General features: G+C 39.5%; 4 protein-coding genes across 5 annotated transcripts; 2 read left to right on the forward strand and 2 right to left on the reverse strand.

Annotated features, from left to right (window-relative positions):
- Positions 1-25,457: 25,457 nt before the first annotated feature.
- Positions 25,458-38,619, forward strand: LOC127378039 (neuronal acetylcholine receptor subunit alpha-2-like). Its single transcript, XM_051426525.1, has 6 exons — positions 25,458-25,815; positions 28,662-28,813; positions 29,836-29,880; positions 29,992-30,101; positions 31,624-33,061; positions 34,605-38,619. Exons 1-6 carry the CDS (start codon positions 25,764-25,766, stop codon positions 34,728-34,730), a joined length of 1,923 nt encoding a protein of 640 aa, XP_051282485.1. The 5' UTR covers positions 25,458-25,763; the 3' UTR covers positions 34,731-38,619.
- Positions 38,620-43,074: 4,455 nt separating this feature from the next.
- Positions 43,075-47,217, reverse strand: zgpat (zinc finger, CCCH-type with G patch domain). The gene is made up of 7 exons (XM_051426532.1): positions 47,046-47,217; positions 46,092-46,755; positions 45,542-45,675; positions 45,157-45,321; positions 44,922-45,044; positions 44,064-44,475; positions 43,075-43,586 (listed from the first exon to the last, which is right to left on the reverse strand). The coding sequence occupies exons 2-7, from the start codon at positions 46,697-46,699 to the stop codon at positions 43,448-43,450; spliced, it is 1,581 nt and encodes a 526-aa protein (XP_051282492.1). The 5' UTR covers positions 46,700-46,755; positions 47,046-47,217; the 3' UTR covers positions 43,075-43,447.
- Positions 47,218-47,694: 477 nt separating this feature from the next.
- tti1 (TELO2 interacting protein 1) lies at positions 47,695-66,777 on the forward strand. Its single transcript, XM_051426488.1, is given in 15 exon segments — positions 47,695-47,836; positions 48,306-48,619; positions 48,621-49,046; positions 50,362-50,699; positions 50,800-51,076; positions 51,697-51,874; positions 52,179-52,471; positions 53,961-54,377; positions 54,878-55,037; positions 55,451-55,618; positions 55,834-55,985; positions 56,420-56,560; positions 57,430-57,634; positions 64,675-64,762; positions 65,348-66,777. Coding segments are annotated over 14 exon segments (3,363 nt in total). The 5' UTR covers positions 47,695-47,836; positions 48,306-48,319; the 3' UTR covers positions 65,568-66,777.
- Positions 66,778-67,576: 799 nt separating this feature from the next.
- LOC127378049 (V-set and transmembrane domain-containing protein 2-like protein) lies at positions 67,577-117,021 on the reverse strand. 2 transcript variants are annotated; one of them, XM_051426540.1, is made up of 4 exons: positions 116,659-117,021; positions 74,569-74,738; positions 73,369-73,413; positions 67,577-70,216 (listed from the first exon to the last, which is right to left on the reverse strand). In XM_051426540.1, exons 1-4 carry the CDS (start codon positions 116,774-116,776, stop codon positions 69,749-69,751), a joined length of 801 nt encoding a protein of 266 aa, XP_051282500.1. In that variant the 5' UTR covers positions 116,777-117,021; the 3' UTR covers positions 67,577-69,748. The 2 variants fall into 2 exon arrangements, with proteins under 2 accessions (XP_051282500.1, XP_051282502.1); XM_051426542.1 differs by lacking the exon at positions 116,659-117,021 and adding an exon at positions 110,982-111,050.
- Positions 117,022-123,247: the final 6,226 nt, after the last annotated feature.

Raw genomic sequence — 123,247 nt, forward strand, 5'->3', positions numbered from 1 at the left:
AAATGCCCATTGCTCCAAAACAGTTGCCTATTAACATACGTATCTATTATCCTTAGAGAAACATTAGTATTCATTTGGAGTTGTGTTTCAGGTGAAATAGGAGTTAAGGAAGACTCTTAAAAAGCAATAGCCAAGCTTGGAATTTGTTTGGGATTGTTATATTTTAAAGCACATGCACATATAGTATGGATCCCAGCTATGTGAAGAAATAGAGATGTTAGAAAGTATACTTATGGCCCAAGCCACACAGGGGTAACAGCCAGCAATGAGGTCTGTCCTGGTGGAGAAAGGCATGACCAAGGGTGGAGGATGGTTATATCCTGTGGCCTACCAATCAAGCCGTACCATGTGCTGCCATGTTGTAGGGGGATTTTGGGTTTAATTTGTTTTACTTGTAGTAGTTGTAGCTGGCGTCCATTTTGTTTTCCCCTTGTGGGTAAATTGGTTTGACCAAGCCACTATATATGTTCCATTGTGTCTCATTCAGGGAGGTCAGTTTGTTTAGTTCATATTCTGTTTGTTGTATGCTGTTTTGAGTGTAGTTATATTTTGTTGACCTGTTTTATAGGCCTAAGATGTTAAATTCTTGGTTTCTATTGTTTGGTATTTTTGGGTAAATAAAAAAACCCCTATTTTTCAACAAACTCCTGGTTTCCTCATTGCTTGACTGTTTAGTCCCTGACATGCACTGATGTCATTTTTGTGATATTTACCAGCTTTATGTCTGTAATGGTATACATAACACCATGGCAGCTTCTGTGAGATCGATCTTACTGGAAGGACACAAAGAAAAGGAAGGTGGGAGGCTGAAATTGAAGATTGCAGACTTTGTTAAATAAATAGTCCTTGATTTGCCTACTGCAGATTTCTTTTGAATGGAGGAAATGACAAGGACTCCTTTATCTTTCAGCAGAGAGGCTTTACAGGAACTGAGTAAATCCCTCATCTACGTATGATCTATGGTGGAGAAAGACCATTTGTTATGTTTTGCTAAAGGAAAGGTATAGTTTATATAAAATGGTAGTTCTTGCGAAGCCAGTGACGTTTTCTGGATTCAAGGTAAGGAAAATGAGCTCTGACTTACAGAGCTTATTCAATCATAAATTTTGAACATAGGGGAAGAGATGACACACACAGCACACACACACACACACACACACACACACACACACACACACACACACACGTACGTGAGACATTTAAGGAAATCTTGAATACAGTCTCAGATATACTTTTGATTTGTGGTGCAAGGTGGAGTTCACATTTCTGTCTATATCAATACTTTTCAGTCCTTTTGAACAGATATTGATCATTGTGTTGCTGCCTCTGTGAGTCTGAAGTTGAATTATCAGTTTTTGCAGTCCAAACTGAAAAGGGGCAGATACAGTTATAAGTTAAACATCATTGTGAAAGAAATGCTGTTTGCTTGAGGTCTTATTGTACAAGTGACCCGGTGACTGAAGTAATCATAAGTAGTTACCTTTCAAGACTGAAAACCCCAAATTGAAGTCGACAGATTTTTATTTAAGAGTGATGATGTCTGATGCCAATCATGATTTACCCTGTAATTTCCAGAACGATCCACATAAATTATAGATTGATTGGTCAAGGATATTGACTTGGATAACAGACGGATATTGACTAAATGTTCTTACGTACATCTTGCTTTCTCTTTTTCTTTCACTATATTTCAGTTCACTCTGAAGTGATATTTGAAAGGCACAGAATTCTAATTTACTTCAGTTTACTTACTTAAAATCTTACAATGTCACTGACAAGAAATTATAAATAGGCCTACATTTATTGATTTTGAACATGAATTACCACTATATAACTACTTCTATGAATATCTACAAATACTACAATACTCATACTTCTACTAAAAACACTCACTTGCCTTAGTTTAACTTAATGGAGATATAACAGAAATTAGCTAAGCAATGCGGAGAGCTGCTGAGTCCATTAAGGTCGCTCAGTGCAGCTCAATAAATCCTTCTCAGCAAAATGAACAAAACATAATTGAACTCTGAGCAAACAAACATAATTGAACGCCAAGCAGAGAAAGAAACAATGCTACTAAAGCACAATAACAGCAAAAAGTTTTCAGCTAATCCCATGTTTGTAAGAGGAGTTTAAATTAAAATTGTTCAAATTAAACTTGAGCACATGTCATCATGCTGCAGGAGGAAAGAAGGCTGCAATGGGCATACACTGGATACTGGAGCTAAAATGACTGTCCTGGCCCTGGGAGAAGGATGACCTTCAAGGCTGTTTGACCTGGACAGTTAAATAGATTTCATTGTGATCACCAGATTTCCAAACTAGATCCCATATCATAAAATGTTTCTGTGACTCCCTTTTTGACCTTGACTGATGCAGACTAAACTGTTTTCTAAGGGACACATCATACCTGCTCTTATAATCTAAAGTGATGTACCTTATTTCTTCAAGATCCCTTTGTTTCCCCTCTCCACATGGAGGTTGGAGCACACAAAGTTGGCCACGGAGTAGCACCCTGGTGCTGGTATAGTTGTATCTGCCAGTAGCTGTTTTTACATTCATTAGTATTCAGTGGGAGTAGCACGGCTGATCTTACAGAGCCTTGGGGGAAGTCTTTGAGATGATCTTCTGATTCTGACAGAGCCGGATTCACCTTTACCAGAGCAGTGTTTTTGTGTAGTGATACACAATGAGCGGTACAACTTGATAGCAAGTGCAAAAAAAAAAAGCCTGTTGGGGGTTTATTGTTAACTTAAATTTTAAATAATTTTCAAGCATTGGCCTGGTTCAACATTAAAATGGTTGATTCATGAATTAAGAAAGCAGATTGTTAAGGGTTTGTCAAATGTATGGAGGTTAGGATGACAGCAAAGGGAAACGACATTCATCGCAAGGGCTTTGTCTAACCTCTGGAGTAAGGCTCTGTCTTTGTGGAAAAAGAAAAAAAGGGAGCAGAAGAGAGAATAGACAAGACAGGATAACACACAACAGTGAAAAACTGAGCAACATAAATAAGACAGTCTGATGATTGCAAAGTGAATGACTTGGAGGCAAATGCACAGTCTTGGTCTTCGAATAGGAAATAATTTGATGATTTATTGATGCTTTGATTATTACTTTGGCTTCTTGTCAGCTCTAATTAACAACTTGGCAGAAGTTAAAGTGTGTGTGTGTGGTGACCTGGGCTGATCTTGTGATTAGAAAGGGATCCTGGAGAGAAGCATGATTGGCGTATCTTGAGTTTGATGTAATTTTACAGAGGTTAAATGAGCTGCAAAGCTCACAAAGCCAAAGAATAGGGACTCTTGAGTATCATTTGTGGCTGGAGACAGTGTTTGAATGAAGGCAGTGAGGTTCGAAGTGAAAAATATAAGCTCTTGGAAGTGGAGGTTCTTTATTCTTTTCCTTGATAGCCACATGTGTATGGAAATGGAAAGTTGAAGGTCAGAGAGAACCAGTCAGCAGTTTAAAAGAAGAAAATTGTGGCAGTGAGATAAATGTGAATGAATGAAGCTCAAAGGGGGAATAGGTCTGGGCACATGTGATGAAGCTCAAACAAAAGCAAATTGAAGGTCTTCAATTCCACAATTCCATCCAGCCATGTAGGAGGAAAGGGGGGAAGCTATATGAGGAGTGGAGGACTGCACCTGAAGGTTACAAAGAGGCTGGTGATAAGATTTGTTCTCACAGAACATGACAGTAAAGAGCCACTGGGCTCCACATTTGCCCCATTCATTTTCTATGGCACACAAACAAATCCCTTTGCAAAGCATCGTGGGATTCAAGGCAACACAGCAGTCATGTGAGAGAAAGAGGTCAAAAGTTGAAAAATTGCAACTTTATTCAAATGAGGGTGAATGCACCCCGCTCCATATGCAGTATTTTGCTTAAAAACTGACAACAAAAAAGCGCTGCCGTGGTAACTCAGGAAGTTTAGTGTTGACCTGCTGTGAATGTTTGTGGAGGAAAAGATCTTTATTGTACTTTCTATGATCCTTCTGTCACTGGCCTCCTGAATTAGCACTCTCCAGGTAATGAAAACAAGATATTTCCTAATCATATATAATTATATATATATATAATTAAATTACAAAACAAATGTCATTAAAATCAGTCACAGTTACTGACTGAATTAAATGATAGTTACTTATCAAAATGTTGGTGATTACAAAGGGGTTACATCTGAATAAATTCGTTCCTCAAAAAACGTAGAGCTGAAGAGGATGAGAGTGGTGTATGTTTAAGAGAAGGCAATTCAGATGGCCATGTGGAGGAGACCCATTTGTATGTTCTTAAAATCTGGACACAGATAGCATTGTGGCTTTTATTTATGACTCGTCCATGGCATCACACTATACAGCTAGAACTCTACATTCTGGTATGAAACCATATATTTTGTGCACATAGTGGACCATAATTATTATTTATTGTGCAATAGTTTACACTAACTAGCATTTTGCAAAGCTTTCAACTGCATCTCATGGTCTTTATCAGCAAATGTAGTTTTGCTCTCGTGAACAAGCTCTGGAACCTTGATCAGGTGGGTCATATATGGAGGGGAGATTATAACATCTGTCACTGTTAAAGGATAGTCTCTGGCAAGAGATGTGAATGGCCTCCTTGATCTCTCTCTCTCTGGTCGTCCACAGACAGTGTCTTTGATCAGTTTCGGCCTGTAGTGTTCACAGACAACTGACGCTCTGCTTCCGGTGTTGGTACAATCTCTTGTCCAGGATACTCGTTGTTTCACACATATACTCACCAGTATTTCCTATTAGTTAATAAGTGTGGTGCAGAGTTATAAAGCAAGTATTTAGTATTGCACTATTGTCATAAAGTTGGGGTCTTAAGATGTCCTGAATTCTATGTGCTAACCTCCAAAACCCTGGATATTACACTTCCCCTAATGAAACTTTATGGTTAACTCCTATTTCTTTTAAACTCCATGGCTCACAGTTTGTTAGGCGGGCAAGACCCCAATGACCCTAATTTATCTGGGACATTGGAGCTCCACAATCACTTGTCTTGCTTTTGGGGGGGATAAAGTGTTATTGACCTTTTTCCACAGTACATGACCTCAGACAGACCTCAGGGATAATGAGGCCCAAACTGGTGTGAGCTCCTGGAGCGCTCATCATAATCAAGGAGGTCAAAACATTGATGATTGACTTAAAGGTACCATTAAATCTATTACCTTCCGCCACCAGTCCTTTACCACAAAGTCTTCACCATTATGTTCTTAGTAATGACTTCTGTGACCTGTCTAGGTGTAATTTCTTACCTCCTACCAGTGATTCACACAGTAATAGCTTTAAAGGATCTTTCCTATCACAAAGTCAGCCAGCAGTGTACCTCCAATAAAGTGTACACTAAATCCCAATAGTCCACTGTGGTTTTAACCCTTCTGTGTTTAGAGCAGGCTTGTCAATGATTTCAGTTGTAAAGTGGACTAGGCTATGATTTCAGTTATGGTTGACTTTGGGAATCCTACAGGTTGTACAGATACAATGTATAAACTGTAAACCTGTTTTTTTGGTATTATTGTTCAATACCAGCTTAAAAAGAAATGCGCAATAATGTTTGTTTGCGTGATCTGACAAGCAATCGTCAACATAGTGTCCCTAATCTTTTCAAGGTCTGGACTGATTCCAGCAGAGCTGTTCCAAGCTTTTGGCTCATGATCAAAAAGGAGAATAGGGACTTGGCCACATTTGGTTATAAATCTGGCAGCATCAAAAGCAACCTTATACACTGAGGATGGATGACTTTAAAGTTAAACTTTCAGATGTCAGGAAGTACATGTGGAAATGGAAATATTTAAATCAGCAATTTTTTTTTGCCTCTTTGCAAATGCTTCTAGATGTTAGTCATCACTTTTGAACTGGAAATGATTTACGACTCTCTTGCTGAGGAAACAAGAGAGATGTGCTCCGACCTGTGATGCATTACAGTTATTTGGTTTTGAGTTACTGTATAATTTGAAAATATAAAAAAGGTTTAAGGTGGGGTGAGGTGCACATGTATTTATGGGACTTAATCTTCCTGAAAATGCTATATACCTAAAAAGCACCAATGTGTTCAAAGGACTCCAAAATTCTCGCTGTCTTCTCATTTCTCACCAGTCTGTTGGGATATTCCCAAGTGACTGCTGGGCTCCACTCAAGTCAGAGCAAATGCCACTATCAAACTGTTACTAAAGCTTCAGTCAAAGCGCAAAATGATCCCAAATCAGACAAGGAATACATCGGATATAAATCTGAATTGTATATGTCCATGGTTCAAATAACAGGCACATCTCATTAGATCAGTTAAATATAATCTAAAACAAATATTACACAACTTTATGAACTTTACCACATTGTACCAGGCAAACGATGGCAGTGCTGTGAAGTGTGCCTGAAACCACAGTGGGTGGTGAGGGACAACACGATGAGGAACCCCAGGAAGTCTTGTCAAGCTCTGCAATACAATTATCGCTCATCCATCTTTAATATCTCATCTATCTTTTCCATCTCCACTGACAGAGACGTACTTACCTTGCAATTATTATCACAGCTGGCGTCCAAAATGCTGGAATCAGATCTTCTGCCCTCCAAAAATTACTGACGTGAACAGAAAAATATAGAAAACAACAACAAAAGTGTATATTGATTGTTTAATGCAGTCCATAGGCATTGGCTTAAAGGTTGAAATGAGATGTGCCTCAGTGGTAAATATGAGCACTAGCTTGAGCACCATTTTCTGAAACCAGTCTGTAATGTTAAAAAAATATTTTGTTATGTAGTGTTATTATGCTTTTGGAGATCCCACTTTACCTCACCTGCCTTTTGAAGGGCACTCTCAGTGATTTCCTACATAACCCAGAGCACAACCCGCAGAAAATGTATATGAACTTTATTTTATTTTACTGAAACATGGTAGCTAGTAAGCCTAATGATTCATGTTTATTACTCTGTTTTCAGGCACTACCTCCCAAGCCATTGCATTAGGGTGTCATACATTCAGCCATGGTTCAGCTGTAACTACACATCAGGGCTCCAGGAACTATAGCGATACCAGGTGGAGTCAACCCCTGGTCTCATTGTTCTGATGCCAGTGGAGGTTGTTGATAGTGAAGACAACATAGAACAAGTGTGAAGAAAAGCGTGAATGAATACACAAATTATATTTTCTGATGTAGAAAATATATTTCCATTTCCAACCTGTTTTTGCTGCAACTGTCACTTTCTATAACAGAGTGAAAGAAAAAATGCAAACACGATCACTTCAGACACATAATAAATGTATGGCACAGATAGTGAATGACACGCACATTTGGTGTTGCAGTGGTGCAATACGACAGTCTACAAGTGAAAATCTATGCTGAACTATAAATTTAGTCGTTAAATGGAGGTGTCTTGGTTGGGAATACCTTGATGGAGAGGCATAAATTCCACTCTGGTTTATGAGGAGGCACTTGTCGCTAATGCAGAGACAAGGACATGAACCCTCATTGCTGTCCCATCTGTGAACACGTCCGTTTGTGTTGGTTGCGACAAGATGAGGAAGTCTGTGTGGTGTCCCTGTGCCCCGGTTTGCCACGTATCTTTTTAAAGAAATTTAAATTTTTTTGTGTTGACCCCACAAGTTGTCTAACTCAAAGGTTGTGTTTCTTACTCAGCACACCAAAGATTAAACTTTTGTTGTAAGCCTTTGAACTAGAATGTAAGAATGTAAGTGGTTTGTTGCTGCCCTATGGGACTAAGACAAGCATAAAACAGTTGGCCCTTCAATTTGGACACTGTTGAAAGAACTTCCATTAAATTAAAAGTGCAACTGGATAAGAGCCTGAGGGCTCGAGTGCCCAAGACTCATCAAACGAATTAAGACGTGTATATAAAGACAGAGGGCTTTGGTTAAACAGCACTCTGAATTAACTGCATCGCATAGTAACATGCATGACTAAAAATAGACTGATTAACCAAAGCTAATTGTCATTAGCATTAAACACTTATTTTTTTACCAGGCAAAGAAGCCAGGACGGGTTATCATGTGGTCATTTGTCACTACATGATGTTTCTATGTCTCAAGGGAGCAAAAACTAGCACTTATCTATTTAATATGTTGAGATATTGACAAGCCCACCCCCACTGGACCTCAGATGGTGACCTTAACATCAAGGGAACAGCATTAGTCACTCAGGCTGCACTTAAGTATTCCCAAATTGATTAAAGCCATCAAAATGGGGTGCTCTTTAAACTGGACTATCTGTAGGCATTAATGAAAGACTCGTAACAATAGGCAAATGAAAGTTAAAATTAAAATGGTGGGGTACCAATTTTATTTTTGCAGAAAAGAATATTAAAGCTAATATATATTTTCCAGAAAAAAATGTCACAGTTTTTCTATTTACAAAAACATGCCACTGCAATGAAATAACAAACAATTTTCTGAGAGATGGTGTTCAATGTGTCCTTTCTTTGTGGTTCAATACTGCAGCCAGTCTAACTCCATATAAAATTCTGATAATAGTCATATGTTGCTGAGTTCCTTTGAACCATCAGAATAGTAAGTGCTGTTCTCTTTATGCACGGAGGTGTATGAGCTCCCATGACTCAGAAAAAATTCTAAAATGCTGCAGAGATTTTACCTACTTCATTTTGATTTTGTTTTTCAGAAATACATGGGTCTCCTGCAAATTGAAATGGATGAATTAAACAAAAGGTAAAATAGACCTTCTTTATGATTTGATCCAGCAAAAAAATAATAAACAAATTTAACAAAAACTTGTTGTACACTTCAATTTGTATTAGACAACATTTCTACAAAGTTTAAAAAAAAATCATAATAATGGAAAAGAAACACGGACAAAATGTGTTTTCATTCCAGTTATCTATTGTACACGATATAGCTGAGTGCTGCAGGAACACTAACACATAAGACCAGCAGCAGCTTCTAACTTACCTTGGCTTGGTACCACACAGGGGATTTACAGCTAGGTCCTATTCAAACGCAGGACACTTGATTTATTCATCTTTTTTGGCCAGTTGTTTCACACAGAATGGACCTGAGCAATGTCCTGCCAGAGGGATTTATTCTTATAAATAAAAAATCATCATAAAAAAACTCTCCTTGCACAACTAGACAGCGTCTCTTAACATTTCATGTCAGAGATTGCTGAAAGAAATATCTAAGACACCAGACTGACCTGCTCGCACCATGTAGTGGTGGAACAGTTGTTTGTCATTGTAACATTGGAAATGAGTGAGAGAGGGAGAGATAATTGATGGTCAAGTTCAAATTCAAGATGAACACAAACCACAACATCTGTTTTTTTTTTGTTATTTACAAGCCTATATTTTAATCACTGTCAAGTTTTCTTGTATTTTTTCTTGTATTTTTCCGATGTCTTATTTGTTCAAAAACGTTGATATGCTTTGATATTGTTAATATAAAGAAATTAAGGTGAAATTAAGAAATTTAGATGTGATATTTCAGAAAAGTGTAAAATCACAACAAAAATGTATGCATTTTATTATTTAACTTCATCACTAATCACCATTATCTGATACATGAGAACAACATTCTTGTTGGATTGATCTAATTAAAATTAAATGCTTTTAGTGTTTCTGACTGCGTGTATACATTTTCAGAATCAATGTTCTTCCAAAAACCTTTTCCTTCATATGATTGCTAGTTGAGGCATTTGTCTACAAATATATCCATTTCAAGTACATTAACATGTAGTGTTAAAAAATCCAAAAATCAGATTTGAAATTGTCGCTTATCTCAAGAATCAGCGTAATGCAAGTGTCTTTCCCATAAAAATCTTCCTTGTGGCTCTTGTAAATCCCATCTGCACTATGTTGACGCCTCCTTTTCAGAGGCAGAGAATTTTCCAGACAAAACCTCAACAAATCCATTGTAATAAATAATCAACTCTGTTAACCTGTCTACTCCTATTATTTGCACGATCTTCCCTTAAATGCCCATGCAATGAGGAGAGAGGTGCACCTTGCAGACACGCATAAATGGCATGAAAACTGTGACATCAGCCTGGTGTGTCTGCTTGATAAATACTGCACATGTTTTAAGGGCAAAATGCAATCACATTTGCGCCTGTAAAACCTGCCCAGAGTTCTTAGACAGGATGGAGGCAATGGGATGCAGTCAGGAGGAGGCTATGACTATGAGTGTGGCCATTAGGAATGGTTATAAACTCTTCAGCCTTAAGACATGGTTGGACAGCACATTGTAATTAATTTCAAACATACTGAACCCTTAACTGCAACCTTGTCCTGGTTTGAGTTTGCCATGGATCACTGTTAAAGATCACATCCATGTATTAAGAAATAGATACAAATAGTCTTCTTGGAACAATAATGTGTGTCTTTTTTCTGCAAAAAAGTATATTTTCCGCATTAAAATCCACTACAATCTACTCCTTCTACCTCATTACTTTACACATACATTACACTATAAAATCCATTCTCAGTGTATGTGCACTGATGGCTTCAAGTTTCTACATCACACTGTACAAGTTGCATACTGGACCAGATTTTCAGTGAGCACAGAGAAACTTTCCACTTTCAGCAGATGAATGTGAAAACATCCTTCTAGTGTCAAACTCTGCACGGACATCATTCTGCATAGTGAACCCCAAGCATCAAACTGTAGGAACAAGAAGAAAAACATATTTTTGAGTGGACTTTAAAATGTCATCCCATGCTTTTCCCATGCCTGCAATTGGTCATTCTGAATTGAAATGATAAAGAAAAAAAAAAGTCTTAATTTATTTCATAAGACACTTTAACATAGGTATGTGGTAAATAGCTGCATACAATGAAGCAGAAAAAGTATTCATGTATTCAGTATTGCATCAATATTTGACAACTAGACAGCAGGAAGAGAACGGGCACATTGTTACAGCTGACACTTTGAAATCTTAGCACAACAAGGCTACATTAATGTGCAGTAGTAGCAATGAAAACAGTCTTTTATAATGAGGGGCAATGACTCAGCCTTGTTTCCAAAGGCAGGTGTGTGTCATTAGTGTGCCTGCTGAAAATGATAACCACAGATTTTTCTTAAATATCGATCATAGGTTTTGCACTACATTGTTGTTTATCAAAATATGCATCTCACTGAAGTGTGCTCAAACTTTTTGAAGCAATGTGATTAAGTTTACTTTTCAATACACACTAATGACAGGTTGCTCACAGTGATGTTGTCGACTGTTGTGGATGTCTATACATTGTTAAAAAACAACAACAACACACACACACTCCCCTGACCCTGTTTACACTGAGGAAATGACAGCAGGTGGATCTGGGGTGACAGATTGAGATGGATAGTGACCCAAAGAGGGCAAATAGTTGAAGGAAGAAGAGGGAAAAAGTTGGGACAGAAGTGGGAAGCAAAATGTAAAGACAGAGAAAGGCAACAGCAGTACACACTCCTACCATATACTTTTGTAGTAAGCACCCACCCTTTCTCCATATTTGGAGTTAGAGAGCAAAGAGATATGGAATCTTTATTTCTGAATGGCTTACCAGTACAGTCAGTGATCAGAGTTCAAGCCATCTATGTTTGAAGTATTTTATTCAGATGAAAACTACTCAACTATTCACTTTGATGGATGACTTGCATCTTTTAGGCACTTAATACAAGGGGTAGAATCTACTTTTGATAATACACATACAGTGTGTTCAGCTGTTTTTCAAAGATGCTTCAAATGATGACGAAGCTGTATATGTATTTTGCTTAACTTCCAACACTGTCTTCAACTGTTGGATAAAGTGGATATGGAAATCGCAGACAATAAACCCTACGGCTGTTGACACCCTAAAAAGCTCAGCAGTGCAAATGACTTTCTTGTCAATCACTGATTAGCCTTGCTGCCTGGAGTCAGACAGAGTCCTCCTCCTCCTCCTCCTCCTCCTCCATTATTATGGAGAATGAGAAAATGAGATGGGCTCCATTATGTTTATTGTTGCCCCAGCTGGTAGACACTTATTTGAGGTACATGTCCAGTAATAGGAGCGGTGCTGAATATTATTATTTTCCATGTTTCAGTGGAGGAAGAGGCGAGGGTGTGATGAGACAACAATATAATATTACCATTGCACTAACGTGACCCCTACCATGACCTCCATATGATAAATACACCAGGTCACACTGCAGTTAAAGTAGTCTTAAAGGTCCAGTGTGTGACATTTAAGAGGGTCTAATGGCAGAAATGGAATACAATAGTCATAGGTATAGTGTATAATCACCTGAATATAGGAATCATTGTGTTTTTGTTGTTTTAGAATGAGCCCTTTACATCTACAGACACCGCATGTCTTCTTCCATGGAGTCCACCATGTTTCTAGTAGACCATAAGGAACAAACTAAACACTGGCTTTAGCCACCGTAGTATCTCCTTTTTGCTTGGATAAGGTGGGTGAGGCGGGGGAGTTGCAATCTGATAGATAGTTAGATTTCACTACAGAATCAGAATCAGAAATACTTTACTGATTGGGGAAATTTGTTTGTTACAGTTGTTCTACTCACACAGTGTTAAAGAAATAGTACTTATATAGAATATCTAACACTAATATATAGAATAGAAATGAATGTATAGGTGTATACATATGGTAAAAAGTAAAAATAAAAATAAAAGTGGAAAATAGAAATATAATAATATATATATACAAAGTAAATGTAAATCTAAACATGAATGTAAACATATTCCACAGTATTGCTGACAGAAATAAATAAATTAAATGAGTTTTAAGACTGTAGTGTTGCAGAGGTTATAGATAATTGCAAAGAATGACATAATAATCAAGTGTATTACACATTGACCCGGGTATTGCACCTTAATCGACTTATTGCACATTAACAGCACCAGTTTGACTCTCTGAGAGAGGAGTTAAAGAGTTTGATGGCCACAGGCAGGAATGACTTTCTGTGCCGCTCTGTGGTGGATCTCGGCGGAAGGAATCTTGCACTGAAAGTCCTCCTTTGTTTGACGAGTTCATTGTGGAGTGGGTGGAAGACATTGTCCAAGATGGCATGAATTGTGGACAGCATCCTCCTCTTTGACACGGCTGTCAAAGAGTCTAGCTCCCCTCCCACAATGTCACTGGTTTGTGTTTTGGTTTCTGTTTTGGACCTTTTAGACTTGTGACAGGCTTAAATTCAATGAAAAAAGTCTTTGGAATAATGTTTGAATATTTTATCATTAAACGTATTGATTTGTTCTGCCACCATTCAATACTTCACAAATGTGGCTCAATAATGTAATGTTTTTTAGTTCAAATATCTTCATGTGGGGGCTTTCCAAGCAAATATTGACATATGTAATTGTTTGCAATTAAATCAGCATATATTTCTGCCACTCCTTATAGTCCATGAATATTTTTCTAGATCCTCCCCCGATTCAGTGTATTTCTGAAAAAGGCCTATTGTGGTAAATTTTCAGGAAGAGTTAAGGTGAGTTTAATTAATAGTTTTAAGACTTTAACACTTTCTAATACTGAGCAGTTGGTCCTTTGGCCAGCAACATTAGCTAACTAATGTTGGTGAGCAGTAGAGTTAACACAGCTCATTTTCTAACTATTGTTGGCTAATGCTAAGTATGCTTGTTATCTAGTAAACATTAAAGAGTAACTTTTTTTAAAAGTAGTGTTTTATTGCCCTCTCTGGTTGACAGTTTTCAAAGCGGTTTCAGCTTTAAGTACACCCAACAGTGATGCCTGTAATGCACCATACACTGCTATCCACCTAGTCTAATCTCATCAGCACGTTTACATGTGCAGACACATAATGAGGATACTAGTGTGCGTGTAAATGGACAGAAGATTAGTTCAAGGAGCTGATACAGCCCAAAACTGCACCCAAAATAAACCGAGAATTCAAACCAAATCTGAGAAGAGTAATGAACAATAAAGATTAATTTGATAATATCACAACTCACAAAGGGGTTAGCACAATTTTGACCATAGATGCCTGACGGCAACCTTCTTATAGAGAAGTAAGTGTAACAAGGGTGCCAGTGTGGTGAAATGTTACCTGTACTAATAATGTCATTGATGGATGGAAAGAAAATTACGTATGGCTTGCTGGGAAACACAGTAGGATGGGCAAGAAGGGATCAGAGGCTAATAGTCACAGGACTCAGCCAGGCACATTGTGTGCTGTCAAGTTGACTTGTGATGGATTACGGGGCCTTTTGCAACATGCTAGAGACAGCTAAGGATGTTCAGGATCCCGGTGTCACCATGTTGGACGCTCACTGCGGACGAGACAAATGACTCTTAATATGCATTGGAGATTTCCCCTAATTCACTTGACATTTTAGAGACGTCTCGTTAATTCCACCCCGTCTGCAGCGAATTACATATGCAACAATCCTGCAGTACCAATTTCAGTGCGAACACAGAAAGTAGCGTGATTTTTATATAGTGAAGCTAAAGGTAAGGACATGTCCGAATGCATAATGATATGAAAATAACATTTCAAAGAGGTCATCATTTAGGTGACGTCATAGACTGCAATCACTACAATGTTATCTATTTATCTGCAGAAGAATGCAGAAGAATGCTAATGATAATGGTTTTAATCTCCTATAACTTTGTCATACTGCAGTATTACCAGTGGGTATTACACTCGCTGTTGCTTAGAGGAGATTCTCTTGGACATTGAAAGATGTTTAAAGCCACAACTGTTGCCTTGCTTATAATTGTAATACTAACATGTAGCAGTACATTTTTTTCCCAAAGAAACAGTAACACATATTTCAGTAAAATCTGGATGACTGGCTGATGCATGTGGTATACTGTTTTCTTTCTCATGAAAAAATTATTTGGGGCTCCTGGGCAAAATCCACAACTCCCAAACTGACTCTTCTCAATCGTTGTATGCCTTATGTATATTAGCTTTTAAATCTGCGATCTTTAGAAGTAGAAGGTAGAGAGAGAATCTGTACCTCTTGGATAACTTTGTGGGGATTTTTTGCATCTTGCATAGCAACTGGTGAACTGACATAAAATAGTAAGAATGCAAAAGGAGCAGGAATGTATGCAACATTGATGAAAGTATTGGCCAACGGAGCTGATGCATGATCCCTGAGAAACTTGTTTCCATGGGAACAATGTTGGTGTTTCCTACATGTCTCAAAGTAGCAGTTGATGTTAATGTTTTTTTTTATTTATCATTTGTTGTTTGTGTTTACGTAATATATACAAGATTTCAAGAAAGGAAGGAAACACAGCACTGAATAGGGGGACATTAAATCCCTTAGATTTTTTGAATTCAAGTCAAATGTTAAGTTGAAAGTAATGTTTATCAGTTTTCTTAATTATCAAAATATATTTTTACTTTAGTTTGCATAAATAAACCAATGTTGCCAAATACAATAAAAAGAAAATAATAATAATGATCATAAAATTGAATTTTAGAAAAACACGAGTTGTGCCCCTGCATTGTTTCCCAGAAGAGCCTCCTCAGCTGTTTCTACTGATATGTTGCTGACACCAGGGACTTCACACCTTACTCCCCCACATACAACACTATCCTCTAAACACATCCTCCAGATATATATATATATATATATATCACATTCTGCAGCTATATCATTGAGATGATGCATGGAGCCAATATTTATCATTGCCATTTACTGTGTGAACATCATTGGAAGTTGATTTATGGCAATATTGTTGGCCAGTGTTAGTTCTTATTGCTTTATAAGGCAATAAAGACACATGAGACAAGCATGAGAGAAACATGCAAAATTTCCTCACATATCAAAATATGTATGGAAGCTTAACCCACACAGAGTTCTTCTGCTGTTTGCTTTTGTAATCATTTCTATTGGCGTCAAAGTGGAGCCGGAGGAGGGGTTTGTATATTGGTGCCTCTCTCATTGTGAGCTCTCTTATTGAGACTTGTGCTGGTAAATGACACATAGTCTTTGTTCCAGCTCATGTTTGTTTGCCTTTATAGATGAAACATATAGATTCTAAACAAATGTTTGTTTACCAGAGAAAACTTTGACAGGATAAACTGCTCTGCACCGTTCTTCCTGTTGTAGTTTTATCAGTTTTATACAGAATAGGCACAGCACCCACATGATTCAAAACCTTGCAGAGTCTAGATAACATTAAGTGGGTGTGAATTCACAGTAAGAGTATGGATAGGAGAGTTGACATCATTTCTAACTTTTTATGACATTATGCAAGATCTACAGTTCATCATGCTTTGAATTAAGCTTTTATTCTGAAATCTCTGAACAATTCCTTAAAAAAAAAAACGGATTATACACATCAGGTTCTGTGGCTAATTAAATAGAATTGTCAGTATTTGTTTTAGAAGTTTAGCAAGCACACTGCACACAGACAGTGTGAGTTAAAAATAAAGACAGTGGTTTACATGGGACATAGCCATGCAGAGTGAACCAGCTGGATGGCTCCATCTCTCAAAGAGTTAAAGTCAAATCAACATTGTAGTGGGTGGTCCTCTACTAAAGCGGATGAATGTGTACCTTTGGGAATACAACAATTGTGTCACACTTATGGTTGCCTCTTATTTCCCATTTGTAATTATGCAGTGCCCCAAGCGTTCACATGCTCACTATGATGCAAACGTGTGTCATATAAAGCAATATTGCATTTTTGACAGTTTATCTCCCCTCCAGGGCCACGCTGATACCTGAAACCTTAAAGTGAAAGAGAAAAAGTGACAGAGGGGAAATGGGAGGGGCATGGGTAGATAGAGAGAGAGTATGATTAAACTCAATAGATGAGAAAAGTTAACTAACAATGTCACTGAATTAGTCTGTCTCCAAACATAAAGTGTAACTTTCTTTTTTTAAAATGGCGTCCTTCTATGTGCAGTTCAACAGAAAACCATAAATAACACATACATGCCTTTGTATGGGAAACACTGAGTCAGCAGTAGCACCAGAGGGCTGTAGGGCTCAAGTCCTTTGTGTATAGTAATTAAACTGTAATTGAATTTTCTGCACCCATTGTGTACCAACAGATTTTAACTATATTAGCTTAAACCTCAAGTGGCTGTTGAGTTAATCAAGTCCAACATGGATCTTTTATAATCTCAACAAAACCACTGAAAACCTAGTTTCAATTTTGTTTAAGACAACACGACTTATAATTATATACAATATTAGCATGATTTTTGATCTATATTGATGAAATAAGGATTTATTTCAACCAAAACCAGAGTTGGTGATTGTTGGAACAGTGGAAAGACAATGATGGCTTTGTTGAGTTTTATTTTGTTTCTGTTCACTTTCAATGAAGTTACGATATTATTATTATGAGAAGATAAAATTACCGTTTTTGTCTGTTAAGACTGGTGGCAAGTGATAGCGATATTACGGCTGTTTCTGTTTAAACAAAAGGTCTATCTCCGTAGGGATTCTTTCCATAATGTTGTCAGACACTTAGAATAACAATCTGAGCCATCTCTGCTATATGTGCTGTTTTTTTATTTTTTAACTGCACAATCATTGATAGTGCTGACAGTTTATCGCTGCAGAGCAGGTGTCACTGAAAGTGATGCTGTCTAACATGTAAGCTACACAGTGCAATTTGCAATTTCCAGAGAAATTTTGCTCTGGAAAACATTTAAATAAATACCATATGTCCATGTCTGTAATGGTAGTGCCTGTGAAGTGGAGGGGTCATTACTATAAGTTTTCATGGACAGTGGGTGTACTAGTAACCACTTAAACAAATTCATTTCAAATGTTCAAACTTTTCTCTCAGCCACTGTTAGGTATATTTGATTCTGTAGATGTATCAATGAAGATTTGCACAGACTGAAGGAGATCCACTGCCCCAAGCTGTTTTCTCTCCAGTATGGAGAACAGTAAGCAACCCTGCCTTCTGTTAAGCATGTTCATTGAGAAAAACTAACTCTGTTGAAAAGGCAAGGCCATTTAATGCTTTGTAAGTTAGTATTTGTTTCTCTAGGAGAACAAATATTCCAGCATTCACAGTAAAAAACAAGCCAGTTGTGAATTTTGAGGATTGGGCCATATAAATCCATGTAAGGGGTTTCCAGGTTGAAAATGTTGATTAAAACATTACAGGTGCCATTATGACTGAAAAGCATTTTCACTGTTTTAAAAAGAACCTTTAATTTCAATCATGTTGGAGAGGTAACGTAGACCACACGCAGACCTGGCAAAGAAAAATACTAAAATGTGAAGAACTCCCTGTAGCCTTGGCTAACGCCAATGCAATATGATGCTTTCATACATTTTGAATGCCAGGCACATTTCTCTGTAAAAGTCTCAGTAGCACAAAAGACGCAAATGTGACGTGTGGTCAAAATGGTGACGGCAGCAGTATTCAAAAACTGTCCTTCAAGATGATTCATTTCTGGCTTTTATTCTATTAATTCATCACCGTTTTGCAATTAATGAGTAACTACTGTTTTTTAATATGATAAAGAAATGTATTTTCTTTCCATGTGAAAACATCAATTTATGGTTCTAGAGAGTAAATGTCTTCTTCGCCAAGTAATACAGTTTCTAATGTGTGGTGGTGCCCCAACATCGACATTGCAATATAAGTGTAGCTATCATTACTTTTACTAACTTGTGACATCCATGAACACCATCATAAGCTCTAATGGGTCTGTTATATAATGTGGATGATCAGTCTATTAACTGTCAACATATAAAAGCAGGACTTTTGTTCCTGGGAATAGCATCATTTGGTTTGATGGTGTTTGTACCGATTGATTTTCACTGTAATCAAAATAATATTGATCTCAAAGAAGCATCTGGCATCAGCCAGTGTGAAAGGACAACACTGAGTTGCTGCTGCCTTTCAAGAAAAATTGAGTCACGTGAATGTAACCCTTTTCGAAGAGCTCAACAGACATGGTGACATAAGTTTGTGTGTATGTGGCCAACAGATGGCATTCACAGATGCCGCAGGTGCTCTATCTTTGTTGGTATGTGTTCGCTGGCCATCTCTGTTCACCCCTGGGCTGTTGCAGGTGGGTTCACGGTTGGCATCTGACTATGTCAATATTTGCCTTTGCCCACAGCAGTCAGGATGGCTTCAACACCCATCCACTGCTTCAGGGTGCTGGTTCCATCCAATGTGACTCCATCCTAAAAGCAAATTTGACACAATGTGACAGCAAATCATGTTATTATTATTTATGCCTGAAAGATCATTTAGATCCCTACAAAGGGCTTGCAGAGATGTAAATGTGAAACAGCTTTATTTTTCACAGATAATTCAGGAAGAAGTGCAGATGGGGGTTTAATCTCGTCCTTAAAGAAGCAGCAGCCATGATTGACAGGTGATCTTGGCAGCCCTAGTAGGCTAGGTATTTATGCATGCATGGGATGAATCCCCTTGTCTGTGTGGGTTTGTGTGTATGAAGGTGGATGCATGTCAGTGTGTGTGTAACAAAGAGAGTTGAGTGAATCACTGCTAGCTGACCCGATGATCTCAGATCCTGGGGCTGTTCCAGGGAGTTCTCCTCACAGAAGCTGGCTTCAGTGGGAACACACTCTGTGATCTGATCAATACTACAGATACTTCACTGGATTCTTACGAGCCCATCTATAACTCTGCTATTCTCACATATGATTCAATCCCCTTATGACTACTGATAGTTGTCTGATTAACATGAAATCTATAGTTCGCCCTCCAACTATTCTTGTTGTTGTATAAATGCACATTCATATACATATATGTGTCTCTGCTAACAAAGCTATGTTAATGTAAGAGATCAATCTTAGAGAATTGGTAATGTCCACAGCGTTGTGTGTAAAGTGGTGATTGAGTTATCATTGAGTTAGTTAGGCCATGATTTTGAAGTAAAAGTCCTGTTCTCTTTTTTCCTAAAGACATCATTGGGGGCTCTCAGAGCCACTTTAAGGCTTGGATGGGCATAAAACTCCCCTCGCTAAATTGTTGGTTGTGTTAAGATATATTGGATTGACATACTTAAAAATTGTACACAAAAGATTGTTGAGGTTACCGTGGTACAGAAAGGAAAAATACTTCTGAAAGCACTCTCATTTTGCAACTGTACATATTGGTGCTTTACTCTCTGAAAGAGGAGAGTGTTCGATCCTAAACCTGACTAGTTTGTCCTGAATATTTTTAATGGTAATGATAACTAAATAAGCACAATTGTATTAACTAGCAAAGCTTCTATTGATAGTATGGAGCTGATAAGCCACAGTTTTTGAAAACTTTGATTTAAGATGTATTATTCACCCACTATTCATTCCCAAATTAGATGATATATAGGTATTTTTTATTTTTTCTATTAGTTTTGAAACTGACAAGCAAACATTCACACCTACTTCATGCCATGATTAGTCAACTGTGTGGAAGTCAGAAAGGAGCCAGAGTTAAAACTTCTATTCTATTTGTATGTCTGTCTTTTTTTTAAATATATAAATGCACAGCTACTTTTATCATGAAATGGACAACATGGATTATGAACTAAGATCATTCGCTCACTTCTCTGTGCACAGTTGTGTAGGGCTCTACAGTCTTTTTAAAGATGTCTCTGCTGCATGAAAAGATTAGCAGTGAAACTATTTTATAACAGATTTTCTCATTAGGTCTCGTTAACTTGTAGTGAAAATGATTTTTGATGATGATCCCTTGGAGCCAACTTAAGTCCTCATGTGGGAACCACTGCTCAGTGAAAGAAATCTTTGTTGTAGTAATATCATTCATTCAGTGACAAAGCTGTAAAGACATGGGGCTTAATACTGTGGATAGACATTACTGGGTCACATATTCATACAATATATAAGTTTGGCCCTTTTATAGGTTTTCCAGCAAACATTAAAACAAAATAAAGTAGAGGATATCATTTGTACCAGTGAGTGAAGACATTAAACCTTTCAGCTCATAGACAAAGTGTACTGTTAGCCTCGCCTCAGTCTCACACTGAGCCAAGTTGCCACTTCAACACTGTGATTCATCATGATGTGCTGTTTAACTTGAAGAAACATCTTTGCCTGAAGCTGAGGTAATCAGTAAAGCAGGTGGGACAGTGACATTGTCAGGTCTCAAATCTTACCATAGAACTCCCAAGTTAAATTCAGTCAAAGTATTTGAGTATTAAAGGAGACATATTATGCTCATTTTCAGGTTCATACCTTTATTTTGTGTGTCTACAGAAATAGGTTTACATGTTAACCACATTATGTTTCTCATACTGCCCATAGCTGCAGCACCTCTTTTCACCCACTGTCTGAAACGCTCTGTTTGAGACTCCAGTCTACTCTGATTGGTCAGCTACCATCGGAGCAGGCATCGCCCTCCATCAACCCTGCTGGTGTTTTTACTGGCAGTGAATCACTGTAACTGGGTTTAGAGCGGGAGTCTGAGCCGTAAATCAAGAAATCAACAATATTGACAAGTATTTTCCTCAGGTAAATACTGTGTGATAATTGCATTACGTACTTTCAGCAAACATAATGCCACTTTACATTTTTAACAATAAAGCAAAATAATAATCAGAATGGTGGCGCCCCAGTAGTTTCCCTGGTAGAGCACTTCTCCTATGTAGGGTTGAGTCCTTACTGCTGTGGGCCGGATTCAATTCCACCTTGGGCTCATTACCCCTCCTGTCCCTCTTCCGCTCTTCCAATTAAGGCATAAAGCTTCCAATAAAGGCAAAAAGCCCAAGAAAATAATCTTTTAAAAAGAATACTAAATAAATAAATAAAAATAAACCATTATTAATAATACAATTGGCTGAATGATTTATTTTCCCTATGCCAGCTTTGCACAGCCAGGCACAGGGTCCAAACAACCAAGCAGACTCTGGTTTAATTGTACAAGTCTACTTTAGTCCTTTATCAGTTTTAGGATATACAGTAACATGGACAGACTGATACAGCACACAACTATGTTGCATTTCAAAGTATTTCTTGTGTGGGTACACTGTGTTTTTCCCCTCTCATCTCTCACAACTCTCTCTCCTACACTTTCTCCCCATGAGTGTGGGCTTGTGAGAGAATGATGAGCAGAAGCACATTATCATGATTGTTAATCTGTGTTTGGAAGGATATCAACTCCTTTCAAGCCCAAAGACTAAAGCCAAGTTAGTTGTTGGTGTTTACATGACAGTACAGTTCCAAGAGTTTAATTGATTCATTTATTTTTTGGGATTTGGCAAGTCAAATGAGACTCAAGACGTCTACAGCTGTGATATATTTTTTAAAAACTACATATAGGCTTAGCACTACAACAAGACAATACAAAGGGTTTGTAAGATGGTGTGGGAATTTGTTTAGACTGCAGAACTAAAAGACATTTAAAGCTAGCTAAGAGTCTACAGCCATGCTATTGGCTCTGTGAGCTCTACTTAGCACCAGTAGTCCTTTGAGCTAAATGCTGATGCCAACGTGACAGTGACACAATCGCAACAAGATGTTTAGCAGGTTTAATGTTAACCATGTTCAGCATCTTAATTCATAGGTTTTTGCGCATAAACCAAAGTACTCCATCATCAGATCAAATTCAAATATTGATCTGATGACGGCGCTACATGAAAAATTAAGGGATCACCAAAGATATTACAGTTCATTCTTAAGGGGGCATAAATGTCTATACCAGATACCTTGGCAATCCCTCAATCTTTTGTCGAGACAATTTATTTAAAACTACAAATATTATGAACCTTGTCTCCCCTAGTTGAAAAGTAAGGGTTATCTCTCTTTGCTGCGCCAATCATTCTGGTAGAGTTGAGATATTTCACTGGATAAGCTGGGAAAACTTTTCTCAATATAACAGGTAAAGATCTTTTACATGAATTGGTGTTTTTTTCAACAAATAAATGCATGAGTTTGCCTGTTCCTCCATTGATAAAAAGTTGTTGTTATTTTTTTGCTGTTAAAGTTAAGATAAACTGAATGCAGAATTTTTTACTTATAATCTTGACAGTGTGTTACACCAGGGGCCTGCGACCTTTAAACTATGAGTGCTAGAGTACTTGCAAAATGGTGTCCAGAGCTACCTCTTTTTTCCCTCTTGATTTTAGAAGAGACATACTTGATGACATTACATACTCACCCTTCAAAAACACTTTCCTCTCTTCTCAATAAAAGGTAAACAGCAGCCATGGGAAGGTCATCACAAACTTAATCAGTTTATATATATATATACTTTTAAATATGTTCACATGAACGTAATTCTCACTGCATACTGTCTCCCTTCTTTCCCCTAATATTTAAAATAAACATAGATATTTCTCTATGGTCAAGAAGAAACACAATGATCAGCAAAATGAAAATAAATAAGCCTGTGTGGACATATATTGTATTTACAATGATAATAATAATAATAATAATGTGTTAATAATATATTAACAATGTAATAAATATTCAATACAGATCTGAAATGTGCTGCAGTGAGTGCTGCATGTCACACAAGCTACTATAACTGCATCTTGCACTACAAGATAGATATCTTGGACATCTGAAACAGTTTAATTCAGATGTTCATGTGTTGGCTGGTAAACACTTTATAAACCATTTTATAAAGGAAAGTTTGGTTTACTCGTCAAACAGTTGGTTCAAACAAAGGTCCTGCCTCTATTGGCACAATCAGTTTTTAGGTGTGGCCACTCAACTAGCTGGTTGGCTTTAAACAAACCAGCTAGTTGAGTTTGAAGGGTCACCAAATGCACAGCTTGCGTTATATTGATGCCAGATTGTTAAACTCTGGAAACGTGGTAATTTGCATTAGAATTTTAATTATCCTTTGTAATCACTTTATCATGCATAATATTTTAAATACAGAAGCAGCCACCCACCTCAACTGCGTAGAAAGATGGCCACAAAATGTCCAAATGTGTGTTTGAGTTGTGACCATCTGAAGCAGAGGTCAAAGTGCTTGCTTGGGGATCACCAAGTCATTTCCAATATCACGACAAGTTGAATTATTAAGGAGGCTACTGCAAGAGATGAATACTGCCACTCCTTATATTCCCTTACCATTCGAAGAGTGCACAGATGGTCCTTTTCATCAGTTGAGGTGGCCACAGAAGGAGCTTATATGTGTCTATATGTGGGTGTGAGATAAACTAATGCATGTCTCAGCCACAAGGATGTAATTGGCCTATTTGTGCTCCCTGCCCTTTACTCATAGTGAAATTTCCTCTTCCAGTGGCCCCCTGCTGCTGTGCTGTCCCACTTACAAATTCCTGCTGGACTCCTGTCAGCAATCCAACTAAATAATCAGTTATCAAATCTCTGATGGTAAGAACGTACATCTGTGCTGTGGCGGCACACCGGTGAGAGGAATCTCTTCATCTGTCACTGTTAGTCATCACCGGATCAAGAGAGCCGCGTCTTTGATTAGAAAAAATCAATGTGTACACTGCGGAGGCTTTTCTCTGTGGGCTCATAGTGTATTGAAAAGAAGTATATCTGACAAAGACATCTACAGCAGCAAAATATATCCCCGCCTGGACCTCTTTTGTTGCACTCTATCACATAACACAGCCAGAAAGAACTGTTGGAAAGTCAAAAGCAGGCATCTGCCTTAACCAATCTCAAGTAAACATAACTCTTAAGTCAAGGTTTTTTAAGTGTCTCTGGTTATTCTCCTTTTCTTTGTGTCATCAAAACATGACATGTTGGCATCACTAGGGAAAAGAAAAAAGATGTATGGCATCAGTAAACACACCTCAAGCAAATGCAACTGTCTCAATAGATGGCCAGCCTTGGCATTGAGCTCTGCTGACGTATAAAAGCTAAAGGAGACTGGCAGCCAAGCACGGAGAGGGTGCAGAGAAAGAGAACTCTCTGTGTGAAAGACATTACATGGAAAAAAAATTGACAGCAGGTGAGGGTCAGGGGTGTTTAAAAGAGAAAGAGAGGAGGATGGTAAGATAAAGGGAGGCGGGGTTGGGGATGATATGCTCCTGGGAAACAGGGCAGGGAGGACATGAAGATTATCCAGAGGGTTCCTATGACTCACTGACACCTCTACAAGACTGGACTTTGACAGGCATCTACACACACAAACACTGTAACACAGCTCACATGCAAATAACTGATCTGCAAAAACACACACAGCAGGGCTCATGTATATTGTATATATACTGGTAGGAAAATCTAACAAATACATTCTCTCTCACACACACAAACACACACAGACAAAAAAGTTCAGTTTTTCATGGGAAAAGAAGTGAAGGAAAGACAGAAAACTGGAACAGGGAGAAAAGAAAATAAGTGGGAGGGAAAAAGAGAATGCAAAGAGAGAGTGTTCGTGAGAGAGAGAGGGGGGGAGAGGGAGGGAGGGAGATCGAGAGAGAGAGAGAGAGAGAGAGAGAGAGAGAGAGAGAGAGAGAGGGGGAGAGAGATCGAGAGAGAGGGAGATGAGATGAGGAGGCGGAGAGATGAGAGGCGAGGGAGGGAGTAATGTAGACAGGGAGGGTGGAGAAGAGAGGGATAAGCCACACTTGGATGAAGGATTCTAGTGGAGCGTGGAGGGACTCTCAAGTGTTGGATCAAGTCAACTACAGGACTGTGGTCCTTCATACTGACACTCATACCGGACAGAAGGGCAACTGAAAGAGAAGTAAATGGGACGAGGAGGAACACCAGGCCCAGGGCTGACATGGACCGACATGACCTCTCCATCTGGCTGTTTAACCTAATCTGATGCTCCTGAAGACTTGCTGTTTCAGGACAGATGACTGACCACTGGGACTGAAATCCGGCAGAAGTTGGAGGGAGTTCACTCATAAAGTTGGATACCACTAAGGGCACTATGGATATATACAAATGTTTAAGCTTACTTTTCTTCACTCTTACTCCACAAGGTATACCATTTCCCTTCCTGTCAGTTAGTTGCTTTATCTCACGTTTTTTTTTATCAACATAAGGGGTGTGTGTGTGTGTGTGTGTGTGTGTGTGTGTGTGTGTGTGTGTGGGGGGGGTATGTATTTTTCCATTTTTGCTCATAAAAGTGTAGTCTGCAGGGGACAGAGAGAGAGAGAAGATGAGATGTGTTAACTTTCACTGACATTTTAGTGATTATTTCAATTAATTTTGGGGTGAAAATATTGTGCTTCTAAAATCAATCACAACTAACGAAGTTGATGTCCAGGCCTGGTTAACTCATTCAGTGTCTGTAAGAAGTTTAACCATTACTTTATTTTCTGTATTTTGTCATGTTTGTCGTGGATATATTATTTTGAGGGGTGGGTATTGAGGGCAGATTCTTTCCTGGTCCATTTTTTTTAAAGGCAGAGGGTCTTGCTTTTTTTAATTAAAAGATTCAGCCCCCCTCCACACCCCAATCATTTTTGTACAATCCCTAATAATGCCCCAGTCGTATTATTCGTTAGAAAGGCAAGGCTTTTTTTCCCTGAGGGATAGTCTGGCAAGATAAGTAACATAATCACAGACAAAAACACAACCTTCTGTACACACAGAATGTTATTGTTTGTTAAAGTTCTCATTGGTTAAGGAGGTAGAAACTCCCTCCGTTGCTTAGTGACCTCGTAACAAGCTTTATGTGCCTGGTTCAGGAGCAGGACTCACTTGTATAAAAAGTGGTATTTGCTGCTCTTGCGTTATTGGCCTATGAGAATAGATTGATCAAATGAGGACAGAACTGGGTCCAGTAGCTTTGACACATCTAGATAACGAAGCAGTACCAGATTTTATGGGTTCACATAATTCATCTTGTTTCATTTTAACTGTCTGCACAGAGCATATTGGTAGACCAACAGTGAAAAACATCCAGGAGAATGTCTAGATTTAAAGGAGGAGGAACTGGATATTCTCACAAAAAATGGAGAAAAGAAAGTTGAGTAATTATCTGGCAGTCAACTGGAATAAAAAGTTTCACTATGAAAATTGAATTTTCTCCATCCTAAGTGACTGGTAACATTACAGTCTGTACCGGTGCTATTCTTAGTGTCCTGTAAGGCACACCGTACAGAAGTAAACTCATCCAACAGATACCCATTTTCTCCTGCACAAATTACTGCTATGACCCACACATTGTCAAAGTCAGGACACCCTACGAGCTCCCCCATCTAAACCCATTAGTTGCAACGCTGCTTTGGAATCCACTGGAGCATTCCTCTTTATCTAATATCCGCTGCATTCAACAGATATCGCTTTGAGGTGATGTGATCAAACAATGGTACCTGTGTCCATTTCACTCATCTGAAAACGCAGAGACAGTTCAAGGTTGTTGGGCGTCTGGACATGTCAAACAGATTCAGGTGTAAACAGGAAGAGAAGACATGGGGGGAAAAAAAGAAACTATATCCATTTAATAAGATATTGATCCTGAGCCTTTAAAAATTGAGGATGCCAGTTTTCAGGCAACTGAAGGACAGCCCATCAGCTTTGATTGAGTGGGTAGGAGGACCCGAAAGGAAGGCCAGCAGCATGACAACTACACCTGTGTCCTTGTTTAAAGAATGCAAGTTAGAACAGCAGAGCATCTTTCCTGTGCAATCACAATACAACAGTTATAATGAGGTAATAAAAAACAACCCCCAGCTCTCGCACAATTAATTTAATTTTGTACAATTACCAATAAACAATATATACAATATAATACTCCAGACACAAGAAAGACATTGAAATATGCACTAGTGCCAGGCATAATGAAATATGAAGTGAGGGTACAAAATCACAGCATGTGATGTATTGCTGTGCCAGTTTTTATTCACCTGCACAGATGCACAATGTCCAGAATAGAAAAATGCCTGATTGAATATGAAAGAAGGATTGGAACACAAAAGGACATTGTCTTGCACGAGCCTGTGGACGTTCCCCGTCTCTTTAATTGTTCCCAGACCTCGTTAGGTCATCCTCAGTGCTATGTGAGCTGATTGTAAAGGGGTGTGTGTGTGTGTGTGTGTGTGTGTGTGTGTGTGTGTGTGTGTGTGTGTGTGTGTGTGTGTGTGTTTGGTGTGTGTGTGTGTGATTGAGTTGCTCCATTAGAGCGGCTGCGGCAGAGAGACACAGAGGTAGAGAGGGGGCGAGAGAGGGGACAAGGGGGTGAGGGAGGGATGAGACGTCTCGACAGATCGCTCCATCAGCACGTCTGTTTGGAGACACAACGGATGTACTCAGATTCCTTCCTCTTTTCCATTCTCTCATCTCCTGCCCCCCCCCCCCCCCCCCCCACCCCCCACCAACCTCTCCCCTCTCTCTCTCCGTTTGCTTCATCTCTCAGATACAGTCTCATGTAACCAAACGCCACCTGTATAATAGAGGTCACTCTCCTTTTAGATTACACTCTGTATCTACAGCAGTGGATTCTTTATGGTGGCATGGAATTAGCAAAATCCATTATAGATGAATGCATTGTAGACTGTAGAAAATATATTTGATATTAATATCATGCATTTGAAATCATAGTCTTCATTTCCTACATAAATGTGCAAAATGAGAAACAATTCAAACTGTATAAAGTATAAAGATGTCACTGGCATAGTCTGCACAAAATAAGCCCAAAGAAGTTGCAATATTAACAGATGTATGCACATCTATATGTTGTTTTAAGGAAAGATAAATTAATGTATTATTGTATTGTTTTAAACTACTAAAAAGACATTAAATGATGCATGTGGGTTATAAAAGGCCACATAATTAGTCTAACCTTTCCTCATGTGTCTAATCTTTTCTTTTCTCCTCTCAGTTTGTTCCCAAGTTGGACCTCGTGCCCATGCTGAAGAGAGGCTGCTCCAGGATCTGTTTGTACATTACAACAAGCTCTCTCGGCCTGTAGAAAACACTACAGACACAGTGCTAGTTCACTTTGGGCTGTCTATTGCCCAGCTTATTGATGTGGTGAGTAAAATCTAACCGTTTTTTTGTCTGCCACAGCATGCATATCTGCTCTGTAAATCACTTGTCCTGTGTTCTCACTTGAGGAAAAAACAAAAAAAACAAAAGGGAGAAATTATTATTTTATATATATTATATACATTTTCAATTGTTCTCTTTCTGTCTTATGTATTGTATTCATTATGATCATATCAACCAGCTCAAAGCTACACTAGGAAAGAGAGATACATTTAAATATACAGATCACTTATCAGCGGAAATGAAACCACAACAGAAGAGATTTAATTATTTTGCCCACATTAAATTCAGTTGTCAAGTATGCTAACACTGACAGTAAATATTCAAAACTGTCTCCTAAACAGCAACCCAGATGCAGCTGGTCTCAACAAAATAACATCTTTATTCTCTTTTGTCCCTGTGGCATCTCCTCTGGAGTTTTAAACAAATGTGCATTTTACATAAATTATGTTGCAGGGTTTCTGTTGACTAAGATAAAAAATATTTTACAACACCTTTAACTGCCATTTGGAGCCATGCAAAGTTGCCTGGTGTAGCTTCAAGACTGAATAAGGGCAGCCTGCAGGGACAATTCACCAGGATTTTGACACACAATTAGGTGACAGTGTTTGCTCCACATGCCTGGTATTGAGAGTCAGCTATGGGTGAAGTTGTCTTCTCCTTCAGAGTGTTTTCGTTGACTGCTGTGTCTTAGAAGTTGCTGGGAAAGAGTTGGAGAAAGCAGCATGCCAGCAGTGCTAGTGAAGCAGCAGATACTGTACAGTGAGGGTGTTTTTGCATGAAGCACTGCCTAATTTTGTTTCCTGATGTATTACACAAAAAAATCTGTCTTCATAAATATAGGGTATGTACTGTATGTTGATTTGTTCTATAACTGATTTATGAGTGCTTTGAAAATTGAATGACTAGAAAATTAGAAGAAGATCAAAGAAATAGTTAACTAACATGCAATTCATTTGAAAGAAGATGAATGTCAGTAATTGTCTCCTCTGTTTACATGACATAAGGATGAGAAGAACCAGATGATGACCACAAATGTCTGGGTCAAGCAAGTATGTGATAATGAGAGACAAAACACAAGCTGCCAAAGATACAAACTTAAATAAAGCTACTGAATATGAATATTATTAATAATCCTATGATCCTATATAATCCTCCTACAGGAATGGAACGATTACAAACTCCGCTGGAACCCAGAGGAATACGAAAATGTCACCTCCATCCGTATTCCCTCAGAGATCATCTGGAGGCCTGACATTGTCCTCTACAACAAGTGAGGATCTATATCAGTAGCTTGTATGTTTTGTGAATAAACTGTAAGAGATCCTGGGATTTTAAATGTTGCCATTTTCAAGGCAAAAATAATCTCATATAGTAAGTAATGTTCAGATATTTCTGATTCAAGTCCAACAGATGGTATGACTGGAGGGAAAACATGGAGATTCTGCTGTTGTGCCAAACATCGTGTCCTGTGCCAATGTCATAAAGTAATTTAGATAAAATAAATGTGAACAAGGTCAACCTTAATGGATGTGGATACAAACAAAGCTTGGTACATTGTACAATGCAATACATTAGGCTGGGAATTAGAAGATGAAATGTAATTGGCTGTCTTTCAATCGGGCCTCAGATAGTATGCATCTGCCAGAGTTTGTGTGCCTCAGGTGGAACTGTATTTATTTGACTAAATAAGGGAAATCAGCTATATATAAAACTGTATTAGAAAAGGGCTAAATACAACTGTCAACTTCACATGTCAGTATACAAACATGATTATACTTTCACATGAAGAAATATATGAGGCTGTTATTTATTGGTGAGAAGTCCTTTACAGATGCTGACTCAAACAACAAAATGACATCAAATGAATAAAATTGCGTTCAAAGAGAAAAACAAAGATCAGAGAGGTTTTTTGATCCTAAAGTGTTTTGTGATTTACATGCTCAGCTTTCTTCGCCTTTGGAAAAAAGAGCAGCAGAGTTCTGAATGAGCTGTAGATGTGTGATTTCTGAACGTATACTAGAAATATAGACTAGATTTTTGGACATGAATTCTCTAATTATATTAATTGTTGTGTTGGTAAAAGGTTGACTTTGTTATTGTCTTGATGAAAATGTATGTCTAAATCTACACCAAAATATCAGATTTAATTGTCAGGTCAGTGGTCTTTACTGGGTCAAAACACAGGCTTACATTCTCTGCCAAGGAAAAATGTTCAGGCAGATGTTCAGAACAGAATGAAGGCAACATAGCCAATGTTGCACAGAGTGACTGACAGCTAATCTCTATATGTACTGAAGCTAATTGCAACAAGGTGGGCAGATGACTGGGTCAGACATGAGAGGATTACAACAAAGATTAATCAGATTATAGAGGCAGGAGATGAAAGAGAGGAGGAAGGGGCAGCTGCCATCATGACATTTTTCAGTGACAGCAAGAGCACTAACTTCAAATGTCCCTTTCATTTGATTGTATTTTCCTGTAGGAAATGTTGGCACATCCAATCTTTCATTTGCCTGGTGATACATATAAATGTAAGTGTAATCAGTATACATATATTAACAAATAACTCCCTCCACTGAAGACGACCTTGAGATGACGTTGAAAACTCCAAGAAAAAATTTGATTCATGGTCAACTTGAATTAAATTTTTGTCATCTCAAAAGTATTACTTGAGGAATTTAGTCAGAATTAAATTCTTGAAGTGCAACTTTTGATGAAGGCAAAAATGTAAACTTTATATATTTTTTAAATGTTACCACTTTTATTCTCTCTTATATCTTCTTTATGTGCAGTGCTGATGGCGACTTTGCGGTAACTCACCTCACGAAGGCACATCTCTTCTATGATGGTCGGATAAAGTGGATGCCACCAGCTATTTACAAGTCTTCATGCAGCATAGATGTCACCTTTTTCCCTTTTGACCAGCAAAGCTGCAAGATGAAGTTTGGCTCATGGACCTATGATCGCGCCAAGATCGATCTGATCAGCATGGCCAGCGATGTGGACCAGATGGACTACTGGGAGAGTGGAGAGTGGATCATTGTCAATGCAGTGGGCAAGTACAATACCAAAAAGTACGAGTGCTGCACAGAGATCTACGCAGACATCACTTACTATTTCATCATCCGGAGACTTCCGTTGTTCTACACCATTAACCTTATCATCCCCTGTCTTCTTATCTCCTGTTTGACTGTGCTGGTGTTTTACCTGCCATCACAATGTGGAGAGAAGATCACCTTGTGTATCTCAGTGTTATTGTCCCTGACAGTGTTCCTCCTGCTTATCACAGAGATTATACCGTCCACATCACTGGTGATTCCACTGATTGGTGAATACCTGCTGTTCACCATGGTCTTTGTCACACTCTCCATCATAATTACTGTCTTTGTGCTAAATGTACATCACCGATCACCACAAACCCATGGAATGCCTCACTGGGTGCGGAGAGTATTCTTGGACTTGGTGCCCCGAGTCCTCTTCATGAAGCGTCCACCAGGCACAGCCAAGCAGAACTGCAAGAAGCTTATTGAGATGATGCACCGTCCTACCACCATATCTGCAACAGGCAACTCGCAGGCTTTTTGGACAGGGTTAGAAACAGGGTTAAGACAGATGGGCCAGGTAGAGAATACACTCCCAAAGTCTCCGTCTGACAGTCCAAGCATCCTTGTCTGCTCACCCTCTCCACCCTCGTCCTCTCTTAAGGACTGCAATGAGGAAAATCACTCACTGAAGGCCAACATTTTCTGCCGGCCGACATCTGGTCAGTATTCAGTTCTCTCAGAGAAACAACCCCTACGTGGACACAATTCTGCTGCCTCATCTTCTTCCCAATTGTCCTTACCGCCAACTTTGCCACTCGGCCCACTTCGCAGCCTATCCAGGGAAGAACCCAATACACTGGCCCCAAATGGCCGCTCCGTCAGTGTAGAGCAAATGTTTGACCAACAGAGGGAGCTTCCTCAGACAGCTGGGCATCGGTGTCGTTCCCGTAGCTTCCAGTACTGCTGTCTGCATGATGAAGGGCCTGGGGTCATTGGGATTGCAGGGTGGGTAAAGAAACAAGCCCTTACAGATCAACTAGCAGAAACCCTCACAGCAGAGTCCAATAAAGATGCGAGTACCCAACAGGACCGCGTGGCTCCGACTATTTCCCCAGCTATGCAACGGGCCATAGAGGGAGTTCAGTACATTGCTGATCATCTCAGGGCAGAGGATGATGATTTTTCAGTAAGTTTCCATAAATTATCTTTTTCTAAGTAACTAATAAAGTCGTGGCAATGACACAGTTTCTAAATGTTTATGTCGTGATGATGCAGTGCTCATATTTAAAAAAAGTCACAGAGCTCCTTGCAACTTAAAGTTTTCCTGTAAACCAATGTATAGACTCGAGACGCTTCTGGGCATCAATCTTTGGGCAGTGGGTGTGTAGTCCCTAGCCAGGGGGTAACAGGGTGTAGCAGGGTGTGAGGGCGGGGTGTGTAAAAATGCAGTAACCAGGTTACATTGCTATCTCCATCTCTCTCCTCTGCACTTTGTCTATGTCATGGATGCATAAAGAGCTGCAGGTCTGTATGTTTGTTTGACTGAGGGTGGGTTACGGTGACATTGGCTGCATTCACACACAAAATCCATCAATGTGGCTCTTTCCCGCAGGGTTCTGCGGAGGTGTGGCTGTGTTTATGTGTGCATCAGAAAGTAACTGCCATGAAATAATCAGAAAATAACGTTTATTTCTCTGATTCACTGCTCTTTTCTTGCTAAAGCCACACCCCCTTTTCATGCACTCTCTAGCTTGCTCGACCACCGCTGTTCTCTCTCTCTCTCTCTTGCTCGATGGGAGGTGGGGCCAACTGTGAATGGTTTGTTGACAAACAGCAAGCAACAAATCCTGCAAAATATGGCTTTTCATTCTTAAATGAGTTTGGCAGAGTCCATTTCACATTTTTGGATACAAGTAGCATCCCATTAGCACAAGCAATAGTCACCTATTATTTGAAATTTGAGCTACTGTTAGTATGTGGGGAAAAAATTTAATATTTGATTTTGATCTGTTGAAGTTCAAAATTCTCAGTGTATAATGTCATTCTTGTAATCCAAGGATGTTCCTTCAGCCCACTGTATGTCTGCCAAATTGTTGTCAAACTTACTTACATAACATAATTAAAAGTTTTCCAAAGCAAATGACAATCAGACAACTGACAGTTTACTGATACCTTTACTTTACCTCATGTTACCTGTTCATGTGTCATACTGCTGGTCTTCAGTTTTGACAGTTAAACTTTTTTACAAGACTCTTCCTTATTGCTTTGAAATATACCAGTGAAAATGTGTTTTAATTAGGAAACTGCTAAGCAGCAAAAAGCTTTTCAGTATACAGTACTGATTCAGTGTTAATTACTGAGTTGCTGGGAAACAATGAAGGGTGCTTTGTGGAATGGAAGAAGTTCAAAAATGTGTCCCATTATTCTAATATCAGTGGTGGAAGCCATTGTATTTATCGAAACCAATCATTGTCAATACAACAATGCACTTTCTATCTCTAGCCAGAAAAGGCCTGTCTTTGAAACAATGGGGCCTCAGTAATTTGACCTTGAATTTTTCATAAGAGAGACAAGCAAGGATTGACTGACATTTAGGAGATAGCTGCCTCATAATGAAAAAATCAGCCATTCGAGAGAAATCAATCAAGGGTGAAAACTGACAGCTGGTAAAAAGGTGGTGTGGTGTGAAATTCAAAATGTCCCTCTGTGCTCTTTCTCTTCTCTTCTAGGTAAAGGAAGACTGGAAATATGTGGCCATGGTCATTGACAGGATATTCCTCTGGATGTTTGTACTGGTGTGTATACTGGGATCCGTGGGACTCTTTCTTCCTCCTTGGCTGGCTGGAATGATCTAGAAACTCACCACTGAAGGGAAGGGAGTGACAGGACGACATGCTGTCTTATACTGTAAAAAAAAAAAAGGGGGGTTTATCATTTATCTTTTTATTTTCTATTTTTCAAAGGAACTACAAGTCACGTTCCTTGCTCCTGCCCCGGGTTATCAAAAGGTTACCCACGTAAAAACAAGATTAAATATCTATCATTGATTCCAGTGGGAATATAAATTCTTTATGAGGGCAAAGGGCCAACCAAAATATCCTTCCGCACCACTCCATTTTGATATTGACCTCTATAGCTCAAGCTGTCACCTTGCTAAAATACAGAGAAGAATGGACTTTGACCCATCTATAAATGCAGAAAACCACAGAAAGAGATAAGATATTGATAAGACTGTAAAAGATATGTATAAGACTGGAAAAGGTTTGGTTTAAATCTAAATTCTAACATTCCCTATTACAATGTCAATGTTATAGTGACAATAGCACAGTGCAGTGCCCTCACCAAATATTCATATAATATTCATGTTTCTGTGCAACCTGATTTGACAGAATTCAGTGCTTGGAAGGAGTTGTGTGTGTGTGTGTGTTCAGGTGTTTTGCAGTGGTCACTGCTTAGGTTAGCACACATACTGATCTGTGATTTTCTAATCCTAGCAGTTAAATAAACAAATGTATTCAATACATCTTACAGGCATCCTCTTACTACAGCAGAGTTAACTGGGAGGGATTTAAAGTCACTCTCTCCAGTGATTCATAGCCCTTCCTCCCCTCAAGCCCAGTCAACAAATTAGGCAAGGGAATATTTTATTTGTTCTATTGCTTCATAAAGAAGTGGGTTGATTGGCCCCATTTTCTATTTCTTTATTAAGTGTGATTTTCAAACTCCAAATCCTTCATTTTAGGCATTGATATTCAAAGTTAAAGATAAATATTAATAAATAACTGCCATATAAATCTTTCAGATATTTGTAATATTAACTTAAATAAAGAAAATCTAATAAAGCTTCTACACTGCATTTCACATTGTGTACAATAAAATTAGATCTGACAGGAAATGGCTTTTACAGTGCATTACAAAGAAGAGAGCTGCTGTTGATGCACAAAATGAGTTGAAGGTTTGTGGTAGTGGTGGATAGTGGAAGGAGTGAAAGGCTAATAATGAACTGACTTATGAATGTTCATCCTCTTCAACAGAACAAAAGAGAAACACATGCTAGCGAGCAAAGAAGCAGCAGTTTATGAGTGTAAGACATTAATCACCAAGGTAACAGTTTAACATTACCATAATTTAAATTCACAAAAAAAAACCAAAAAACTGTTAAAGCTATTAAGCAACGGTTAATTGTGTTGCAAGATATTGAAAACATTTGGCAGAGGACATTGAGCTGCATATAGTGGGAAATACTGTATGTGAGGTATGAAAGAATGTTTGTCCAGGAAGCTGACCTGGCATGCTCTCTTTTGTTAGCCATGCCAGCAGCGTGGCTCAAGAGATGGCACTGTTCGGGTCTGTAAGTTCACCACTTTGGTCCAGACTAAAAAAATCCATGCCATGAAATGCACATTCACAGTTCCCAGAGAATGAATCCTGATGACTTTGGTACTCCCCTGACTATTCCTCGAGGACCAAAATCAGGTTTTACATTTGTGGTTTTGAGGGATATATTGTGACACAAATTCTATGACAATCTATATAAGAATTTGGTACCGACATTCATGTTCCCCTTGGGATGAATTGTAATAGCTTTGGTGATCAACTTTTCATTTAGCACCATCATCTGGCCAAAATTTGACCAATACTTTGGTTTATGACCACATACCTGCCAGACGAATCATATTCTCATCAGTCTCCACTGTACTTTGTGTACTTTTCATACTAATTAGAAAATGTTAGCATGCTAACACACTAAACTAAGATCACGAACATACATATAGATGCACAACATACACCTGCTCACCATGACAAGTGTTTCCCATGGTTTGCATGCTGAGCATTTTATGTCAAAGCACCTCTGTGCAGACTCACAGAACCACCACTGTCACGTGGCAGCAGTGGTGTTCTCTAAGTTATTTTGAATTGGCGGCAGCAGGGTCCTGGCTACTCCAATTCAACCAGCCTGTAAAGCACAGGTTGCTGCTATCCACTCTGCACTTCATAGCCTATGATCTATACGCAGGTAAACCAAGTGGCAACCTCCTTGGCTGAAGAATGAAGCAAACGGGATAGTGCCAAAAACTGCAGATCCCTGACCCGCCACTTGAGGCTGGCTCTAAAAGCGAATCTTTCTCCATAAGCCCCCATATTGAAAAGCTCAAATTTACAGCAAAAATAAACAGCCTGTTTCAATAAAAGGTGCTGGTCTCTATAGCTAAATTCCCTGTTCATGACAACTGTATGTGGGGTGAATTTTTATTAACTCATCCATTTAAATTTTATTAATGCGTAAAGTTATGCATAATTAAAGGCGCATCTGCTTTGAGTGACAGGTGGGTGCCGTCACAGGTGGCTGGTTTCAGCAACCAGGCTTCATTCAGCCCGCCTCAGCTCCACCCACGCTCCACAGGGGATTTTGGGATTAGCCGAGAACACTTCACAATAGCTTTTCAGAAACCTGTGGCTGACGTCACGGAGACTACGTCCATATTTTATACAGTCTATGAGCTAAACAGAGCAAGTTACAGCTTAAAATAGAGAAAGTGTTAAGCAATATGTCACGATTAATGTAGCAGTTTTATCTCCCTAATATCACAAACGCTGTTTATTGTCTTGGACTGGATAATCAGACTTTGAAGCTGACTTGCTCTAAAACCGTTTCTCTTTATTGATCTGTTTTCTGCTGGTGAAGAGGTGTATCATTCATGGAACTAGGATACCAGTGTTGGTTTCCTCTCTGTGGTTACTGTGGTTGCCATGGTCACACAGTGAGCCGTGACCGGGAGTTAAAAAAGTTGAACCATTATAAACTGTACATACAGCCAGAGTGGCAACCGCCGTTCCTCTCCTTGCCTGTGCGCTAGCTGGCCTCAGCAGCATGTCTGTCACTGTGTTTACATTGAAAAGGGTGGCACCTTTGGTCTTGTTGCATTTCCATCACAAAATCAGGTAACATTCAACTAGTTGTTGTAAGGCCTTACAAACACATTCTACACTTCTTCTACACTGATTGGGTATTATAGCCAGAAGTGTTTTAATCAACAGTTTTTACTAAAGAGATTGAAAAATGGATAAAAACACTCAAGTACTCGTTTCACTTTATTTTTGTTTAAAAGGTGAAATCTGTCTGGATACTGAGGCAGTTTGTATAAGAACTGTTAGTTTGCAGCGACAAATATACCTATAGTATATTCACTGAAAGGCTTATTTTGGTATTTTTTACTCAAAAACTAAATTATTTAAACTTTAAACAATATATACAAGAGATGTAACTGGGAGCACTAAAGTTTGACAACAATGTAATTAAATAATTATGACATGGAAAAAGACATGAAACAACTCATGGAGCAGCTGACTGCTGTTCATGACAGCATACAACCCAGTTAACAGTGTCTATGTTGAACAATATCCATTCCCTGTTCATAATTGATTTGTGTTCAAATGTGCATCCCCTTACTGTTTGCACATTTTACCAACCAGAATACAAGGAAAAGGTATAGATCCTTTTTTCTGATTTGCACATAAAGTATTTATCAGTCAATGTTGGAAACTTCTAATTTTCATTTGTGCCAAATGCCAATGCTTGTGTCTTGAATTTCTAATTTCTCTCTGTCCTTTGGTTCTGGTGTGAGACCTAACTGAAAGCCCTTCCTGGATTTCTTTGTCTCACACAGTTATACATTTTCAACATTTTGGCATTCTTTTGTTTTCATCAATATTATGTGTAATAAAATGCAACCAAAACAAAAATGGTTGAACGAGGTATTGAATGATTTCATAAAGTCTTTTTATTTCTAAAATTTTCCTTTCAAAATAAGCGTTTTGGCCCTAAAGAATGGTTTCTCCTTGACTCTAGATTAAGCTTTTAGCGTATGAGATGTACAGATTATAGAATGAATAACAGTGACAGATCAATGAATACCTGGAGAATGACACAATTTAACTACAGTGAGTTATAACTTGCAGTTTAGGTGTGTGCATGTATCATAGTCACAAGGTGATATTTTACTTTTTTTTTCTCTTGGGATACCTCAATGCAATTTCTGCCCACATGCTCTGATTATATAGAGTTCAGTTCTGTGCAAAAAGGAATACGCCAAGAACACAGAATGTAGCACGACTGCTTTGCAACACCTGAACTAACATCCAGTTATTTGCGTAGCTTCTCTGATTTGTTTATGTCTCATACAAAAAGTATTAAATTACTATTTACAGCAAGTCATCAACTCTTTTCTACTTTATTCCTGTTTCCATATATCTGCATCCTGCTGCTCCATCTCAGTAAAACCTCCAATTTGATTCAATTTAAAAGCATGTAACGTTACACCTGAATGCCCAAAGTGATGACCTTAAATTTGACCTCAGCCAACAAACTATTGTATTTCTACTGGCTCAGCAGAAGACCAACCATTGATCATTATGTAAAAACACAGACAGGAGAAAATGGCAATTAAGCACAATATGGAAACACAGCACTTTAAACAAGGTGAAATACGTGCAGTGCTGTGTATTTATTCATTGATTCCAGCACATAATCAGAGGAAGGGAGTCTGGATGATAGTCTGAAATACAAAGTAGCACTTTGTACCAACTCCAAATGAGCTAAAACACAGCTTTATAAAAAAGAAGTCAAGCTTAAGTTTGTCTTTTGTCTGTATGCAAAGATTCATATTTGAACGGATATTAATTTCCATTTGTCCTTCCAGTTTCCTCTAGAAACACAATACCGCGGTATATTGTCAATTGAATTCTGAAATGAAATGAGGATGGTCTTTATGAAACTACAAACTAATTTCCATTAAATGATAAGACATGCCTTTCCAGGAGGGATTTCATATGCATAATTTCAGTATTAAATACTTACACAAAGGCAAATTACAAACGTGTACATCATAAGGTAGGGCTTCCCAAAGGTCCTCTGTTGGCTGCCTGAAGAAAGCAATGCAAAATGCCACGTAAGTACACAGTTATTAATTATAACTAAATGTCATGCTATTAAATTTACCTTGATGAAGAATTGACCTTCAATGCTAATTTCAATTAAGTGATTGTCTTTGCAGATACATATGCCAGGACGGTGGTAATTCATTTAGACAAGGAGAAGTGTGAATTTAATAACTTAGATGCTTGGCTCATGATGAACCTGAGGCTGCTATCTGCTTCCTGATAAACTGTTAGACTATCTGCAGATATGTGCATAGTTAATATTATAAACAATATACTGTATGTGGCCTATGGAAGATGAGAATGTATGATAAGAATATATAAGACTATATAGATCTTACACACACACACACACACACACACCCACACACACACACACACGCACGCACGCACGCACGCACGCACGCATAAATATTTTGATTCAATTTAAAATGAGAACCCTATAAAAGAGTTTTAAATATCTATGTGATGATGGCTACATGTATGATACAATGCTAAAAGTCTGAGGCTAAAGCTACCAGGTAGCGTACCAAGCAAAAGGTCAGCAGTCTCATTAGTGGATGTTCCATGCATGTTGATGCAGAATACATTGAAATAAAGGAGCAGCATTGTTTGCGTATTGCAGTGTAGAGCTTGTCAGTCCTATATTATTACAGGATTATAAACTCAAATGTAATTACAATTTCACAAAAACTAGTTAGCTATACACAGAAGACAGATATAAAAATTCAGGCTGGAGGGTCTGCTGGAGTTGGAGCCCAGCTCTGGGGTTTAAAGATCAACCAGGGCAGGTGCAGGGGCCTGTGGCACCTGGCACGGTGCTATAGGCACTTTTCCAATCTGTTAGTTGGCGAACATTACTGAGGGGAAAAAGAGGAACACTCTGAGCAAATTATGATGACCTGAACAATCTGATCTGTGTTTAGATAAAAATCACGTTAGTAGATGACACCATTCTGATTTATTCCCACATACTGTGTGACTCACCCTGTGTTTCAATTTTTTACACATTAGAAAAAAATTTGATTTGTCCTACATGCGTGAAAATTATGAATAGGCTCATAATAATAATAATAAATAATAAATCAGCGGATTGAGTTTGCTCAGTTGTTATGGAGATGTATCTCTTCATATGGGAAACTGTTGAATAATTCCCTTATAGGCTAGTAAGTGTAAGCATGATGTTCATTCAAATGATGGTCTCTTATAGAGTAAAATAGACAATAAAACAGACGACCTGACAAGTTGCTGTGACAAGTCCTTGGGTTCTCAGTTAGGTCCAATGAGGATAAAGGTGGAGCAATGCATATCACCCCGAGGTCCACCCTCTCGTCCAATTATGGTTACTTGGCTCCAAAAAAACAAGATGGCGACGTTCATGATACGAAACTCAAGGATTCAAAACGGTAGTCCATAATCCGATGGTTGACGTCCTGGTAGGTTTGCACTTTGTACAAATATCCATACAAAAATCAATAGGCTTCAAATTTCATGGCGTTCAATAGTTGTTAAGATATTTCAGTGTGGACCAAACTGGTGCACCGACTGACCGACCAACAATGTCGTCCCTAGCCATGCTGCTAGTGTGGCTAGAAATGGATGAAATTATATAGAGCTACTGAGCTCGCATGACAACAGATTAATCCCTGTGACAACTGAGCAAACTTCAACCATTCCATCCAATAAGCACTGTGTGATGTGGTTAAAAAGCTCTGGAAAGAGCTAGAAAGTGTCTCATCAGTTGTGATTGCTTTGTCAAACTATTTATTTTTGTCTGCAACGGAGCACAACATGAAAAAAGTGAAGGGATGGAACCACTGCACAGTATATGACCGTGCAGGTGAACTAATTGTTAATTTGTTGTAGTTGTTTTAAAACTGATGAAAAAATGGTAAATAGTACAAATACAATTTATGCATACAATTTATATCAGATCGCCAGGTAGCATGACATTAGAAAGCTCAACCTTCTCTCCACAGATTCATTGGCCAACCCCTGTAGCCTGGCAGCCCTCAGCTTAACGTGAATTCCTAAGTAAAACATCTGTCAAGGTGGCCTTCCAATCAATTTCCCCATCACATCTCCTTAATCACTTAATCCAGGCTCTGATAAGTGCAGATTAGCAGTGAAAACTCCCTTAATAGGCCAGTCTGAATCCATACGTGAGACAGACGTCTACAGGAGTGTGCGGCGCATACAGACAGCCAAGAATGACAACACACCTAGACCTGAACACATACACACACACAGTAAATGTGCTGCTGGCTGGGCAGTGATACCCTCAGAGACCCGGGGCTCATAAATGGGGTAAAGCGTGAAGCACAGACCCTCAAGGGATCCCATTAAATCAACACACACACTGCATTTTTCCATTTCTTTCCCAAATGATCAGCAAATTTAGTGCGATCCCTCCAGTCATCAGCAATCTAAAAGTGCTGCCACTCAACAGAGCGCGAGCAGGGCTTCCCTCAGGGTACTGAGTCAAGGGTTCATGATTTCTGCACGTGCGGCTGCCCTTTGCTCCGCCAGAGTCCATCCAGAGACTTCTTGGATAGCTTATTAAGTGAACTGTATCTCCCTGCTGCCCTTATTGCTTTATCATGGGGTATTTACTATCTCCTTCCCCTTAGGGACAACATGGTCGCTGTGATTTGCTGATGGTCACCAGTTTTCTAGTGGTTCTCCATGGACTCAGGGTCTTACTAAACTCCTGAATATTTCAACTGCCCTGATTCCTTTTGAAAGCATTCATTAAAATGTTGAGTACTTTTTTTTTTATTATGCTGTATCACATTCGACATTAAAGACCCACAGCTACCCAACATCACGACTTCAACCTTTACTTGAGTCTGAAAGGTAGATGCAATCACTGCCCAACCCACCCCCCGCCTACACACAATGTGTGTCCGATCCAGGAGCAGACAAGCTGCAGACAACCAAATTCATTATTTAATAGAGAGGTTACGGTCATAGCTTCAAAGATGCCGTGTACCAGCTGATAACAGGCGTGGGCAAAAGGAGGGGCTTCACTTCAAAACTCTGTAAAGGTCTCCCAACTCCCGAGGATGTAGTTTTAAAAACAGTCAGAAATCCAAGTCAAGGTGCAGTGAACTAACCATGGGAGCAGCCACTGGCCAGAATTACTGAAGCCTCTCCCAGAAAAATATAACAAAGACCACATTAAAGATTCTGTGGTAGAGAAACATTTCTGTACACTGGAGTTCAGTTGTCTTGTTAAAAAAAAAAGGAAAACGCACAGTAGATTTTCGAAACAGCGTTTTTAGTGCTGATAAAGACAAATACACTGAGACAAAATGTTAATTACAAATAAAATGTTGTTTGTAACATTATTGTGAATTGTACAGTTTGAAACTAAACAACAAAATAAACTGCTCAGTCCTTGAAAGTAAAATGGCAAACAGAAATGATCTTCAGTAAATGATCCATTCTGTCTAAAGTGGGCACCACTGCCGGCTCAAATCCATGATGCCAGTGAGAAACAAGGTTAAAAAATGTCTTTAAAAAAAACAGTGTAGCAAATAACTGACAACAGGGAAGGGACAAAAGTTCATTTCAGGCAAGCGGTGCTTCCTTTTATCCTCCAAGTCTTTGAGGGAACTTGAGGGAACTGAGCTTAGAACTCAGTCATTTTCTTGTGTGTGTCAGCCTTTCTGTTCTCTTTCTGGATGGACAGCTCCTGGGCTTTCTGCTGGGCCAGCAGCCGGCGGGCCGATGACAGCTTCTCTTCCAGCTGCTTCACTCTGGAAGCGTCCCTTTGCACACAAAAATAACAAATACATTAGGAAGTGGGGGAGAGACGGGGGAGAGACAGGGGAGATAAGTTGGTTTTCAGCTGCACTTTTCCAGAATAAGTTGGCAGCGAAAACAAGTGTCGAACCTCAAATCTTCACACCTTATTTGCATTTTACACAACTCCCACAAGCCTTTTTATTTGTGAAATCAAATGAATTACCATTTTACTTGACAGGAGCTTCATAGCAACTAGTGTGCTCATATTTTCCAATAAAGTATTATTGTGTAAGCAGGGCATTTATGTATGTATGTGTAGGATTGCTAATGTCTCCACTGAGGAGTTAACAGGATGCTGAGATTCCACTGCTTTTTATTTTACAATTAACTGATCATTAAGGAAATCATGGGTCATTTAAGGTCAATTCCCAGTCTTCGCAGGAGTCAGATTAAAGATATAGAATAACAAATGAATGACACACACAGAGCTCAGTACTGACCTTCCTGTTTGTCGGCTGAGTGACTCACTCAGTTTCTGGATCTCCCTCTCAGTCTGGGACACCCTCTCAGCAGCCTGGAACAGCTTCACGTTCAGACTCCTCTTGGTGCTTTTTCCTCCCCTGTAAGCCTCCAAGCCAGTCGCTGCTGATGATGCAGCAGTGCCCCCCTCAGCAGGATCAGTGCTCTTGCCTCCAAGCTTGTTGTTGAGAAAGTCAAAGACGGTTTTGCGCCCTCCAGTGGCGACCTTAGGCTTTCTGCGTCTCTTTGGCCGGCCTTTTTGTGTGCCATCTTTAGCAGTCTTGTTCTGGGTTCGTCTCTGCGTGAGCTCAGCACACTGATCTAGAGACTTACCTTTGGGTAGGACCACGGCCATGACTGGCTCTACTCGACCCTCCTGCATCTTTCCTAAGCCTGAGAAAACAACAGTGACTGAGTGAGGAGGAGGAAGAGAGTGCATTTAATTTTTTACATTTACTGTATATAGACGGGAAAAGAAAGATTACTGGTAACATTTAAAATGCCTTCTATCATTAGAACACATTGTATTATGCAAATGAGGTGTTCTTGAATCTGTTGAATTCTTGTTGAAGGATGGGAGGAAGGGACTTTGAGACACCAATGCAACTGAGGAACTATGTCGTTTGTTAAGCTTTAGCATGAATGTGACAAAGAGAACATAATCTAATGTGTCATATATATGATAACTTGCCTTCATCAAATGCTGATGAAACATTTGTATGGAGTGTAGTGCAATTAGCAATTAATTTTAAGCAAGTTGCAAATGACTACTTTGACCAGGACAGGACATTATGACTTCAAAACCTAAAATGTGATTCATGTTGTGCACTTGAACTTACCTTTCCCATATTCATAGCCCATTTTGAGCATAAGCTTGGACCCGATGCCTCTGGTGTGTGCCTCCCAGCCACCAAAATTTATACTGTTTAACTCTACCGTGGATTCTACAGCAGAGTCCATAACTGTTGGGTAACGAGTGAAAATCAAATTAGAAACAGTTATAAAGGAGAAATGGCATCAAACAACTTTGTGTTCAATTCAAATTTTCAACTTGCAACACATAGCCATGCTCACCTTTTGCATAGGCCACATCATCTCCATCTAGAGTGTCCTCTAGGTCAGAGTCAGAGGAGAGTGGGTCGTCCTCTCTCAAAGGCGGGATAACACCGTCAGCCTCGACCACGACATCTTTCAGCAGCACTGAGTCAAACTTAATAGTGTAGAAACCACTGTCGATTTCTATATTGAGAGAAAACGTTTGAGTGAGCAAAACATTCAAACTGGGAGCATCTACTCTACCTTTGTCTTGGTTGTTTTTGCTACATTGTGCGACTCTATTCAGACTGCTTGCTGAAGAGTTTCAGAAAATGTCTGTGTAACATTTTTTGACAAGGTGACATAACTTAAGTTTAACTTAACTTTAGTGTGAATTCATCTATCAGCGTTGTCAACAGAATACCTTTGATTTTGGCAGGGTACCAGATGCCGTCCTCGTGTCGAGCCAAGCAGGACGATCCTTCTTCAAGATTACTGAGATCAAACTCAAGGAACTGTCTGAGCTCCGACACATAAACCACTTCGCCGTGGGAAAACCTTCAATAAAAGGGAAAAAGGAAATACTGTATGTAGACAGAACTGAGATCCAAATTGATAATACATACAATAATCAAGAGGTTCAACTAATATGGCTCACTGAAGCTCATACTGTACTAGAAAACACATTCATAGTAATTTATCGTTGTCGGATCGAATGTCCTCAGAAACAGCATTTAGTCATGGAACAATAAACCTCTCCCCGGTCAGCCGGATTTTGAGTTCTTCAGGATTAGCAGATCGATAGGATGACAAATTATTAGATAAAACATGTCATTTTTGCCAACGAAATATATCATATTGCTGGACGATATCTGCTATTACAAAGAAGGCAGATATGGGCAAATTGAGTTAGAACAACCATTTGCAGGTGCAAGTGTAAAAAAAAACCCTGAAAGAAAACAGTGGCATCTTACCTGCAATTGTCTGGGAAGCGGCATTTGTCCTCTAGGTAGAATGGACAGGGTTTCATAGACTTCTGGGTGGGCAACACATAGAGCACTCGTACTTGTGCCTCTTCTCCGTCTGGTGGTTCTGCCCCCACCACCATGGCATTGTGATACTCCAGGGTCCCCCATTTTGTCCGGTAGGGTGCTCTTACTTTGGTACCACTGAGGGCATCTTCTTCTTCCTCTGCCTCCTCCTCTTCATCATCCTCTACCCCACCTTCCCCCTCCTTGTCCCTCTCTCTAGTATCAGAACTACTACCTGAAGACTCCCCGAGTTCAGAGTAGAAAGCGGCAAACTCAGCACCCAAACTCTCATTTGCACTGTTTGTGTCAGCTTCTGCCTCTGAGGTGCTTGACTGCAGTCCATTGATGTCCTCGAGGCTGGCCAGAAGACGACTCTTTTTGACAGACACCAGGCTGGACTCGGTGAGCTCTATCAGCTGACTAAGGTCCTCTTTCAGTTTTAGCAGGTCTGACTGTTGGGAGGGGTCCAGGCCAGCTGACAGGGCTGTCTCCACCTGCTGCAACTGGGCACCATAGGTAGAGATGGCTGCCTCAAGGGTTTCTTCATCCATACTGACACTTGGCACGGGGCAGGACAGGGATGGACAGCATCAAGCCCCCAAAACACCTGAGGACAAATAAGATTTAAAGTGGAATCAAGTAAACAGATCTCAGCAGAATGAGTAGATGGACTGATAGAGCAGACATATGGCCATTCTTCTTTCTCTTCACACGAGAATACAACTGGTCCTCTCCTGTATGATTCAAATTGCCCCAGATTTTCACTGAGTTTAGGGACCATCCAGGTTTAACCTAGGTTACGTATGAATCGAAACCCAGCTAATATTAGAGCTAGTTTTAGCTAAAGGTTAGCCGTTTCTAAGCTAACTTTTACAACTCATTTTAAAAACGCTTTACCTTCGTAATTAGGGAAGCAGTCTGACTTCCACTGCACCGACGGTAAAAGGGATATGTGCCATGAAAAGATGTGCTATGTTAAGAAAACAAGTAATTCAAATAGCTAACGTTAAATGAACATATTGGGACAGTAGTACAGTCACAACATGAACCGGTTCAGTATCAAGCTAGCTGAAGTGGGTGGAAGGTTACGTTGTGCATTTCTTTCAAAATAAAACAAACTTTATTGCCATGGGAAACACGTTTACGTTGCCAAAGCTATATTAGAGTAAAGTAAACAAAAACAACAACCATGAAAAGTAGATTTGTAGTTAAACAACACAAATACAAATGTCTTGTGTATGTGTCTAGGTTAAATGTCTCCAGACACTGAATGGTTTTGATGTTAACTACTGTCAGTACAATGTTAGAAATACATCTTGCTAGTTATTAAACCAGTATCTGCTAAACTAGTAACCTATTATTTAATTCAGCTCCATGGTGCTTAATTGATACGACAAATACATGTACATGTTAGTAAGATGAAAGCATTGTTTTTTTTTGTAACGTTTTTATTGCGTTTTCTTTTTCACTGTAAAACGTTTTTTTATTTTGAAATCTCCACAACCCGGAAATCTTTTGGTTTACGTAAAACATGTGCGTCCTTGACGCAGAATCATGACGTCTCCTGTAGCCAGAGTTCAGTAACAACATCAGTGTGTGCTGTTATTAAGTTTTATTCGTACTTTTAAACCTCCTCTATGGGCTCATTGCTACGCGCAGCCGGTCCACTCAGTGCTACTCATGTGAAGGTAGGCTAACTGTTTGTGGACGCTAGTACCACAGCTCAGCTTCAGCTGCATGCTGGATGCTGTCAGCTAACTGATGCTAGAGGTTCTGCTGTTCCTGTGTAGACTTAATGTTGTTATATATCGGTTTCTTAACTTGAATGAAGTTAGGACCTTGTCACAGCGGGCAGTTGGTTCATTATAAGGACATAAGTACTAAAAACAGCATTTCACATACAGTAGCTAACTTGCTAACCCTAACACTGGTTGGTACAACAAACCTAAATCCAGAATGTCAGAGCAAGTCTCAGGCAGTGGCAATCATCATCATGACCACCCCTCATGTAGTTTAACAAATCATAATGGACCCCTAATCTCAAAGACATAATGTAAATTATTTTAGCTCTAAGAATAAATGACTTTCAGTTTCTCCCTACAATGCTTGTTCTTTGTCTTATTCTCCCATTTCTCTTTCCGCACCCCCACATTAAAGTGACCGCTGCTGTCATGTCTCCGACCATGGCTCAGATCAGTGATCCAAAGATTGCGTTTGCCTACCTGCGCCCGGCCTGTGTCCTGCTCACCAAAGAGCCCACTGTGACCAATGTAGAGACACTGAGCGCCCAGCTGAAAGAAGTCAACGATGCCACATTGCAGCAGCTCCAAGAGTACGTCCTCTTCCCTCTTCGCTTTGTCCTTAAAGTCCCTGGGTCCAAGAAGGACAAACTGGTGCAGGCTGTGGCTGAGACCATGAGCCAGGTCCTGGAGAACACTTGTGTCCAGAGCTGGGAGACCCTCCAAGGCCTCCTTCTCAGAGCTTTGCCTCTGCCTGTGCTCACCAACCGATCCTGGGAAACCTGCAGATACATCGGAGGAGCTGAAATCGGCTGTGCTGAGGTGCCTGGATGCACTGCTTCATGCTGCCTACGGTGATATAGTCTTCAAACTCTTTGAACCCATTATGCTGCCTGGACTGGGAGCTGCCATATCACTACTGCTGGCTTTAGGAGAGAAAACAAAATCAAGAGGTATACAGGCAGCAGCGTTGAAGTGCCTCCAGGCTTTGACTCTGCAGTGTGACTGCACTCAGGAGCACATAGTCCCATCCTCAGAGGAGAGATGTGCTATAGGCAGCACCATGGCTTCATTCTTACCTGGGATCACTACTGCTGTCGCACGGATCATTACAGGAGATTTGAGACAAGGCCATGCAGTCACAGTCAGGGCCATCAAGGTACCGTATTTCTGTGTTAATTTATATTTCCTGGTGTAATGATGCGGTACAGTACAGTACAGTACAGTACAGTAATACTTAAATATTTTAACTGCTGCATAATATATTATAACATATTAATTGTGTAATTGCTGATGTTTCTCAGCTTTTAATCTGTATTCAGTCCAGTATTTAACTGTGTGTCTATAAATGGATATTTTACTACAAATAAGTGTGTTACAATTATTAAAGCTACAATTTATTTTTAGAGCTGCAACATTTAGTCGATTATCAGAAAATGAATCTGCATCTAATCAATTATTAAGTTTTAATATTCAAAAGTAAGTCAGTTTTCATGCCAAAATGTCAAACAATTTATGATTCCAGCTTCTCAAGTATGAATATCTGCTGCTTCTCCTTACATTCCAGTAAACTGAATGTCTTTGTGATTTTGACTGTTGGACAAAACAAGACATTTGATGGCATCACCTTGAGTCTAGACAGTTGTGATGGACATTTTTCACTTTTCACTTCATGTTTTATAGACCAAATGATGAATCGAGGAGATAATCGGCAGTTGAACCGATAATGAAAATAATCACTAGTTGATTATTTTCATTATTAATTGTTTTACACTATAAAATGTCAGAAAATAGTGAAAAATATTTTCAAATTACTCCTTTTGTCCAAATCTAGAGTCCATATTATTATCATTAAATTAACAATGAAAAGCAGCAAATCTGCAAATTTGAAGATTTAGTTTAATGAAAACCGTAAAAAAAGTTTTTTCATTTTTTTTCATTTTCTGTTGATCATTGCGTTATATTATAAATATCCTGCATATTATATAATAATACAACTGTAGAAAAGTGAGTGTGCTGTGATAGTCTAAACGTGCTGTTTCAGAGGCTTTTCCACACTGATGCAACGATTAGGGTGAAATGCAGTGTCCATGTTACTGGTTGTAATTCTTGACATACAGTATGTTTACAGAAAGCCTCCTTCCATCAGTTGACTTAAACCTTTGTGTGTTTACTCATTAAGTTTAATTTGTTAGAACAAGATTAAATATGTAAACAGTGTCATTATCATGCCTAGTCAAATTTAGAGTCTACAAATTTGAATACAGTATATATTGTATCCAGACTTGTACATATATCTGTGCACGGTAAGATAACAGGTTGGTCGTGCAAGCTGATGGCCAACTAAGCACATATTAAAGAGCAGGTCTAACCATGTTTGGACCAAACTGATTGATTATTTCCTTGTAAATGTAATCTCATGACTTGTTTATGCCACAGAATTATCTTTTTTTTAACTTTTAATTATCACTCAGGTTTGGTCCAGGACTGTGGGGCTTGTCATGGAAGATGCCCAGCTTCAGGCCAGTGAGCCCGGGAAGACTCCCTCACCAGACCTGGGGAGAATTGGACAGTTGGTGGTCCGGCGGACACAAGACTGGGTGAAGAGCACAGCAGGGAAACTGTCTGTGCTCCTGAAGAAGATTATCTCCTGCACCTCAGCTCACCAGCACTGGAGGGTTAGACTAGAGATGGTGGAGCTGGATGACCACCTGCTGGCCAGGTGTAGCCAGTCACTGGGAGAGTGTGTGGGGCCGCTACTGGAAGCACTTGTGGGAGCAGTCAATGATGAGGAGCTGAGAGTCAGAAAGAGGTGCAATATGATTGACATTTTGGACAGGAAAAAGACTGAAACCCAGACAACTTGATAACAAGATGTTTAAACTTCTCTCCTCTCCTGTCCTCTCCTCTAGGTGCGAGGCCGCTCTCAGGGAGGTATCACAGAGGAATCAGAGCGGTAGCAGCAACAGTAAAAGCAGCAGCAGTGCTCAAACCTTTACTGACGTGCTTTCAGAGAATCTCCACTCTCTGGCCACCTCCCTGCCCAGACTGATGAGGACCTCTGATGACCAGAAGAAGCTGTTTGTCCTCAATGTGTTTCTGGGATATTTAAAAGTCCTGGGGCCGCTGGTCTCTGTGGTACTAAACTCGGCTGCACATCTTCAGAGAATTTCCAAAGCCTTGATGCAGGTAATGTTACCTGCCATTGTATCAAATTATACTTAATATTATAGGGATTATAGGGATTATAGGGCTTCATGATTGTCGTTAATCAAATTAAGTAATTTTTTAGAAATCATTTAGTGACTTTTTTAACCAATCCCGATGCAGAGTGCATAAAAATAATAAACCTTAGGTTGAATATTTTTATTGATTAGGCTAAATATTATTTATGAAGGCAGCAGGAGAGGTGTAAAAGAATTGAAAGCAGTCTGTAAATCGTGAGAACACACGCTGCTGCGTTATCAGTCCTTTAGATTTTAGAATTTCATACTAAACCTGTACCAAAAATAATTTGCATGCACAAAACACACTTTGAATATAATGTTGTATACATTTCACATTTATTCTTTATAAGCTAATTATCCAATCATAGAATATAACTTTTTACAACATACATTTTGAAATGTTGACAAGTAGTGCAAAATGGTCATGTCTTTGTTTTACACAAATAACTGAGACAAAAGACAAGTTGTCATACTTACTGTGGTAATATACAAGGCAAATTGAGGCAGACCTCTTATGGAGTCTAAAAACTAAATCATTCAAATTGTTAAAACAACAACTACTACCTCTGTATGCCTTTACAGGTGCTGGAGCTGGATGTGATGGATGTTCGCATTGTGGAGGAAAGGAGTTACGCTGCTATCATAGAGACAAACTCAGACTCTCATGATTCCCACACGGCTCACATACAGAGGAAGCATTTTCTCTACTTCACAGACGAGAAGATCCTATCTGTGCTCATGGAGATCTGTCGAACATTAGGTATGAGTGCTGTTTGATATGAACGTAAGGGATAGGCTATATCAGAATGATCTACTGTACGTTTCTTATTCTTCTGGATACATGACAGTACTTTATGTCTGTGTCAGATTTATTTAAAAGGAGTATATATAAGTTATAAAAAGAGAAATTGGACTAATGTCAAATTCTAAAAGCATATACTAATACATAATGTATTAAAGCTGATTACATTCTGTGTCTATACACAGTATTTACATTTGACATTTAGTTTGACAGCTCTGCTACCAAAAATATAACAAGTAACTTTTGCTATTCCTATCTTTAGGTTACTATGGCAATATTTACCTGCTGACAGATCACTTCCTTGATCTGTACCAACAGTCGTCAGCATACAGAAAGCAGGCTGCCATGGTGCTGAATGAGATTGTCAAGGGCGCCGCAGGCATAGCCGTGGCAACAGAGGCCCAGGGTTTGGAGTGTCACATTCGGGGATACTCTGCCACCCAGGAAGACCTTAAGGTGGCAGTGGTGTCTGTCATGGAGGAATACACCAGTCTGAAGAACTGGCACTTGATTACTGTCAGTGAGGAGACGGAGAGAGACAGACAGGACCAGCAGGTGAGGATAGTTTCAGCTGTGCATCTTATATATATACATAGTTCTGAGTCAGTTTGATACAGTTGGACACTGGTTTGGTCACCTGGCAAAACCATAACTTATGATTTTTCATCAAGTTGTAATAGTAGTAGTAATTACAGTTTAACATTTTTAAAATATGCTTATTCACTTTCATCTTTCTAGTTATGTGATACCACTCTCATGTTTGTACGCTCAGTATGAAGCTACAGCTAACTAGTGGTAAGCATAGCCTTGCATCAAGACTGATAGCAGGTGAAAAACAGTTAGCCTGGCTCTGTCCAAAAGTACCAAAATCCACCTACTACCACCACCTCTACAGCTCACTAGTTAACACTTTGTATCTGGTTTGTTTGATCAATGCAAAAATCAAAATGTGAATATGAAAATGTGTCATTGACACGTAGTTACAGGCTAGAACTATTTCTTGGCCATGCTATTGACTTCCTGGAGTCTGTGACTGAGAAGGCTCCACAAAGTCTAGGAAGATGTCTGCAGGTAAATGTTTTTTACTTTTGGACTGACCCAGGCTAGCTATTTACCCCATTTCCAGTCTTTATGCTAAGCTAAGCTAACTGCCTGCTGGCTTTAGCTTGATATTGAATGTACAGACATGAGAGTGGTGTAAATCAGCTCATCCAACTGTCTTCAAGAAAGCAAATAAGAGCGTTTCATAAATTGGGAAACTGCTCCTTAATGTCATTTGATAGTTTCACATTTGATTTGGCAATGGATTGTTTTATGGTCCATGAATATTACATCACCGTCAGCTACATTTTCTGATTAGCAGACTCTCTGGGAATGATCATCATGTGTAACAGATGGCCCCACTCTTCATGGATTGATATTCTGAATGAAGAAGTGATACAGTGCTATTTGATTTAAAAATTTTACATCTCATTTTGTATTCTGTGAACATTTTCTAATCAAGTCAAGTGTAATATTGGACTCCCACGCTGAACACATATTGCACAACTCTGTCGGCATTTAAATTTGATCCTGGTCAGATCACTTCACTCCAAACAAAGCACTCCTGTACTGAGAAAGATAACCATACTTTGCTCACAATATGGCCTTGGACTGATCACTGTGTGCTCTTATGCCTGAACAGACTGAGCAGAGGGGGAAACTCCTCCAGGGCTTCAAGTAACCGCTCTAAACTTTCAAGGCTGGATTATAAAGCTAACAGGCACCCAGAGCCCACTGGCAGCTCTGTCTTAATTTGCCAGCTAAAATTTGTCCCCACCAAATAAGAAGTTTGGCCTCTGTAGAGACTGTTGTTGTGTCCCCCCTTAAGTGAAATCAGTTACATTCATAAATGGAAAATGGAATAAATATGAACATGGTAAAATATTTTCCTCGCTACTTCCCTCACCTTACAATTGGTACTTTTAATGAATAAAACACCACTGAATTGTCAGAGGAAAATGGTTTGGTGCATGAGAATAACATTTGTCTTTTGTTCCTGTAGCTGCTCAGCCCATCCAGACTCCTCTCCATATCAAACAGTCATCTCAGCAACCCTATTGCAGACTCTCTCCAAGTGATTCCCTCTTCGTTTGCCTCCGCGTCTCCCTCATCGTCAACCTCCACAATCCACCAGCTCAACAGCAACATCTGGCAGCTGTGTATCCAACTCGAGGGCATCGCCTGCTTTGCCCACGCCCTGGGGGGTGATTTTCGTCCCTTGTTGATGACATCGCTGTATCCCGTACTGGAGAAAGCCGGGGAGGAGACATTGCTTGTCAGCCAGGCAGCGCTGGCCTCAATGTGGGACATCAGTAAGGCCTGTGGCTACCCCTCCCTGAAGGAGCTGATCAATGAGAACTCAGACTACCTGCTCAATGACATATCAGTTAACCTGCAGAGGCTCAGCCAGCATCCACAGGTAAAACTCCCACAGTTTGACATGTTATAATGCACAATAGCGTGAGGTGACATCTTCAGTTTGCTTGTTTTGTTCAACCAGAAGTGCAAAATACAAGAGTCCCAGTGTGACAGTAATTTTATTGTTTTGCATGTTGCCATTTTTTGTTGACCACATTTAAGTCTGCCCTGCCAAAAGCACCTGTCACTCTTCTTAGCGCAGTGTGATTAGCTGCTGTCAGACTGATTCGAAGCATATCTGTTGTCAGGAAAATAAAGACTTGCACATGTTTTTATGATGGGCTTGGGGAGGATATCAAATCATTCCAAGTCAAAGGTCATTGGTATTGAAGTCGAGTCGGATTTTGTCAAGTCAAGACTTAAGTCATCAGATTCATTACTCGTGTTTGACTCTAGTCCAAGTCATGGGGCCCAATCACCCTGGTGAATACTGTGAATGGGTTTTCATGGGTTTGGCGGACCCTGAACATGTATTTCATCATATCCCGTCTTGTTGGTCAGGCTCCGCGGGTGTTGACAGTGATGTTAACTCATTCCGACTGCAGCCTGCTGCCTCTGGTCGGGGACATCGTTCAGGATGTGCTGATGGCTCTGGATCTCAGCTACGACCACACAGCTGCTCTTTTCTGCTCCGTGTTGCATGCGCTGATGAAGGCACTGGGTGAGATTTCAACTCATTTATCACATATGGTGAGGGTGGAAAAGGAGAAGGGACAAAATGAGTATATTGCCTATGTGAGTCTACCATACCCATAGCATGCTGCACCATATCATCCTTCTTTCTACCACACTTTGCTAAAACATTTAGTTCAGTTATGTTCTAAACATTTATGGATAAATCATTGACTTTATTAAGAGTTTTAGTATCACATGATGGTTTGAATTTGCTTTGCTTCTTTTGTAAAAAGAAAAAGATGTCACAGTCCTGAAAGAGTGTTTGATTGACATGTGAAGTGCAAAAACATCAAGGATGGAGACAAAATAAAGACAAAGATATTGCGTATTACCACTTTTGTGTCACACACCTCACTGTGTCACTGACCTAACCTGTTCTTGTGGTTCTTTTTCCTTTAGCGAGGTGGTTTCCCTCCAGTTGTGGTAAGACCAGCAAGTCTGCTGGACCCAAGCAGACCACCGTTCACAAGGAAGTCTTTAACATCCGACAATTCCTGCTGGATTACCGCAAAGAGAAAGAGCTGGCAGAGGGCATTGGAATAGAGGAGGATGACACTGAAGACCTTGGTAATACAGTGTGGTGTCTGTAAGACAGGCAATTATAGTTTACTGTAGTTCAGGTTTCACATTGCTGTAAAGGTTATCAGCAGGGGGATTGGGTCATGGTGACACAAAATACAGTATGAATAACAATAAAGTATTAGACATAAGAGCCAACAACAACAGTGGGAGTTTGCTGAGTCGATCAGTTGTATATCATCCGACTATTATTGTCTCGCCAGAAGTCCCTCCTCCCACGGAGTGCGAGGATGTTGAAGATATCTGCGGTCCTGATGTGAAGGCAGAGCTTCCCTCCCACCTCAGCATCACTAAAGATGTTATGGAGCGCTGCATTCATCTTCTGTCCGACCCCAGTCTCATGCTCCGGCTCAAGGTACTGTCTGTGGCGTGAAGGGGAGTGTGGTTTTTTATCGTAATAATCATTGGGGTGACAGACCTCCCGTCACTTATGATAACATCATGAAGATACAATGGAGAATCATAGCTGAAGAGTCATCATCAGTCATCAGTCAGAGTAGTCTAATGTGAGTTAGACAAAAAATACTTTTTAATTAATTTAATTTAATTTAATTTTAATTATATTAGTCATGAAGGGTTAGCCACCCCAGGGTAGCTCTGAACTAGGTTGTAGTTCTAGAAAAGTGAGTATTTCTTAAACATTTTTACCCAGGAGTCTTGGTCCTCTAATATGGCCTGCCGAGGTCGTTTTACATCTTACAAAAACTGTACACATATATATTTTGTTGTTTCACTCTATATATACAAAACATATAAATCAATAGATGTACTGCATTTCTTTGTCCTAAGGTATTGGATGTGCTGGAGCTATGTGTGTGTGTACTGAGTGAGAAGGAAAATGAATTGCTGCCTATGGCCCATCGCTGCTGGCCCGCCCTCCTACAGAGACTCACAGCTGATGACCCTTTAGCAGTCCTCAGAGCCTTCAGGGTACGTAAAGTAATAAATATGAAATATGAAGTCAACAAGCCTTTTCTTGATAATCTTTGAGGAGAAATGTGTTCATTTAGGTGAAAAATTTAATAACCCCTGCAGCTTGATATTGTGAAAAAGTACACAAAAAGTATTTAAAGTCATGTTTCATTACATCAAATTGCTGTATGTTATTATGTGCACCAACTGAACAGGGATGACTACATTTCTGACTAAAATGACATTTTGTAATATTGAAACATACCTACAGTATATTGAATCAATCAAAGGTTATTGTTTTGGGCACAAATATAGTGTCAGTTTATTATCAAATAGCTCCAGTGGTTACTTTTGGCTGGCTTTTTCATTTTTGTAATTCTGTGAAAGATTTTTAAAAAGACAAGACAGGAAAATCATTACAATGTTTGTGGATTGGCTTCCCCTGGCTTTTAAAACTGTTTCAGAAAATGACAGAGGATGAAAATGGCCGTGTTCCCTGATGAGTAAAGATCACACTTGTTTGTGATCCTTTCTCTACATGTGTCTATTGATTCTACATGTCACTGTAAATGAGTCTACTTGTCAAAATCTATCTTTAGTTGGACTATTTTTACACTTTTCTTTCATATTATTCCCTGATGAACTGACAAAATCAGACATAACAAGTTTGTAAATGGTCATTTAGTCACTTAGTTCTCCTCCTGGCAAACCGTGCTATGGCCATCAGCAATATGACAGCTTTTGCAAATACTATGGCTCACCCGGGGGATAATGCATTTGTCGTCATTTATCATATGTTTTTAAATGATGTAAGCACTAGAGGGACATTCTGTTACATTTTGTTAACTTGATGCGTACGTACATTACATGCTGAGTCTCTGTCCCAGGTGCTGTGTACGCTGGGTGAAACATGCGGTGACTTCCTGAGGAGGAGGGTTTCTAAAGAGATTCTGCCCAAGTTGCGCTCCTCGCTGGCACGGCAGGCTCCCATCAGTGCCAAGGCCGGGCCTGTCTACACACACACCCTGGCCTACAAATTGCAGCTGGCTGTACTGCAGGGGCTGGGCTCACTGTGCCAGAGGCTGGACCTGGGTAAGATTCAGATTCAGATTCAGATTCAGATTACTTTATTGTATATACAACTATAAATAACATAGCAACACGCAAAAACAGTAGAAAGTTAAATTGACTAAGTGGCAAGTGAAGGTAATGAAAGTGATGGTGATGATAACCATCACAACAATAAATAATACACAGCAATAATAAAAAGTACACAGCAGTAAAATGTATATTAAAAATAATTAAAAAGGATATTAAAAATGGGGGATATGCAAGTTCCAAAGGGCCTATTTAAACAGGAATACATACAACAACACACAACATAAAGTTGTAAACATCATCCTATATAATTGTATGATCCACAGTGTAACAATAATCACACCAGACAAGAAGTAGACAAAGAACACTTTGGAAGATGGGTTACTTCAGTACCAATGTAATATCAACCAGAGTACCTAGAGTAAAATTGTGCGCAAAGTCAAGCCATTAAGAGGACACACACCAGCGATTTAGATGCATTAACGTTCATACAGATCTCCAATTTTATACTTCTGCATTAAAGGAACAGTACATTTTGGAAAAACATATTTGCTTTCTTTTGGAGAGTGTGAAGAGAAGATTGATACTAATTTTGCAATTAAGTAAAGTCAGCATATAATGAGCCAAGCTTATCTTAAAGACTGGATCATGGGGAAACAATAAGCCCAACTCTGTCCAAAGTGGATAAAAGCCGGCCTCCAAAGCAGTCTTATTTACACTTACACTTCTTTACAAATGACAATAAAAAATTTGAATTTGAAATTTTAAGGGGAATTAGAAAAGGAAAAGGTTTCTTGTTTAGTTGTTTTTGGCACTGGTACTGGTAATGACAAGACTTTGGGACTTTGTGTTGTATATGTGGGTTATTCTTTTAATATGTAGCTTTAGTTTTGTTGACTTTATATTGAAATGGGTGGATTTCCACACACACACACACACACACACACACACACACACACACACACACACACACACACACACACACACACACAGAGTTTAACAGGATTAGGACATTCAGTTATCCTTCAGATTGCCTTCAGAGAACGCAGTGACTTTTTTTACCACCAGATGGCAGTGTTGTATAACAGTGAAAACCAGGCAGGAATAACATTTGTAACTAAATTCATCTGCTTTGTTTTATTGTGTAGACATGATCCCATGTTTCATCTTGAAAATCTGGTATTGAAAACTTAAATGCAGTGCATCTATTTATTGATGCTATTACACAAAGTTTGTTCTTGGTGGGTGTCGATGTCTTGTATTTGGGGCAAGACACAATAACTGCTGCAAGCAACCGTTCTGCCTCAAGCTCCATTTCAACACAATTAATCAAGAGTCTCTGTTAAATCCGCAATCATCAAATTAAGAAAAGGAGGATGTTTAATTGATTATCTCAGAAATGTAATGTTTTTCAGCGTTGTGTATTTCGTGCTTGGCATAGCTTCAGTATCATAACTGAAAATGTTAATCCCAAAATGGCCTGGGGACTCAGTGCCAGTGTGTTACCAATGATGTAATTATGAGCTGCTTGTCAAATTTTTCATCAATCATTATGTTCATTAAGCAGTGACGTCTCTGTCGCAGGCATTCTGGGTTCCGATTGCTCCAGTTTTTCAGCACTGCTGAATTTTCCACAAACACAGTACTTATAGCAGAACTAATATCTTGGTGCAGTGTGGGACTTCTTTTCACCTCTATTGTGGTGTCTTTTCTTATGTATGTGGGTTTTCAAACTATGGAATGAAAATAACAAGTGGTGGTTGCAATCAGCGGTAGAAATTACAGGCAAAATGTTCTTTTCATTCATTAAGTGGTAATCATAATCACTTCTACTTCCCAAGGACAGTGAGTATGCAAGAACCGGTTGGTGCGGTTATAGCAGCCATAAATCAGGACATAGAGCTTTACCACAGCTTTGATTCATATGGTTCATTATTTTTATTTTTGAAATAAAAAAAATGGCTTCAATTCTGACTTGATTTAAAAAACTGGGTAAAAAACCTGATTCTGTCATTTTCGGGGGGGTTTGCACAGACGTTAGAATTGCGTCCACCACTGCAAAGACCTTGCACTTGATTTCAAGTAGTGGTATCTCCAGTCTGATCACATGCACAGCAGTGTGCTGCTAAAGCTCATCACTGACAGATTAAACGTTAACGGCTGGTAGCAGGACTGTCTGCAGCAGACTTAGAGAGAACACTGCAGTTTGTAGTGACAGGACTGCAGCGCTTGGGGAATTCCAAATTGGGCATGAATGGGGAAGACATGATAGCAATAGAGATTCTTTGAGAAATTTGATTTAAAAAACAAACCTTACATATAGTATAATGTGCCTGTATGCAGAAACACATTCTGTATTGGTCCCCTAACTTTTAATATTGTTCTAGTAGAAAATACTTAGTAAACCCAGACTGAATGTACACTGTTAGTGATGCTGGTTTGTTATGTTCTGTTCGCTGATGTTCTGTAAACACAGTTTCAGTTTGACTATAATTGAAGGTGTGAGGTTTGGGTTCACAATGGGTGTGAACAAAGCTGCTTTAACAAGGAGGTGACCCAGCGGCGGATGAAGAAGAGGTGGTATTCAGTGTTACACACTGGTATTTGTGGCAGAGGACAGTCTCTGGAATAAATGTTCACCTGGGCAGGCGGAATTGGCAGCAGTAAGTTTTTGCACTCCACACAGTGCTCTTCACTCAGTGTCGGTACTGTCACTTTTTGAGCTTCTGTAAGTGAGGTGCAGAGAAAAGCCACCAGGTTCACCAGCAGAGAATCCGCCTGTACCCGTCTCCAATAATAGAGAAAGGTTTGTTCAGATAAATTGGTAATGGTACACATTTAAAACAAATACAGAATCTTAGTTTAGGTCAAATCACTGAAGTACACACACTTAGCCTCAAACATTGTGTCTCCATAGCAACATGCAAGGCTTGCAACAGGTGTTTAAATTTAAGACTCAAGTTCAAACCATTTTTTAAAAATGGTATCAAATGAACGTATAATGAGGAACGTGTCCTTGATAGTGATGAACCCACAGTTCCTCTCAGCTCTGGAGCTTCTTAAGCTTCATTTATACCTCCGCAAGACACCCTGGCATAAGCTTTTTGTTGGGTGCTTCTTTGTCTCTGGATTCTTCTTACGTAATGATGATATAAAAATGTCAAAGTGTTTGTGCGATGAGTCCACAATGAGAAGACCTGATGAAAGGCATATTTGTTACACAGCCCGGATTATGTTCAGGAAATACACTTCTAACAAACCCATGCACATTTGATGTTGAAGTTGTTAGTCTCTGTCAACTCGGTGAAAGATGCACATCTGGGGGTTAGTGTTAAGAAATTCCTTCCTTTCTTTGCTTTTTACCGTCAAATGCACTACCATTGTGTGGTAATGTCCCATTAGGACAAATTACCATAGTCAGTTAACTGAAAATGTGTAATAGACCACAGATAACATTCACTGCAAGATTTTGTGTCACAAAGTATTTTTACATTCTCATGAACAATTTTGAAAGTAAATTGTAATGAATTTAATGATTATTGGACCATTTCAGAAACCCCTAAATATTTTTGTCCATCTTTATATTCCTCTCTACAAGTCTTTGGTGTGCCAACAAGAATGTTAAGATCTCCTTCCTCTGTCTGTCTAGTGATGTCTGGTTTCTCCAACATCTTTATACGAGTTGCACAGTTCCTCTGCACCTTAAAGGGAATCTTCTGTAATTTTTAACCTGGACCTAGTTAAACCATGTTTTTGTTCTTTGTTCTCTTTTTCAAGTGAGTAATGGGGACAACGATTTTTGAAATTGGTCCAGTATTGATTAAGAATCCTGCAGCCAGCAGCCGCAAAATGCAGTTTCCTTCAGTGTAATTCCACTAAAAGTGCTTCTTTGGCCACTGACAGACTGAGAGTGTTATCATAAATGTCTGACAACATTATGGAAATGATCACTACAGTGACAGACCTTTTTGTTAAGGGGTAAGATTCTTTTTGTTTAACCAGAAACAGAAGTTAAATCGTTCCGTTCAAAGCTGATAAAAACAGTAATTTTATCTTGAAGAACGCAGGAGTTGCTGGTCTATAGCTGCCTCAGTCATTTAGTTTGTTTGTGTTATTTTGTGACTTTGGTATTTTTGAAGGGTCGGATACAAACTATAGTACATTATATGGTATGTGTAGACTTGGTTTTAGGTTAACCACCCATGTCTTCAACACTGAAAACGTACCCCTTTTGATAAAAAGAAAAAAAAGTTTTTCAATTGATTGAAAACAAATTGATCTAATGCATTATGACTGAGCATGAGTCAGCATTATGAGTTGAGTGTAACTGGGAGATAACACAAAAACTGAACAGCAGATATTTTAACTTGTCATAGCTGAATAAACACAGGTGTCTGGGTGTTCATTAAAACTAATGAGTTATTATGTTATTGATTATTTAATTCTATTTAGTTGAAGCACACTTTAATTACATGACTGTGCAGTAGATTATACTGCAGAAAGCATGAACTGAGTGAAGACAAAAATAGGCCAGTAAGTTTTATGTTTTTTTGCTGGATTTTTTAATCATAATGACTTGGTTCAAACATACTAACACTATCATAGATGTGTATCACAGCAATGTGTGCCAGATTGTGTAGCATTCAGCAGGCAAGGTGGTAAAGCAAATGTTTATTTTTTTTATTATGACTATGTACTATATACTGTTGGATGGTGGGTTGGCTGCTTGCGTTTTGTACCACTATGCCTTATTATGTGTTGGTTTCATATATACACTCAGTGGTCAATTTATTTGGTACAGCTTTTTAATACTGGGTTGGACCCCCTTTCCCCCCAGTATAGCCTAGAGATTTTCAAACCACCACGTCTGGCATCAACAGTCAATCCATGCTCATAGTCAATATAACAAGCAGATGTACAGGTGTATTTCACAAGGTGGCCACTGAGTGTATTATGGTTGTTTCTCGATAAGTTGTCTCCTGAAAGAGGAATGTGGCAGTGACATTCAGGCTCGGCCTGTTTCATGTATGGGCAGGGTTCCTTTCTCAGTTTAGTGCCTGTGCAGATCTGGTAGGAAAATGTAGCTGTTTGAAATTCAAGGACTTTAGTAACAAAGTAAACTGCACACAGAACAGTTACCAGCACTTTCTGTTCTGTGATGTACCTAGTGATGTACTAAAAGGAGAACAAGTTGCTCACTCAGCATTGTGTAGGAGACAGTTAATGTTTAACAATTTCCCATTTGGAGTGCAATTGCATTTGGAGGTTTTGCTAGATAGTCCTGTACGATACGATACGATATACTTCATTACTTTATTACTTAATTAGTCTTGGACCCAAATGCTGCACACATATAGCTACCTCCATATAGTACAGCACATGAGTTTGGGTCACGTGCAGAGCACCACCACCACTACAGCTTTAAAGAGTAGAAGAAGAAACCTTCACCTATTGCATGACCACTAGAGATTACAAAAAGGCGACTGCAGCAACATTACTTCCTTACTTCAAATGTTTAATTCACAACTCTCATAGGAGGGTAACCACGTAAAATATTTATCTTTTCTGTCAAATTAATTCTCGTCCATCCTTTTAAGAGCCGTGTGCTTGATTTTTCTCACTGGCACTTGTCCTCCTTCATATCAGAACGAGTTAGATTTGGAGTTGGAGATGGAGAGAATGTGAAAGAGCAGGAGAGAAACAGTCAGTGGCTGCAGCCTTACTCATGTGAATACCGATTTGGCTACAGCTTACCTCTGGGACGCCTGCAGCAAGCCAATTACCAAGTCTCAGTCGCAGAGAGAGAAAGACAGAAACACAGATTGACTGAAGCAAATAATACGTTTCAGCCCCAGTGCTAGCTTCAGCTCCAATTCCACCCTGTTATTCATTTAACACAAAATCTAACAGCACCTGGCCCTCTCCTCTTAAGTATTTCTCACTTCTTTGCTTCCCTCCAAGCACCTTGATTCCACAAAAGACTACAGGCTATGAGTGCAGACCCAGAAAGGGAGGAAGAAAAGGGATAAAAGCGGTTTCTAAATAATCCCATTTAACTCTGAAATGTGCACTGCTGCTTTTATTCTTGACACACATTGAGCAGGCCTGGTTCAAGCCGAGTGTGGGTTGAATTGGCAAATAGAGTAAGCAGAGAGGGAGAGAGACATGTTTTGAAATGACGCTTGAAAGGCAGCCCAGTTTGCAGCTTAGGGAATCGCTAAATGTCTGCCGGGAAAGATGGAGAGAGAGCGAGAGAGAGAGAGAAAGTGTGCGAGAGAGAGAGAGAGAGAGCGAGAGAGAGAGAGAGTGAAAGTGCGAGAGATAGGAAGAGGAGATGAAAGAGTAGAAAGAAGTCAAGCGAGCAGGGTGCTGGCAAGGTTATGAAAGGTATAGCTTGAAGGCAGGTGGGTCAATGTAGGTAAAAAAAAACTGCAGGAAGTGAAGAAAAAAGATGAAGGGAAGGATGGAGTAAAAAAGAGGTAGCCCTCTTCATACACCTCCACTCCTCAAAAAGGGAAAGAGTTGAAATGTGTGAATTCCAGAGCTGTGGAAACAGTCTGCTGTGAAATTTTTCCTCAGCCATCTCAGCAGTTTCTCTCAGCTCATTAGGAGTTAGAAAAGGTAAAGTCCAGACATGATCTATTTCTTTTTTCCCCTCCTCTTTCATCTTCTCTTCCACTCTTTTATCCCTCTTCTTCCTCCCTTTTCAAATCCACCATCTTACTAAGCTACGTTGTATGCCAGAGACTGGGTTTACATCTAGAGTTTTGCATCAAATTAATTTGATGAAACGGTACATGAAGTTGAAATTGATATTTGCCACTTGATTCCTGATATTATTTTATTTTCCTTCTGATTTTTGTTGGCTCAAAAAAAGCTGTGAGCATTGTGGGCTTGATCCAAATACATTATTTGCTTTAACAGTAACCACATGATTGAAATTATTCTTGTATGAAATGGTATTATGTAAAAAATCTTTCTGTTTCTGCCAAGGCATATGAATATGCATCTAATTTCCAATGTGGTATTCTCAGGTGAGGCAGACCTGGATGCTGTTTGTGAGGCCTGTCTGCCCTACCTCAGCTGTAGACAACCCATCAGACTGCAAGAAGCCAGCCTAAGGTGAGTCCTTATCCAAGCCCATTGCAGTGGTGTAAAGTAACTGAGTACTTGAGAACAACTTTGAGGTAATTATTTGAGTCCTTCCATTTTATGTTAATATTGTACTTTTTTCTCCACGACTATTTGAATGCTGTAGTCTATAGATACTTTGCTGAATAAGATTTTACATATGGAAACAATGACATATTCTGTTGTGTTGTGAAATTGCCCAAATTATATAAAGTAGTTAAATGTGGTTTAATCTCAATCAGTTTAAGTAAAATCAGTTTTTTAAAATACAGTAGTCATATAAGGTATTAGTTGTTCTAATCGTTCCATACTTGCCGTGGCAAGATCTCTTCTTAACTACAATTGTAAAAGCTGAGGGTCACAATCCACAGTTTGTGGTAATACAACCTGAAGGAAATTGACGGTGACGGTGAAGCTTATGGTCAAATTGCAGAACCGTGAACTGGCTGTGTTGTGCTCAGTCTGTTACTCTGGATTACAGGAAGGTGTTTTTCCATGTCATAGATATTATGCACCTTAGCAAAATACAGCCCAGAGCTAATCTTCTTCCCATGTGTCTTTCACTCCTCTCCACAGCGTTTTCCAACACTTAATCCAGGTGGATCCGGACACCTTCTGGTTTACTCTGAATGAGCTGCACTGCCCATCCTCCTACATCCCACCCCACCCCGACCTCCAGCCCGTACAGCTGAACGGAATGGGTCGGCCGAGAGACGAGTACTCGGACAATGTGCTCAAACTGCTGAGGGAGGAGTTTGGCTCGGTTGCTGAGTCAATCAATCAGCCAGTCGGTTAATGAGCTAGTGATTGATGTGATTGACTCGTCTCTCAGATGGACGGCATATTGAACCACTGTCTCCAGCAAGTCAATTAACTGAAGGAAAATCTGAGAATTGTGCCAAAAAGCAGCCATCAGATACGTTTGTGATAACCTTCATGGTGTACACCGCTCTGATAAGCAGCAAGGTACAAAGGGAAAATGTCAACGAAGCATCTCTACTGTTGTTCACGCTTCTGCTGCAAGTATATAAACCAGGAATCCTTCTGACAGGTCTTCTACATTAGGAGACATGCAGTGACAGTGTTTTTCATTTCATGCTTAGACATAGACATGTACTGTATGCAAATGTTATGTTTTCTATTCCTTTCTGTTATTTCTTGATTTTCTTAAGAAATACTTTATTCCTAACTGCCTTGTTGTTTTTTTATTATTCAACCTGTGTTCTAAACACGTGGGACTTTAATACAGATTCATTTGGCTGTTGTTGACCCCGACAGAGATTTTATTGTGACCCTGAAACATTCGTAATTGAAATAATCACCAAAATACACCAACTATTAAAAATTATTTCATTATGTGTCATGTTGCAGTTGGTGTATTCAGCACTTAAGAACAGGGCTGTCTGTCGAGCCTCAAATGTGTCTAAAGCACTGAGTATTGAAACTTTAAATGTCTAACCAGATTGGATTGGTAATCTCTTTTACTTAATCTTTAAAGGGGAACTCCACCGATTTTACACATCAACTTTACAGATTTTGGAGAGCACCGCTTCCTTTTATGGCTCCAGAGGGAGCTGTGTGAAGTCTGATAAATTGCCTTGAGTGATGTCACTTTAGTCAGCATTATCTGTGTATGCAAAGCCTAATATAACTTATTCCTCTGTGCCTAGAGCTCCTTTGGTAAAGCTATTAAAATAACGCTACACTGTTGAACTGGCAGACATATTCATTGCGATGAACAGAACATGGGCACTCTAGTTTATTTTGAGTCAATCCCAAATACAGTGTATGCTACCATAAATACATCGTAGCAAACCAAATGTTAGGACTGCTTTAACTGTATATTTATGACCTGTTTTTATTAATGTACATTTTCAGTAGGAACATGTGGGCACGGTGCCACAAACTGGTTTGGGAGTATGGGAGTCAGTTGAGTCTCAAAGTTTTACCAATACATTGTTGGTTATTAATGGAGTTTGCCTACAATAAAAAAATTGTAGAATAAAGCCAGACTCATTGCTTAAGAATAATGTGATAGGTGTAGCTATACAAAGGAAGGAGGAAATCTGTTAGCGAGGGGGTGCCCTCGCTAACCTTGCCCTGAGCTGTCTTGCCACCCACATCACACATTCTGTTGCTGGAAACTGCGTCAGCATGAAAAGTTCAGGGGGCACCAGGTTGTGTACCAATGGGGAAAGTGAACGCCCCATGACGGAGACACTAGCCAATCTATCATTGTACCTGTTATCACTCGCAGCCCTACAGAGTTCCAGGGTTGTTTAAATGAAGGAAACAGGAAGCCCCCTCCATTATCACATCACTCACTGATGGGAGAACCCGGAGCTTGCCTACCTCATCGCTCCATAATGAACGTATGAGTCTTCTAGTGTGGGGAAACAAGATCGCCACGTGTTTTGTATTAAGCTGGCCTGGCTAGCGAGCGCAGCACAGCGCCTCTTTATCTCATCCTGTGCTGTTGCTATTTATCCTGCTGCCAGTGCTGACAATAGCACCATTAGTCATCAGCAGCAATGGGAGGGGGGGCTTTGGCAGCACCTATTACACACAGGCAACTGCCTAATATCGTTTCTCCTTAATGCACATGGACAGACACACACACACACACACACACACACAGAGAGAGCAGGGGCCAAAAGTTAAACCACAGCTGACGTAGAGCTGAACCCCCACAATAACCCTTTATATATAAATGTATAATGACTGTACAGGAGGATCTAAATGAAATCTAAGCTTGTTTTTCCCTTTTCATAGATCTTAATCAACAAAGAAGCAACCACAGATTCATTGTTGTTTCATATACAATTTATTTCATTTGATAAAGCCATACACTTAGTGTGAGACCAAACATTCTAGAAGAAATGTACATTTTCCCTCTTTTTTTTAAATCGCAAACTCTTCTTTACAAAACATCAAATCAAAGTTACTCGTTTGGAAAAAAAACAATCCCAGTGATCACTCCTTCCACTAAAGCACCTTCCCAGTCTACAGGGACAGGAGCACTGTAGTTCCTCTGATGGATAATACAGCAGAGAAGTAAAGCCCCTCATGGCCTTGAGACACAGACTATATTTTGAGGCAGTACGGACAGCCAATTTCAGTGTTTCACTAACAACATTTTCCTCCTGCTCCTCGCCGCTCCAGGCTTTATCCAGTGTGTTACCCACATTCACTTTGTCCCATTTGATCCCGTCAGAGTGAAGTATTGTCTTGCGCTTCACATAAGCATCTAAGCAAAGAGATTATCGTCAGGTTACAAAATCTGCAGAAGTAAAATGACCTCTCAAACCTTTCAGACCAAGTCCCAAACTGCGTGAAATGAATCCCACATTCAAGCTCATTAAAACACAGCAACACTCATGTTAGCGGCCCTGCACATACAGTACAGTAGTTTAAGAAACACTGTTTAAGTACTAAGATACATTAGGGAAACCCCTTTTTGAGCAGCTATGAAGAGGATGTGTCATTCATCTGTCTGTACAGCACTTCTGGAGAGCAGTAAAGCAACGGAAAACTGCTTTGAAGAAAAAAGATCTCTTTTTGACAGGACTTTTAAAGTAGAAAAAAGAGATTGAGAACAGAATGGACTTTTTTTTTTCTTTCTTTTCAATGAACCAAACTAGTAAATGACAAACATGTCCTTAACTTTCACAACTAACACACTATCTTTGTATATGGTTGGTTGAAAAAGTTTTAAGAAAATTACTGAACATGCACTCACTTTATTTCTTATTATACAGTCATATATACAGAGTGGATTAGAGGCTTGTAGCGGAGTGGATTGAGGCTTTGTAAATGATTGATGAGCACTGGGCCAGAGCACTGGAATAAGGGAGCTAAGCTGGGACAGGTACAGCGCTGCTCTTCCCAGAAAGTATCTTGGACCAAGATCACATTTCTCCTATTGATTTATAGTCACAAAGCGGATTCAGAGGCACACCAAATCAGATTTTTAATTTAGTGGCACAGATTTTGATCTTTTCACAGCTTTCCAAACAGGTGGGGTCCACACGGAACAACTCGATTGATTTCTCTCAGCCTGAACAGCTGTGAATGGATCGAACCTGCGGCACAAAGGGGCGAACAAAAATCATATTTTCAGTTGCTGCTGCAAATTCATAAGCTCAAAAGCGCTGTGGGGGAAAATACAACCTGTGATGTGCTTTGTTTGAATTGGGCACAAATGTGGGAGAAATCCCACACTGCCACTGCATTTACTCCAACTTAAATGAATAGAGGCCATATCTGTCCTTGATGAGCACTGCTGTTCTGGGACCTTGATGAATTCCTGCTGAAGGAAGCCGCTTGCTTTCTCCCCGCGAGTACACAGAATAACTTGCTGAATTTCGGGTGTGTACAGATTTTGCACCATATTCATGTCCAATATTTGAATACACAAAAAGATGCACTGAAGCTAAGGAATCAGACTGGACAAGGTTCCATTCAGTGTACTTTTAGAATAAATGGAACATTTTCCTTCACAGGGCATAGACCCAGTTACAAAATGTATGACATTATAATTTGTTTCTGAGGGTGCATCAAATGACAGAGTAAGGCAGTGCAAGAAGTATGAGTGTGAAAGCAGGGTTGTGTCATTTACAGTATATAAAGTACAAGAGGAGCATGGGTTAATAGTAAGACAAGAGTCTGTTTTTGTCGGTGCAGAGAACAGAAACAGTGGAGCTGCTTAGATCTACACATCAGCCCCTCTTGCTGAATGTTGTGAGGCCAGGCCTTACAGACAGTGAGCAGCCCGAACCCATGCACAGCAAGAAAAAGCTACATTCCCAGCACAGTTTACAGCACTGTGCTCTGAATAAGCCATACTGTACATTTTTAGAGATTGTGGGTTTGTGCGCAGGCTTGCACTGTGTGGGAAGAATAGCTTTTTATGCTGTGACACGCATCATGTTATGCAATCCTTGTGTAATCTATCACTCAGGTGTAATAAGCCAGCATCTACAGCGTACAGCTTGGCTCGTTGGTGCAGTCATTGTGGCTGTGGTTACTGTCCACGTCCCTCTTCTTCAGCTCCCTGCCCGCCTTGTGCTGCTGACTGCTGCCGCTGTGGCTGTGGCCGTGGTGGGATGGCGACGAAGGCCGCTTCCCGTGCTCCTGGTGGTGCCCGTGATTCTGGTGATGGCCATGAGCGTGCTCTTTGGTGCCACCGTGAGATTCTGTGTCGTCCCCATCAGCGAATGCCACTCCTCCCTTGGTGTCGTCCAGGGACTCGAAGTTGTCGTTGTGGTTGCTGTTGATGACGTCGCTCTCCGGCACCACCTGCAGGTAGGCTCTGACGCGGTGGTGGCGGGCGCCGGCGTCATCGCTGAAGTCGATGACGCGGCACTCGTAGGTGCCTTCGTCAGATGGCTTGACCCGGGATAGGCGGAGTTTGTGGGAGATGTTGCTTCCTACGACCTTCACAACCTAGCAAAGTTAGACAAAATTAAAATAGGAAAGTGAGAAATTATGGTGAGATTGAGGAATAAATCATGCTTAATACAAGCCTGTGTAACCTTCGCTAAACAGTCGGCGCTGTGGCTACAAAACCCCTGAGTGTATTGAATTGAGCAAGTGTTTATTTTATCGGTTACTTTTCATTTGGAAGAGCAGAACTGAGCAGTTTCCTCTTTCAAAAGTTGATGTAGCTAAAACCTTGAAAAGTAAAGAAAGATGTAAAATGTTCTAATTGGCCCGACAAAAGGCAGGTAGAAAGCAGTGGAACGAAATCACCGATGACAAGTAGATTATGTTTTCCTGAAACACAGTTCCGAATATTCATTGGTTTTATTTTTTTCATGGTTATCATACCAGAATCTAACACCACTAACCCTGTACTTCACGAATAAGTGAGTGAGTGTACAGTGCAAATGTGCACTGAAGTACTGCAGGAACATCAGCTGCACTCATACTAACCATTGAATCATCAATTGAATTGCTGTTAAGCCAATGATTCCCCAGAGTCAACTATCACATCAACATTGGTTTAACATTTAAAACGCTGATGACAAGATTAATAAGCAAAACATCAGTGATAAAATCCTCAGAAGGTTTGTTTTTTGCTGACATTGTCTTGTTGTCACTGTACTTTTTCTTTGTTTTTTTCTTTTTTCTTTCTGTCTTTTATTCACAATGTCCTTCAGCCTCTTTTGTGTTTCTCCCCATCTGCCTGTCAGCATATCTTTGCAAGCCTGTCCCTCATAATCTTTGCCCTTCATTGTATATGAAGCTGAAGATGAGCCTTCAAAATGAATGCAGCATCACAGCAGATGCACAATCCTAAAAAAAAAAGGTGCAGACTTTTACTTCGTAACACACACAAACACTCATTGGCACTATCTCACAGATGCTCAGTCAGCCGAGCTGTCTGGCCATGAAGCTGGGTGAGTGGTGCTGTGAGCAAAAAGTTCACTCACTATCTCTGGCATCTACCAGCTACCACAGGCCCACTTGCAGTGACTATGGACATTGTTGGCCATATCAGGGCTCCTTTTGCTGCCTGTCTTCCATGTACAAGATGAAAAACATATTTTAGACATTAGCCATTACAGCAAACCTGGCCATTATTTAGTTTGCTCATAGGTTTTTACTTCATTGTGATTAAATTACATGATTTCATGTTTGTGTTGTGATGGGTTCTAACCTTTGCAAGGCAGCTGGCCTCACAAGATCACACGAAAATCCATCTTGTGGCAAATGTTGCACAAAAGCAAATATTGAATATATGTTGCATGAGCAAATTGTAAAAACCATATAGCACACTGTGCTAAATGTAACCATGATGCTAACAAGTAATTTGTCTATTGATACTGATCCCTTGTTTGTATGTTAAGTATGAAGCTACAGCCTGGAGACAATTAAGCGTAAAGGCTTAGGCCGTAAAGGAGGCAGAGTTTTTCAGCTTTCGACATAGACAAGCTAACTGTTTACCCCTGTTTACCACTTTTCCTTTTTGATATCCTACATGCATGCAAATTCAGTAAAAAAAACAAAAAACAAAGCTATCTCTTAGGTACTTGCCAGTTACACCCACTGAACAATTTTACAGTGATTATCTGTTTAAATACATATAAAAGGTTTATGTGTGCCCATCATAAATTAGGCTTTGCTGTAATAAGGAAAATAGGCTTATATGTAGACAGATATTTGAAGTGATAAAGAACATGAGAGCTGCAGCGTAGATGTGATGCTGAAATTACTTCTGTAGTGCAACCTGGATTCACTCCACAGCCAATCACTACCACTCACACACACTCAGACAAGGGGGCTGTTTAACAAATTCTATTTGTGGCCTTGAAAGTATGAAGAGACTACATCTTGGAGGTAAAAGCTGTGCAGGTTCACAGAGTGGCACTGCTGAGACGATGAGAGTCTGGGTACATCATGAGATGTGACGCACCAGGATATTAATACGACTTTGTTTATCATCCACCTTCCTCTCCGTGACGCCAGTAGAGGTGTGTGCGCCAGAGATAGTCCCTGCATGTGTGTGACTGTTTGTAAGAGCTTAATGTTGTTCTGTAGCAATATTCGTCAGTTTGTGTCTGCATATGTGTGAACACAGACCATGTTTCTCTTTGACTATATGGATGTGGGCCAGCATCCATTATATACAGAAAGCTCATAATGATTTTCCAGCTGTACAGCCTGCAGTGTTCTGCTCCACCCACACAAACACACACACATACATGCACTCAGTCACCCAAACCACAGCTGGTGCTTTATTACAGCGAATCAGCAGCAGCTAGCCTCTTGGGAGGAAGGAGAGAGGCTTCATGTTTTTGTGTGTTTCTGCACACACAAAGAACAATGTTTTGTTACACATCTTTATTGTTGCATATCTAATATTTGTAACTTTACATACTGTTTTATTTACTTCTTCTACATAGTTGCTTTTAAATGCAAAGATAAGCCAGCAGAATTTGTTGCTCATTTGTATAATTGTAAAGTCAGCAGATAGAGAGTTAGTAAGAGGAAAAGGTTGGTGTGAAGGTAATGTGCAGTAGTTCCTACATTCTGCTCACTTCTGCAGTTAATTAGAAGGACTTGGAGGTAGAACATTTTGAGTCACTATATGGTTGTGCTGTCTTCCTCAGTAAGTAGGGACTAAGTCTCTATGGATACCAGAAGTGATATAAAAAGTTACGCTGACTTCCCAGCCTGTCCCCTTCACTGATGATTATTTGGATTTGGTGTTGCAGCCATAAAGATCCTGGGGCATTTATGAGAATATGAAGATGATGCAGTGCAGGACATGCCCCCTTGACGAGGATACTTAACCACCCACCAGCGCCAGCGCTGCCTGCTCTTTGGCTGACACTGTGATTCTACAAACCCATCAAGGATGAAGTGAACGTGTTGATGTGTCGTCTGGAGCGCTTAGTTCGCTGCGCTAAGAGCTGTACCGAGTGAAAATTACATCCTTGTGAGTAATACAGCATAAATACAACATCTGCGGATCATCCGGAACAAGACATTTAAATGTAATCATGAGGGTTTTGTGCCTCATTTCATCATATAACACCAAAGCAAACATAAGGCTTTTCTCAAAGAATGACAGCGGATAGTGGTTAACTCACACTTATCTTTGTAGCATCCTTCGGCATATCCTCCTCAGGAGCCACCTAGAAAAAAACAACAAACATGAGTGACAGGATTTAATATTAATACATTTTAATAATTATGAATAGTTATATTGTAGTTATATACATAAAATGGGAATATATGTACAGTACCTGGACAAACTGGCTTACATACTGTGTTCTTACATGAGTGTAAACTATACATTTTAAGTCCACATTAATCCCTGCAGGTAACATGACACTAGATAACAATGTCCTAGATTAATTGAATTAATAGCTTGTTTATAGCTGTATAATGTGACAAAGATCACTCGTAGTGCTTATAATAAAATACAGCTGCAGATCTATGTATCTCTTTGGCTTATTTTAGTTTACATATGTACATTTAGTGTATGGTTCAGTCTGACTCATCAACCTCTGTATACAGCCATCATCAAACAGTACACAGACAAAGCTACCAAGTGGCTGTTAAACACATTCAAACATCTAGCAGCTGATTTTTCTCTCTTTTCTGAAGATTTAAAATGAGACTTAATATTTGACTTATTTGTCTGATGATAAGAAACCTGACTCAAAATGAATTTTGTTTGTAAAGTTTATTGTGAAATCACAGGAGATACACATATGTTGTATCCCAAACAGACACCTTAATAATGATAATTTGAGTTTCAGAACGTCTTATTTTTGTAATTCTTTCGGTTACGATAACACTGTATTCACCAGAGGTTAAGAAACACAAGTGGTCAGACAATCAATTGTACTTTATTTTGAAAGATAAACTAAATTGAGCCCAACTAAATGTTGATAATATTTGCTCACTGCACAGAAAAATGGTGTGCTCCACAACCATGGTTAATACTTTAGGTCAAAGTTGACCCAGGAAATCCATCTTTACATTTACAACTGAAACGTTTCACTTCCACCTTTATTTTCTCCAGATGTCCAAATAAGGTTGGCTAAACTGAGGGTTAGCAGGATGATGGTCTGACTGCTCATTTTTCAAGTTAAATTTTGAGTATAATAGAATTTGTTGTAATGAAGGCCAAAACTATGAAAAAGTTGTTAAAAATTAGTAGTTAGTAATTGTCCTTTAAGCTTAAGCCTGAAATAGAAGCTCCTGCTTGTGTTCATTTAAAGCTGTTACATCAGAGTTCATTATTTAACAGAAAGCATTCAGAGTTCATGTTATAAACCTACTTCATTGGTTGTCCAAGGCTGTCTGTCTGTCCAGTCAAGATGGTTCCTGATGTACCACCACTGGATCTCCAGTGAATACGAGGGTGTCCCAGCCCCTCTGAAGGAGCAGGCCATCTCCACATCCTGACCTCTCTGAGCAGTCATATCATGAGGCACCTCTGTGAACATAGCTGGACAGACACAGAATGAGACACGGTTTATAAATGGTGTCTAGTCAGTGGCATTCAGTGCAGTTTGAAGACAAAGTGTAAAGATTATAGCCCTACAGTGCTAAAACATTTTTTGAAAGCTGATATAAATATTTTTGGTATCAGCTTGGTTAAAGCTGATCTCCATGGAGGAGATGGTGTTGCTTCAGAGGAATTCTCACTTGAAGATGTAAAAATTGTAGCAGCCCCTTAAAACAAAATAAGATAGGATTCATCGTCATCTAGTAATGAAAACCTGGTAATGGTAAAGGTTTACGATGGTGAAACTGATGAAAATGGGGGAGGTATGTGGGTTAAAGAGAGTGAGGGAGAGGATAAAGCGTGCTAAATTAAAAAGTAAAAAGTCAAATGAAAGTAACGAAAGTAAATAAAAGTAAAATGTCAAAAGCCAAAGACTGTAAAGGGAAAAGAACAACTGTTACAGGAATGCTGTTTTACCCATTTGTTTGCCGTTCACTTTACATTCCAGGTAGTTGAAAAGTTTTTCATTTTGATTATTCACTTTCTTGCTGAGAAGATTGATGCCACTCTTGCATTAGGAGCACGCACTAATACTGAGCAGTTGTATGCATCAGCATTCATAAAGAGCCCTTTTCATGCTAAGTTAATATATTAGGGCTAAACAGGTCTAGAGCAAAATGATCAGTCCACAAGGCTGGGGCTGTAATGCTGAATTACAGGAACAATTAGTACTATTACGTTTCATATTAGGGGTGGTTTGAAAGTGTTATTGATCAATGCAAGAGACATTGCCGTTTCTTTAATTCAGGTTCATTTGCTCAAGGAGGCCCCAGGGACCTTAAAAAAAATGTGCTTACCCTGGCAACTGGTCACTTTTATTTCACACTGCGTTTGGGTGAAAAATAAATCATATTTGTATTTCTTTCACTGCCTTTTAACATTTTTAAAACTGGTTTGCTGGCACATCCAACTGGTAAGGGTAGACCCAGAACATGCTGGAGAGATTACATATCCCCCAAGAAGAGCTGGAAAATGTTGTTGGGGAAAGGGATGTCTTGACTACCTTGCTTAGCGTGCTAGAGTTTAGAGTAGAGTTTTGGACAAACCATGAGACCAATAATGAAGTCACTTTGGCTAACATTGGTGACCCCACATAGCAAACAATAGAGCAGTGTGTAGCACTGCACGCACATTCTGTAATTTGCTACTGGTATCAAAGTGTGAAGTGTTAGATTCAGGTGCAGCAGGGGCTAAATTTAAACTCACACTTTAAACACTTTGGTCTCCACGAAGCAGCACAGTGCCATTAAAACAAAACCCAACAGACCAGCTGTCATCCTCTCAACGCACCAGGGGGAAGTGTGGATATTAGTTTAAAGGAAGGCATAAATCTCCTTTGCGCATGAATATTCAGTAGCATTTATAAAAAGGGAAAGTTAAATCTATTGTTTCATGTTAAACAATAGGTAAAAAAGAGCCACCAGCACATTACATTGTGCTGTATTTTGCTGCAGTGCTTATTGGTCTTTATGTTAGCTTTATAAAAAATACCTTTAGGTCCAGTGTTAGAATGAGATCTTTTTATCTACAGACGCTGCCGGCCGCCTTCTATGAACCGACATGTTTCTACAGTAGCTCAGAACAAAGCAAACACTGGCTCTAGATTCCTGATTTTGAGCGTTTCGTGGGCACCATAGTTTCTCCTTCTGACATAAAAAGGGGAGGGTGAACTTTTAAGATTTGTTGGGGCTGTTAAATTCCAACAAAACAAGAAAAAAAAGAAAGAAAAAAAAGAATCAAATTAAAGAAAAAAATGCAAATTGACAAATTACCAGAGAATAAAGAAACCCAAGAGTGTAAAACAGTGCCAAATACATCAGAATTAGCCATGCCAGGCAGAAATATGTTAATCACAGGCCTTAACCATCAAAAGGTAATTACATGGATTAATGTAGTATTAATTGTTACCATGGTACACAATTTGTCAGTTTTCCATTAGTTGTTACAACTTGTACTGTAAACTCATGTATCATGAAACACGACCCAGGTCACAAGCGATATTTACACACCAGTTGGTTTTCACTTTTATTGACAAGGATCATTTAAATGCTCCATTGAGTTGTGAGACTATCCCTTTAGGGAAGGTAGCTTGGAGGATTCAGCCCTTTAACTGGGACATATCTGGAGTGACAGCTGTGTTTCAGTCTGTCTCAGGCTCAAGCTGGATGTCAGTTATCATTTTGTGGACACTGTTATCCAAATTGTTTTACAGTATCATGAGTGGACTGATTTTTTTTGGATTCTCTAAATTTGTCAGCTTGTAAATAATCAGTGAGCACTGCAGGAACAGAAAATCCTCTAACCTGCAAAACTTGAATTCCATTTTTCTTTTTATATTTTCTGCAACGTAACAGCATTTTTTTTGCCAGACGTTTCTCATCATTCACATAGAACCACAGACTCAAGTGTGACTGTCAAATCAAAAGTGAGTCTGTTCTTTTGTGTCAGCTCAACAGGGCATTATTTAATATGAGAATGCATCTTTTTAGGAATGTGACTGCCATTGCTTTGTTAAAATTTAACGTAATGTACCATTGACTAAACAAATTGCAATATAATGGCACAGTTGACTTCCTGAGTCGTTTGCTGTAAATATGAATTTCTTAAGGATAAAATTTCATTCTTGACTTTAGAAACAATAGTAATCAAAACTAAAGGTCCATTTGCTGATTTTTGTGGAGCTTTTCACCAGATATTAGTCTTGCTCAGCATGTGGTATTCAAACTAGCATTTTCATCAGGATGACACCACTGTCCTACTTACCAAGGTCATCATGCATCAACTCTCCAGAGGAGCAGCAATCTTATCATATTATACATATCATTAAAAAGTTACATAGTATAACAGTGCAATTTCAATTGATTTTAAATAGTTTTAAACAATCATTGAGTGGCCAGGAGAAAATGTTCTGACATCAACTATTACAACAAAATGACACCTCCTCTCTTACTTGTAAACTCTCCACTGACACCTGGACTAAAGTTTCTTTAAAGATCCCCTCCAGACAGGTATTGAGACATATATACAAAACGTCTTCTTGGAACAATAATGTGTGTCTGATATGTTTTTTTCTGCAATAAGTATAATTTTCACATTAGAATCCATTAAAAAGGTTTCTACATCACACTTGTATAAATTGCATGGGTTGACCTCCAACTATTTGTGATGTCACAAATCATGCTTGTAGGCCCCGCCCCTTAAAATCTGATTTTCAATGAGAACAGAGACACTTTCCACTTTCAGCAGATGAATGTGAAAACATCCTTCTAGTGTCAAACTATTATTCTGCACAGTGAAACTGAAACATCCAAAACATCTTTTGAGTAGAGGGAGACTTTAAGGTTAGTACTGTAGGTAGTGATCCACCACACAGCTCTGTGCAACTCTTTGATATAGTGCACAAAGAGATATAGTACAGTAATGATGGATTTACGAAAAGCACCACTGGACATTTTAATAAATTATTAAAACAAATGAAAAGAAAATGTCATGTTGAACCGCTCTCATATAAGGTGGATGACATTTACCAGTATTTGTTTTATCATTAATAATATGAACTGCAATTTCAATTCTGTGACTGTCACAATATTTTCCACTCATCATGTGGGAATTCCCCTTGAAACGAGAAGATGAGATGTGCTCTTGGGAAATCCTGTGTCACAGATGAAGAGTTTTAAACCAAACTGAAATCAGCGCCTTGTGATTTCCTGGTTCCTTAAAGTAAAACCTGCTGTTTAATGTTACTGATGGTTATTTGCCATTTATCTACTTTTCCCACATAGAAGAGTGACACTGTGTGTGTTTTTCATAACTGAGCTATTCAAAAGCAAGTGCAAGTCCTTCTGTAAACTTTCAAATTTCTTAACTTTTGCCAAGTGCCCCTATACTCATAGATTTGTCTGGCTTCTCCAGTCAATAAGAGTGAGTCAAACTTGCACCAGCTAAGTGCCGATTTTCATCTGGCTTCATAGATTAACCTGGACTGAGGCTGCGCTATGGATCTGTCTTGTATTACAAGAGCAGTACAAGCCTCAAGTCATACATCCCTCTTGTACATTGATCAAATCTGCTTGTATTTTTCATTTGTGAAACCCGAAACGCACCAGGTATCGATTTGACATTACACAGCCGGAGCCAGCAACAATGCCCACAGCTCTTCTCTTGTTCATAATATTCAAAGCTGGGACAGGAAAAAAACTGCTGTGTAAGAGATAGAGACTCTCAAAGTTGCTCTCAGCTATGATAATCTATCTTTTCCCACTTAGCTGTGCAGGCAACAACGCAAAATCCATGCACATTTCTGACCTAATGCCTCACACATTTGGTCACCACGGGAAAATGTGATAGTCATCAGCAGTCCATTATAATGTAGGAGAGACAGTTCTCACACTGAACAATTTACAAAATCCACAAAGCAAATGCTAATCTCATCATCTGACATGCTGTCTGTACCTTTAAGTAAAACATATTTTTCTATATTGTAATCATTTCAGCACATGTGATACTTAAAATGCTTTTACTGTAAAACGAAATGTCACAAAAAAAGTCTCAGATTACCATTTGAAATGTAATTATTATCTTCTGCTGCTCTGCAAATCTATATTGCATTGATTCTGGTGTGACAATGACTCAAACATGTGTCTATCTAATGCTGTATCTCTTAGTAATAGTCATCTCTAATGTCCACACTCTCATTGTTGAGGCCATAAAAGGCTGCGATGAGTTGGGTCTGCTCACCCTGAAGCATTATCATTATCTCCAAGATAAACAGTGGAAGGCTCTCAGGCGATTGCTGCAAATCAGTGCTCGAAAGCTACAGTGCGGCAGCCAAGTCAGACTCCGTGTCAACCCATTTGCCCCGGGAGGAAGAGGAGATGGACGGCGAAATGAGAGTGAGAGTGTTCACGAGATCAAGAAACTCTGTATGTGTTTGTGCGATGAGCGAGAAAATATATCATCACCAGAGATTGAATTAATGAGCGGGTCTGTGTTTATGGGAGCGAGGCTCTGTGTGTTTGTGTGAGACTAATATATTGCAAGAATAAAAGGAGGAATTAATATGAGACAGTGTGTGCGATGGAGAGAGAGAGACACAATGTGTGAGGTAGCAGATAGCTGTGGGCGGGTGCTGCAGGGACGCCTCTTATCGTTTATTTCTTTGAGAAATGGAATGTGGTAATTACAGCTGTGATAAAAGAGGAGCAGGAGATGTTTCTTTGTGGTCGAATCTTATTCCAGCCTAAACTTCCACCTTACTCCATCTAATCGCTTATTTACACATACAACATAGAAAGACATCTACCTTTGGGTGACACTTATCTCCAATATGCCAATGTTTCAGAATAATAATTTCAAATAAAAAACACAGGAGTTATGGGGAGTTTTCCCCCCAAAAGTCATGTACTGTACATAATGCACACAACTTTATTTTAATAAGTGGGATGGGAGGAAAATAATTGTGGCAACAGACTGACAAATCAGTGCACTATAGACTGAACATTTTGTCTTGGCAAACAATGATGTAACTAATATCTTTAAAACTCCACTAATCAATATTATTTATAGCAACACTAAATCAAATTATTCTTTGTAATAAAGAAGAGGTCAGTCGTAATGATGAAACCACAGGGAATTGTAAACTTGCAGCCATTTAGAGTTTTTTTTAAAGCCTATTTTAGGTCATTATTTAGATTTTTTTTTTTTTTCTGCGTGCTTGTCAGTTAGATGTGTAAGTAGTATTAAATGTAAATAGAACATTTCAACATTTACTACTAAATTGTCCTGGTTTAAACCACAATTTAAATAAAAATGATAATATTGTACTTGTTTTCATCGCTCACATTTGCGGTTATCATATTCTGTCCCACTCAGTATCAACTGAAAACATAAATAAGGCTGCACATGTCTGAACTCCACACTGACTTTTTTTTTTCATTCGTGTCAATCAATCAATCAATTGTCCTTGTCAAGGCTGTTGCAGCCCTATGAGTCATAAGCAAGTGTCATTGGCTATGGCGTCCATGGTGTTGAAAGGTGCGCGTGGTAGGTATGCTAAGTGCTGAAATAATTGCCCCCCATCCATCCTGATGAAAACTCCTATGGTACGTGCATATATGTGAGAGTGTGTTAAAGTGCCAGACACTTAAGGGTCCTGGTTTGGGGGTTTGAAAATGTCCTCATCCTCCACAAAACCCCACTACACAGCTGTTCACTGCAACAAAGTTAAGAGAAGACATCTTAAAAACATCTTACCTATTTCATGCTGACACAAATCCAGTGTACAACATAACAGTAGTAAACAATATCACATGGACATAATCTGATAGAAAGCATCATAAAATACACCTCTTGTTCATATGTTGTTTGTTCTAATCATGATCACTGATTGGAGGCCATAGAAGACAAGTTGAAAATGAACATATGCTTATACTTCCACTTTATGCATTTGTTGCAAAATAGACGCTGCTAGCTGCATGGTCCGGCAGCCGGCGGCATCAGCCTCTGAATGTCAATGCTGTTCAGTGTGTGAGATGGCTGGTGGTGCATTGGGCTGCATACAGTACTCTCAAGAGCTTTTCAGCTCCCTGAAATGCCTTCATAACAGCTCAGGAAGTGGCTACAGCGTAGTGTGACTCACTAGCTATTATAATGGTAATTAGGCTGATGTACGTGCATCCTCTTTTACACCCTGAGAAAGAGACGGGTATATATTGTTGTTCAATCACACTTCTACTAAATAGAGTTGTAATTTTATTACAACAATTTAGTTAATATTCCCTAATGGATATCTTATATATGTGTGTGTGTTATATATATATATATATATAAATGTAAATATATTTGTAGTTACTGCTTCATTCAAATGATGGTAAAAATCTATTGAGTTTTTATCTATTCTACCTCTGCTAAATGGCTAAAAGGAAAAGTGGCATCAGCTTCTGAATCTCAATGCAGTTCATTGTATGACGCACAGTAGTTACATTATTTGTAGCTATACACTTGAAGCAAACTAAATGGAGCCAGAAAATTGTGTTTTATAAAGCTCAAGAAACAATGCAGGTGGGATCAATGCTGTATGATGATATTGTGGGAATTAATTTCCCTCATGCTCTTCTCCACTGGGAGGTCAGAGGTCAAATCTGCAGCCACATATTTCCACCATGGTTTCTCTAAACACTCCTGTATCATTTATCCTTTAGATTTATAATAAAGTTTCTGAAATCCTTGTTGGAAGTAAATATGAAGGTACACAGCTTGTATCATAAGTGTATGGTCTTATCTGAGATTAGCAGATGGGAACTTTGTGTGCTCTGGAGTTTTCAGCAATACAGGCTTTGATTGGGCATATGTTGTCATAATTTTTAGACTTTTCCCTTGGATACAAAACAGATCCTTGCTGTGTTTGCAGTTGATGCACCAGCAATTCAGGCAGCGTAGACACTGTAAATCACATTCGCAGCTATACAAATCAGTCATATTATAGTATGAATACTAATAGGCCTTTTTCACAGGAGCCATTTTGACATGAAATAGTAGGGTAATCACTAGGGCTGTCCCCTAATAGTCGACTAACCTGTCACATTGTTGCAGAAAAACAAAGCCAACGTTGGACTGCCAGGTCGCTGGACTCTGGCTCTGTAGTATCATTGGTATCACTATTTAATGTCAAAGTTGCTACTGTGAAAAAGGTCTATTATGAGTATATGTCGGCTTTACACACAGACTGGTGGGGTCAGTCATTCTGGAGAAAGAGGTTAAATGCTTAGTTGAGTGATAATTATCTGCCGGTTAATGACTACAGATAATCTGTTTTACAATACACAGTCATTTGTTACAATGTCAGTGTAACAAAAACATAATAATGGAGCTTTAAGGCAATTATAATATGTATATGCTTACAGAATATGTGTGGCATGGTACACAAATGCATCTGTGCTCATGTACCTTTGCATTTATCTCCATAATGTACATTACTGCATTCTATGTGTAAGAAGTGTGCCACACAATTTCTACATGTTTCTGTGCATCCACAAGGACATGCGTACATGCACATGTGGTTATGTGCGTGTATATGTGTATGTGTGGACCTTCACCACCCTTGGCTTTGCCAGCTCCTCCACTTGAGCTCAGTTTCCTGCTGTTTTGGCCCAAATCCCAGCTGCTGGGCTGCCTCCCCGCAGCGCAGGTCAAACACGGTTTTCCCTCTTAATCAAATGAAAAAGGTTAAAAGGAGAACACGGCTTCCTGAGCCAGAGGGTTCAGCCAGAACACCAAGGACGAGTCATTTTTCCCCCTGTAATTCAACACAACAAAGGTGCCACCCCTGCACAAGAAATTATTACCACATCAACACTCAACAATTTCTCTCTCACAAAAACACGATGGGTGCAGAGAGTTCAGAATAACAACGATGCCTTTGTAGTACAAAGCAGTTTGAGATGCTTTAAGTATCTTTTGTTTCCCCACACATGTTTGAGAGAGACATCTGAAGAGCCTCACTTAATCATTCAAGAGACAGCAAACAATATCTGAACAATGTACTGAACCATCCATATAGTAATAAGTAACATTAAAGCATTGACTAAGAAAGGTTTGAGTTAGTGAAATCATTTAAATATTTCCTGAATCTTTCTTAGCATAACATACACCTCTACCCTAATACAGTAGATCTAGAAGCAGCCTTTCTCTGTGCAGGATTCATAGAAATGTATCCGATCTCAACCTCCAGTCTTTCCTCTCCATCACGATCAGGAATAATACAGGCACATAAATCTGCCTTCTCATCCAGCAGGGGCCTTGTTTTGCTCTGTAGGACCACCATCAGTTGTCTGGCTCAGAGCTCCCGATTGGAACAATAATAAGAAATTCAGGACTAGAGCTGGGGCTATTTCTGTCCTCTGTGCTATGCATAAAAAAAACATGCAGCCTGTGAGGTGCTGTAAAATGTCTCCTTTTTTTCATTGGAAGCAGACTGAAACAGATCACCTTCAAGTCAGACATAAATGATCAACATTTCCAACCAGTGGAGATGAGTAATAATGTGGTAAAAAAAATCTCCATCAATAATTGATTGTGGTCGCTTTGATACCACAGTGCAGACTTACACCTACAGCAAAGAAAGATGGCCTATTAACTTATTATTTATTTATCTTTATCTCTTACAGTCAATATGTGTTGTGACTGAATTAATCTTCACTCTCTGTTTTTTGAATTTACTTTACTATATTTTCTGCTGCTGCGACAACTCAAATCCTCATGGGGTTTATTCAAACGTCATCGCATATAAGTGTTTTTATATACAGTGTACATATTGAAAAGGAAAACCCAGAAACATTTGCTAATGCCCATGTAGATACATTGCTCTCGACATGCAAACACTGCCACACTTTAATGGGCCTGTGTATATATATGAACTGCAGACATAAGGCCCTTTAGTCTCATTAAAAGGATGCTTGAAATAGATCAAATGTGTAGGTTATACAATAAATCTTTTAAAGTTATTTTTTTGGCCTTTTTCATGCCTTTATTTGATAGAGACAGCTGAAAATCGACAGGAAAGGGGGGTAGAGAGAGGCAGCAACTCCGTATATGGCTCCAGCTCTACCGACTGAGATAACCAGGCGCCCCGGTTATACACAAATCTTAAGGAAGTAAGAAAAACAATCTGAACATGAGGATACATGAGGACATGTGCCAAGTGAGAGCAAGAACAAGTAAATGAGGATGGACAGTGAGTCAGTGGAGGAGCTGATATTTAGAGAGCTGATATGTTGATGACAGCCAGACGGCAGGCTACAGCATCACCAGTCTGGAAGCGGGGAGACACTCTTGGGACAATAACACACAGCTCCCCGCTTCCTTTACCTGCAGCCACAGTGTCTACTGAGTGTACTAAATATCACCAGCAACTGAACAGAGCTTGAAGTTATGATTATTGATTTTATGCTCTTTTAGCTGGTTTTATGGACTTCAATGCATTGACAATAAAGACATACACAATATCAAAAGGATATTAAAGAGTTTTTATATTAAAAATTGACCAGATGTTTAAGTGATCGCTCATAGTAACAAAACCGTAAAGAATTATCACCCTATGCTGCAGTTTACCTCAACTCCACAGAGCTTTTTAGTCTATTTTACTGTAGATTTTTTTGTTTTATGGCCCCATTGGCGTCCAGATGCAGCAGGCAACAGTTTTGAGCAAAAAAGCTCCAATAAACCCACTGTACACTGTCTGTCTGCTGTTTGATTCTGGGCAAATACAGTTAGTAACAAGCTGGAGAATATAGTAGTGCTAGTATCCAGCTGTTTGAGGGCCAGATATTTCCCTCAGAAGTTGGTGGATATTGTAATTACATACGCCATGTGGCCAGAAACACAACTCCAAACGAATGCTAATGTTGCTCTGCTGGATGTGTAAACAGGCAGTTGTTTGCTAATCTGCTCATCTCAACAACTTGAGTTTTCAGCTTGTTCCGCTGCCCCCAAGTTGCTGAAAGAATTCAATCACGCAGCATTAAATCAAAGGAAAACAACTGTTCAGAAATTCTACTTTTAAGTCACATAAAAGCTTGACTAAGCTGTTCTATTCAACATCCAGTGAGAGCACTGATGAAGTAATTCAAAATATCTGTTTTAATTATTCAACTTCTCATTTGTTTAAAACGGGCATTAGCGAGACAGCAATTGCTCATAATGTGGTGCTACTGAAGCATCATTATGGTATCTTCTGTGGCAATAGAGTAAAGTTAGAAATAGCGTTGGGAATTTTACACATACCGTTACACATACCAGCAAAATACACTGAATTCTAGGAGATCTGTATGATCGTGTCATGAAATACATTTTCATCTGTATGGTAAGAAAAATGTTTATTATAATCAACCAGTTTGACTCGAATTCCCCAACCTGCAGAAAAATCTTATTCAGATAGAAAAAATATGTTTACCCTTCAAGATAAAGATTCATAGAAACATAAAGTCCTATAGAACAATAAATTAGGAATACATCATATTTAGTGTAATGCTGTGTACTTTGTATTGTTGCAGTTATTGATGATGATGACAGTATTGATGATAGTGATGAAATCTTTATAGTATAGATTTGCTTTTAGATAAAGTTTAATTATTTAAACAAACAATCTCAATGAGACTGCATGTTTAAATAAAGCATTAGATGAAATGAATAAAATCTAATGTAATGTAATTCACTGGCCATTCAGCTATCGTCCCATCCCAGTGGCTCATCTTACATCCACCGGATATCAGTTAAAGATGAACTGAACTTATAAAACGATTTACTGTATGCTACCGCTAAATAACCAGATATATTATTTTACTGTTGGCTAAAGCTTTAGCATGTGTATAATTGTGACTACAGGTTACTTCATGTTTTTACTACTTCAGGCCAAGGTGATGTCTTCAAATGTCTTTTTTGTGAAAGTGAATCAAAAATCTAAATATATACTGGTATTTTTCCTCGATAAATGATATGAACCACTGCAGTTGAAAAAATCTATCACACAATGCCCATATAGCCACAAGCTAAACTTTAATCTGAATATAAACTCCACCAAGCTGGAACTCCCAGCTGTTTAGGACACACAGGAATTTCTGACACATTTGACCCTTTCTCTGCAACACCACATCCATCTTCCTACTGTACTGTACTGTCTCTCTTTACTCATTTCCATTCAGACTTGCCAGGCAGCTCCTCAGAAATAATTAGCGACTAACGAGTCTCTCACACGGCCTCATAACAAGCTTCACGCTCCAGTAATGAGGCTCTACACAGTTCCCTGGTAAACAGCTGCCATCAGTTACACAGAGAACCTGCCGGAAGCCTTAAACCCGAACAAACCCAAAGACAAACCAGCCTGAGCAAGCAGAATCCGGCAGATTGTTTTGTGTCTTTGGAAGACGTTTCTGTTTTTTTTTGAAGATTTCACTAATGAGAAACCACAAATGAATTCAATGTAGAACCGCAGTCGGAATTTGCTGTGCCTATTGCCTATTCATAAGTCTACAATACTTCACAACTTTAATCAGCAGTCCAAACAACAGAATGAAATAAAGCATTTCCACAGCATAATAAATGTAAAATAGTTTAGGGGTAGGGGAATTGAGACATGTCATCTGAAAACATTATGAAAAACAAGAACTTTCTGTAAAGAAGTCAGCTTTTCTATCCAAAGCCAACGTCATAGCCTTTCTAACACTTGTGGAAAGGCACTTAATCCTACGTATCCTGGATTTAACATGGTTTTCCAAGTGGTGAAGATAATCTGACAAATTTGAGTGACAAAATTGAAAAGATCGAGGGAACCTTCAATGTAAATATAGACATCTATTCTCATTTTTCAAGGATGAACCTTTTTCTGTGCTGTGATGTTTCTGTTACCCGTCATCTACCAGCATTATTGTCTTGCTGTTTGTGCTTCACCATGGAAACCCCCCAAAATGTGCCCTCAAAAATCTAATCTGTCATAAATCACACCGAGTAAAACAGCATTTCCTCGAAAATCTTTTAAAAGTTACTGAAAAGGACATAGACGCAGTGGTGGTGTGTAATGATTTTTACAAGCCTCGCTGAAAATGCCCTGTGGGGTGTGTACGGTCCGTACGGCAGGAGCTGAGCTAACTAGCCATAAAACAGTGATGGATGATATGAAGGTTTAAACAGCCATGTGTAAATGCCACCGTGTTTATGAGCCGTTGCTTGGTGTTCATGAGGGTTTGTAAAAGGCACGCTGCTTGCATACTGAGTGTCTAACTTAATAAAAGATACCAAGGTTATCAAGAACAAGATCTTTTTACTCATTCATTCAAACTGAAAGCCTCCATTTGTCCAACTTTATGTGACCTCTACTCTTCTTTATTATCCATGAAGCCCATTCAGAAGCAACTTCAAATACGTGTGACAAAAAAATCTTAACTCAATGGTCCACTTACTAGCTTTATATGGAGCTTTAAGCTGTATCGAAAGACAGGAGTCAGTGCCTGGCTGAGAAAGATCAAGCTGCCACAGATATTGTTCCCACATATTGGTCAACAGAAAGACAAACTGATCAATATCACATTATAATGAAAGGTTTATTCTTATAACAAGATGTTTTTCACATTATAATAATATATTACAACATCATTATTATGACATACAAACTGATATCAATATGCCATTTAACTTGTTATGTCACGATATAACAAGATAAATAGTATATTGCCATAATAAGAAAAGTTTCACGTTATAACAAGATAAACATTGTTATAAGAAGAACCTGTATGTCTTAATAACATTAAAATATGTTATTTTAACATGAAAATATGTTATTTTAACATGAAATATCTTGCTATAACATGAACAACATGTTGTTATAACAATAAACATTCCATGTTATAATGAGATATTTTCTGTTTTTCCAGGGTGGCAGCAATATGCTTCCAGATTTTTGTCCAAATAATAAGAGTAATAAGTGCATTCAAGTGTTATATGTCAAGTGTAAATTCATAGTTTTTTTTTAAATGTTGTATTTATTTATACCATACTATATTTATCTGATGTTGGAATTTCTTTTTTTCATATTCTATTGTATTACCCAGTACAACTACAGAGGCCCTGCTCAGTGGCAGTGCTGGTGGCAGTGTTTGCCTTTCCCTACTGACCCAGATTTATCCTGTCAGTCAGGGGATTGCTAGGGATTGAACTCACAACCTTCTGGTCACAAGATCTGAAGATTGAATACTTAAAGGTATAGGATAAAGGTTTTTAGTAGCAGGTATAACATTTACCATGTTCATCATCTTAGTTTAGCCTGCCAACATTTGCTAATTAGTTACTTAGCCACTCAAAGTACAGGTGAGGCTGATGGGTATGCGATTAGTTTTGCAGGTATTTGGTCACCAGTGTTGACAATAAGTCCGAGCCTGGCACAACTGACTAAAAACACACAAAATAGCACATTAAAATCATGGAAGAAAATCTTAAAAATATTACAAATGCAACTTAGTATCCTAAGAATACAGATATTTTGAATAATCCATCAATAAAATGCAACTCGAAACTCGAAATGGAGGAAATGCTTAAATCTCACAAACAGCAGTACCACTAATGAAAATCTACAGTTAATAATACAAACAGAGGACATGGATATATTATACTGGAGATTCATTTCACAAGTTTGATTCAAATTCTTCTAATTTGTGTGTGAAGTGTGGCTTTCATGACTCCCTTATGCACTCATGGCTCTGTTTATATGGAGTGAGATCCAAGAATGCACACTGTATTTATTTATTTCAAGTAATTGCTGCTGTGACAAGGAAATTTCAACATTGTGGGATTAATTAAGTAATACAATACAATACAATACAATACAATATTACATAAACTTTCCCCTGAGTGTATATTTCTTAGAGCCCTGAAAAAGCAAGCTATCTTTAATCCATCAGTGACACATGGAATAACATCTATGAAGCCCTTAAAGAACCCACTGAGTGGCAGGAGTCATGCAAAGACTACTACTACACGTGGTGTGTGTATAAATGTATTTTTTAGATCTATGTTGTAGAGGGGTTACTGTGTGTGCATAAGTGTGATAATAAGATGAACATAAGTGAAAACCTTTGGACATGTAAATGTACATTTATGTTTTATGTATGTGAATGTGTGTTTTATGTTAGCCTGATACCAACTTATAATATATTCCATCCTTTAGTTAGTGAGAGACTGTGAGTAAACCCCAATGGTGGAAGGCATGAAAGTAAACAAGAAACAATTATACAAAGGAGAAAAAGAACCCAAGCTACAAGGACTATATTGGAATTCACACTACTGCTCTGTGCTAATTTGTGACTCACAATGCACCACAGATGAACGCAAGAGTAGCTTCAACATAGCTAACAAAAACCTATTTAAAAGAGAATTTACCCAGCCAACTTCAGATGAAGTCCAGGACTCCAGACCCTCCGGAAGTTCAGATGCACCCTGATAAGATTCATAGTCTGGGCACCATTGATATTTACAACAAATCTCCTGCTAATCTCCTGTAGGATCCATCCTCTGGGAGCCATAAATGTCTGTACACAACTTAATGGCAATCCATCTAATAAATAGTATAGGATAGTGGTGGACAGACTGACCAACCAACATCCATAGCATGGCCAAAAATTGTCCAGATATGATACAGAGGTCATCAAAGAATCAATAAACAAATCTAATAACATAGGCAGCCTAATGATGAAACTGATATATGTTGCATGGCTCATATCAAACACATGTGTATTACTGTACATAGCTGCATATATAGCCTGCCTGCAGAGGGGTGTTAAGCCTCCAATGTCTCTGTTATGTGTGCTGCAGCATTCCTCCTCACACCCTCTGCTTCTCCCCAATGACTCAATTTCCACCATTACAGTGTACTAGCACACAGCAATTAAAACACCTCACCAAACACTCAGTCAATGAATTTCTGAGGTGTGTAGCTCATCCCGAGAGACGGAGCGATCAATAAAGCCATCTCCAAGGTGAATCTATAGCAGCTCCCAATAGACACACAAAACTGCTGCGCAAAGTGTAGAGATAGAGCCATGTTTTCAACAATACAGCAACAACAAAACAGCAGCACCCAGGCAAGCTGCTAACTGATTGACTTTTTATTTATAAAATAAAGCACAGCCTTGTCCTGTCTTTTCTTATGGTATTATTGCAGTATTCTTAATGTCTGCAGCAGTGCAGCCATGGGAGGAGGACTAGTTTCAGAGAGGAGAGCAGAAAAAGAGAGGATGAAGTCAGAGGGAAGAAGAGGCCTGCAGAAATCACAACAGGGAGCATCTTTCTTCCTCTGCCTCTTTAAAAGCTGCCTCCACCAGCCTATTCTCCTGGGTCAGGCATCGGCGGCAGAGAGGAGACGTGGTGAGAGCGAGAGAGACGGGAGATATCAGCACTCAGTATCTAATCTCCCTACCCTCTCTAATGCACCCTGGAGTATCCTCTCCAGCACCGACACAGGCAGATAGATAGGACTCGACAGCTGCACAGGCTAAATCCCCGGCACCCAAGCTTTACAGCTAAAGGTAAGCTTTCCCTGCCGGGCCTGACTCAGAACATAAGGGGGGCAAGTTTGTGGGCGGAGGAAAGATGGTTTAAAGAGACCTGAATCTGCTGGGCTTTCTTAACATCTTGTTTATCAATCACTACTTTCCCAGGAGCTTCAAGTCAACCTTAGCATAAAAAATATATACAAATTTTACTTTATATCTTATTTCTTCAAAACAAATGCAAACACTCTGCCAATTGAGTGAGACAAGGCCTCCTGGTGCAGTTTGCGCTTATTTTTAAAAAGAAAGAGTCAGCATCTTTGAATAAATCTGATCCACAAGTAAACAGATAATTCTATCTGCCGGGAGGTTTCTAAAAAATAAATCCCATTATTGGAATTGTTTCACTTGTTAAAAACAACATTTTCCCATCCCTGCTGGATTCGTACTGCAGCATGCCTTTGTAGCAAAGGGCAGGGGTTAGAGCCAGAAAATAAATAAGGAAAGTCAAGTAACCTTGAAAACCACAACAGCTTGCCAAAGTGCACAGTGGGATCAGCCTTTATTGCCCTCTCCTGTCCTTCCAGAGGAGACTCAGAACACCTACACTGACAGGAGTGTCAGAGGGACACTAGCAGAAGAGACATTTTATAATAGACAATGCAAGTAACTGAAGAAAGAAATATGGGAGCTTACTTCACGAACACATACATTTTGTCATTCTACCATTAAAAAAAACAAAGTTACATTAAGTAGGATTCCGGTGAATATGATGGCTCAGTCTGGAATAATGTGATGAGACAGTGTTTATGTAATATCCACAGGCAAGCACAGAATTAAATAAATGTGGAGAGTACCCAATAACAAATAAATGATGGATAAATACTTGGGTTTGAATAAATCAGTTCTTTCAAAGGAATTGCTGCAGACATCAAAACAACTAAACTAACTGAAATACCAACTTTTTCCTCTTTCTTTCTCTTTCATAAGGAATTATAAGAAAACAACAGGCCTGTAAATTGAGTACATAAGACTAGAGCTCTGCATTAATATCAACCAAGGTCGATCAACTGCGCCGGTTTAATTTCTTATCTCGCCATGGGCCCCAGTGGGAGGGTGTGGCGATGCTAATCCAGCAGAGTACTACAATCTTGGTGCCAATGAGTGCGTCTCGCACAGTCCGCCCCCCACCACCACCGACCCGGCCGGTCGACTCAGAGCAGGTGTCTCTTTATTTGGTGAATTCACACCCATATCAACTTTATTTGAAGAGTCTAAACAGGGCTGTTTGCTGTGGAAACCATCAGCTTTCTGGTATCTGCAATCTGTCTGTATAGGAAAAGTATCAGTGCCGGTCTGGGTACATCTCAGTACAGTGCACTATTTTCTCTTTGTCCCAGGAACGAGCTACAGGACAGTGAATGTTTAGAACTGCAAATAAAAAAGCTTTTGAAAAACGGAGTTACAGCTTTAATCACCGTATTCAGGGCTGGTTGCAAAGGGGACATTTATGGATTCTGAAATGTGATGAATTGAACGTCATGTCACAGATGGACTTTACATCTTCCTTTGACACAGAGAGTGATTGATGTGATTCTCTCTTCAGTTTGACTGAAAACACAGCATTGGTAGTTATGGAGCTGTCTGCACAGAGCCAAAAGAGTCTCCCATTATCTCCCCACTGTTAAAAGCCAGAGCTGAGAAAGCCTTTGTGTCCAATGCTGGAGGCGTACAGGCAGCAACAGGGGAAGAAGAGGAGGGGTGGTGGCTTGTTGGTAGACAGGACAGCTGGAACAGAGCCTCCCTGTCTGGCAGGGAGTGGTGAAATTCCCCTCCACACAAATCACACCTCTTTCTTCCTCCTCCTCCTCCTCCTCCTCCTCTTTTCCTGCTTTTCTCTTGCTCTTCCTCCTCATCCTCCGTGCAGGTTACTGTTGTGCGAGCAAGACTCTCATGGGGCGAGCTGACAGCACAGATAAACAAGTGAACTGACTTTTTGGATGCACGCACACCTTTCTGCACAGAGATACACTCTTACACCACCTTTCCAACACTCACTAAATTTAAGTACATGTTCCTGCATGCACATGACACAAAATGGGCTTTTTGAGAGGAAGCGTATATGCAGAGGTTAGATCTGCACACACACCTGCAGATGTATAGGCAGCCACAGAAGGTTTACCAACAGGGCTCCCATACACTCCTTTCCTTCTCTGCCTCTATCAAGGCTGACATTGATGAATGACAGAGATTACAGGACAGACTGCTGCTTAGCTTCATCACAGAATGAACGTAATCAAACACAGAGACACGAAGAGCATCGAGGGAACTTTACACTCTACAAGATGGAGGCGGGAGAGGTAACAGAACAGACAGTGCGAGAGTCTGTGCACGAGGAGGCGAGGGTTTACTTTCAGGCTTATTAGTGCAAGGATTTTATCAACCTTCAACACACAACTTTATCTCTGCTGAACTCCCGAGGTGTCCCAACCCGTTAAAAACTGCCAGGAGGGAGATGTGTTTTGGGAACAGTGTGCAGGATGCAATCACTTTGTCAACACATGAAGAACACATGCCATCGCTGCAGACACCAAGGTCTTTTTGGCAATAAATGCAGCTTTGCAACAGTGATTATTTGGACAGTTTGGGCTATAATTAATCAAACTTGAGTGTTTTTACGTCGCCTTGGATAATGTGCAGACTGATTTATCCCCCCACTCAGTGTGAAGTCGAGCTGCATTCATGCAAAACACTTTATTACTTCCAATTACTGATGGCAGGGCTATAATATTTTATAATATGTTAGTTATATAGGCTTTGGTGCATTCCTACGACTGGCTGACTTTATAGAAATACCTTAATATTTTAGACAGTGTGTGCAATTAAATGAAAAGCTGAACAGTAGAAGAGAAGGTTTTCCATTTTCCATTGGGGTTAACATTATTGCTGCGCGTGGAATATTGTTTAACAAATGCAAGTTGCCACAAATCCCACTGTAAGAACTGGATGGTCACAATGATGATGACAGTATATTATTCTGTATTTAGCTATTTATTACTTTTGGTGTATTATTTTTGCCTGTAAACATGAAACCCACACATAAATGGCTGGTTATATTTTCTGACACTCCAAACCAGAAACAGAAAAACATCAATGCATCATCTTAATTTCTACTTTCTGGCTCCCAGTGTTATAACACAGCGACTACACACTCTCTCTCCCAGGTGTAGTCTTTGAGGTGGAAGTGTCTCTACAGTCGGTCAACTTCCATATACAATACAATTAAGATTCTGAGATGCTCTCCTTTATCTATAATGCTAGAAACAAAAAACAAAACAAAATGTGTATCTTTATAAAAACAAATTGTAAAAAACCCACCGATAAACTCCAGACTTTCTGCGGTAATGTTTAAAGGAGGTGTCAGTCATTCTGCAGAGAGTTCTCATTGAAGGTATTTGACAACCTGGGAGCACATACGCCACCTGTTGTGTATCGTGGTTTGCTCTTAGCCACTGTGTTCGTTTCCAATTTACCAGCATCGGTATTTAAGAAGCTGGGAATGAGACTCACCAATTAACTTAATAATAATAAATACTAAGTGAATGACTGACCACACCTTTAATAACTCAGGTTAACCATAAAGGAAAATCACCAAAAGACACACACAAGTTTTAAATGTGTATTAGTGTGTCATTTATTCAAATAACGAGGGATTTGAATAACTGATTAATTTCCAAATGAGCCTAATCTACATCCAGGACAGACAGCAAATGGTCCGGGATTTGGACAAATGATCAAACAGTTTTAATTAGGATGTAAAACTGTGAGTTCATTTAAACACAGACGCTGGAGCTGAAAAGACTACGTTAGAGGGATCACTGAGATCACTGACCTGCAGTATATAAAAATATTCCTACTGCTATAAAATCAGAAAAATGAACTGTATATATGGTTTTCTTGTTCCGATATGGTGGAGTAATATAAAACAGGGATGTAGTCTGAAGCTGTCAACTGCAAGATAAAAGGATGGAGATAATGCAGTTCAGATTTATCTTAGTTTTGCTAAAACAAATTCTGATAGTGCAGAGATTAATTTACTTGCTATGCAGCTTTACTTGTTTCAAGTATTTTAAAGTCATTTCAAGTCATTTTCCACAAATAAGAAAATCCTTGAAATTTGCTGATTTATTTCCTCAGTGTAGATAGAAATTATTTTTAGATATAGTTTTGGGTGATATCAACCCTTCTTATCCAGTGGAAGAAAGTTATTGGAGATAATGATGCTGGGGCTGTGAAGCGTCTGGAGAGAGTTTGTGAATCTTTTACTTAGGCTCATTACTGTTGTCCAAACAGAAGTTAAGACTAATTTGGACTCATCCAGGCTCACACAGTCCTGTACCGTGAGCTCATTATACACTGGCTTCAAAACAGCCCTTTGCTAAATGCCATCCCCATTCCGTCCCGTCTTTGCTCTCCTTCTCCACGTTCTAGCATCCAATAAACATGAAATGCCATACGTATTTTGGAGCGAGGCAGTTGCTCTTAAAAAATGGCATCTGAAAAAGCAAAGCAAATTATAGCTGCAAGCAGCCACACAGCGACCGCGCGTCAGACTCGCATTGTAGTCATCAAGGGAAAAACAGTGAAGCAGTTGTTCAGACTTCAATGTGAAAGACTGCTATATGAAACGCTTTATGATTTCAAAAGATGAAAGTTTTCAAATTAAGATGATTGTTATAAATCCATCATCAGGAAAGTTGTTCCCACAATTAAGTCATTCAGCAAAAAAGTTGGGCTCAACTTTTCCCACAACACAATGCAGGTCGAACATGTGCAAGCATCTCTGATTTCCATTGTGATAACTTTCTAACTTCATCTTTATTAATATGGATTATATCATTTTTTAGAATAGTTAGGGACATAAAACCAATATAAAATATATTAAGAAACAGCAGATCAAGTCAAAGACAGAAGCACTGCTGTTATCCTTTATAAAGAAATTTTTATTATATTATTATAAAGTCAAATTTATACAGTATGTGCAACTCTAAAGTCTCTGTGTTTCATTCAGCCTTTCAGTGGTTGAAAGTGGGTGGTCAGGAGAGTTGAGAATCAATTAGCCTATGTGTTTTTTCAGCACAGTTTGCATTTTTTGCATTTTTTCTCCCAGGCATTCATAGATTCATGAGTTTAAAGGCTTGTCAGACGCCTAAACACTGCACAATCACATTGATTTTATTCTTGGTCACTTGAATGCCAGGTAATATGCTGTTCAAATCACAAAGTATTCTACCAGAAATGTACTTAAACAAAATAAAACAATCTGGCAGTGCTTCACTTCCATTCAAACGGCTGCGTTTTTTTGACCCAGTGCCTTACTACACTTAGTAAGACTCACACTCACACATCATTTGGGTCTGGATTGTTGGTGTTTTTGTTCATCAGAGACCAGTTTTAGTAAAACAGAAAGAAAGCTAATAGAAATTTGTGTCTGGTTGCCTTTTAAAAAAAAGAAAATCAAGGTGACATACAGTAGCAGGTGGACAGAGGACAGAGACTTTGTGTGCCGTGACTGTGAACGCAACACTGGAGCTTGTTAGCAGTCTGGCAGGGCTGCAATTTATTGTTGCTCAGTCAGTAAAAGCTACAAAGCAAAAGTGAATTTATTCATAATCCTGATAGTAAAGCAGAACACAGATTCATAGCCCTTGATTCAATATAAATACCAAATAATACATTATGCGTAACAGAATCTTTTTTTTAAACCGCATTTGTGTGATAAAGTAGTTGTACAAATTGGGAAGAGACGAGCATCATTTTCAAATAAATGTGCGGCCTCGGTTCAGTATAGCTCATTTAAGGGAAAAAAAATTTAACAAAAAAAGCACCTCAGGACACCAGACAGCCGCACAAGGAGCTGACGGGGAAAAAGGAGGCACCTGGCCTACTTTTCTAAAACTTTCCTAGAATTTTTTTTTAAGTAAATCACATTTGATTAATCAGAGGTGGAAAAAGAACCCCTCTTCGCCTATGATAGGCGAGAGTCTGCCCTGCCTGCATCGGTACTGGATCTTTTCATCTTCTCTCTGGCTGCCACATCAGTGACACCTCCGCCACATTAACACATGTAGGAAGAGAGAAAGAAAGAGAAAAGGAAGGGTGAAAAGAGGAGAGTGAGAGAAGAATGAGATGCAGCCAGAAAAGATTGAGGAAAAGAGGAAAAACAAAGAGAGCATGACTTTGACAAAGCAGATTAAAAAAAGAATAACAGGCGCCAAAAAGTGTCACATCTAATAGGGACACGACACATCAAGCCTCCTCCGAGACGCCGAGCTGTCACACAGGAACAACTCTCTCTAAAAACAGAACGAGCGGCGCCTTTGCGGTGCTAATCAGAGCCGACGTTGGGAATACAACTCCTCGGCTGTAATCTATTTGCAGGAGTGACTCTAAGCTTCATTTGTAGGAGATTTCATTTGGAGCACGACTGTGTTTGTCTTTCTCAAACTACAATTTGGTAGAGCTAATGAGCTTGACATATTGTACAGCTCAGGACAAAGGCGAGACATCAGAGCTTATCAGCGGCTCACTGTTACAAGCACAATAACATTCAATCTAGAGACAATGACATTTTCAAATGAGGTGTTTACATCAGTGCTAAATATCTACTGAGACATGCACCAAAGCATTTCTGGCCGTTTGGACTTTACTGGAAACTAGCACCTGCAGAGTAATAAGAGAACAATAATGTTTCCATTAGCTGTTAATTTCCAATATCATGCCTTTCATTTTGTCTGCTCCATCAGAGGTGATTACTCTGTTTAAGACATTTTCTGATTTGGGCTGCATTAGGAAATGATTTCACTCTTACTCTTTCCAAGCAACAAATACTATTTGAACTTGCCAGCTCATTCTTGACCTTGGAAACAGTTCAAGGTCCAATTACTCGTTTTGGAGCGTTTGACCATATCACAAAGTCTGCACCAATGAACTGTGAAGCTCAACTTTTCAGCCAACACAGATGAGAAGTCGTAGAGGTGTTCAGAACATCTATTACTCGCTGATGAAGAAGCTGTGTGATATGGTCAAAAGCTCCAGAACAAGTGAGATTGTTTCGTCAACAACAGATAAAATGATACAGTTGTATAGTGATGCGCAGGAAGTACATAAGTTGTCTTTTTAATGTACATGTAAAGGATAATTCTGGGTGCTATATTGGTTGGTAATCTAGTCAACAGATAATCAGACAGGTTTACTGTAAGCAAGCCAACAGTTATATCTAAATATACAGAATATCTTTAGTTGGAGGTGAAATTGAAAGTGAGCACCCCTGAAATGTTCGTGTAGTAAACTGTCTCTGCAAAGGAAAACTGTGCACATACAGTAGGTCAAAGTTGAACCAGGGAGTTGGTCTGTAAAGTGTGAAGGATGTTTTTTCTTCAAAGTTAGTTTGGCTAACCAGGGGCATTGTATTGTATGTTCTTTTTAGGGTGCCAACATGGTCAGTGTTATTATTACCTATTTAACAGCAGACATTTTGACTTGTCATAGTAGGAAAAGCACGAATGTTACTTCTAACAATATTGATGGTTCCGTTCTATTCTAGTGTCCCAGTAAGCCTTGACAATATGACAGTGAGCATGAACAATATCAGGACCATGAAAATTAAGCAGCTAAATGGAATTCAGCCATCATTCCTTTTATTATTTACAGCTGTGCTTTTCCTACTTTGACAGATAGTAAATTAGACCTGTGTAACCAATCTATAGCCTGTTGAGAATGATGTACTGTATATAGAAATGTGCACTGGCTCCACAGAAGCTACAGAGGGTGTCAAAGGATGTTGGTGTTGCAGCAACAGGAGGACAAATGAGATTTTCTGGTCTGTGATGATGATGCCATTTTTGTTCAAACCAGTTCTCTCATGCATGATGTTTTGCTCCTACACCATTTTGAGCTCCTGGGGACATTTAACTGAAAATGTAATGGAAAGAGGGCAAAATGGCCACTGCAGTAGAGCTGCGGTGAAAACAAGCAAAGCCAGGAATCCTGGGAGAGGAGACGAGGAAACATCTGAGTCTAAATGCACTTCTGGGTAAAGCATCCCTCCAGTCAAAAGGTGATTTGATATGCATCATATTCTCATCACTAATCCCTTGTCTGGAGTTACAGCTTCAGCACAGAGCGCCTTCATGGTTAAAGCATCCCTCTAGTAGCAATTCAGCTGGATATGCAGCATGCTCTCCTCACTGATACCGTGTCATGTTTAGGGCAATGTAGCTCCAATATTGAGCTGCATTCTCTCTGGCCAGACCTCTGTGAGCATCACAGCCAGATGCATACTGAAATCCACCCGGGGGACAGTTAAGCACAGCTCTGAGCGGCCTCATCCACAGTCGCAGAATGTCCTCAGAATGTCTTAGCTATGAAATGTCTGGGACTCCCTTCAGCATTAAGGTGCTTTACCGCTCCTTCTCTGTGGCGCCAACTGTCAGTGACCTGCACAGACCTGGGATGGAAAATATGCGCTTTGTCTTTGATTTTAACAAAGAAAATGATTCTTTAAAATAATACATTTGGAAACATTTTGGAAAATACACTTATTACATTTTCTTGCTGCAGGGCCTTAGATGAGAAGACTGATAACTTTCTCAGGAGGAGGTGCTGTAGTTAGCTTAGCTTAGCATTAAGACCGGAAGAAACAGCTAGCCTGGCTCTCACCATCCCGAGATAAAAATCTCAATAAAACGAATAAGAAAATCTGATTTTGGAGCTTTATAGCTGCTGGTAGGCTCATTTGTGAACTTTGGAGAGAGCCAGGTTAACTGTTTCCCCTTTCTGCCAGTCTTTATGCTAAGCTAGGCTAACAACATCCTGAATATAGTTGCGTACTTAATGCACAGAGACAAAATCTAACTCTGCAAGAATGCAAATAAGTATAATTTGCGAAATGTCATAATATAATACTTTAACTCTTGTTTAAACGCAATGCGCTAAGTTTGAAAATGATTTAAAAATAAAAACACTCACACACTGTTTTTTTCTTTGAAAGTTGCTTGTCAAGCAAAAATTCCAAAGACTCAGTGGTTACCAGGGTTTACTACCTTTCTCTATTTATATTATTTATATGTTTTTAAACCATTGTAAATCTAACATTTTGGGTTTTGGATAGTCGGTCAGATAAAATTTGCAATCTGACAACGTCACCCTAGAAATTATCTGCATTTATTTTTATTTTTACTGTTGAAAAAACAGGCTGCCAGCTCTACCAGCTGGCAGCCTGTTTTTTTTACCTTGTTTTTTTTACATTTTATGGACTGACCATATTCATAGATTAATCCATGGAATTAAAACTTTTAGGTAGCAGCCTAAAAAATTAGCAACACATTCAACAAATTCTGAAGAACACACTTAAATACAACAGATTCTGAGTCTATCTGGACTACAGAATGCCATTTTCAGTGCAGCAAACCATTACAAAGCACACTGAGAAAACACCATTTACTTTCATGCTGTTCTAACACATCATGCTGAGTGCCACGGTCTTAGCGTGCGTATGTAATATGATTGTTTCTTGTTTCATTCACTGCCCACAGGTATCGAGCAGTCCAACTCAACAGACCTTTGTAAATACCATGCAGGGGCCCAAAGATGGCCGAGAGCCTATTAGTTGGACATGAAAGACAGAATATGTGAATCAATGGCAGCTGGCTAAAGGAAGGAAAGAGCATGATTGGATTCAAGCAAAGTGTGGCTGTCAGCATGTGTGTGTGAACACCAAACAATACCTTGGACAACTACAAGTGTATGCCAGTTAATTTGGCTCCAGTTTGGGTAATTGCGGAACCAACCAGTAGATGTAGAGTCATTCACAGGCTACAATCGAACACAAACAAACACACCACATCTGTGTCCGCATACACACACACCCAGTGTGTAGGATAGAGGCTCTCCACAGCGGTGTAATTAGGCCTGGTCACTGCAGAGTCGTAATGGATAACCCTGTCTGAAAATGGCCAGGGGCAGCACACATAATTAAGCGCGCTCTGTCTATGTGTTCGCGCTTCACAAGGGAGGGCTACAAAAATGGCATTTCTTGCTGCTTGCTTGGTTTTGTTTGTACTCACTGGATAGTTTGTGCAGCAGCACTTCATGAACATGGAGTTTGCAGTACATTCATATGTAAATACTAGGGGTTTAGGAACATTTTAAAAAGTGCCGTATGCGGGTATGTTGTTTTGGCAATATCATATTGCCAGATTCTTGCCCCTACCCAGCCCTAGTAGATACTGGTTGGTCTGGGGTTTGAAACCAGAAGCGTCTGTGTCAGACACATAGCACTAAAATATTCAACTTTTAGCCTTCACATATATTCAAGGAACTAAAAACGCTTTCTTCTTATATAGTGCAAGCACACAAGCAAGCTGTGTTTGAGGAAATGGCTACCTAAGAGGGAGTTTAGAGCATCAGCATAGGTGCATAAAATGTAAAGGAATGGACATTTTTATACATGTGTATGCTCATTCGATTGTTGTCTATTGTGCTTCAGTTAGAGCTAGTGCTGAGTTCCTAATAACCAGTCACATTTTAGAGTTCCAAGTTGAAAAAGTAAGCTCAGAGTCTAAAGCATTTACCAGATCTGGAATACAGTTCTAATTGTTAAAGTAATGGATTTTTTTTCCTTACATGTGATGTGTCTATTATGTAAATGTTCATTATGGCTTAATTCAGACATGACAGGAACTCTACGTAGAGAGACACAATGCATGTGCGATATTTGGAACCTGGTGCACAATAGGGAGTGCTGTTAGAGAACAACCATGAGTGAAAAAGTAATATCAGGGAGGAGGATTGTTTTCTGTCCTCTCACAGGCAGCAGCAGTGATGGATTTAAAAACTTATTTAGCAGTTTTCCCTTGCTTCTCACTTGTAAATCCCTTTATACATTTTCTCATCAATTTTGTCATTTATTAAATAGTGAATTCCACTCTCCAAGTGTGCACAAGCATAGAATAACAAGACATTGTGTCTTTCATTTAATTCCTCCTTGCTCATATGTATGTAAAGCAATATGGATACTCGTTATTTCATGCATGCAGTTGGCATGGATTATGGATTATTACTGCACCATGAGGGGAAAAAAATATTTTTACAGCCATGATAGTTTCAAGATTGTTCCGAGGTTTATTAAACTAATTTTATTTTCTTTGTGCAAAAGAGATGATAGCTGACTGACTGTGCTGTTAATAAGGCAGAACAAGAGATGTATTTAATCTCTCTGTGTGTGTACTTATCCTTGTGCTGCTGTGGCCTTTTACAAAAATGTGTGAGCATTCAATTCAGACTTGTGCAGTGCTGGAAGTGTTTTGGAAATGTAGTCTAATAACTGTGACCAGACATGAGACGAACATGTAAAATTCCCATTCATTCATATAAGGTATAGTTCATTGTAGCTCAGTGAGAATCTCGGGTGTGTTCTAAACCTAAGTTATCTATAATTTGGTTACTAAAAGGTAAACTTATTGTATAAATATAATAAGGGGATTGGATTGTAGCTTCAAGTAGCTTCATGAAGCTTTCCACTGTTGCATAAACTCTGAATATGCCACAAATTAAAGCAAATCATGAATACACACACACACACACACACACACACACACACACACACACACACACACACACACACACACACACACACACACACACACACACACACACACACTTGCCTTCCTCGCCCCTACAGAGTGTTAATGTCGGAATACTTAACCAGAATTACCTACACTCCTCATTTAATACTGTAAGTATTGTAAGATATGTAAAGTACAGGCTGAACTCTGATATTTTTGGTGTGTTCCAACACCAACACTTAAATGAACTACAAAATGTTTATATTGCCATAAATATTTACACCCAGGAAACTTTTCAAAGTTTTGCCTGACTTTTCTCTTCTTTAAACATTTTGACATTTCCTGGGCTCATTGGGGGGTCCTGACAGAGTTAAAGAGGTTTCGTTAAAAAACCCCAAAAGTTGCACTTTACTTATTAAAGGTGTAACTGACTTGTGACTGTTTGAAACAGTGCTTCAGAAAATCATCAAAATGTAAATGTTTGCTTCGATTTTCAGCCACATGAAAGGCAGTGTAAGAAGCAAACACATTAAAGCAATCTTCAAAGTCAGTTTCCCCCATATGCTTGAAGTCATGGGATGCCGCCTGCTGATTATGTGATGGGTTGATTTCAAAGGACTGACACAGGGCCATAACATCACTGCACATAGAATAGCAGGATATGCTTTCCTCAGAGCATACGGTCCACAAAAGACAGTTGCCATGGTGAGGAATCTGTAGGTTAGGAGAGAGAGGGTGCGTGTAGAAAACAATTTAAGTAATACGTCACCAATAACTTGAAAATAGAAGGTATTAATTACATTTACAAAAGGTGGCCACAGCCAGAACAACTGACTTTAAAATGTCACTTACAAAAGCAACATTGGTAAACTAACAAGAGATCTAAAGATTCAAAACAGTCGGTGGCATACCTGAACATGAACTTCCTTTTTGGGAGTATTGGATTTAAAGGGTTTTAACATCAGCGTTATGAAGTAATTTGATTAGTCAGTTACATTAATAACCAGACTAGTCAGTTACTATCAGTTTCGCCTGTTAAGCTTTCCATTCTCACACAGCACATGAGCAATGGCAGCAGATTCACTACTAGAAATCCTTCGTCATTTTTTTTACACAATGGGTTCTTGTTGTCCGACAGAGATAGATAAAAGTAGTTTTCTCATTTCAAGCGTCCGTTTTGCTGGAGGAAATGACAACTGTCTATGGCAGATTTTATAAGCTGTAACCCTCCGAGTTGGTTGGATACACTGTCTCTGGATGACTTATTGTTTCCAGCTTTGACAAATTACAAAGTAGGTGAGCTCAAAAATTCCATTCATCCATCCATCATCTGTAATGCTGATCTTTTTCAGGGTTGCAAAACACATGATGACGCAGCTTTTAATGTGTGTTTCCATACTTTAGCATGTCCTGCCATATCAATCAAATGTGATTAATTAATAATATTTAACAATAATTCTTTTTTAAGTTATTTTTTTGGGGCCTGTTATTGGATAGTGACAGCCGAAAACAGACAGGAAAGGGGGACAGAGAGTGGGGGGATGACATGCAGCAAAGGGCCGCAGGTCGGATTCTAACCCTGTGCGCTGCAGCAACTCCATACACGGGTTGCCACCGACTGAGCTAACCAAGCGCCCACGTATTTGTTTTTTGTAACCAAACATAGGGGACCTGTCCACTACTGTAGAAGTTAGTTTGGTTGCTCAAATGTCAGTTTCCTTCTTATAGAATAACTGTGTGTATGTAAGCGTGAACATGTGCGTTGCAACAACATGAGAACGTCATTATGTCTTTTGGCCTCAGTGTAGCTCATAATATTGATATTACATGGTTGTCTATGAAATGAGTATGTCACTCTGCACAAAATAGACTTTTTTTTCAATGTCTCAGAAGTAGGTGAATTATAAATTCACTGCAATGGACTGACGAGGCAGATTTGTAATTGCTTTGCTGCATTAAATGTGATTAAAAAGCACACAGGCAGCGTTTTGCAGTGTCTGCTTGATTCTTTTAAAATGCAACAAATATACAATACTGGCTTTTCATTTTTTGTTTGATGATTAATTTACATTTTTCAGATTCCCTCTGGGGAGCTGAGGCATCATGTGATATCACACTGCCATACAGTACAGGGACTGCTGAAACATCGCTCTTGCTTTTGATATTACCCATAAATAGCAACATACAAATGAAAAAATTTGTTTTTCCCAATATGAGTCAAATAAATGCAGATAGTGTCAGAACTGTAATGGCATATTGAGCAGAAAAGAGAATAATCAATGCCAAACCAACATTTGACTTATAGGTCCAGTTAGTCTACTCTGGTCCAGTCTAGTTGAAGACTGACATGAAACGGGGGAGAGGGAAAGAGATTGGGGGAAGACTTGCAGCAAAGGGCCGCTGCTGCGGTAAGGACTCAACCTACAGGGGGCGCATACTCCACCAGGGGCCCCATATTTATAATCCTTACGGTTAACCTGTTTACGTTACTGGCATTGTGTACATCTGGCACCTTATTCAAATGTTTAGCTTTTAAATATTTTGTTTATTGTTGCACTCTTTCCTACATTGTACTGCAAGTGCTGCACAACAATTTCCCTCTGGATGAATAAAGTCCCATCTTATCTTGCATAGTATGAAAAAAAAGTTGAACACAAATCAGCGAGACTCTCCAGGGAGCAATGATACTTCACTAAATTATGTGGCGGCCTGCTGGAGGCTGAGGAGCTCTTTCAGGCTGCAAATGACTGATCCTGGACCACGGATACATCACGTTCCCCTATTCGCCTGTCTTCCTCTTCCTCCTTCTCTTTCCTCCCTCAGTGAGACTGCCAACAGATGAATCCTGCCAAGTGCCTCCCCAGGAGTAGTGTGTGTGTGTGTGTGTGTGTGTGTGTGTGTGCTCTCTTTAAATCTGAGTCTGTGTGTGTGCCTGTGTGTGTGTTGTGTGTGTGTGTCTTTCCACTTTGATGGCAACGTTGGCAGTAATGTGTCTAATGGAAGATAAGCAACACTCTCTCAGACAAGCCTTCACAGCCAAGCACTTCCCCCAACATCATCATGCTGAGTGCAATAGAGGGAGTACTCCATCCCCCTGCATCTCTTTGAGTACACACACACACACACACACACACACACAACTCGCAGTGTATACCAATATAAAGACAAAAACACACACAAACACACACACACACACACACACACATACGCACAAAGAGTGACAGTTTGGATCATCTGTCTCAAAGCTGCCTTTATCGTCTCTCGCACAAAGTCCGCAGAGCCTCAAACACAAACACCCGAGGGTTGGATGATGAGTCCTGGAGATGAGTTTCAGTCATAGAGGGACACCTCAGAGAAAGTGTAGCTTTGGATCGCCATGCTCAAAGCTGCCCGCAATCATTTCTCCTCTAAAGTACGTCCCCCCACACACACACACACACACTTGCACACACACCAGTGAAGTGCTTTGCCAGGGAGCGAAGGACGAGCGCAGCAGAAGGCACTTATAAAGAAAGAAAGAGGGAGAGTCCTTGACTGCCGGCTGACCCCGCAGCTTGTTTGTGCCGATTTTGTAGAGAGCGTTCTGATCGAGGGGGAAGGGAGAGGAGCAGATTCAGAGTTTATTACACACAACACACCGAGCGGTGACAGGCGAGGGGAAGGAACGAGGAGGCAAGAATGATGGAGGACAGCGAAGGTCCGAGTCCACATTGTCAAGCAATGACTACAACACCTGAACTGCTGCCATGTTTTGTTTTTTAGACTGATAAATCTGCAGGTTATATCAGACACAGCCAGCCAGTGCTGTCCACTTATATGACTTCCTCACTGACCGCAGCTAAAACTGTCAGCTGGAGTGTTAATACTCAGGGAATATTGTATTAATTCTTTACACTGTTACATTATTTCTCTGTAAATTCATTATTTATTCATAGACCTATAGTGCAGAGCTGTTATACTATTGAATAGGATACCTCATCTAAATATTTCCACCTTAATAAAGAATTAACTCATGCAGAGACACTGAATCCTTCTATTTCTGCATGTACATGTAGTGCATGAGCATGAGCAGTTCCAAAAAGCTGTTTCAATCCACAAATGTCAGTATAAGCCTTTAAAAAAACATTTTTATGTTTTTTTGCAACAGTATTTGGCAAGTTAATGCAAAACAGCTAACCTTAAAATGCTTTCAGATCTCAGTGCTGTCCAAACGTTTCCAACAGCAGACATGAAAACTAAACTGTTAGACGCAAGATCCTGCATTAAAAGTGCATACTGCCTCAGTGGTATAAGACTATGGACCCTGAATTTAAGGTTTACAAAAAAAAACTGAATTCACGAAATTGGCAGGTACTTTGTGTAGAATTGGAAATTGTTCAATTTTGGCGCTCCCAGTGGGGCATAAAAAAAAGACACCATCTCACTCAAACAATGTCTCTACAAATGTTTCGACAAATAAAAACATATGTCATCACAATCAAACATGTTGTGTGTAACAATGAAAAAAAGGTCTAATTTATGAATATCTGGTTCAATGTGAATTCCCCAGTAAATTAAATGAACGGAAGGGGCTCATTTTCAGGTGTTTGCATGTACAAGTTGCGCAAAGCTATGTCATCAGAAAAAAACAATCTCATCAGTATAAAAGCAGATTAGTGATGCCGGAGCCAAGGCTGTTTATCATATTGTTTTTTTGTTTAACTTTATTTTAATTGAATTAAGTCAGCATATGGCAGAATAACTCACAAACATTGAGGAGAAACAAGCAGAAATTAATTTAAGGCCATTAAAAGGAAACAAAAACAACAATAACAGAACAAAACTCACGCTATTACTCTTAAATACACAGCTCTGGAACCGCCCGTACAAGTGGCGCCCATCTCTCCATAAACATTTCTGTTTTTAATTGGGGCTTGGCTAGGATCTTCTCCATCATATAAACCAGCACTAATCTTTCCTCTCCACTGTGCTGTATTTGGAGGCTGCAGCTTTGACCAGGAGACTGTGATCATCCATTTAGCTATCAAAAGTAAAATCCTTAAAAGGGGACCGAATATGTTCATTTCTAGCTCTATATTTTTTATTTTGGGACTCCACTAGAGAACCTCTGCATGATTCACAGTTCAAATATATCCTTAATTATTCGGTTATTACCAGTCCTTTATGTAGCCCCTCGGTTCACCCTCGGCCTGAAACAAGCCGTTTTATCTCCTGTCTCTTTAAGGCCCCCGTCCCTAAAAAGCCAATGTGGTGGAAGCTGGTCTGCTGGATGCCATACGACAGCTTTGGTAACTTAGCTTGGACAATATTGACATGGGGCTCTGAATTTGATGAACTGTTTATCAGACCAAGAATGAAACACGAGTATTTACTGATAACTGCATAAAAGCACACAACTTTTATAACTTCATTCATTGATTTAGGTGAAACTGGATCATATTTTATAGAGAAAATATTTTAACTTTAACTCTTTCTGCTATGGTATACAGTCTTTCATCAATCTGGCTGTTATTTTAATAATTTTTTCTTCTCATAACTGCTTTATACCCTCCCATAATATTGAGGGTGATATCTCGCCATTGTCATTTAGCTGTAAGTATTACTTCAATTATCCTGGAGTAACGTCAGAATTAGAGAGGAATTGGGCCTTGATCTGACAGTAGCCTTTCTACAGTATTAAAACCCTCTCCTATTAAAATCAAACCTTTCCCATTGTTAGAAATTACATTTGCTAAATCTTTAAAGAAGAAATCCTTACCTTCATTTGGGGAATAAACATTCAAAAAAGAAATAATCATAACATAGCCCGACTTATCTTTAATAACCTTCTCAGAAATAACTGGTACTGATTTATGAATTAATATGGCTATTTATCTTTTCTTGTGATATAAATACCTGATTCACCCCATCTCTATTTAACTTTTCATAGTCTTCTTCAATTAGATGAGTGTTCTGTATTAAAGCAGTTGAGCACTGCTGTTTTATTAGTTGGTTAAATGTTTTCTTTCACTTAACGGGATGGTGTTAACGAAAGTTATTCATCCTCTCCTGGGCTGTGGTATTGGACATACCAACATGTTTTCATTACTCCCTCTATGCTGAAACCAAAAACTCTGAGGATCCTCAGTTTAACTATGCAGTTTATTTGGATGAAACCACTTGGATGATAGTCTAAGGGCTCTATCTTGCCGATCTGAAACGCAAGTATCAAACGCAAAACGCAAGTAGTTTTGTGGGCGGATCTCGGGCGCTGTTCCTATTATTCCGGCGGGATAAATGACTCTTGCGTCCGGCGCAAATCTAAAATGGGTTGGTCTGAAGTAGCTACATTAGTCATAGGTGTGGTTTGGACGTAACGTGCAAGAAACCAATCAGAGCGTCATCTCACATTCCCTTTAAAAGCAGGCGCGCTTGTTCCATGGCGGATTGCTATTATAACGGCGGATTGGCCAGGCGCACACCAGGAGCGGTTCACAGCCGAGGAGACCGACGTTCTCGTCAGGGCCGTGAAATACCGAGAAGTGACATTATTGACATGAAATAAATGTAACACAGCCATACAATAAATTATAACAATTTAACGCAGCTTCGCAGGAAGAAGACCCTGGCCTCGGGAGCAGTGCGCACGGGCCGAGCAGTGCGCAAGGGCCAGCTGAGGAGGGAGCAGCGCAAACACCAAGGAGCAGAGGATCCAGACCCACTACACGTCGGAGGACCACCCGTTCCTGCAGCAAACCGGGTCTGACATGCTGGAGCGGGAGCTGTTCGGGATGCGGCAAAGTATTAATGCCCGTCCTGACCGGGTGGCGATGTTGCTGCTGCCTCTCAGGCGCATCCCCTCAAGTCTGCGCCCTTAAAATAGCATCTGAATAAGCGCCACTGACTTTAGACTAGGTTTTTCCTGGTCTGTGGCGGAATTGTTTTCTGAAACAGCAAAATAGCACCAGGGAACGTTTGCGCCGGAACACGTCTCCTCTTTTCGCTGAACCGCCCCCCGGAGCGCAAGTTCATTCTCTAATTTAAGGACGTGTGTCTGTGGAGGGAAAATTCCAATGTGCGTCGAGTGCAAAATAGGAATTATACAAGCGCCAGTGTACAAAGTCAATTGCGCTGAGTGCAAGATAGAGCCCTAAATGTGTGTCTGGCATCATTCCTCCCCATCACAGTATCAGGGCTTTCTGAAGTTTCACTGGCTTGTCCTCTTGTATGTGAATCCCCATCTCCTGTTAGCGTTGTTGAATGTTTCAGACGCCAAAAATAGTTTCAGCTGGGCAGGGTATTGAGACTGTGCCTTGATATGCTTTTGTTTGAGCTTTTTAATTACATCCCACACCAATTTTCTTTTCTTTTGTACCTCACTTGTGTAGTCTTGGCTGAAGTAAATTTTCAGTCCTTCGTACACAATTCTGTCTTCTCTTTGACTTCATAGTCAAGGAAGTGCTGTGTTATCTTAGTTTATTGCTTGCTCATTGTGGATGTTGAAGTCATGTTGAGAAATGAGCAGATAAGGTCAGTCACCTCCTACCATGTCGTTTTCTCCAGAGCCTTCTGGGATCCGTATGTAGTTGCGTCTTGATCGGGATTGCAAGCCTTTACACTTGGGGTAGTAGTTTGGCCTCTTTGTGTAGTAGAAAGGTAAGTGATGTTTCCAAGCTGGTCGTTCTGTCCTCCATATTTGTCGTTTAATCCAAGGAGGCTGCCTCCTGTTCGCCACAAATGTGTCTTTCAATCTGTCGTAGGAGTTTGTGGTTTCTCTTTTTCCCAAACTTCCCCTTTTTTTTGGTCTCTTCTTTTTTCATTCTTTTGGACTTTAAAGTCTAGACCTTCTACTTTATATCCTGCCTGTTCTCTCTATTATAAAGCACATTTTGAAGCTATTACCACCGGCATGGCACCATCTGAAGTCTCCATCCAGTGCTTTTAAAGAGACTGTCTGCTGGAAGAGAGGGTTGTGGTAGAAGTTGAGGGTGTTCAAAACAGAAATGTGGGCAAAATTGTACTGTATAAAAATTGAAAACCAGAACAAAAAGAAAAAACCCAAAATGAGCAACATGTTTGTGTTTACTCCATATTTGTTCTCTTATGATTTAATCAATCTTTCTGTCAAATAGATTGGCCATTTGAATCCAGGTCAATATTTTTTCATTATCCCAAAAATTCTATTTGATTCTCACTGTCATGTCAATCCTTTAAATTGAACAACCAACTACAAAGTAGATTTAACCTGAATCCCTGAGAGAGCAGCAAAATTGTCTATTAATATGAAAATGTAATAAATTTAACATTAAGCATGGATTGTTATTTTGAGTACACTTTGCTCATGAAAGGATATGCAGACAAAGCCAGCAGACATGTACGAGATTGATTTTTACGTCCTCAGATAACCGAGCTGTGCAACGATAAGGTGCAACTACAGAAACTTTTTTCTCCTCTGTGTAGTATATCCTAGACTGCCCTCCAGCGCTTGTCTTCACAGTGAGGAGTATATACTGAGGTCAGGACCTAAATACATGGGCTCTACCTACCGCTGAGCGCCAACAAGCTTTAAAACTGTCAGCCTGTCCCTTTTTCCTCTGCTCCCTCACCAGTCCTTCCTGTTTGTCTGACACTTTGCTTCTTCCTCCGCTTTATGTCTCTTTTGTGTTTGCTGACAGTGGCAGACAGACAGACAGAGAGAAAGAGAATAAAAGTATCTTAAGTCAGAAACAAATTTAGGCTACATCACATATTGGCAAGAATACAATTATATATAGGCTTTAAGTCTCTAAATTGTCAGAAAATAGGGAAAATGCTCATTACCCCACAACCCAAGATAATATCTTCAACTTACAATGGCATTTTTTCTTTATAAATAATGACTAAATGCTTATCAAAATTGCTGAAACTGCATGTCAGTATTATGTCTATAGGTGTTGTTACTTGTGTAAGGGGGGTTTTGAGTTAAAAAAAAAATTAAAAATTTACATTAGCACAACCATTTCTTCAGTTGTCCTGGAAGTTATAGCTCATATTAGCTATGGTAAGCGAGGTGGGTAGGCTAACTCAGTGTTTCTCAAACTTTTTCTCTGAAAATATTAGGCTGCACAAGTACCACCATTGGCAGGTCAACCCTGTTCAGCTAAGGACAGGTTACACAAGAGGCTGGTTTATTCCAACTGTTGTTAAATCCTGAACACAACTGGTTCAAGAACCAGAGCTAATTTTGATGGAAAAGGGGTACTCCTGGGCCACACTTCAAGTCCCTGTTCAGAGCCATGATTGCAGTCTTTCTGAACCATTCATTTTCAGAATCGGAATCAGAATCAGAAATACTTTATTGATCCCCAGGGAAACATTTGTTTTTACCTCCGCTTACAATCTTAACACCACATTTTAGCTCATAACTAATCATGGATGAATGAGTGCGTTATGTTCATGAACGCTGACCACGCAGGTTGATATTGAAATAAAATATTATAGAAAAAGCAAAACTTAAATTACATATCAGCAATTTCATGGATTAAGTATTATATGTTTTTACGTTTCATTTTATAAAAATATTTTATTTGATTTTATTTGATTTAGCTGAATATTGTTACAAAGATCTTGTTCAATGAAGTAGACGTTTGTGTAATTATTTTAGAGCCAATGCTATGCAATGTTTATTCAGTGCTAGTTGGATCTGTGCCCATGTTAGCTGATCTACATAACAGCAATAAAAAATCAGCGCCGTGGATTGAGAATTGTTTGTGACGGTTGTTCTTCTTTACTCACTGCTGTGACGATGTAAGGAACCCCACTGTCATGTCAACACACCGCCATCAGAACTGAACTGTGAGTGAGTGGGAGGCGAGGAGCAGACGGGGACATTTGGTGTCTGATTTTGCAGAAGACACAAGTAAACCCCACAAGCTGCTGCTGAATGTTTGCCAGTTATACTGCATTGGCTACTGTTGAATCTTTAATAGTCTAACAGTAGTGTGATGTCATTTCCTCAGTGCTCCAGTTCACTTGCTCCTATTTTCTCCCCCCACTATATTTATCATACAATACACACATTCTCAGGAAAGGGCATTTAAGGTGGTAAAGACGGGGGGCTGTAAAGGAGGCTTAACCACTGCAGGCTGTGATTGCATCTGCGCCAGATATGGATTTAGACTCCATCATTCATCCATTCGGTATATTCCTCTCAAATTCTGTCATAGTGTAGAGGAGCAGCCATGCCTGAAGCCTTTCAAGGTGGTGCAGAAGTCATAAAGGATTCTGTCTTCACTGAATGGCAAATGATTCACCTGTTGAATTGGGAAAAATGGCTCAAATCCAATCTGATAATGGGTGTCAGAGTGCGGCTGGTTTCTCTGGTGATGGAGGTCAAAACAGGCTGAAGTCTGACCATGAGTGAAGGCACACAGGTACAGATGTCTTTTTTTAGTCCAGGCAGCAGAGCCAAAAATACATTTTTTCCACCTTACATTATAGTGGAAAATGTTTTCAGTTATATTGACGCTGAAGGAACTGTAAAGCATGTTATTCTGGGTGTGATGGAAGTTGATAAATGACTAAAACAGGAACTGGTGTTGTTGAAATGGACGAGAAAAACCATCAAACAAAAAACTGTTATCCAAATGCCTGTTAGCACTGCTCCTGTTGTCTCATTACAATCTGTTTTCCTTTGTAAAGTTTTAGCATCTTGTTGGCCCAACGGCTCATTTACCCTTCACTGATTAATTAAGGCAATTGATTGGCTGGAATAATCGCTTCGCTGGATAACCATGCCCTAATTAGGAGTTAATTGAAAAGTATCAATGACTAAAGCAGCGCCTGGGCAGATGTAGACCGGAACATTATGGAAATTGAGGAAATCTAAACAGTTTTTCTTTCATTTCTCTTACTTCCTTTTCTTTCATTCTCATTGTGCTCTATTCCAGCTGGTGGAGTGCCAGAGAAGGAAAAGGAGGATAAATTATACCCCCATGGGGCTCAGAGACCACCAATAGAAGTCCAACTTGTAGTATATTCTCAGAAAAGCAAATGAAGGCAGCTCGATCTCAGCCCTCTTGACTGATATTACTCACTGCGGTGTAGCCTATGCTGTGAATTCACCTCATAACTATGGATTCTAGTCTCTAACAAGTGGTCAAATTTATTCTGCAAATATAAACGTGAGTGAGTTCAGGAGGGTTTATCCTCCTCTACATCCCTGAACTCTCATCTTCTAACACTAGCCTTCACTCTATACTTCAGTATTATTATATACACAGTATTATTCACTGAGTTCTTCATATTTCACTAATTATTACATTTCAGGGCCACTTAATATTTCAGTTAGGAATTACAGTACATGAAACTGTTAATGCACTCGCCTCTGCAAGTATTTTAAATATCTTGTTGCCCTGCTCTTCTTCTTTCATTCTACCCTCAAGAAAAAACAAGTTTCTGCACACTAATTTCCATAAAAATCCCCCATGCCCACTGTTGGAAAATATCTCACAAGCACATTATTCAGTTTGACAACAGATTCTGATGTGTTATGTTATGGATGCACAAATCTGCTGTGAGAGATTATTTTTATTGCTCCGCATGGCAACAAAAGGAGCAACAAAAAATGTTTTAAACTTCAATACTGAGAAATCCTTTAATATGACATCAGTATGTTACACAGCACAGGTCATCTAACCGAACCTGGTCGACCTTTGATGCTTCATAACAAGGGATAGCAAAGAGACAAAAAGATTTAGGATGACATAAAAAGTATAATCATATAACAATGTATGAATGACGGTGTGATATAATGGATGATGAGAATCCTAGGACCATGATGGACTGATAAATCTACAGAGACCACCAGAAGCGCCCCAGTGGGACGCCCTCACATGGCTGGGCTGTCAGAATGTCTAACCAGTTTTTTTTCAAGTCACAAGGAATCAAACCACAAACCATTCAACACTTTAAGACCTTTAAAACCTAGAGACAGGACCCCCCAAGAGACAAAGATCGGAGTCGTGTATGACAGCACATGTGACAGCTGCGAGGGGGACTACGTGGATGAAACGGCAAAAATGAACAGAGTAGGAATGAACACTGGAAACAGACGACATCAGCTGTCTGTGAACCCCAGAATAAACTGGTCACAGCATCGACTGGGAAGGAGACCACGAGTCATTGGATTGCCGGAAAGAGCTCAAGCAGGACATCAAACATAGACAGAGACAGGTTACAGGATACAGTCCCTCCAATATATGACCAGATGCGACCAAAGTTCCATACTGAGCCATCTTCGTGACAGCTGAGCAACTCCATCCACCACTGAAGACAGTGAAATGTGATTGAAAGGTCGGGGAGAAAAAACAAGCAAGGGGAGCTTGAGTTAAAGGAATAATTGGACATTTTGGCGAAACACTTTTGCTTTCTTGGCAGGAGTTGGATGAAAAGGACAATATCACTCATATGTGTCCATAAAAATGCAGCTAAAGCCAGGAGACACTTAGTTTAGCCAGAAGAGTGTGGGAATGTGAAAAATGATTAGGTCACACACTCTAACTGACACCCGCGTGTTCTGCCAATCCACTCTAAGGGAAACAAATCTGTTATCTCAATCTGTTAACTGCTCTCCCAGTTAAACTTTCGTTCATAAAAAAATCAGGCTACACTTGTTATTTCACTGTGTCAGGTACATATTTAAACAACATTTAGGTAAATATAAGGCTTGGATTTGGATCAGGGCCAAATAAAACTCAATCTCTAGAAATATTCCCCTTACAACAGCAACAACAGTTGTTTTTCCACTTCTGTTTTTGCATGAATTGAACAAAAGAGATATAAGGTGATAATTAGTGAGCTTTAGAGGTCTTCAGTCTTTATGCTAAGCTAAGCTAACAGCCTGCAGCTTCATATAGAGTGGTATTGATAGTTTTAACCATCTCTGCAAGAAAATGAATGAGTGTATTTCCCAAAATGTTGAACTATTCCTTTAAGTTTTCTTTACCTTTTTTTTTTTTCTAACAGATCTAACATTTCTGCTTTCTGTGGATGATACGCCCGCTCAATGCTGCATACAAAATGAAAATAACTCCTAGTTTTGGTGCTGACATGATCATACCTGACAAGATAACTTCATTTGTACAAACCAGTGTCTCAAATAATGGGACTAGGACTGCTGTAACCCTGCTTTGAGTTTTAATGTGATTCAGGTGTATCTTTAGATGCAAATTTCACATAGTGCAGCTCAGTGCGTGGGATGCAAACGGAGTCGTGGGCATTTGAGGGAGCCGTTAAGCTGCTGGGAATCAATCATAATGGAGCACATTTAAGAAGTAAGAAAAGTTAGTAATGGATCCACTGCAAGGCAATCACCCCCTCTTATTCTCCGTCTCCTCCTCACTTTATTTTTCCGCCCACACAAACATGGGGCTGCCGGCGCAGCATGACACCTGTGGAAATTGGCAGGGCTGAGCCAAAGTTACTGAAATGAACCAGAGAGCCGTGACACACTGTGTGTGTCAGTCTGTATGATGTAACAACGTGTAAACACTGGAGGCCATTTAGGGAAGCTCCTGGTGAGAGAGAAGGGGGCCAACCTCAGAGCAGCTTAGTCAGTGTAGATTTCATGGGGATACTAAAAGAGGATATTAACTTCCATCTATCAGCTGACATCACCTCTGCTCTGTCCGGATGATTCAACCCCTGATCAGGAGGAGAGGAGCAGTGGCGAGGAGCTGCAGCTCTCAGAGAAAGCAAAATCCTGTCAGTCATGAGCGCAGTCTCACCATTCATCACACTGCTCCACCATCAATTACATCAAAGCCCCCTTACTCTCATTAGAAAGGGATACCACGTGAGTATTCAGCCTTCAAAGGGTACAACTGCAAATGGCCTGAACAGACTAACTGAAATAAGACTACAAACCTTGTTGGTCTAATAAGATGGATAGACATGCACTGACTGAATGACAGGTTGATTTATTCTGTGCACAGACCTAAACTCTTTTTCATTTAATACATGGCTGCAAGAAAAACACAAGCTCCAGGGGTGTTCAGACACATATCAAAGAAAACACACATTTGCATTAGTTGGCATATCATCAGCATCAGCCTCGCAGGCTGCGTGCTGCTTTGTTTAATTCCTCCTCTGCATGTGAGCAGATGGCATCACCTATGCCGTCCTCTCCACAGCCCCTGTTGGTGCCCTCTCTAAATAAAACAAAGAGAATGAATCTACACCTACCGTTCCCAGAGATGTGGTTCTCTATCTCGCCGTGTCCAGCTTGCCTTGTGCAGACACTAAGTTGCATGTAGAGTCCCATGTAATGTAAACTCCCCAGCAGCACCCTGAACGCTCCCATTTCTCTTCTGTTTTATCTGCTCTCCTTTCCTCTCTTGATTTATTCACATCGGGTGGAGTGCACGTCGGAAAAGATTGTTTTTTTTCTCTTTCTTTCTTTTCTTTCTTTGTTTTTTTTTTGTTTCTTAAAATCCAGGTGACTTGCTGTGGCGATGAAGGGAGTGAGATACCTGGGAGAAATAAAGAACCGAAGACGCGGCTGCAGCCTCCGACTATGGCAGCAGACTGACTGAGGCTCTGCTTCCGTTCAGTCGGATCTACATGCGGCGGAGGGACACTTCTCCCAAATGGGAAGTGCCGCGGCTCGCATTGGGGAATATCAGTGAGGTGTGATATGAAAAGCACATTCAGCAAACTTTATGACGTTTAATTTCTCGCTTTTTGAACTAACATGATATTGTTATGATGATGTTGTGTTTCTGTTAATTAAATAATAAAGGCAGAAACTGACAATCATACACAGAGTGCTGCATCATTGGCTAAACAAAGCATTTGATAACCGGGTGAGCAAACAGTCTGCCTCCCATATCAGTGACCACAGGTAGTACTTATTGTTTATTTGTTAATTAATTAATTATGACATTTCTTCAAGTAAAAATAAATAAAACTAAAAATGTTTAAAGAAATTACTTTTGTTCCTGGCTGGTAGGACTCTAAAGGGCTGGATACAGCCTGTACCTTCCTTTGTTTTACTTAAAGAAAAACTTCTTTCTGATTTAGTTTTTTTTTCTAGCAGTGGGATCTTAAATAAACACACTTACTGCCAACAGTCTTAGTTCTTTCACATTAGAGATTTTTGTTTTTCTTCCTGTCTTGTGCTCTTTTTACTGGTTCAAAGTGGGCCAGTAACCAGGCTTTGGAGCTAATTTGACATAGCGGCATGACAATGTCCTGAACTACGTTTCCCTATAAGCTTACATTGCGAAAGAAGTGGTTGTAAAATTGTGGATAAATTTTTCTGAGCAACAGAAAACGTTAGCGGAGGGCTAAACTGTAAGTTAGCTGGCTCGGCTGGTGGAAGTCCTCTATGTATACATTCATCCGGCGAGGAATAGCATTTTTGTTCATTCTAAGGTAACACAGTAAATGTGTTTTACTTTTACTTTGATTGTTACTTATTAAGTCAGACATTGCCATTCACAAGACCAGTGTGGAAGATTTAGTGGCATGTAGTAGAAAAACAATTCATTTAGGTAAAAACCTCCACAACAGTTCAGGTTCACATACCTATGAATATTATATTCCATTACTGCCAAGAGGTCCTACATGTTACACTATGGACCTTTAATGATATGGAGAAATATGAATATGAAGTTTTCCCTTCAGCTACATCAGCGTATAGCTTTGCCTGTGTCAGGGAGGCAGTACAGTACTGTAGGCTTGGTGTGTTGCTGTCCATGGTGCTGAATGCAGCCTCAGTGTTGGTCACATATTGATCAGTAGAAGGTAACATTTCCAGTGACAAGCGGCACTCTGAGATGGGCTATTGCACTTTATGTAAGTGCTTGTATAGTCTTCATTGATCTTAAGCACCTTTTCCACAACAGGGAAGCATAGCCAGCAGGTATTTTGTCCACCTTGTTAGGCAAAATGATATACCGTGTGTCCCATTTATTTCAAGGAAACAAGCCAGAGAAAGCATGCTTAATACCTCTGCTAACAGGATCTCTGAATTAAATGTTTCTATAAATAGACGTATACACAAATAACTTCTCTATGATATTCTACATATAGAACATTCAATCTGAGATTGGTTTGTTTTGATCATTTCTGTCTAATATTAATTTATTGTTTTCATTAGAATATAAAACATGTTAGGATTAATATTATTTTCATTACAAACCAAAAGAAAAATGTGTGATTTATAATATTTGTGTTTTTGTGTGGGTATGATTAACACATAACTATATTTTAATCAACCTGTTCTTAAAAACAGTTCTGATTGTAATCTTTGTTCAGGGCGGGGACTCAAAGTCAAATTGGCTTACCACTGCTGGTACTTCAACAACTTTAACATTCTAGTAGTACAAAGTGCAATATTCTGAATATATTTTCATTTCTAAGATCATACTTAACAAAAAATGCGAACAGCAGTCTTTATATATTTTTATATAATCATTTTATATAATCATTGTGTTTGCAATCAAACAACAAATGAAAGCCCAAAAACCTGCTGTCTTATCATCAACCATGGCATGTAGTGTCTGCAGGTATCTTTGACCTTTGCAATTACTTTGTGACAAACAAAATACATTTTAAAAATGGAATTATGTTTTTAATTATTTATGAAGGTATCATTTAAATTGGTATGGAACAACTAGAAAAAATCCATGAAATAATCTTGCGAGCTGGACTAATTACATTTTTGACATCGTGTCAGAAATGGCCCTCAGGCAGCAGGTTTACGGTGTGTTTTTCTTGAAAGTTTCCTGTCCATTAACACCAATTTTGTTCGTTTTTTTCTCTTTTTTTCATAATCATCTATATCATCTATAGCTCATTCATCAGGAGCTCTTCAGATATTTACAATATATGGCACAAAGCTGCCTGATTCTCTCAAATCTTTTAACAGAATCATGCTCCACCTCACTGGACCTTTGCTTTGTAGAGCAAATCCAGTTCCAGCGGTGAACTTTGTGGATTCTTTTTTTAAACAGAGCCAGGGAACTAGCTGTAACTCATATCTGAATGTCAAAACACTGATTGGATTACCTGACTCCAATTACCCTCTTTAATAAAAGTCATTATCACAGATGTTCATGTGCTTTTTTCAGTCCAAGACACGGCCTTACACAAAAAGATGAGATTGAAATGAAGATTGCCCAAACTCTTCCTACAACTTTACGTAACGGTCAACAACACTAATAGAAACAACACAAAGGGATTGGAGAACGGAAAAAGGGATAATGTAGTTAAGATTTTGTTTCTATTGAGGGCTGTGATGCTGGTCAGTTTACCTCTGAGGTGTCATTAGGCCCCATTTACTGAGGCATGTGCCTTTGTAATATTTTGCCATGCCCCAATAAAACAATCATGGGAAATGGATGTGTTTTGGCAGTGTCCAATATCATGTAGGAAGTGAGAGGCCAATTTGGTGGAGATAACTTATACAGCAGCTGCGCTCAGGCCCTGTGCTGACCGCTGCTGCAGCCTCACAGTTGGACTACGGCAGCAATTAACAGCTTTGTTTTCAGCCCATGAGTGATGGCAGCTTTATGTGAACTCATACAATTGTAAAGGAATAAAGGAAAATTCTTAATTTCCGCTCTCAACGTTGCTCCTATCTGCATGTACACAGGCACCAACCAACCAACCATGACATTTAGATTTCATCGTTCCAGGAGATCCTGCTGTTCCAAAAAAACAATCTGCCTCTTCCTCTAGAATCAACTTCCTACTGCAATTAAATAAGTTCAAATTCAAATCCCATCAATTGCTGTCATTCGACCAACCCAAGCATGTCTGTTCGGGTTTCATACTTTCTCTTGCTATACTTTAAGCAGCTATTAATATGGGAAAAGGCGGTTGGAAGCCAGTCTTACCCTGTCAGCATCATTACACTGAGTGAGTGTCTGCTGTCTGTATGTTCATGGCCAAATATGTCAGCTCCAAGTCTGCTGGTCGGGTTGAGCACAGACACCTGTCACATACAGTGATCTCACTTGGCAGTGGACACAGGTGGGAGACCGTGCCGCTTTCAGTTTTCCTAACAGGGGATTCCCACCAGCTTGATTGCGGAGATTATTCTCACTTTTTTTTTTTTTTTTTTTTTAATATAAGATTTTCTTGCTTTGTTTACCTCACTTTCACCGAGGGTGTAAGTGTTGAGAGACACTAGTTCTTGTAACAGCAAAATGTCCGCCCCAAATACTTCAGTTGCAGTGGAATAGCAGCAATTAGCCGACAACTTTGGTGAAGTTTGACAAATTGCAGGCTGTCTGCTCACTTTATAGGGAATGGAGATCCTGGGAGTAATAAATGGAGGAAGGTAGCATATTAGCTGTCACACCAATTGTATATTCCTCTGCTTGTCAGAACTGCTCCACAAAAGAGGTGCGGCATGGTTAGCAGTTAGTGCGACAGCTGTTGATGTTAAAAGTACATCTCTTGAATAAACGTTGTTAAATTATTGCTTGTTTATCAAAGGAGCCAGCTTGCAGTAAGCCAAATAGCTGGTTTTTATAAGCTAGCATGGCAGACTTTTATGGCTGGTCAGTGCTAGCACGTTACTGGCGTGCTACTATGTTTTTTATTAAGCAACAGTAGCAATATGCTATGAAGCTCCCAGCAGCACCTCTTATGGGAGGATGCACAAATTAATTTTGCTATTCTGCTGCCTGGTGTGAACGGGCCACGGAGATAGGCTAGGAGGGCGTTTTATGAAGCTCCAATATGCCGTCGTTTTGTATCTCGTTTCTTCTGTTTTATGAAAGATGTTAGGATAAAGGTTGGATGATGGCGCTATACGAAAAGATTACAATTCATCAGAGAGTGACATGAAAACCTTTATCACATTTCAGAGTAATCCATCAAATTTGGTCAGTCTGGACCGAAGTGAATGACAGACTGACAGATCGAAAATGCCGTTCATAGCCAACGCTGCTCACATGGCTAAAATCAAGAAATGTATCTCAGCTCCACAGTCACTGACACCCAAATAAAGATGTCACTGCTGATTTTCAGGTCCTGGAGGCCCGTACACAGCAAAGCTTTAAGTTGCAATGCCGCTGTTTTACACACTTTATCAATCCCTGTGGTTATCCTCAGTAACAGAATATCTTCTCCTCTCAGTCCCTACTAAAAGTGAGGAGCCCAAAAGCACAGCGGTGCAGTGTTTGCACTCAGTCATTCGGAAAATACAATTATTCTCCTCTCCCTCGGCTGTGAAATTGCTGTACAACCGCTGTTAAACACGCCGCAGTCATAATCACTGATAAGAGATGCATGGGGCCGGGCCTCCTCTGCCAATACAATATGCAAACGACGCCCCGCCGTTCTACCCATCTTGTTACTGAGCAACATTAGAGTTCGTGAAGATACTTTGGAAAGGCAACAGATGTGACAGCTGTCAGTGATCGGCCCCCCGTTCCCTCCCTGCTGCTTCCTGTCAGGGTTATGGTCAAGGATCCAGAGAGGGCTTGGTACACTAAATGAGTGATTAATAATACGGGAATATAATATAGACAAGACACTAATAAAAATAGATGCTACGTCTGGTTCATGTGCAAGCTGCCTATTCACAAAAGGTGTCCACATTAGCTTTTAGATGTAAATACTAGAAAATAAATTTACTTTAGAAAGACGTATCAGGGTCAACCAAAGTCTTCTGAAAACCACAATGATGACCTCAAGCTGTTGTTTTTAATGGTCATGACATTTTGGCCCTTATAGATGGCTTCAAAGTGACAAATAGTAGACATCAAACTCAGAGACAAAGAAGGGAACATTTCTATATCCTCTGGCTCCATATATCAACACTTATTTAGACTTTCATAGAAACATTATTTCCAATTTGTTTCACTTTCTGTACAACTTCATGTTAGAATGTTGACAGGTCAGTTAATAAGGTGCAGAACTGACCAACAATAGCCACCTAGCTAACGAATGTGTGCAACTCAACATAGCTGGCGAAAGTACAAAGTATGGCAGCAACATGGTTGATTAATGAAATTCAATTAGCAATAAATCAAAAAATCTATTGACCAATTATGTCATGTGACGGGGGTCCATGATACTGCAGTGCTGATGGGTCATGGTATAAAAAGGTCTTTATCAGCCACTGAAGTTTTCTCACTTGTTATGGAACTGTAGATTTAAAGTACTTTTTCTGAGCACTTGCAGGATTTATCGTCTGTGTTGCCTTTGGAGATGAGCTCGCCAGTTCATTCAGCTAAATGAACTAAAATGATCCACAGTATAATTAAAAATGGACCTAGTGTCTGTGTCGGCACCTATACATTGGTTAGTTATAATCTTGGTAATCCTGAGGGTTGGTTGGTGGAGTCACCTGTCTTTCAAAGTGGCCATGTCCTTGATTGCGCATAACTTTAAGCCTTGATAATTTAAACAGGTAACTAAAATAAAAATGTATTTGCCAGCTCTGGAAATTGTTAGCCCTAACCCCTAACCCACTAACTGGAAGTACATTACGACTATAAAATAGCAGATAAACTAATACATTCTTGAAATAAATTGTCATATAACCAGATATATTTACCTGATATTTAACTGGTTATACTACAAATATAAAACCTCAGCCAGGACGAAAAAGGAAAAAAATTTTTTACTGTAGCTTCACCAAGACAAATGTTAGTGTTTTATATCATATTGTTATGGATCATATTGTCTAGTATTAGCAAACAGCCCTTTCTCTTCCTTTGTGGGTTACACAGTCAAGCATCAGACGGAGTGCTGCACCAGTGGCTGCTTATTTATCACAGCAGGGGGTTAGCCTTATCTTTATGTTGAAGCC

The sequence above is a fragment of the Dicentrarchus labrax genome, unplaced genomic scaffold, assembly GCF_905237075.1.
Source record: "Dicentrarchus labrax unplaced genomic scaffold, dlabrax2021, whole genome shotgun sequence".
NCBI lineage: Eukaryota > Metazoa > Chordata > Actinopteri > Moronidae > Dicentrarchus > Dicentrarchus labrax.

Excerpts from the sequence above, each read along its gene's own strand:
- LOC127378039 (XM_051426525.1), top strand. The coding sequence starts at position 25,764 with ATGGATATATACAAATGTTTAAGCTTACTTTTCTTCACTCTTACTCCA. Across the intron at positions 28,814-29,835 it reads TTGCCCAGCTTATTGATGTG|GATGAGAAGAACCAGATGAT; the intron begins GTGAGTAAAATC and ends ACATGACATAAG. Across the intron at positions 30,102-31,623 it reads GACATTGTCCTCTACAACAA|TGCTGATGGCGACTTTGCGG; the intron begins GTGAGGATCTAT and ends CTTTATGTGCAG.
- zgpat (XM_051426532.1), bottom strand. The coding sequence starts at position 46,699 with ATGGATGAAGAAACCCTTGAGGCAGCCATCTCTACCTATGGTGCCCAG. Across the intron at positions 45,676-46,091 it reads CGCTTCCCAGACAATTGCAG|GTTTTCCCACGGCGAAGTGG; the intron begins GTAAGATGCCAC and ends CTTTTATTGAAG. Across the intron at positions 43,587-44,063 it reads CTCAGCCGACAAACAGGAAG|GGACGCTTCCAGAGTGAAGC; the intron begins GTCAGTACTGAG and ends TTGTGTGCAAAG.
- LOC127378049 (XM_051426540.1), bottom strand. The coding sequence starts at position 116,776 with ATGGGAGCGTTCAGGGTGCTGCTGGGGAGTTTACATTACATGGGACTC. Across the intron at positions 74,739-116,658 it reads GAACCACATCTCTGGGAACG|CTATGTTCACAGAGGTGCCT; the intron begins GTAGGTGTAGAT and ends GTGTCTGTCCAG. Across the intron at positions 73,414-74,568 it reads AGCCTTGGACAACCAATGAA|GTGGCTCCTGAGGAGGATAT; the intron begins GTAGGTTTATAA and ends GTTTTTTTCTAG.